The following is a 144,179-nucleotide window of genomic DNA, read 5'->3' as shown; positions in this document are numbered from 1 at the left end:
AGTGAAAACATTTGCCAAGAATGTTTTCATTGTCGGAGGTTGGAAGACGATCAGATTCCGTCGTAGTTCCGACCTTTAACGGCGATCCGGTGGCGTTATTCCCATGACCCGCCGGGCAGCGTCCGGGAAACCGAAAGTAGGAAATGCTGGGCGAGTCGACAACTAAATAATAATAACTAAATAACTATAAAGACAAAACGATATATTTATCTAAATGGAGCCATTAACAAGTGGTAACGTAGATTCATCCACATTAATATGAGACTCTTTTACAACCAAATACAAACTCCTTGTTGTCCCTTTAATTCACAGCAGAGGGAGCTAACTATGTGCATCAATACACATGAATGACCAGTCAGCAGGCCTAAAGACTTTTACTGGACCGGTCTGGTGGAGGTCTTTAATCCAGAGACTCCTGCGCTGCGCTGCAGAGTCTGGATGCAGCTCCTTTGGAAACCCACAATGCATCTTTCTTTAATGCAAAACATTGTGCACACCAACAGACAGTGTAGTGTGTAGTGTCTGTTGAAACGGTATCAAATGAGATGTGAGCTAACACTCTGTAGTGTTGCACCGATACCGATACTAGTATCGGTAGGGGGCCCGATACGGCACTAAAATGCTGGCATCGGTATCGACGAGTAAAACAAATGAGGCACCGATGCCATTTACTGATAACTAATATGAACGCTGCGCCTTGTGTCTTCTCTCGCCCGACACTCACTGCTGTGTGATCACACGTGTTCAGTGCATGCCAAGCCAAGTAAGGATGTAAACAATTAAATTAATTGCAGTTAATCAATCCTTTTCTAGGAGTTTTTTGTGAAATGTAAACAAGCAAAGCCGACATAAAGTAGCGGGATCTCTATTTAAATGTGTGCGCACCACACTGAGCAGCGCACAGAGCAGCGCACTGAGCACACAAGGGAGAGAGGAGGTGAAAAGAGACAACAACACTGTTAGGCTACCTGTTGTATACTGGCCTCAGCCTGAACCATCGCTAAAACACAGAGACCAGTGTGTAACGAGTCAAAAAGCCGCCGACACTGAGCTGCCAAACCGACGCGGATCCGGTGTGTTTATCAAAGCTTGGTCGCCGCTGAGACACCAGGTCGATTTGAGCTGCGTTCAGGCTGCATTAAAACTCCTCAGGCAGCTCAGTGTCGGCGGCTTTTTGACTCGTTACACACTGGTTTCTGTGTGTTAGCGATGGTACAGCCTGAGGCCAGTATACAGCAGGTAACAGTGTTGTTGTCTCTTTTCACCTCCTCCTTCCCTTGTGTGCTCAGTGCGCTGCTCAGTGTGGTGCGCACACATTTAAATAGAGATTCCGCTACGTTATGTCGGCTCCGGTCGCTACCGGAGCTTAATTAAAAAAAAAAAAAAAAAAAGCGCTCATCGTGCTGCAGCTGAGAGCAGCGGAGTTTCCTCTGCTGCTGCTGATCAGCTGACATGTGGTCAAGACGAAGCTACAGAGTAGACCTGTCACTGTCACAGGTGTCTCTCATCTCATCTCATTATTATAGGACTTCAACCTCAGAGCTCTGTCTTCAGACTGTCCTGACCTGTCCCTGAACATCACACAGGGACAACATGGAGCTGTGTGATTGGTTACTGAGTTTATTAATGTTTACATCAGGCTGCATTCAACCAATCAGTTTATGCTACTGTGATTTATGTAGTTAAATACAGTAATCATCATAGTGTAGTGGCAGGAAAGACCATTTCATGTATCAAATCTATTGTGTTGGTCAAGTCAGAGGAAAAATGTTTAGGGTGTTTTTACTGTTCCTAAATGTAAAAATGGGTTACAATGGACCCTCAACATTATTTAAAGGTTAAATAACGTGTTACTTAAACATTTTTACCAGATAGGCAATAAAAAAGTTCTACTGGATTATAGTACTAGAAGAAAAAAAGGTCTTATATATTTTTTTTTTTTCAAACTGTGTGGCATCGGTACGGTATCGGTATCGGCCGATACTGCACAGCCGGGTATTGGAATCGGTATCGGGGGCCAAAAAATGGTATCGGTGCAACACTAACACTCTGCTGAGTTCACCAACTCTGTTCAGAAAGAGGCTGATCCAGAGTCAGACTGAATCTCAGCAGTAAAACAGTCAACATTGAGTTGAGTGCTACAGTAGCTGGTTGGTTGGCAAAACACTTTAATCAGCGCCACACACTCACCACTTTTCATTTGCAGGGAAACTGATCAGTAAGATGAAGGGGAAAGTTTCCATTAGGACAGGGAGCAAAGGGTAAGATCACTCACTGATCACTGATCAGTCTGAAGTGAGTTTGAAGGAAAGCATGGAGGGAATGATCTGGTTGTGGACAGTCAATAATAAGCAGAAAGCCTACATCAGAGACACACTGACTCAAGGAGGGAGGCCACACATTTCTGCTGAGCCATGTGGAAACTAGAGCTTCACTACGGACCACAGACAACTAGAGGACAAGTCCAACATGCACAGCACAGGGTTGTCTTGTCTCATAGGACAGATCCACACAACAACAACAGCATTCAGATGAAACCTCCAGTAGAAGTTGGACTTGCAGCAGGAGGAGCGTCTACACAAAAGGGCTCTGGGCTTGTCCTGCACTTTCTGATGAATCATGGAGAGATTTCAAAGATGGAAAAGTGGAAACTGGTAGACTTCATTCATTCATTCATTCATTCATTAGCCACTGATCCTGTCGTGGTAACAGTTCCCCCCAGCTCAGCAGCCTGCCGGTAAACTGGGAGGAACCCAATGGAATAAAAATACATCCTATAATAACCACACCATCCTCTCTGCGGACTGCAAGCCGGCTGTGTGCGGGATGATGTGGGCCTGCGGGCTCCGGGATCCGGACTCTGGGATCCGGGATCCGGACTCCGGGGCCGTTCAACGTGGATGTGGATCATGAGGACTAAGAGAATAATGTGTGATCCCGGACTACAGTCACCATTAACCCCTTCACAGCCACAGACGCACCATGCCTGGCTGCCTGCCTGGCTGCAGACGGACAGAAAGGACTGAATGTGGGCTTTAGAGATCCGACTCACCTCTGATCTGGAGGCTAATGTCACTTCCACAGTCGGATGGTTAGTAGCTACTAGTCTTCCAGCAGCGGGACACAGCGTCTCATGTAGCGGACAGACTGTCTCTGTCTCTGTCTCCGCTCCGCAGCTCCGTCTCCTTCCAGTCTTTAAACACTAGTGTGAACTGAACTTGCCGAACCCCGGCTATTGTTAGCCGTGCACGGAGAAACCTGCTGCATGGAGACGCCCGCCCCTCTGTGTGCGGCTCCTCGCACGCCATTGGTCAGTGTTCAGCCTCGCCCGTCGCCCATTGGTCAGCGTGGATGTCCGTCTGAGTCCAGGGGGCGGGCCGTAGCGCGCCGGTAGAACACGGGTTGGGAGAAAGAGAGGCTCATCAGTCAGAAAGAATTCACCACTTTACATAACATGTGCTCTTCCAAGACTGAAGGGAGTGTGATAAAAACATTTTTTTTTTTAAACTAATATTATTATTATATTATTGCTCTGTGCATTAATATAGGCTACGGTAGCCTACTGAAATGAAGAAATCTATCTTGCAGCGAAGCCTGAGAGCAGACCGAGCTGCTTTACTCGGGTTAATATGCCTAAAGTTAAACATGGACATGTGCTAGGCTATTTAACACCATCATGGCACAAACAGGTAGCCTAGGCTTATTGTGCAGTGATGAGGTGTTGTTTGTTAGAGGATGCAGGCAGGCAGGTAAGGGATGAATGAGCTGACCACGCCCATCCCGGAGAAGACACGGAGCCTTACCATCTTTGTTGCGGAGCTTTGACTGAACCATCAGACCGGCTTCACCCATTCACCACCCAAGGCTATTTGATTTGTAGGCCTATAGCCCGTTTTTACCACCAGTTTGTCTCAAAGGGCTTTACATCCCATCATAACAACATCCTCTGTCCTTAGACCCTCACATCCACTGAGGAAAAACTCCATGGAAAACCCTTTAAATAGGGAATACCGGGTCATTCCGCCAAAAGAGTGCCATTTGCTCATTGTAACTCTTAAAAATTAAACTTCATTTTTCATTCCATTTCAGTATATAATTTTTTAATATACACATTTACTCATTCAAAATGAGTACTGGTCAATCTCAGGCTACTTGATTTAATTTATTGCTGCTTTTATCATTGTATTTTTGAAGTATGAGTAACAGCAATGAGTTTTTAGCATAAAATCAGCAATTGTGTGAAATCTAGCCAAATAACATCTATACTAATAGCTTGAGCACACAGAGCACATTCTTAGGATTGAACTGAATATTTTACTTTTGATATCAACAAACACTGTCTAGAGATAATTTAGGTAACAGGAATGAGTTTTGAGAGTGACCGTTCCTGACATAGCTACAATATCATTCAATTTCAGGAAAAATAAATTACAGAATTTAATTTTGGTCTTCCCATGACTTTCAGAAGACCCAAATGATGTCACTTCCAGCAGAACATGTCACTGGTGGAATGTTCCAAAATTTCTAGAGTGTAGAATGTGTTTGGGTAACAGCACTGAGTGAAAACCTGGGGATGGGACTAAAATGTGAATTTTAACCAAAATATAATTAAGTTTTTATTTTAAAAATGTTATATAAGTGTAGATATAATATGAAGTCACACTAATATGCAAAAAAAAACTAGATTTTAGAAGGATTTTAGTCATTATGCATTGTGGTAAACTATAGCGTTTGGCTCTGAGGACATGCAACAAAGGCTATGTTTCAGTGCTTTGACAGCCTTTTTATAGTAATTAAAAATTATATATCTTTAATTTCTACAGTGATTCATGTGTATGGTGCTTTGTTTATTAATTAAAGCAGAAGTAAGCAATATATTTGTGTTAATATAAGTCTTAAATAGTTATATCTTCTGACAGCAATCACTTACATAGAGTGTTTGGACCGAAACACGGGCCTCTCAGTCACTCTGCTCTGCTCTGAGCCGAGGAGAAAACTTTTCTCGTATCCTACCATTTTTATCCAATGAGGAGAGAGAACGGCATGAAGGGCTGTGTGTGCAGCCAAGGGATGCGCCTGAATGTGGTGACGTAGGGACGAGGACCAATAGATCCATGACGAGGGCGGGGGCTGCTAACTCCGTCGGCTGACAAGAAGTTATGGGGCGTTCAAGGCAACCCGTAACTCGTGTTTTTCCGACCTGTGAAGTCGTACCAGTTCGATCTGGTACGAGTTCACGGGGCGGAAGTTACGAGTGGCCGTTATAGTGACTTTCACAGGTAAAACAGGTCGGAAAAACACGAGTGGGTTGCCTGGAACGCTACAAAGTCGTAAGTTGTGACTTGAAGCTGTAATTTACGGTTTCAAAAGCCTGTCTGGAACGCAGCATTAGCCAAAACGACCGGATCGCTTACTTCTGCTTTAAATGTAATTTATATTATATTCTTACATGTTTTTATATATTTAATATGCTGGGGACAGAAATGGCACTCTTTTGGTGGAATCGCCAGGAGAAAGCTCATGGTGAGCATTAGAGGAGGGATCCCTCACCGTGCAATATGTTGTTACAGACAAGAAACAGTTTATAACAGAGAATGTGAGAAACGTGGAAATGTTAACAACAGCTGATGAAAGCAGCTTCTGATAGGCTAGGCAGGGATTCTCATTGTACATCCAATAGTGACATGCAAACAACACAGAATAGGCTACCAACAACAAACAAGGAAAATAAGTAAATAAATAGGCCTAAGTAATTAAAGTAAAGTTTTCAGAGTTGAGCTCGCTCTTAAATGATGATGTTGTAACTCATAAAGACAACCAGTTGGAGATGGCCAACATCACATTTGCTGGGCCAAAAGACAACAAACTGTTCCTTCTGCATCTTGGCTTCACTGTAAAAAATAAATACACAATGTTGCCTGCATGGATCTTATGGCGCATTTCCACTAGCACGGCTCGGCGCGCTATTTGCGTGTTTCCACTAGCACGTAGTACCTGCAATCAGGTACACTTTTGGTATCACCTCAGCCCTGGTTCCAAGCGAGCCGAAGCGTTACTAAAAGGTGACGTCAGCCGACTGCCTTCCACTGATTGGCCGATGAGTGTCGTCACTGGAAGCGACGACCGACAACAGAAATGTTCCTGCTGAAGCCTGTTATTACCAGAGAATTTCTAATATTTAGACTGGCTCTGTTATTACGTGACTTTATTAAGTTTTAATATTTTTTCATGCGAGAAAGTAACTGTTTAGATCCCCATGTGCGGTTAGTTTATCCAAACGACGGCTGTTTAGAAGTTTGCCCCGATGTTTTTCGGAGAAGTGAAGCTGCAGGTCCGAGCAGCGACCGCGACACCACAGAGGCAGCAGCCCCGGGCTCCTGACGTGCTCCGCCGGCCAGCCTACCACCGTCACCCCGAGGAGAACAGACCGCTAATTAACTTCCCCGATGGCTTTTAAGAGGTTTACCACCGGCTGGTTAAACTCTTAAATGTTGGTCTCATTGATGAAATCTAACAATTGTGGCTGTAGCAGCAGTTTGTTTGTGGTTAGAAAGAAGAGCAGCACTGCCTTGGGGTCAGCCTACGCACAGAAAACACCACATTACATCAATAAATAAATGTTTTACAATGAACCAGGCCGATCTCAGAGCTGGCAAGACTCTCCGGTAAGGCATATTGAACGGTTAAATGCCGTTAACGGGACGAGAGCAGTCAAAACGGCAGTTTAAAGCTAGCTACAGCGAGGGTAGGTTCACTTCCTGTTTACAAAGTAAAAGCACCAATTCTATCGTAATGGCTTTCCTTATGATAAAAGGCAACGGGTATTTTATTTTGTGAAAATAACCGGAAGTGCGTTGCTCACTACGGCTAGCTTTAGTAACGCCGACTTAGTTGAAACAAAATTGTAAACAGCTGGTATTTTGTCAGTTTTTCAACACGTTGGGGATCTAAACGACTACTTTCTCGCCTGAAAATGTTTCAAATGTTGCTAAAGTTATTATTTACAGAGTTTAGAGCGTTGCTCGGAGCCGTGTAAATGACGTCACGGCGGCACTAGTGATACTCAGTTGTAATGGAAACACAACCAAACCGAGCCGTGCCGTGCCGTGCCGAGCCGTATCGAGCCGAGCCGTGCTAGTGGAAATGCGCCATTAGATCCAAATTACACATTTCCTTGAATTACAACCTTGTGCACAACTAGGCTTATCTTTGTTCCTTTGGTAAGATGTTGGCATGTGCAAATATCTGCACCGTGTCTTAGAAAATAGGAGTGTGGGTGGAGAAACTGACTTGAAATGATAATCAGAAGGCTGCAGGAGGAGAAGTGTGTGGGATTTGTGTTCAGCACACTTATTAAATGGTCTCAATGCACTTTACAAACAGAGACAGTGTAGACCTCTTCATACAGAGCCAACAGAGCCCACCAAGACAGGCAGAGACCTGGAGCAGGACCAGGCTCAGGGTGGACAGCCATGGCCTCAGCAGGACCAACCCAACAATATTAAACACATGGGGACAGCAGCATCTAGTGGTGAGAGTGAAGAACTACATAGACTTGGCCCACTAGCACAAACTACACAACATTTACTATGACAAGTGCAAAAATCAGCAGATAATAATAAGAGGAAGAAGGAAACAGTATAGATGATGATCCCAACAGTGTCCAGATGTCCTCGTCCCGTGTTGTCCTGTTGTGGGGTCTGCTGTGTGTCTCTGCTGTGTGTGGGCTGCACCTTGGACTCTTCCAGCAGGATTAGATGTTCTGGAACATTTTAGTCTAGTAGCCAGGGGGGGTTCCCATGCACCCGAAAGATATATTTTTCTAACTTAGCTTTTTGTAATCCTTAAAGTGTCTAGTAAATTAATTTTGATGATCCCCGCGCCAATTATTGTCCCATGCATGTTTTTTTTGAACATCTTTTGTGGCCATCCTGGATTTCCGACTGTGAAAAATGAAAAATTTTAATCTATATAGCTCCTGAACTATACATCCTACAGAGACAACTGACCCCATTTTCTTTTTGTCTTGGCATGAGGAATTGGTAGAGATGAAGATTGCCACGATTAAATCATGTGTGGTACAAACAAAATCAAAAAAACACAAAAAAAAGTTAAAACAACGGCGGAATTCTATCACAGGAACTCCTTCCCAATGCGCCCTATTGACATTTTTTTCCTAACTTTTATATTTTTACAATCTTCAAGATGTCTTGTAAACAAATTTTGATGATCCCAACCTGAAATATTATCCCATGTATGTTTATTTAGGCTATTTTGGCTGCCACCACCTGGATTTCCTAACATGATTTTTGAACATTCCGAAGTGTTTAATTTGGCCTTAAGTAGCTTGTGAGGGGTCAAACTAGGGGTTTTTCACGATTCTGAGTTGATTGCAAGCATTAGTTTTCCACCCAAAACACTCCTTGATGGTAAAAAAACAGCCATGCCCACATTTCCCGCTCATTGGAACCCCCTACACACACCCCACTCCCCCCACCACCAATACAATGTATTACAGAGAGGCTATTCCTTAGCATGGCAGGGGTTGTCTTTAATGTCACATGAATACGGTATGTATTTTTAAAATATTTTTACAATCTTTAAGATGTCTTGTAAACAAATGATGATGATCCCAGTCTGAAATATTGTCCTATGTATGTTTTTTTTTTAGCTATATTGGTTGCCACCCTGGATTTCCTAACATGAAAAACAAAAATGTAAGATCGAAATAACTGTGAGTAGGGAAACATTACAAAAATCTGGGAACTAAGTCCTTACCAAGAATTTTCTCCACTATTGTGTTCAGGAAGGTGTGTAATATCACATATTAAAATGTTGAAATTCAACTCCCATGGGAAACCTCCTAAAAAACCACTGAAAGTTGGGGTACCTGGCACCGGATTTTTGAAAATTCCGAAATGTTTGATTTGGCCATTTAATCCCATCGGTCACAAAAGTGACCATAAAAAGTATTTCCAGTTGAAAGGCCCTAAATGGAGTATTAATGTGTTTCCAAAAAATACTTAAGCAAGAAATCCTCCTGATCATTTATATGCAGTTTCATATGTTTAGTGTAAATTGTTACATGATCAGAGCTGATTATATCCTTTTGAAGATGACTGCATCAAAGCCTCAACAAAGAAGGTCAGTAAATAAAGTTGACATAAAGATAAGACAAAGATTTTTGGCACACATCATCTTTCAGGTGTCTAGTATTGACATATGCATCTACAATCACTCAACTGTGTTTAGTGTGGTCACAGAATGAGTAACTGTCGATGGCAACAATAGTGACCAGTGGGATAACACAGTTTAAGTAGCTAACTTTCTAATCTGTTCTTTCTTTTCTTTTTATTTTATTTTGAAAAAAGATCCTGTCCCCAGTGACTGTGATCACGATGCATTAGATATGTACTGCAAGGGTGAGACTGGCCAATTGCCAGCCAGGCTGTTAAACAAAAGTTAAGCAAAAGATTATGAAAGACACAACGTTATCAGGGATGATAACTTACCTCTCACCAATACCCCACTTCCACCTAGTATTGGTGAAGAGGCAAATCCCTCTCTACCCACCAGAACAGCCATGGGCAAACTCTTCCACTAAGGGCTGTGTGACTGCAGGTTTCTGTTCCAACCAAGCAGTAGCACACCAAACTTGATCCATTTCATCAGCTGAATTTAGTCTTCAGACAGTTGATTGGTCAAACTGTGTCAAACTTGACTGGTCCTGGCCCTTTGTGGAAGAGTTTGCCCAATGTCTGCACGAGAGGGTCCAGACAAATGAGCCAAGTTGCAGGTGGTCAAAAATAAATTATAAACATTCAAAAAACTTAATAAGGTGTCATATCTCAATCAGGTCCAAGAAGTGGTGGGGGCCCACCTTTACATCATCCCTGAACAATGCACTGATAAGCAGCCACCTCTTATACAGAGATGTTGTAGAAAGGAAGTCTCATATGGGTGAGTGACAAAAAAGGGTTGGCAAGATGAGCAATTCATGAATTTTCTTAAAATTTGTTTTAAAAGCATACATCAAATTAGTTCAAATGTACATTTTATAGCCATACTGGTTTTATCTCTTTTGAAATTAGATTTAAACCTGAAAACAGTAAGACTGAGGTTATGCTGAGTGACCCCTAGGTTTATCGAACTACGTCACTAATAATTTACATTTACAATGGTAAAATAAAAAGTGCATTAAGCAATATTGCACAAAAGTGCACAACATGAATATCTTAAATGTTGCACAAAAGTGACAATGGTAATGTTATGTCAATGTTTTAAATTGAACCAGTCCTCAGAATTCTGCACGGCCTTGCAATTTTAACTAATCACCGCAACTTTTCTGCAAATTTGCTGTCATAGACCACTGTGGCTAGCTGTGGTCATGGGAATTATTAGGCTACAATGTTTCCATACGCTAAACGTACATACACACACACACGCACACACACGCACGCACGAACGCGCGCACACACACACCCTTCACACTGCTGGGAACATGTAAATTAAAAGGATGCTTTATTGGTTTATTTTTTTTATTATTTACCATGGTAAATAGGAGGTTTGGAGTTAGTGCCAGTGATGCTGAAGCCATTTGCAACCTTCGATCATTGACAGACAGAATATAGCTACTACTTTTTACATCTGCATGTCTTTTTTTAAGAACTCAAAATATTTCATGTCACTACATTGATAACATGCATAAGTAATTTAAAAAATGTCAACTTAGCTTACTTGTTAGTTGGCTAACAGTAAATAACATGGTTAGTTAACCAACTCCTATGTGTGTATTAAACACCTTAAACTGCATCTGATGACCATTTTATTTTTCTTAAATGCTAGCTGACTGCCCTAGCTATCTAGCTAGGTTATAGTGGTGTAGGCAAGGGGGCAGTTGTCATTCTGAGAAGTGAAGCTTAATTCCTCTCCAATCCCCTCGGCTTCCTCTGGGGGCTGGTGTCAGAAAGCAGCATTCTCCATAGACCCCCATGTTAAAATCGCTGACTTTACATCCTCAATAAACATGATCAAAGCCTGGTGCCATTACGTTTTTTGGTCTCAACCGATAGTTTCTACCCCCGCACACACTCTGAGGGGGGTGAATTTTTTTAAAACTCTACCGTTTTACTGTTATTAGGTTAAGACTCTGGCCAATTAGGGCGCGGAAACATTGAGCGACAGGTCCGGAGCGGTCCGTGGACAGCTGCTTCGAGGCCAGTGGGCGGGTTCTCGGCCGGTAAATCCAACATGGCGCTGTTCAGGCCGCCATATTTGAGTCACAAAAACGACTCCCCAAAACCAATGGGGGACGTCACGGATGCTACGTCCATTCTTTTTACAGTCTATGGGTGTAGGCCTACAGTCTTACAAGGGATTTTTGCGGTTAATGGTAGGCTATTATAATAAAAGTGGTCTCATATTCCCCCTCAATAGAATATATTAAAGGGGACATATTATGCAAAACTCACTTTTTCATTGTTTTAGTGTGTGTATTTGCATATCCAGATGCCTCCTCACCCCTTAAGCGTCAGTTTTGACAACTACGTCAATATTTTGTAAACTGCCATAGTAAGAAAATGTGTCTTTAACAAGCCGTTTTAATTTCACCCGGCTTATTACATCACAAGCCGGGTGATGTGAATATTCAAGCCCTCGCTCCCGTGGTTACCATGGTTACCTCAGCTACCAGAGCGAAGGTTCTAAACCGACTCTCTCTCTCTCTCTCTCTCTCTCTCTCTCTCTCTCTCTCTCCCTTCACAGACGCACACAGCAGCAGCAGGTACTGTAGGCTACACACCTCTTTCCCCCTCACCGCTACGTGAGTTAGTGCATAACAGGGCTCGTCGCTATGTTGTCGTCTTAATATTAGCCATTAGCCACAGCTAGCGGTTAAAAGCTGACTTTAATGATTAAAGACAACGTTATCAGGCATGTCCATCTATTCGGCTACGTTTATGGTGACCGTGCCAGACACACCGGGGCTGAAGGCCGGACCGGCGGTCCGTTGAGTTAAATGTAGGAGCCCAGTCAGACCCATGGCCATGCTCAAAGGAACAGACAAGCAGCCCACTGCTTCAGAGCAGTTACAGTAAAGAGGCAAGAGAGAGAGAACCTACAGTAAACCCCCCCCCCCCCCTCCTCCTCCTCCTCCTCCTCCTTGAGAGCAGACAGGAAAGACAGTAAAAAAAACAGGTGTGTGTGAGTGAAAGAGGGAGAGAGAGATTTTTCTTTCCTTTTTTTATCCGTATTGAAAATGGTATTGAGTATCGAATATTTTCCTTAATATCGATATTGAGTTGAAAATGTTAGTATCATGATCATGATCGTGACAACCTTAGTGCCAGTAAATGTAACTGTCCATCTGATTGGCTCTGGACAACTGCAGCGTCAGAAGGTCAGAATCAAGTTGGTGCCACAGGAGCTAAAAGATGATGGAGACCAGTGTATCGATGGAGAAGGGACAAATTTGAAACACAGAGACATGCACGGAGAATGTTAGGCCAATCTCTGGCCATTATACCCCCCCCCCCCCAAAAAAAAAAAAAAAAGTAACTAAGTAACTTGTACTCTGAGTAAATTTTAAATGAACTACTTTTTACTTTTACTTGAGTAGATTTTTACACCAGTACTTTTACTTTTACTTGAGTAAAATTTCATCAAGGTAACTGTACTTTTACTTGAGTAGATTTTTTTGGTACTCTTTCCACCCCTGCCTGCCAGTATAGCACTCACATGACTCACACTACAAATCCCATAGTACACTGCAACAGCTACCATACGATCAGCCCTATCTGCACGTCATTGTCTCACTGATGCACACCTCCACTCTATCTTGAGAGTATCCACAGCTCAGGACCTGACCCCAAACATACAGTAAATGAACTGGCAACCAAGAAAAGATACCAAGTATCTGACATGCACAATATGACATAGGAGAGAAAACCTGGCTAAATATATGTTTTTAGTTCTGTTATTGTTTTAACAACCTTTTCTGAAATCACAGTAAGGTTTCACCAGCTTTATCATATCTCATATATTCTCATTTTGCTTGAAGACATCATCAATAGAAAAAAAAAGCTAAGTTATTTTAATTTTCATTCATAATATTCATATTTTTATTTTAATTGAGAGATTTACAGTATACTGTCTGTTCATATTCATATTTCTTAATCTGGGCGTGTGTGCTATCACACATGCTCTTACAGTTACTTTCCTCATCACTAAACCTATTCCACTGTCTCATCCTCTCTCACTCATGTCCTGAAGATGGGACACATTTCCTGGACATATATGTACCGTGCTCAGCATAGATGAGTGCACCCCCTTTAACAAGTAAGATTAATCAATATCTTAATGAAGACAAGAACAATTTCCTAAATCTTGGCAAGACTTTTAAGAGTTTTATAAAACATTAAAGTAGGCTTTCTTTAGTTGTACTCAAATTGGTTAATGCAAAATGACTACACCCCACAACAAAAGCTACTACAACTGGTATTTTGTTTGACCAGACATGATTTTTAAGGACAGCACCAAGTCTTCTGGATATGGAACAAGTTGGTGACACATTGCAACATCTATCTTTTTCCACTTTTCAAGAATGACCACTTTTAGAGCCTGGATACTGGATGGAAAGTGATGCAAATGAACATACAGTATTATGTTTGCATCAATTTAGCACTGTATATTTTTTTTGTGCTTTTCCACCCTTCTTTTCTAACAAACAGTTTTTGCTGGTATCTGAAATATGGTGCGTGCCTGGTGTCTTTTCTCTCTCCCTTGCTTGTTCCCGATCCGCATAATTTATAATATTTTTTTTTATAAATTTCGCGACATTGCAAAATCCTGGAGGTATGATGTCCTACAAAGAAGAAGGGGTAGAATAGTTATATTATATTGAGTAGGCTATTTAGTAGTAATATAGCTTAAGTATTTTTTGGAAACATATTAATACTCCATTTAGGGCCTTTCAACTGGAAATACTTTTTATGGTCACTTTTGTGACCGATGGGATTAAATGGCCAAATCAAACATTTCGGAATTTTCAAAAATCCGGTGCCAGGTACCCCAACTTTCACCATCAAGGAGTGTTTTGGGTGAAAAACTAATGCTTGCAATCAACTCAGAATCGTGAAAAACCCCTAGTTTGACCCCTCACAAGCTACTTAAGGCCAAATTAAACACTTCGGAATGTTCAAAAATCATGTTAGGAAATCCAGGTGGTGGCAGCCAAAGTAGCCTAAATAATCATACATGGGATAATATTTCAGGTTGGGATCATCAAAATTTGTTTACAAGACATCTTGAAGATTGTAAAAATATAAAAGTTAGGAAAAAAATGTCAAAAGGGCGCATTGGGAAGGAGTTCCTGTGATAGAATTCCGCCGTTGTTTTAACTTTTTTTTGTGTTTTTTTGATTTTTTATGTACTACACATGATTTAATCGTGGCAATCTTCATCTCTACCAATTCCTCATGCCAAGACAAAAAGAAAATGGGGTCAGTTGTCTCTGTAGGATGTATAGTTCAGGAGCTATATAGATTAAAATTTTTCATTTTTCACAGTCGGAAATCCAGGATGGCCACAAAAGATGTTCAAAAAAAACATGCATGGGACAATAATTGGCGCGGGGATCATCAAAATCAATTTACTAGACACCTTAAGGATTACAAAAAGCTAAGTTAGAAAAATATATCTTTCGGGTGCATGGGAACCCCCCCTTAGCCTCGTAAACCAACCTCTCGCGGAAATGCATTTCATTTAATTTCTCGGGAGAGTCTGGCCTCATCCCCTCTCTATTGGGGTGGGTGGGAGCTGGGCGGGAGTAGTAGCAAAGACGGTTTAATATCTTTGGTAGTAGCGTTGACAGACAACCCCATTCAGCCAATCAGCAAGTTGGTGTAGTGACGGGGCGTTGCACCAGTCGGTCCCCAGTCGGACACATGCTGTGTCAATCACAGCGGGCGACGCTGATTGGCTCGGCCTTCTGAGGGTTTCAGTCCAAACGCTTAGAATGGGGATGAGGCCAGACTCTCCCTCGGAATGAAATGAAATGCACTTCCGCGAGAGGCTGGTTTACGAGGCTAACCCCCCCTGGCTACTAGACTATTTGTATCAGTGCTTTCACTTTCACTTTTGATTTTATTTATTATCAGCTATAGGTCAGCTAATTGGAGGTAACAGTGCTGCATTGATATATAATTGTCTGTATCATATATATAGGCTATAGGTATATATCCTTTTTTTACTCTGTTGATTGTGATTTCTGATATTAAAGGGATAGTAGCATTTTTTAAAAGTGGGGTTGTATGATCTACAAATAGCCCAGTAGAAGACTCTCTGCACTCCTCCCGTTAGCAACGCCAGCCCATAGCCCTGCCCAGAGATTTACAACATACAGTGTTGTGAACAGACGGACAAAATTATATTATAGTGAACAATGGAACTGTGTATTTTTTTTCCAGGTAAAACCTCTTTTAGGCTGTGAAAATAGGCCGTTTCTTTGGGTCTGTTCACAACACTGTATGTTGTAAATCTCTGGGCAGGGCTATGGGCTGGCGTTGCTAACGGGAGGAGTGCAGAGAGTCTTCTACTGCAATTATAGTAGTTAGGGGCTATTTGTAGATCATACAACCCCACTTTAAAAAAAAAATGCTACTATCCCTTTAATATGTACTTTACTGTTTCTTTGTTCTTTGTTTATGTGGGCTCTTGTTTTTGAAAAGCATTTGCTGATATTTACCTATTTCCTGTGGTACATAGAAACAGAGTGGCAACTTGTCAACAAAAATAAAAACAGTAGAAATGGTAGAACCTTCCAATCCGGCCCTTTTATTTAGTCTTCAGGTTTTAGGAGAAAACCTCTGTCAGACCTCTGAAGATGAACTAAGTGGGATTTTTCCTTTTTAGTTGCATCCCATAATGTTCCCATCAGTCCTCATCAGGTTCCATTCACTCTTATCTAACTGTGGGTCGTACTACAAGTGGTCCCATATTGAGCTGTGGCCTTTTCTTCCTGCAGCTTTAGACATCGACAAGAAAACTACAACTAAGCGGCTGTTATCTGACTGAACTTTAGTTTGAGTTAGTTTTACATTGTCCATTGTTGATTTTATTTAGTTTTTATATTTATTTCAGTTTACTAAATGCTAGTTTTAGTTTTAGTCTTGACTATAATAACCCTGGTACTGGCCTGAGATGCTGCAGCTACAGGAGAGCTGCATGGGGACCAGACTCTGCCAGACTATAGAGGACAAACACTGCTGGGTGTTATATGAGAGGTTGTGGACACTTTTTAGATGCGAGGCGAGCATGTGGATTTGGTCCTGCAGTGTTTTTACCTGAGAGTCACTGTTGTGAACCTTCACAGACTCCATGAAATGATGTTTTCCTCCTAAATATTTGGTCACATGTTCAATTTTTCTTATGGTTTCCAAGCAACAAGGGGTGGCTCAACTTGCCATATACTCAAGTTACCCCAGTCTCCCGTATAGTGGATGAAGTGTATGTGTAAGACATGTGGTAGGTAGCTAAGCTTCAGTGCAGCCAGCTGACCTCACACATGTATTACTTCTATCTTGCAGTTCCCTCCTGTTGTCCTTTTGGCTCAAATTGACCCAACCTGTTTCCTTCCTCCATCCTTCCTTCCTTTCCTTCTTCCTTCTTTCCACAATCCTTCCTTCCTTCCTTGACCTAATCTGTTCCTTCCCTCCATTTTTCTTTCCTTCCTTAAGTCCTTCGTCCTTATTTCTCCTTCCTTCCTTTTTGACCCAATCTGTTCCCTCCCTCCATCTATTGTAACTTCCTTTTTCCCTTCCTTCTTTCCTCCCATCTCTCATTTCGTCCTTCTTTCCTTCCTTCCTTCCTTCTTTCCCTTTGTCCTTCCTGCCTGCCTTCCTTTTTCCCGTCATCCTTCCTTCCTTCCCTTCGTCCTTCTTTCCTTCCTTTTTTCCCTTCGTCCTTCCTTCTTTCCCTTTGTCCGTCCTTCCTTCCTTCCTTCTTTCCTTTTGTTCCTCCTTCCTTCCTTCCCTCCTTCCTTGGCCCAGGAGGACAACAGGAGGGTTGATTTGGAGGACTACGGGACAAGGGACTGAAGTGGACTGAGGAGAAGAGCTGGGAGCAGAATGGGGCAGGGGGGAGAGGCGGAGGAGAAGTGAGGGGCTCCGCTACTTCCGCACCATGTGAGCCGCTGTGACTGAAGCTCATTTGCTCCAGAGCAGCATCCTGCATCCCTGAGCAGCAGCAGCAGCAGCAGCGGCATTAACGGCAGCGGCAGCAGCAGCGGCACCGACGCTTCCACCCGCACCGCCAGACACCGAGAGGCAGTCCAGTACCGCAGGGGGGCTCCCCCCAGTCCCGACATGATGCAGCTTGCGGACGTGGCGCCGTCTCTGCTGCTGCTCGCGGGGATCGTGGGGCTGAGTCACGTGACCCGCAGAGTGTCGTCCAGGGTCCTCGCGGGCACCGGCCTCACCGTTTACGCGGTGGAGCTCGTGTCCACCTTCCAGCTGTGCACCTGCACGCACGAGCTCCGGCTGCTGTCGGAGGTGGGCGGGATCGAGTACCGTCTCGCGCTCACGCTGACGTACCTGGCGGCCGTGGTGCACGCGCTCACCTTCAGCGGCGCCACGGGCAACCCGTCCGCTGCGCTCGAGCACGCGTACCACGCCAGGATCTCGCGCGGGTGCGCCCTGCGCAGGATCGCGTGCCAGTTCGCCGCGGCCGCCGCGTCGCGCGCCGCGGTGCCGCTGATGTGGGGTATTGGACTGTCCAGACTGCACGTGCGGCATAAGCTGCTGGGGTACCGCTGCGTCAGCCCCGTGCACGCGCCGCTGCCGCAGGCCGCCGCCGTGGAGCTCGCGTGCGCCTTTGCGGTACAAACTGCTGTCACGCACACGCGCTCGGTGGAGGCGAAATACCGCGTGCACGTGGTTGCCGCGGTCATCGCGACAGTGGTGTATGCAGGTGAGATGTTGTTGTTCATGTCAGCTGTGTAGTGTAACTGCTCCTTTATTTACAGCATGTAGGCCAGACCCTTTTCTGCCCTGCAAAGGCAAAGTGCACTATCTGCATTTTTTCACTTTTTTTTTTGACCAATCAAAAGTGTAAAGGCATATTCTCTTCAGTCTGGTAGAATTTGATATTGGTACTGCTAAAATTTGTCTGTGAAACCAAGGCAAAGTGCAGTATCTGCAAAGAGTACTGCACTCCCTACATCCTATAATTTACTCTATGAATTCATTGGAGTAAAACCAAGGCAAAGTGCCGTATCTGTAGCTAATACCAAGCCAAAGTGCAGTATCTGCCATAAAACGGTCAAAATTGGTCAGAAAGACAAACTACAAAATAAATTTAATTCAGTCCACCTTTATCTAATCAGTTATAGACTTTATAGTAGTTATTCATCATTTGATGCTTAAACCTGACAATGAAAAACACAAAAAGCTGTTTTTCTCAGTTTGGCATTTTTACAGATACTGCACTTTGCCTTTGTATGGGCACTTTTGCTTTTCCATTTTTGAACAGATATTAAAAAAAAAAAAAAAAAGAATTCACTGAAAATAAGCGATTTTTCATATGCTGTTTAATTTGTTTGTAAGTTATTATTGATGAATATCATTCCACGATCAGGTCCTAAACATGAGGTGCGTTTTTACCATGGTCCCGTCTCAACCATACCCCACAGTACATGGTACAGTTGAGACACCTATTGAAATCCATGATGACTGAACATCAATTGTAAAAACTTTAAAAAAAAAAATGAAGATATTTAAATATAAATTAATTCCTCTTTATTAAAATTTAAAACAATGGAATATTATTGTATTATTACAGTAATATAAATATTATTATATTATCATTATATAACATAAAATTATAATATTAATATAACACTGTTCAGGTATTTCAATTTCCCCATTTTCTTTGTTTTTTGGTCTTACTATGACTTCTAACATGTTATTAGCCTACACTGCAGTGATGTGATGTAATAGAACTCTATCAGGGTACATTGTGTCTCAACTGTACCCCGCTGACCACTTTGTGTATTTCTCTAGATTGTGCAGTGACCTAACATGTTGGGATAGCATGAAATATGTGAGTTTTTAGGGCACAAAATAACGTTTGTAATGATGTAAGTTATGTGTGATGGTCACAAAAGGATAATAAGATATTCGTTGTGGAAGGGACATGGTAAAGTGAAATCCTTACAGTAAAAAGACTTTTGCTGATATCTTTTGACTGGAGATGCTAAAACTCTTCAAATTTTCCACAACCAAAGAGGATGCTGCTAACATGCATGTGCTGAGTAAAAATGGTGGCTCAGCCTTGCAGTGCTGGCATATTAAGGGTGTTTCAACTATGTCTCAACTATACTCACTCCACCCTACCGATGCTGAAAACTATAGGATAGGACGGAGAGAGTGATGTTTCAGTATAAAACCACACATCTCTTCTCTGCTCTACCAGTGAACAGATCAACTAAAGCCATCAGTTACATCTGTACAGTCTGTCTACTAACAGTTAACAGGATATTGGTGATATTTCATTCGTCTTTGCTGAATATTGAAATGCTCAACCAATGCCCAGCAATATGTATAGAAGCAATAGATGACCAGTAAACCATTTGACAGTCAGTAGGAGACCAGGGGCTGCTACAGTCTCTCTGCATGTCTTAAATAAATAAATCTATGTAAGTCACTCTTTGATCAAATCATCTGCAAAATGATGTGAACATGTAGCTGTGGTTTCACCATGTGTGTGTGTGTGTGTGTGTCCAGGGGGCAGTGTGACCGGAGCAGTGTTTAATCCAGCCTTGGCCTTCTCCACTCAGTTCCCGTGCAGTGGACACTCCTTCCTGGAGTACTGTGTGGTGTACTGGCTGGGCCCGCTGCTGGGTGAGACTACTCATGTGTTTCCTCCAATCAGAAAGAACAAGAATACCTTTAGTTACAAACTATGGCCCAATCCCAAACCAGCCCCTATCCCCTCACCCTATCCACTACCCCTCCGTTTGCGCGTTCACGCGGAGATCCGCCATATTAAGGGCCGTCCCAAACCAATTACCACTGAGTGGAAGTGGCTTGTCAAGCCCTTAAATAGCGAGTCTGCACAGGTGCAGGCTCGCTGGTGGTTGCAGCAGAAATTACGTCCGGACAATGGAGGAAACGTCATTCAAGTGTAGTTCCGTCTACTTCTTCCAAGTATTTTAGATCAAACACACACCTTTATCCGTGGACGTCGGAACTCGGATATTTTGATCTGATTTTAAGTTATTTTATAATAGCATACGGGATTCCCTCAAATAATAGCCAGTATTCAATTGTTTACACAGACAAATAAAGGCCGGCCCTAAATACAAGCTGGGTAAAAAAAGCTACAGCGCAACAATATGAACTAATGAACGATGAGCTTGGTCACTAATGTGTAAAAAATAAACTGAGGGATTTAGAAATTGAAGGCTGAGCTGTCACGCTGATGCAGGCTGCTGATGCAGGCTGCTGTATAGAGCCAGGCACCAGCAGGCTGCATATCACATCAAAAGCATAGATCTATACATTAGATCAGACAAATTGAGTTTAAATTCAGATTCTTTTTCTTTTCTTTTTTTTTAAGCGTAATGCTGTGGGTATAGGGAGGCTGATTTTAGGTTTTATTATGTTATTCTTGAGTTAACCCATTCCAATTCCTATGTAAATATTTTGTCCTTCATATTGCACTGTTTTGCTTCTACCCTCTGTCCTCATGTCTGTTCTTAATTTATATAAAGCACTTTGAATTGTCTTGAGTTTAAACTGGTAAACGGCATGACAGCTGCAGCACAGGCAACGCGTCTCCATGATAACGGTTCTTTCCTGTTTCCGGTAAGGTAGCGAGGGCGTCTCACTTGTTTGGCTTTACGTTTATACCCTCCCCCTTAATCAGGAGTGCCCTCCGCAGCTGGGAGTGGAACTCCATTTGGAGTGACACTCGTAGTGAAGTGGTAGTGAGTAGGGACTAGTTTGGGATTGGGCCTATATGCACTTTGCACAGTGTGTACTCTTGTGTAGGGTTGCAAAGCGGCGGAAAATTTCCAGAAAATTTCCATGGGATCATAGGGCAGGATTAATGAGAACGGCCAGTGACGCGACGGCCGCTGCGTGTAACTACAGCAACCATCGAAGCCACCGGCACGGGAGCGCGCACAGACTTTTCACTGTTTACTTTACTCTTTACAGTCTTTCCTATCTGGGGGGGGGGGGGGGGGGGGGGTATTTTACTGTAGGTTCTCTCTCTCTCTCTCACACACACACACACACAGACAGACAGACAGACAGACAGACACACACACACACAGGGCCGGCCCGTGGCATAGGCCGTATAGGCAAATGCTAAGGGCGCCGTCCATCCAGGGGGCGCCAGCGCCACAAATGGGAAAGAAAAAAAAGTGTAACTTTCACTATTTTTATAACTAGTTAGGGTATTCCTAGGAATTCTTCTTCTTCTTCTTCTTCTTCTTCTTCTTCTTCTTCTTCTTCTTCTTCTTCTTCTTCTTCTTCTTCTTCTTCTTCTTCTTCTTCTTCTTCTTCTTCTTCTTCCAAGGAAGTCATACTTCCCATGGGTGAAAACTCACCAAACTTCACAGAAACATCCGACCCCATGCCAGATTCACTCAACTCCAAGGACATGTGCCCCCCCCTCCTAGGGGGGGCACAATAAGCGTTTAAATTTAAAAACTTTAAAAAAATCCTACCAATCCAACGGTAGATGCTACAGTGTTGAAACTTCACCACAATGTAGCCTCAATACTGCTGAAACTTTTGTCCACTTAAAGCAGAAGTAAGTGATATATTTGTGTTAATATAAGTCTTAAATAGTTATATCTTCCGACAGCAATCACTTACATAGAGTGTTTGGACCGAAACACGGGTCTGTCAGTCACTCTGCTCTGCTCTGAGCCGAGGAGAAAACATTTATCGTATCCTACAGTTTTTATCCAATGAGGAGAGAGAACAGCATGCAGGGCTGTGTGTGCAGCCAAGGGACGCCGTGAATGTGGCGACGTAGGGACGAGGACTGTTATGGTGCGTTCAAGGAAACTTGTATTTTTCCGACCGTGAAGTCGTACCAGTTCGATCTGGTACGAGTTCACCGGTCGGAAGTTACGAGTGGCCGTTATAGTGACTTTCACCGGTAAAACAGGTCGGAAAAACACGAGTGGGTTGCCTGGAACGCTACAAAGTCGTAAGTTGTGACTTGAAGCTGTAATTTACGATTTCAAAAGCCTGCCTGGAACGCAGCATTAGCGAAAACGACCGGACCACTTACTTCTGCTTTAACTTATTACAAATTATGAAGTCCATCACTCTGTTTTTTTCAATAACTGTAAAACTTTTAAAATGTATCTCCTCCCACAATTTTTGCTCAATTGACACCAAACTTGCTACAGAGCATCTCCAGACCGTCCTCCACAAAACTTGTTTCTCGGATTTTTGATTAAGCAAAAATTGAGCCTACAGTACATGAAAACGTTTGACTGTAAACACTACTGTAAACATATACCATCAAATTCTTGATAAATACATTTTCAATCTTCCTGAAAAAAAATGACAATATTCTGGAGTCATGGTTGATGAAGTTTGGCAAATATCAGAATTTTATCTCAAAAACTGAATTTTTGAGAACATTTTGAATTCTGCTCTCATGGGAACAACTGCAGTCAATGTGAGAGTGGAATTTATAAACATCATATTTTCTCTTATGAAGCAAAACACTTATTAAAAACAAATCACCAACATTTCCATGATGTCAAGATGCAATTTATGTATTATCAGATTTTTGTTTAGATGACTGAATTTCTGAAATTTTGACCATTTCATCACAACAGCTGCCCGGGCACTGACTCACCTGAGTGGATAAATGAAGCTACACAGCAGGTCTCACTACCAGCCAATTAGCTCAGCGAGTTAGGAGCTGGTTCCTGGTGTCAGAGGCTGTGGGTTCGAGACCCAGCAAGGGTGATGATGATGATGATGACAGATCAAAATGTCAGTTGTCCTCAACACGAAACACAAGACAATTGTCCTAATGGTGGCATCACAGCAAGCCTCTAAATTTAAAAATCCAAATAGCTTAATTCCAATAACATCTTAGACTCATAGTAGATGTTTGACAAATACATATCATTATTTTACCTCAAAAACTGATTTTTCTTTTTACTGTGGTTTCAAATCTGCCTACACGACAGTGAATGGCTTACTCAATTTGTGAAGCCACTGTTGCATGCCACTTGTCAATTCAGTCAGTGCGATAGACGACGGTCTTTGGTTCCCGAGGTTGTGGGTTCAATCCTCAACTGATGCAAATCGAACATTATAGGGTCAGCTGTCTTGTCTTCCTATTCTCCTGTTTGTTGCTCAGAATTGCCTAAATTTGCCCAAAAGTAGCCCGGACCCGACCCATCGCTGCGCAGCAGCTATAATTGGTACTATTATTTCTTAATACAAAAAATAACCCCACGTTAATTTAAATGCAAATCAATACCTATTAAAAAGTAATAATATAATATGTTACAACATTACTTACTAAGTCGCCCCCCCCTCTCTCCCCCACATGCCCATTGGTACGTGCCCTCCGCTCTCCCCGCAGTCACACACACAGCAGATACCTGTCTACACTGGGAATGCTTTCAAGCCGTTTTCTTGTTAGAAACGCCACATTTTTAATTAGATGTGTGGATACTTGGTTGCATTAATCCCAAGGGGGCAGTTGTCGGTCTGAGAAGTGAAGCTCACTTCCGCGTTCAAAAAACTGCAATCCCCTCGGATTCCTCTGGGGGCTGGTGTCAGAAGGGAGCATTCCCCATAGACCCCCATGTTAAAATCGCCGACTTTACATCCTCAGTAAACATGTTAAAAGCCTGGTGTCAGAACGTTTTTTCGTCTCAATCGATAGTTTCTACCCCCGCACACACTCTGAGGGGGGTGAATTTTTTTTTAACTCTATAGTTTTACTGTTATTAGGTTAAAATTCTGGCCAATCAGGGCGCGGAAACGTTGAGTGACAGGTCCGAGCAGCTCCGTGGACAGGCTGCTTCGAGGCCAGTGGGCGGGTTCTCGGCCGGCCAATCCAACATGGCGCTGTTCAGGCCGCCATATTTGAGTCACAAAAACGACTCCCCAAAACCAATGGGTGACGTCACGGACGCTACGTCCATTCTTTTTACAGTCTATGATTAATCCTCAGAGTCGGCACAAATGCCAGCTCGTTTGCGCGACCGTCTCGATATGTTTTTGTTTATATTTCGGTCATTTTACGCCGCCCTTGACGACCTGTCAATCAAAAGAACAGCTGTGAAACGCTTCGAATCCGCAAAATCGTTAGGAGAGAGAGAGAAGCAGTGAGGAGGATGAAGGTGCTCCAGAGGCTGAAAGTTCTGACTCATTTGATGAGGAAGATATTGAAAAAAGAAGAGAGTTGAGACTTCAGCCTGCTTAGACAGCAGGGCCACAGCTCCAGCTCTGTACACAGACCTGCTGAGCTCTCAAACCATTTTTTTTTTTTTTTTTTTTTTTACCTCTCAAACAGCACCACAGTGACAACACATGTAGGGTGGGCTACATTATATAGGTTAAATATTGTAAATGTTGTGTTTTTTGTCTGTTTAGTTGATATTTTGTTTGGAGAAAAAAAGCTAATTTCTCATTTAGGGCTACACACATGTCATGAAGTTTGAAATGTAATGTTAAGTCAATATTTAGCTTCTTTTATTTTACATTTGAGACATTTGGTGAAAATAGAATGACAGATAACATTTATGCTCAAAAAGCAATTTCACAAAATTTCATTTTAACTTGTTTTCCACACGTATCTATTAGCTTTTATTCATACAGTATATTCCACTGCTTTTGTGAAGATAAGACTTTCGTATACCCATTTCAAGCATCACAACAGGTTATTCTCATGACTGTAGACAAATTTTTTTCATGTCTTCACCCAGGATTTACTTTATGACATTTTACTGATTGTTGTGCAAGTTGTGTATCTCGGGGTCAGGGGACATACAGATACACTGCTACATTATCATTATGATCATTATTGATCATTGTTGGGGGGGGGGCGCCTGGGAGTAATCTCGCCTAGGGCACCAAAATGGCTAGAGCCGGGCCTGCACACACACACACACACGCACACACACACACACATACACACCAATAGGGGTAAGAGGGGACCTGTCAGGCCAAGCTGCCAAGAGGGGTCTTGTGTTTCTGCTTTTTTGAAAAACCAAAAATGGAATATAAAATTGACTTTTAAGGTGTTTTACCATAATATTACTGAAAATGTGACTTTTAATTATTTTTAAAGAAATTGCCAAGAGGGGACTTGGATCTCTGAGCGACATTTACCTATCAAAGAGTGGACTTCCACATACTGCAGTGGAGCTATCTGCACCCATTCATTCACCTAACGACCCATTCATTCACCTAATGAGTCTCTGTTTACAACAATGACTTTCTCAGTTTCTTTCAAGAATGGATAATATAACTTGAGAGTTATCATTACTTATTTTAAAGTCTCTGTAATACAAATTATATATATATATATATATAATTATATATATATATAAAATATTTATATATTTATATATATATATATATATATATATATATATATATATAATCATGGCCACATTTGAGAGTAAATATGTTTTATTGAATTGCATGCAATTCAGAAGTAACATGGCTGCATGCACTAATATCAAGTTCTGCAGTATAAGCAACAACATTTACTTAAAACCAGCTTTAATGAATGAATTCCTTTTTTCTTAACAAAGATAATTTGCTTGTCTGTCTTTACTCATCCATAAATGTGTTGCCTCTGTCATTCTTAGCAGTCCAAGAGGGGACCTACTATCATCTCAATTTTAAATAGTCAAAATGCTCCATACATCTGGTTTCAACCAATTACAGTAATAGCAAATACATTAATATGTAATATGTATGAATAAGAAAAAATAAGCAAAAGTGATCATTCTTAAGATAATGTTTTTCATCAAAACTTAACACAAACATTTCTAATAAAGTAGCACCAATAATGTTGTAATTATTTTTAAATGTAGGGTGTACTACTGCAACACATATCTACAGTCTATTAATTTTTCCCCTACAAGAGTTTTATACTCCTTGACTGCATTGTTGTTATAGGAAAAATATTTGAATTAAAACTCAGGGTTTTAGGTCACATTTAATGTACTTGCATCATGAATCTGTATTTATGAGGATGTATTTTATTTACTGTTTTACATTACAGAAAAAGGTCCACACTTGGTTTATATGGAATGACAGAGGTCCACTGTTGGCTGGTACATAATGACACAAGCTCCCACTGAGATAGCACGGAGCGACACACACACTCCAGCATGGGTGGATAAGCAGAAATGAGAGAAATTGCTAAGTTTTAAGATACATTTTTAATCTAAATTTAATACAAACATTTGTAACTATTAATACACACAACACACATGCACAAACACATGCAAACACACATATTTAAACTAAAGCAGCACTGGTGAAGTTGTCATTGTAGTTTTTTTAAAACATGGGATGTACTGTGAAAACTCAATGGCAACCTATCAAGATACTTAAGGGAATATTTCAGTTATTGACATTCATGGCTCAACAATAAAACATGTATGGGAAAATAAAGGAGGCGCTGGGGGGTCATCAGTTTGTCTGAGATACAAGGGATAATTCTTCTAGAGGATGGATTAACCTCACTAAGTAATATGATATACCACTGCAACACACCTTTCTACAGTCTGTCAAGTTTTTGACTTAATGAAGTTTCATACTCCTTGACTGCATTGTTGTCATGGGAAAACTACTTTAAATAACTAAACTCAGGATTCAACATGGTCTGATGGCCCAGAGCCACAAAGTGTTATTATGTAGTCACCTAATGTCCCATATAGATGAAGCTCTGTGGTGGCCACCTATTGTCACTCTTCTACTTTTTAACAGCACATGGTTTCAATCAATTTTAATGTACTTGCATTCTAAATCTATATTAATAGGGATGCATTTTACTTATTGTTTTGCATTGCAGAAAAAAAAGGTCCACACTTGGTTTATATGGAATGACAGGGGTCCACTGTTGGTTGGTGCATAATGATACAAGTGCCCACTTAGTTAGCATGAAGTGAAATACACACTCCATCATGTATGAATAAGAAAGAAATAAGCAAAAGTGATCATCCGTAAGAGAAATTTTTCATCACAGCTCCACGTTACACTTGTTCCAGGCTCTGCCCGTCGTTTATCTCCGTAGCGATTGCACTCGTCTTCTCCTTCTTCTTCACTTCTTGCTCTGATCTACAGTCTCATTTGTTCTACACATCCCAGAAGCCCCAAAATTACTCACAGTGTGGGCGACAGCGTCCCCATTTACCAGCCGCAGAAAACTGCGTTTGACGTATATGTACGTCAATGGCACTCAATGAGTTAAATGGGAGGTACACAATAAATCTAATTCTAATCAAATTTATTTTGAAAACAAATAGTAGAATGGCAATCTGATTCAGTGATTAATTTGTTACACATTTGGGTTGCTTCCTAATGATTTTTTGATGTTTTAGTACCCAGCTAAACACAAGTGTGTATATTCCTTACTATCTACAGTATGTATGTGCCTTGTAGGCACTTTACTTGCAAGTGTGTGTATGCAGTGTTTTATAAATCAGAATATTCACATCACATCTACCCCGACACTTTAGAGCGCTTCTGTCTCGACGCCGTGTTCTGACCTGAACACGGCATGTGTTGTTTGGGTTAGAAACATGCACATTTGCAAAGGAAAAAAAGCAAAATCGATTAGCGGAATCATTAAGCATGCACGCACACAATCCCAAGGAAATGATCACGTGGGAACCAGTTCTGAAGAGGAACCGGTTCTCAATTCCCACCACCAAGTCATCAACACTCATGTATTTCACAGATCCTAAATCCTGGTACACACATAAAGATTCTCTAAATTTATCTGTGAAAGACCCCACACATGAAGATAAAAAATCTGTGATTGAACAGTTTTGATCGTATTGTGTGTGGTGTGCTGTGATATTCCAAACACAGCTCACCACACACATTAAGATTTTTCAGAATCTTGACCCTCCGGTCAGAAAACTCAGAAAGAGATCAGTATTGTTGTAGCTACTCTTTCGGGTCTATTTCCGGAATGGACAATGAGAGCGATGTAATTTTTTAAAAATGAAAGCGGGACACTTCAGCCTTTACAACGATACCATCTCTGTGTGTCTGTGGCTTCGGACGCCGAGCAGTAAAGCGGCTATGAGCGGCGGTCACATGATCGTTTAAACATGGCTACTCTATTGCTGGCTGTTGCTGGCTATGATCGCTACCGTCTTTGCTATCGGCTATCAGGAAATCTCCCGTGTATGCGTGAATGTCTGTGTGAACCTCATGTATTGCCAGGGCTGCACCGTGGCTCTCTGTGGGATTGCCGGTGTTGTGTCGAGAAGTGGCTTGCCGCGAGCAGCATGCAGAGCTTGGCAAGCAGGCACTTCTCAGCACAACACCAGCTTTCCACATGCAAGATGACTTTTGATTCGTAAATATTGAACATGTTTAATATTTACGATTATCTGCGCCAAACGTTTTCTGAGGCGATTGTTGTGAGAATTTGGACTCTTAACACACCACACACTACAAGAGAATCTCATAAAATAATCTTAAGACCTTAGGATAATCGGCCGATTTTTGTCTTTGGTTGGAAGGGGGAAAATCGGGGCAAAATCAGCCCGATTATCTTTATGTGTGTGGTAGGCTTAACTCTACCTCTACTCTCCACTAGTGTTGCACCGATACCGATACTAGTATCGGTAGGGGGCCCGATACGGCACTAAAATGCTGGCATCGGTATCGACGAGTAAAACAAATGAGGCACCGATGCCATTTACTGATAACTAATATGAACGCTGCGCCTTGTGTCTTCTCTCGCCCGACACTCACTGCTGTGTGATCACACGTGTTCAGTGCATGCCAAGCCAAGTAAGGATGTAAACAATTAAATTAATTGCAGTTAATCAATCCTTTTCTAGGAGTTTTTTGTGAAATGTAAACAAGCAAAGCCGACATAAAGTAGCGGGATCTCTATTTAAATGTGTGCGCACCACACTGAGCAGCGCACAGAGCAGCGCACTGAGCACACAAGGGAGAGAGGAGGTGAAAAGAGACAACAACACTGTTAGGCTACCTGTTGTATACTGGCCTCAGCCTGAACCATCGCTAAAACACAGAGACCAGTGTGTAACGAGTCAAAAAGCCGCCGACACTGAGCTGCCAAACCGACGCGGATCCGGTGTGTTTATCAAAGCTTGGTCGCCGCTGAGACACCAGGTCGATTTGAGCTGCGTTCAGGCTGCATTAAAACTCCTCAGGCAGCTCAGTGTCGGCGGCTTTTTGACTCGTTACACACTGGTTTCTGTGTGTTAGCGATGGTACAGCCTGAGGCCAGTATACAGCAGGTAACAGTGTTGTTGTCTCTTTTCACCTCCTCCCTCCCTTGTGTGCTCAGTGCGCTGCTCAGTGTGGTGCGCACACATTTAAATAGAGATTCCGCTACGTTATGTCGGCTCCGGTCGCTACCGGAGCTTAATTAAAAAAAAAAAAAAAAAAAGCGCTCATCGTGCTGCAGCTGAGAGCAGCGGAGTTTCCTCTGCTGCTGCTGATCAGCTGACATGTGGTCAAGACGAAGCTACAGAGTAGACCTGTCACTGTCACAGGTGTCTCTCATCTCATCTCATTATTATAGGACTTCAACCTCAGAGCTCTGTCTTCAGACTGTCCTGACCTGTCCCTGAACATCACACAGGGACAACATGGAGCTGTGTGATTGGTTACTGAGTTTATTAATGTTTACATCAGGCTGCATTCAACCAATCAGTTTATGCTACTGTGATTTATGTAGTTAAATACAGTAATCATCATAGTGTAGTGGCAGGAAAGACCATTTCATGTATCAAATCTATTGTGTTGGTCAAGTCAGAGGAAAAATGTTTAGGGTGTTTTTACTGTTCCTAAATGTAAAAATGGGTTACAATGGACCCTCAACATTATTTAAAGGTTAAATAACGTGTTACTTAAACATTTTTACCAGATAGGCAATAAAAAAGTTCTACTGGATTATAGTACTAGAAGAAAAAAAGGTCTTATATATTTTTTTTTTTTCAAACTGTGTGGCATCGGTACGGTATCGGTATCGGCCGATACTGCACAGCCGGGTATTGGAATCGGTATCGGGGGCCAAAAAATGGTATCGGTGCAACACTACTCTCCACTCTAAATGTGGAACTGGCTTCTGAGAAGTGAGTGAGGGCTTTAAATCTGTGCCAGACGACTTGTGTCAGTCCTTGACTGTCGGCAGTGTGGGGGATGGTTTCTTGTAGCTGACGATGGTCGTTAGCAACTCTGAAGGGCAACCTGGAAAAGACTAACATCCTTCAGCCAAGATCTTATATCCAAATCAGACTAACAGACAGTGGAATTCCCCAGTCCTAGGTTGGCCATGTGCTACACACCTATGGACTTCTGTGGCAACTGTAAAGAGTGGGTGTCCACCATGTCAAGTCTTTGATGAGTTTTGTAAAGGTGTGTGATGCCTTGTGATCAGTATAATATTTTGTCAGCCTTTATATGATCTACCATTGTGTGCCAGTAGAAATGTTGTCTGAAATTAGGATTAATCAGATTTCCAGAGATACAGGGGATAAATCAGCTATAGTGGATGGAATAACTCCAAAATACCCACTGTTGAACTACTGCAACACACATTTTTACTTACCAAACTATTAGCTCTACTGGAGTTCATGTATACCTGTCTGAATATTTTTGGTCCACAACAAAAATGAAAACTAAAACTAAATTTGTGTTTTTTTTTCCTTCTGTATATTACACACTGTATCACATAGTCATACACATCTATAGATGAAATTGGTGTATGAATTGAAACCTAATTTAAAGTTGTCAAAAGGTACAGGATTGGCACAGGATCAGAGAGTTTAGTGGGAAGTACACAATAAAAGCTGTATTCAGTTCACACTGGTGCTCAGCAGAAATGGGTCTGGTTGCTTTCAGGATGTGTGGATTGTGCATTCAACAATCCCATATTACCTTATTCATAGCATCTGAAGTGAATTATAAACAAATTCAATTAATTGTGTTCAGAAGATGGTAAAATGTTATCTAATTTATTTATATTTTTAAGTAATTAATTTGTTATCTATTTTGGTTGTTTCCTAATGATTTTCTTTCGTTTCAGTACCCAGCTAAACACAAGTGTGTATATTCCTTATTATCTAGGTATAACCTTGTGCATGTTGTAGTAAGCAATGTGACTTCATTACATTTACACACAGTTTTCTAAGTAGAGTTGAACATTTTTAATGGGGTTTCGGTCTATGATGTGGGCACAAAACATTCCTCTACATTGAAGTAGTTAAGTCACCAGCACTCATGTATTTCACAGATCCTAACTTTAAGGTAGAGTTGTTGAACTGGGATCTGAGAAGTGAGTGAATGGAGTGAGAGCGGAGTGAGTGCCAGATGACCTGTGTCAGTCCTTGAGTGTGGGCAGTGTGGGGGATGGTTTGTCGTAGCTGACGATGGTTGTTAGGTATTTTCAGGTTGGGCTTCAGAGTTTCTACCTTCTTTCAGCCAAGATCTTATATCCAAATCAGACCGACTGAGACACAGGTATTCCCAGGTCTTAGGTTGGCCATGTGCTACCTACGCACCTATGGCCTTTGGTGACTCAACTTCTGTGGCAACTGTAAAGAGTGGGTGTACCAGCAATTTTCCATTTTGTCTAAAGAATTGTCAGTTCTTTGATGAGTTTTGTGAAGGTGTGTAATTACCTGTTATAATATTCTGTGACAGGGCCTTTATATGAGCCACCATTGTCTGCTAGTAGTAATGCTGTCTGAGAACAACAATTAACATGGAATAAGAAATTAGGATTCACCAGATTGTCATGGATACAGGGAATATGTCAGTGTGTGGATGGAATAACCCCAAAAACCCCCCCTGTTAAACTACTCATTAAAAGGTATTTAGAAAATCAAGGGGAACAAAGGAACGTATAAATATAAAAACACATGCAAAGCCTTACAAAGCCTTGTAAAGGACAATTAGGACACAGCAAGAACTATATTCCTCAGACACGGTCCACACCACTGTCAACTTTTTTTATTTGTGTTGCAGCAGTTCAACATTGAGCTATTTGGGGTTATTCCATCCACACAATGCCTTATCCCTTGTATCTCTTACAGTCTGATGAATCCTAATTTCTTGTGCCATGTTAAGTAAGATGTTGTTCCCAGACAACATTTCTGGCAGAGAATGGTAGCTCATAAAAATGCCCTGTGACTCTATATTGCATGTACCCATGTTTCAGTCAGTCTGTTTTGAATGTAAGTAAGTGGAGTGAAATGCACACTCCATCATGTATGAATAAGAAAGAAATAAGCAAAAGTGATCATCGTTAAGAGAAATTTTTCATCAAAACTTGACACAAACATTTCTAATAAAGTAGCTCAGATAAATACAGTGGGGCCAGGCCGTTAAGTGCTTTAAAAACAAACATTAAAAGTTTAAAATCAATTCTGTAAGGGACAGGGAGCCAGTGAAGGGAGTTAAGAGTAATGTGCTCACGTCTATTAGTGTTAGTTAAAAGACGGGCAGCAGCGTTTTGGACAAGTTGGAGGCGACTGAGTGAAGACTGGGAGACGCCAACATAAAGTGCATTGCAATAGTCCAATCTAGAACTGATTACTGCAACGCATGGATGGCTTTCTCAAGGTCGTGGCAGTTTAAAAACATTTTGACTGTGTGAATGTGTGTGGCAATAGTTTAACATAGGGATCCTCTCAATGAATTATCCCTTGTATCTCTGACAAACTGATGATCCCCCATTCCCTCTGTATTTTCCCATATCAAATTGTCGTATATCAGTACCTCTTTGATGGTTTACTTGTACATAATATATCATCGTAGGTTGCCATTGAGTTTTCACAGTACAACCCACATAAAAAAACACAACATTACCGTTGCTACTTCATTATAAATGTTTGTATTAAGTTTTGATGAAAGTTTTGAGCTTTTGAGGTTAATCCATCCTCTAGAAGAATTATCCCTTGTATCTCAGACAAACTGATGACCCCCCAGCTCCTCTTTTATTTTCCCATACATGTTTTATTGTTGATCCATAAATGTCAATAACTGAAATATTTCCTTAAGTATCATGATAGGTTGCCATTGAGTTTTCACAGTAACTAACCCTAACCCCACGTTTAAAAACAAAACTACAATTACAACTTTACCAGTGCTACTTAAGTTGAAATATGTGTGTTTGCATGTATTTAAAATGTATCTTAAAACTTAGCAATTTCTCTCATTTCTGCTTATCCACCCATGCTGGAGTGTATATGTCACTCCGCACCAACCAACAGTGGACCTCTGTCATTCCATATAAACCAAGTGTGGACCTTTTTCTGTAATGTAAAACAGTAAATAAAATACATCCTCATAAATACAGATTCATGATGCAAGTACATTAAAATGACCTAAAACCCTGAGTTTTAATTCAAATATTTTTCCTATAACAACAATGCAGTCAAGGAGTATTTTGTATTTGATGAGTTTGATGAGGGAAACCAAGAAATTCCTTTAGCCCCCGTAGCGTAGCTCTGAGCAGCCTGCTGCTCTGCTCCACTGTTCTAAAAATAGCTTGCACTGACAATTAAAGGTAACGAACCTACTGCTATGACTATAGGGATTATGGCAATGGGCCAATTTGCCAAAATGTTGAACTATCCCTTTAACTTTATGATTGTATAATGCCTGTTTGTATTCTCCTCTACATGTTGACTCACCCACAAAACAACATTTCTGGTTGTTGAAACCATTGACACATCTGATAAGAAGTATCATGTTGTATTCTATCTTTTACATCATCTCTTATATAAATACATGAGAGTACATAGAAAGTAGGAGGATTCTTTATTTTGTAAATATATTTCTGCTCCACTTGTATTTTTGAACAGTTTGGTTCATGTGACATAATAATGAGTCAAAGGCTGTGTAAAGACACAATGGAGTGTGACAATAATCAATCTTTACATCTTTACTTCTTGACATTCTTAGGATGATGCTGTTGACTTCTTATGGAATATTAAAGCCATGTTCCTGTTGTTGCTGCTGTAGGTATGATGACCTCAGTGCTTCTGTTTGATAAAATCCTTCCTCTGTTGTCTGGGAAACCACCGTCTCCTCACCTCCCTCTGGAGACCAAGAAGAAGATCTGAGCGCTGCAGGGAGGACAGGAGGACTTCGAGCCTGCTCTGCACTACCTTCAAACAGGCAGAGTTTAGAAATAAATTACTTCATAGAAAAATGTATTTCATTTGACTGATGATATATTTGTTTTAATTGGATTATACACATGAGTGAAGAGAACCGTGTGCCTCCTTCCTCACTGTTTGCCTGTTTTACAGCACAGAAAAAACACTATGAACATAACAATGTTTAGTAGCCTATATAGATTTTGTCATTACTTTTCATTATGAGAGAAAGACTGAGTTTTATTAGTTTATTTTGCAGCTAGTCACTGTTATTATCCCTCACAAGTGTCCAACTGTTGTTGACCATGTTGTCTGTATTTGTATCACTGAGGTATGATGATGCACACAAGAGAGGAACAGAACAGTGGACTGTTCTGTCATTATCCAAGAGCACATATTTCTATCTCCAGACACTCATCTCAGATTCTGTAAAGCAGGGTCAAAAATCACCTATGTAGATTTTTGACTTGTCACAACTCAGAAAAGGGACAAGTTAGAATAAATAATCAACCATAGAAAATAGGGTATGGAAAATAACTGTGCTTCCTGACTGGAAAACATCTTCCTGCAGAAGTATTGAACTTCTACTTGTATATTGAGTCAATAATCTTTATTTTTGTGTAACAGAACACTTACTTAAACTATAATGAATTAATTAAATAACAGGAAAATCAATCATGGAAGTTGATGTGAGATCATATGATCATGAAGTTTATTTGAACAGCACTGTCCTGTGCTTTGTATAATTTATGTTTATCCACAAGTTTCCGAACGTCATCTATGGTCAAAACCGGAAGCCGGTTTGGTGGAATTGTACGTTTACTTTTCCATGGTTTTCAGTTGTTGTCATAGTTGCGGTAAACACATGGATCTATTAACGCTGGCTTTTAACACGGATGTCAATTTGTGTGATATCCACTGTTAAAAGCTGGTGTGATGATCCATGCGTTTTACAGATTTTCATTGGAAAAAAAAAAAAAAATAATCCATGCATTTACCGTGACTATCGAAACCATTTAAACGTAAACATAAAATTCCACCGGAAGAGCAAAACCGGCAAAACCGACTTACGTTTTTGACGTTCGGAAAAAAGTGGCCTTTAATGTGACATTCCAGAGCCAAGCACAGTGCAGAGTGTCCATGTAACAGGTGCATTTGTATCTTCTGTACAAACTGATTGACTTGTTGGAATAAAACTGACTGACTTATTAACTGTTTGGTTGGTTTATAGGGCTGGGATGATATGCTTTTCTCCCGATTCGATTCTTCTACGATTTTTTGGATGGCGATTCGATTTAAATTGCAATTCTAGGATATTGCCGATTCTCTCGATTTTTAGTCTGCATTTATCTGCACACAAATACTGTAGGAGCCTATAAATTAACATACTCCATTATAAAGTGAACTTAAACCCTTTTCAAAACCTGGACTCTCTGTATGTAAAAAAGGTTAACAAATGCACAATATTTTAAACCCCCCCCCCAAAAAAAAAAATCAATTTCTGAAAAAAAAAAAATCGTCAAAAAAGATATTGCGATATTTATGTGAATCGATTTTTTTCTCCCACCCCTATTGGTTTATATTAGCATCTAAATGGTGAGAAATCACTGCTTTATTAGCTGTAGAATCCCCTCATGTGTTCAGTGTTTCTATGGTAACATGTTGTCACGGTGACGACATCACAGCTGTTGCAGGTAGTCATCGTAGTTGGGCTCAGTGAAGCAGTAATATAATAGTACGGTCAGGACTACCAAGTACTTTTTAATGCAGGAGCTGCTTACAGAAAGACCACGATTCAGTTAGAAGAAGCAAAAGGAACACAACATACAAAAACTATGCATTTATTGACAAATTGATACAAAGACAGCGACTCTCCTGGTCGGGAAGATCAAATATCAAAGTCTTTCAATAGAAAACAGAAAGAGGAGAGGCTTTTGCTTTGCCTTTTGGGTCGAGTTCACAACACCTGGACAGACCCACACAGACAACACCACCACTATGTGACACAATACACAACAGGGGACTACTGAGGAGTACGCCAGAAAAGGCTGGAACAAAGTACAAGTAAGTGCTGATAGCCTCCCATGGTCCTCTTCTCCAATCCCATGATGCAGTTCCAGTGTGTTTTGATTGGCTGCTTCATCTACAGAAAGAGTTAGACAACACATGGTCCAGGTCATGTTGGTGAACAGAGAGGCACAGGAGCAGTTCATCAACATATAGATGAGATTTGATTGGCTGATTATAGCCATCAGAGAATAATGATTAATGGGACAGAGGTTGGCCTATTGATAGCTTTCAGTCACGTGACTTCCCAGTGACCTGGCGGTCAAAAGCAACATTCCAAAATGGCAGCGCAATGGACTCTCTATGGACAAACAACCGAGTAATTACTTAAATGATCTGCCAGCAGCCGAGAAAGAAAGATATAAAAACAACTTTGAAGTTTTGGGCACTTGTGACCCATATTCAACACCAGCTGCTGTATACGAGCTGTTTAAGATGACCAGTTCCCTGCCGAAGCTCGAGTTGGGCGATGTTTACATTTACCTGGTGGAGAAGCCATCATCCTCCGCAACCAATATTTCCGGTGTTATGGCCCAACTGGTTTCTGATTAAAAGCCCCATTTTGTAGTTTTTTGATCTTAAAATAATGTTTGTGAACTCATTGAAGTGGTAGAAATGTACCTGTAAGTTTCCTGTGCGGGAACACCGTCCTGGTACCGCAGCTCCGCTGAGCTCCACAGTCTAATGCCTAGTCCACACGAGCCCGGGTATTTTTGAAACCGTGAACATATGTTCCCGGTTGTATGTCCTGTCCACATGCAACCGTGCTTTGGAACCCTGAAACCGTGGTTTTTTGAAACCAGAGTCCAGGGTGGGGTTTTCGGCCGGGGTTGGTTTCACCGGGTGCGTGTGGACACTGCAACCGTGATTGTTTTACTCGTTTACGTCATAGCTGCACACGTGCTGATGTAAACACTGCCAGCCCGCAGAGGTTGTTTGCAGCGGTTTGCAGGTAAGCTCGCAAAAATGGAGGTGACAAAGTGGATTTTTATCACTTTTTTTTTTTATTTTTTTTATTTTTTACATCATCTAAATGCTAGGCTATTTGTATAGTTTTTCGATGAGAAAAATATAACGAAACGGTCGTCAGGGCGATCCTCTTGTCAGCTCCAAACTCACCCTCAATCACAGACCACAGCTGGTTTTCCACACAGCGTGTGTGTTTTTAAAATTACAGGACTACTACAGTAGCGCCACAGTTTCTTATTCCCCACCTTGTTTGATTGAGAGCTTTTCGGGATGATTTTCATGAATGAACAGGCAATAGCCTATGTCCTGGGTACGACGGGAGGGGGGGTCGCGCTGCTGCCATGCAGTGATAAAAAAGAGCCTATGTGGAGATGAGGAACGAGCCAAAAGCCGAAAATGTATCCGTGACGTCCGCGGTCGATATTAAGTGGATATGTTTCATTCATCCATGTTTTGACAGACAACACAACAGCCAGAGTTGCGCCGCACCGACAGACAGTCATGTGGCTCAACAGCCAGGTGACGCACACAGCACAACAACACAGCACACAACAACACACAGCACAAGAGTCAAGACACAGCGCAGCAACATGTGCAGGCTGCTGCAGCAGTGCACGTCAAAGGGACATCGCCGAAAATAAAATAAATAGGCTACACATTTTTATTAAATTAATTATTTAATTGTTGGACTTGGAGTCTGTGAAATAAAGCTATAATAACACGTAGTTTTGAAATGGTTTTTGCGCATGTTTACATCCATAAAATGACCAAAAATGAACACTATAAGCGGATTTCTTGATAACGAATTATTTAAACAGCATTTGTATAGAAATGATTCCGTCCCAAGCCTTTTGATCCAAGCGGTTTCCACTGTATTTTGATTGGTTAAAACAGCCTTCCACACGTGCATTGCGTCACTTGGTAGCGGATTTCACAGTTGCGTGTGTACGGAGTGTTTTTATTACACCACTGGTGTGGACGCGAAGCAAAACTCAGGTTTCAAAAATACCCGGGCTCGTGTGGACAAGGCCTGAGCTTCAGCCCAGGCTCCCTGCTGCTCTCACCCACAAACCACGGTGACCAGCCCCCCCCGGAGCTTTGCTACACACCGCTACCGACGGCAACGATGACGGCGGTCCGACAGCAGCGGGACCGGCAGCGGCAGTAATGGTAACCCGGGACCGCCCGCCACCGGACACGGCAACAGCACTGCCCGCGGCGGCAGCGACATGGTAACGGGAGTCGGGACCGGTATTGATTAGCGTATTTTCAGAGTGTTTTCCATTAGTTCGTAACTTTAACATGACAGGCATTGTCATAGTGTGCAGTACTGTGCAGACTAGTGAGAGTAGTGTGGCGCTGACTGTCCGTATGGAGGAATAAGCCAGGCTCACTCACAGAAGCATATTGGCTGCAGTAACATGTGAACTGCGGCTTGATTTGTGAATTTGTGACAAATCTGCGGACGGAAGTGCAGCACAGCTGTTGTTCGGTAAGGTAACCAGTTAAACCAGACACCAGTTGGGCCATAACACCGGAATTTTTGAAGCAGCAGGGAGCAGTGTGTGTTTTGTTTTGTCCTAAGCCGCGGACAGCGGGGAAGTGGATTGTTTTGACCGCCAGAGGGGCGTTCCATACGGGCGGTGACGTCACATGAAAACTACTTAACACTTATTTTCACTAATGAGTGCATGGAAGATGACTGTTTACTTAGAAATGATGCTGAGGGAAATGTCATTTGTTTTACCAATGGCTTTCATTATTTCACTTCCCACAGCTTTGCATTTTGAACTTTATTTTTTTTTAAAACTAAATCTTAAAAGGGGCTTGTTTTGTTATGTTAGATATAGCGGTATGCTGCTTGCCCTACAACAACACACAGTTTATGACAATAAAAGTATTTAAAAATAGTAAAATGTTCTGTTTTTCTACAACATGTGACTAGGACCGCCTTCTTCCATCTGCGCAGTATCACTAAGATCAGGAATATCATCTCCCAGAGTGATGCTGAGAAACTGGTGCATGCATTTATCACTTCTAGGCTAGACTACTGCAACTCTCTCCTGTCAGGATGTCCCAAAAACTCTCTAAAGAGTCTCCAGCTGGTCCAGAATGCCGCAGCGAGGGTTTTGACAGGAGTTAGGAAGAGAGAGCACATCTCTCCCACTTTAGCTTCTCTCCACTGGCTTCCTGTAGGATTTACAATAGACTTCAAAATCCTTCTGCTGACTTATAAGGCTCTTAATGATAAAGCTCCATCCTATCTGAAAGAACTAAGAACTATTTATACTTTTTAAATTATTTAACTTTTTCTGCAATTTTTTTCCCCATAGGAATGCATTGAAAACATCTTCAAACTTTTAAAATCTTCTTACTTCTTTGAACCTGTAAAACGTCAGCATACTTTCTCCCACAGACTCCATTTGACTTTTAAACTGTAGACAAACTTTTAATCTATTCACATATGACTCATCTTATTGATATCTTCAACAGTTTTTAGGTATTTGGCTGTTTTAAAATCATTAAAGTTTTCGACAAAATCCAACTTTATAATGGTTGTGTATTGCGTTTAACGGGCAGGGCTTAGAGTGAGTGACATCATCGTTAGAGTGAGAGGGATCGAAAAAACATTCAGGATTTTTTCTGGATAAATTGCCAGCACGGCCACAAATTAAACTCTAGACACATGATTTCCTCACCGGTTTGTAGCCACACTTGTCGTCTCTCATCTGATGTGCTCAAAACAGCAGACAGACTTAAGCCGTTTTCCCACTAAAATTAGCGGGTCGACGCGGGTTTTTTAAACGCGGGTCGACCCGCTAACAATCGGCATTTGGCCCCTTTCCCATTGACCAAAATGAGCCGAGTCTGACCCCCCGCTGAGGGATCAGACAGAGCATAAACCAGTCGCCCCGCTCTCATCCGCGGTGCAAGAGACACACACAGTCATGCCACAGCCGCCCGCCGCGGAGTGTCCGTCCGCCGAGGCAGACTCTCTGGCTGGCTGACCTGGAGCACCAGAACCGCGGAGGACAGAGAGTCTGCTGCGGCCGGATGACGGAAGTCCGCGGCACAACACGTCAGTTAAACAGACTGTCGCTTCTTTTCTTTTCTTTTTTTCTATCGTTTTTGGTCAGTGTTCTCTGATGTTTTGATCCCAGTCTCGGATGAGAGCAGAGCGGAGCAGAGCTTTGTTTTGGTACGTGATATGAGACGCGACCGGCGCGATGACGTAGCGTCACGTAACGTTCAGTGTCATCACGTAAATTAGCGGGTTGACGCGGGTCTGGCGTTCCCACTGCAAGCCGTTCGGAGCCGAGCCGATTAAAGGCGATTTTAACCCGCGTCGCTTGCCGAGTCGTTTGACCCGCGTCGTGCGCCTTTCCCACTGCCACAAAAAGCCGATTGTTAGCGGGTTTAAACAGGTTTTTTGGCCAGTGGGAAAGGGGTATTACAGAATTGTCTCAGTGAGCCTAATTGTGCAGCTAGACCCGCTCCAGTGGCTCATCCACTTCAATATAAAAGTAGGAGTAGATTTTTGGAGAAAAGCAGAAATGCCCCCCTTTTCTAACCTGCGATTCTGAGAAAAGTTTTTGCCCTACAAACATTTAATGCACATTGCCTCGCTCAGGAAGGTCTCCTTGCCCAGATGGTCAGGACCACATTCTGATAAGAGGTACGGTTCTCTTTTTATGGGCTGTTTTCGGGAGCTGCACCGAGCTCAAATCTCTCTGCTCTGCTCTGCTCTGTGTAGTGCAGTGGCCAGCTGTAGTGGCCAGCTCGTTATCATGTCTATAAATAGAACAGTGCAGGTGCAGCCTGGCCGCTCGTTAAGATGTTTTTAAACACAGCCCCACACACACACATGATAAACCAGACTGACAGAGGATGTCCACGCACAAACACAGGCATCACACTCACACACACAGACAGACACACACAGACACTCACACACAGTCACGCATACACAAACAGACAAACACACAAACACAACACTGTTCCACACAGTAAAATGTAAGCATGGTAGTCACCATGGTAACTTCTGAGGGCAGGCTGCCACACAGGTGTAATCAATCAGATCATTAGGGAGAGAGGAGGTCTGTGGCGCTTATCAACAGTTTTACTTTCTGCACATGTACACGCAGACAGAGAGACCGTCAGACTCACACACCCAGACACACACACACACAGGTTTTCAGCTCAAATTCATCAGGCTCTCAATTATTTTATACTTTTGATGTAAAAATCTCCAACAATTTATATTTTTCTCATGAATTTCAGTTCAGACGTTTAGTCTTTCCAACTCTATTAATAGTAGTACAATTACAGGTGGAGCCAGGACATAGGATGCAGCTTTTAACGTGTTACGTGTAACGTGTTAATGTGTCCTATCTATCTATCTATCTATCTATCTATCTATCTATCTATCTATCTATCTATCTATCCCCCTCCCTATTTTTTTAACCCCTCTTTTCTTTCTTTCTTTCTTTTACTCATTGATTTGTATTTTACATAACTTCTTTCTATCTTTCCCTCTCTATCCATCCATCTACTTCGTTCTATCTATCATCCCCCTCTCTCTTTTTCTTCTTTCTTTCTTTCTTTCTTCTACCCCATTTCTTTTTACTTCTTTGTTTCTTTCTGTCTTTCTTTCTACTCCTTTTCTCTTTCTTTGTTTCTACCCCATTTCTTTCTTTTTCTTTCTTTCTACCGCTCTCTGTATATCTCTCTTTCATTTATCCAGCCCAATTTCTTTCCTTCTTTCTTACTACCCCTCTGTCTCTTTCATTCATTCTCTATTCTCTTTATCTTCTATCTTTCTGTTTTTCTTACCTTTTTCTTTCTCTATCTACCCTTCTCTCTGTCTTTTTCTTTATTTCTGTCCTTTTGTTCTTTCTTTCTTTCTTTCTTTCTTTCTTTCTTTCTTCTACCCCATTTCTTTCTGTCTTTCTTTCAACTCCTTTTCGCTTTCTTTGTTTCTACCCCATTTCTTTCTTTCTTTCTTTCTACCGCTCTCTGTATATCTCTCTTTCATTTATCCACCCCAATTTCTTTCTTTCTTTCTTACTACCCATCTGTCTCTTTCATTCATTCTCTATTCTCTTTATCTTCTATTATTCTGTTCTATCTCTTTTTTCAAACCCTTTGTCTCTTTTTTCTTTTTCTTTCTTTCTTTTACTCCTTCATTTGTATTTTACATAACTTCTTTCTATCTTTCCCTCTCTATCCATCCATCCATCTACTTCGTTCTATCTATCATCCCCCTCTCTCTTTTTCTTCTTTCTTTCTTTCTTTCTTTCTTTGTTTCAACCCCATTTCTTTCTTTCTACCGCTCTCTGTATATCTCTCTCTTTCATTTATCCGCCCCAATTTCTTTCCTTCTTTCTTACTACCCCTCTCTCTTTCATTCATTCTCTATTCTCTTTATCTTCTATTATTCTGTTTTTCTTACCCTTTTCTTTCTCTATCTACCCTTCTCTCTGTGTCTTTTTCTTTATTTCTGTCCTTTTGTTCTTTCTTTTTTCTCCATCTGCCCTTCCCATTTTCTTTCTTTCCTTCTGTCCTTTTCTTTTTTCTCTCTTGTTCCAATCTTTCTTTCTTCTACCCCATTTCTTTTTACTTCTTTCTTTCTGTCTTTCTTTCTACTCCTTTTCTCTTTGCTTTGTTTCTACCCCATTTCTTTCTTTCTTTCTTTCTTTCTTTCTACCGCTCTCTGTATATCTCTCTCTTTCATTTATCCACCCCAATTTCTTTTCTTCTTTCTTACTACCCCTCTGTCTCTTTCATTCATTCTCTATTCTCTTTATCTTCTATTATTCTGTTTTTTTTACCTTTTTCTTTCTCTATCTACCCTTCTCTCTGTGTCTTTTTCTTTCTTTCTGTCCTTTTGTTCTTTCTTTCTTTCTTTCTCCATCTACCCTTCCGATTTTCTTTCTTTCCTTCTGTCCTTTTCTTTTTTCTCTCTTGTTTCTTTCTTTCTTTCTTTCTTTCTTCAGCTCATTCAGCATTGTTTCAACAATTTCTTCAGCTCATTCAGCATTGCTTTCAGCATTCACACCATTTCCATTCTTGGAAATGTTTTTTCTAGTTAGTGTGAATGCTGGAAGCATTCACACTATTGTTATTCGGTTCGGCCATTTTCTGCCTTTCTTCGTCATGTAACTAGTCCTTCATACTTTGTGCTATTTCAACAATTCAAATATCAAAATGTTCAGCCTTTTCGGGACAGGTGTGCTATGTCTTTTCTCTTTTCAACTATTCATACTTTTTGCAATATTCAACTATTTCTGATTTTTTTTTCCCCATAGAGAATGCATTGGAACAGTCTTGAAACTCTTCAAATCTTCTGACTTCTTTCAGCCTTTAAAGCGTCCACATACTTTCAGCTAGAGACTTCATTCAAATTCTGAGCTGTAGACAAACTTCTAATGTATTCATCCTGTATGTACAACTTTTTCATAGCTTGTACCGTTTTTGAGATAAATCCTTTAAAAGCACATGAGGATTTCTGACAAATTTCACACTTTTCAATGAGTGTGTATGGGGTTGGGTCAGAGTGAGTGACATCATCGTTAGAGTGAGAGGGATCGAAAAAACATTCAGGATTTTTTCTGGATAAATTGCCAGCACGGCCACAAATTAAACTCTGGACACATGATTTCCTCACCGGTTTGTAGCCACACTTGTCGTGTCTCATTTAATGTGCTCAAAACAGCAGACAGACTTACAGAATTGTCTCTATGAGCCTAATTGTGCAGCTAGACCCGCTCCAGTGGCTCATCCACTTCAATAGAAAAGTAGGAGCTGTTTTTTTTAGAAAAGTAGAAATGCCCCCCTTTTCTACCTTGCAACCCTGAGAAAAGTTTTTGCCCTACAAACATTTAATGCACATCAATGTGCTCAGGAAGGTCTCCTTGCCCAGATGGTCAGGACCACATTCTGATAAGAGGTACGGTTCTCTTTTACTGGGCTGTTTTGGGAAGCTGCACAGAGCTCAAATCTCTCTGCTCTGCTCTGCTCTGTGTGCAGTTGGCCAGCTGTTGGGGCCAGCTTGTTATCAAAGTCTATAAATAGAACAGTGCAGGTGCAGCCTGGCCGCTCGTTAAGATGTTTTTAAACACAGCCCCACACACACACATGATAAACCAGACTGACAGAGGATGTCCACGCACAAACACAGGCATCACACTCACACAGACAGACACACACAGACACACATGCACACATACACAAACAAACAATTCCATTCCATTCTTCATTCTTCCATTCTTAGATAATAATTTAAAATATTTTTTAAATGCAGCCAGGGAGCTCTCTGCTCTCATTCAGCCCAATGCATTTTTTTCACAGCAGCAGGAGAAGGAGCTCAACTTTGTAACTTGCTGTTAAAGCAGAAGTAAGTGATATATTTGTGTTAATATAAGTCTTAAATAGTTATATCTTCCGACAGCAATCACTTACATAGAGTGTTTGGTCTGAAACACGGGTCTCTCAGTCCCTCTGCTCTGCTCTGAGCCGAAGAGAAAACATTTATCGTATCCTACAGTTTTTATCCAATGAGGAGAGAGAACGGCATGCAGGGCTGTGTGTGCAGCCAAGGAACGCCGTGAATGTGGCGACGTAGGGACGAGGACTGTTATGGTGCGTTCAAGGAAACTCGTATTTTTCCGACCGTGAAGTGGTACCAGTTCGATCTGGTACGAGTTCACCGGTCAGAAGTTACGAGTGGCCGTTATAGTGACTTTCACCGGTAAAACAGGTCGGAAAAACACGAGTGGGTTGCCTGGAACGCTACAAAGTCGTAAGTTGTGACTTGAAGCTGTAATTTACGATTTCAAAAGCCTGCCTGGAACGCAGCATTAGCGAAAACGACCGGTCCACTTACTTCTGCTTTAAGTGCTTTTTAATTCATTTTAATTCACCAAAAAATAGTCACAGGTCACAAAAAAGTCCTCTTCTTGCTTGGTGTGGCTAATTTCTGCACTTTCCTTACTTTTTTTTTTAAGCATCATTGAAAAATGTCACATTCATCAAAGTCTCAACCTCTTTTGCACAACTCCACTGTAGTGTAGGGGGTAGGGTGGCCGCTTGCCAACCCCAAGGTCACTGGTTCGAATCCAAGGGAAGAACTCTTGTTATGTTATGTTGAATTCTGCTCTCCTCCCCCGCCTTCAATTGGTTACAGGTGTTTGTTATCTCCTTGATTACTCATACCAGTTTGCAGCACATCATCACATTACAATGAATGACAACAGTCTTGAAAGCAGTGTGCTCTCTGTAGCCGAGTGGCAGAGTAAAGGCTTAATGATCATAAGGTCATGGGTTCGATTCCTGCCTCAGTCATTTCTCATCATTGCTTGACTTTTGATTCCAATTATTCAGCTGTCATTGGACAGTCTTTGATTCCTCATAGTATAAAGCTCATTGTAACTCAGGTTCTCTGTGGCCGTATGGTTAGTGTGTTAGGTTACTGCTCATGAAGTTGTGGGTTCAATTCCTTCCATGGACATGTTTCTTGTATGCCATTCCGCATGTCTTTGTCAATTTATTCTGCTAATTCAGCATGGTTCAGCATTGGGTTTCAGCATTCACACGCATGTTCCGTTAGGAAATGCTGTTTCTAGTTAGGGCCACGGGCAATCGCACCGGGCACTGGTCCCAACAGCTATGAAATAGCTGCAGGGACCAGTGCCCGGGCGAAGCCCGGGCACTACTGTTATTGTGTGGATTTTTTCCTAGTTAGTGTGACTGCTGAAGCAGTCACACTATTGTTCTTCTGTTTGGCCATTTTCTTCCGCCTTTTTACGGTCTTCTTCTAGTCCTTCATACTTTGTGCTATTTCAACAATTCATATATCAAAACGTGCAGCTTCTTTTGAACTTTATCGGCATTACTTTTCTCTTTTTAACTATTTATACTTTTTAAAATATTTAACTTTTTCACAAGAAATCTCACATTCATCAAAGTCTCAACCTCTCTTCCTCACAACTCCACTGTAGTGTAGGGGTTAGGGTAATTGCTTGCCAACCCTAAGGTCACTGGTTCGAATCCAAGGGAAGACCTCTTGTTATGTTATGTTGAATTCTGCTCTCCTCCACTGCCTTCAATTGGTTACAGGTGTTTGTTATCTCCTTGATTACTCATACCAGTTTGCAGCACATCATCACATTACAATGAATGACAACAGTTTTGAAAGCAGTGTGCTCTCTGTAGCCGAGTGGCAGAGTAAAGGTTTAGTGATCATATGGTCATGGTCAACTGTGTGTGCACTGTGGCCTAGAGGCAGAGTGGAAGTCTAATGACCATGAGGATGTGGGTTCGATTCCGACCTTGGTCAAACATTTGTATGGTGATCACTGCTTGCACTATTTGCTAATTCTGCAACAGCGTTCAGTTGCTGTCAGCAGTCACACCATTTCCATTCTTGGAAATGCTTTTTCTAGTTTTTATTATTAGTGTGACTGCTGAAGCAGTCACACTATTGTTCTTCTGTTTGGCCATTTTCTTCCGCCTTTTTACGGTCTTCTTCTAGTCCTTCATACTTTGTGCTATTTCAACAATTCATATATCAAAACGTGCAGCTTTTTTTGAACTTTATCGGCATTACTTTTCTCTTTTTAACTATTTATACTTTTTCAAATATTTAACTTTTTCACAAAAAATCTCACATTCATCAAAGTCTCAACCTCTCTTCTTCACAACTCCACTGTAGTGTAGGGGTTAGGGTGGATGTTTGCCAACCCTAAGGTCACTGGTTCGAATCCAAGGGAAGAACTCTTGTTATGTTATGTTGAATTCTGCTCTCCTCCCCCGCCTTCAATTGGTTACAGGTGTTTGTTATCTCCTTGATTACTCGTACCAGTTTGCAGCACATCATCACATTACAATGAATGACAACAGGTTTGAAAGCAGTGTGCTCTCTGTAGCCGAGTGGCAGAGTAAAGGTTTGGTGATCATATGGTCATGGGTTCGATTCCTGCCTCAGTCTTTTCACTTCATTGCTTGACTTTTGATTCCAATTATTCAGCTGTCATTGGACAGTCTTTGATTCCTCATAGTATAAAGCTCATTGTAACTCAGGTTCTCTGTGGCCATATGGTTAGTGCTCAGCCTGAAATTCACAGACATTTTCATTCTAAGTCATTCAAGCTTGACTCTCAAGCTTTCTTGATGTTGACAGTGTGCAGATCATTAACAGACAACAGTCTCTGCAACTGTGTGTGCACCGTGGCCTAGAGGCAGAGTGGAAATCTAATAACCATGAGGATGTGGGTTCGATTCTGACCTTGGTCAAACATTTGTATGGTGATCACAGCTTGCACTATTTGCTAATTCTGCAACAGCGTTCAGTTGCTGTCAGCAGTCACACCATTTCCATTCTTGGAAATGCTTTTTCTAGTTATTATTTTTCCACTTCCGGCCGACTTTCTGTTCGCTACTAGTCCTGCAACTCGAAGAGTTGCAGGACATATTATATATCAGAACGTGCGGCTTGATCGGGATCGGTGTGCTATTACGTTTCTCAACAGTGTACGAATTTTTCGCGACGCAAGTCGCGAAAAACTGCGCAAAATTTTTGCATGTAAGTCAATGGGACGGGCGAAAAAAAAAGAGCGAAAAAGACCAATCATTGGAGTTTAACAAACGTCTACTGCTCAGGCATACTTTCACCTAGAGACTCCATTTAAACTTTAAACAGTAGACACAAGTCTTGTGTATTGTCGCATTACTCCACGTTTTGATAGGTCATATAGTTTTTGATCAATCCCTGATCAATGACCATGATCATTTTTGGAGAAATTATGAGATTATAATGGGTGTGTATTGCATAGAATATTCGTGTCAGAGTGCGTGACATCATCGGTTAGAGTGGGAGAGAGTGAAGAAACATTCTGTATTTTTTCTGGATAAACTGTGAGCACGGCCACAATTTACACTCTACAGACATAATTTTTTCAGAATTTGTAAGACAAACTTGTTATCTCTCATGTCATGTGCTCAAAATATCAGAGAGACTTACCGAACTTACAGAATCAGCCTCTGAGTGCGGCCACGTCTGTCTCTGCTCCTCATTGAGTCCAATACAAATATTTTCTGAGAGGAGCAGAACGGCCTGATGTTTTAAAACTGCCAGCGTCGCCAAAATATTTACTGTAGAAACACCAAATCGTACCGAAATTTTCAGTAAGTCCTTAGAGCAACGTTGATCTGTGTTTTGTTCTGATAGGAGTTACCGTTTTGTCATGCTAAGCCTAATTGTGAGACCGGTTTAGAGGCAGAAAATGGCTCTTTTTCTCCACGTTTCTGTCTGCCTCAGCCTGCGGGGGGCCCCTATCGCCGTGGTAACCTCTTTGATCCTCAGGCCAGAGCTCGTTAACTTCATAAACAATCCACCTGGCGCTCGTTTAAATGTTTATAAACACAGACACAGCTAAATCAGACTGACACAGGATGCAGCTATTAACTAACTATGTGTCAAGTCAGTCACACACACACACACAGACTCTAGAGCCAGCTTCATGTGATTACAGTCACACACACACACACAGTTAACCTAATGTGGTTACAGCTCCTCCATATCAGTGCTTATAGAAAGATGATCATGTGTCTGTCTGATCAGCTCTGTCTTGACCTTAAGATCGTGGGTTTGATTCCCATGTTGACAGAGATGGCACAACCCGCAGTAGCTCCCGTGGCCCATTCAAAATTTCCCGAGAGGAAATTTTCTAGTTCTCCTTCATCTTCCGGACGCTTTTTCGGTTCGCTACTAGTCCATATTATATACAAAACATATTATATATCAAAACGTGCGGTTCGATCGGGATCGGTGTGCTATTACTTTTCTCAACAGTGTACGAATTATTCGCGACGTAAGTCGTGAAAAACTGCGCAAAATTTTGCATTGAAGTCTATGGGACGGACGGGAAAAAAAGAGCGAAAAAGACCAATCATTGGAGTTTAACAAATGTCTACTGCTCAGGCATACTTTCACCTAGAGACTCCATTTAAACTTTAAACAGGAGACACAAGTCTTGTGTATTGTCGTATTACTCCACGTTTTGATAGGTCATATAGTTTTTGATCAATCCATGATCAATGACCATGATCATTTTTGGAGAAATTATTAGATTATAATGGGTGTGTATTGCACGGAATGTTCGTGTCAGAGTGCGTGACGTCATCGGTTAGAGTGGGAGAGATGCCAGAAAAACTCCAGATTTTTTCTCTATCCAAACGGCCACAATTTAAACTCTACACACATAATTTCCGGCACGTTTGTAGACGAGCTCATCCTTGATCTCTTAATCTGCTCAAAATATAAGAGAGACTTACAGAATTTAAACTCTGAGCCTCTAAGTGCGGCCACGTCTGTCTCTGCTCCTCATTGAGTCCAATACAAATATTTTCTGAGAGAAGCAGAACGGCCTGATGTTTTAAAACTGCCAGCGTCGCCAAAATATTTACTGTAGAAACACCAAATCGTACCGAAATTTTCAGTAAGTCCTTAGAGCAACGTTGATCTGTGTTTTGTTCTGATAGGAGTTACCGTTTTCTCACCCTAAGCCTAAATGTGAGACCGGTGCAGAGGCAGAAAATGGCTCTTTTTCTCCACGTTTCTGTCTGTCTCAGCCTGCAGGGGCCCCTATCGCCGTGGTAACCTCTTTGATCCTCAGGCCAGAGCTCGTTAACTTCATAAACAATCCACCTGGCGCTCGTTTAAATGTTTATAAACACAGACACAGCTAAATCAGACTGACACAGGATGCAGCTACTAACTAACTATGTGTCAAGTCAGTCACACACACACACACAGACTCTAGAGCCAGCTTCATGTGATTACAGTCACACACACACACACACACACACACACACACACCTTCATGTGATTAAAACACAGTTAACGTGCAACAGAATTTAAACTTAAACCATGATTTAATCTGGTTTTAAAGTTAAACCTTGTTGGTGTCAATTCATTAATTACAAAGCCTCTAATTAATTAGATTAATTGTTTTAATTGAGTCCTGGCCCTATTACACAAGATAAACACACACACACACACACACACAGTTAACCTAATGTGATTACAGCTCCTCCATATCAGTGCTTATAGAAAGATGATCATGTGTCTGTCTGATCAGCTCTGTCTTGACCTTAAGATCGTGGGTTTGATTCCCATGTTGACAGAGATGGCAAAATCGGCAGTAGCCGTGGCCCATTCAAAATTTCCCGAGAGGAAATTTTCTAGTTAACCATTTCTCTTCTCCTCTCCTCTCCTCTGTCCTCCTCCTCTCCTCTGTCCTCCTCCTCTCATCTGTCCTCCTCCTCTCCTCTCATCTGTCCTCCTCCTCTCCTCTCCTCTGTCCTCCTCCTCTCCTCTCCTCTGTCCTCCTCTCCTCTCCTCTGCTCTGTCCTCCTCCTCTCCTCTCCTCTCCTCTCCTCTGTCCTCCTCCTCTCCTCTTCCCTCCTCCTCTCCTCTCTCCTTCTCCTCTGTCCTCCTCCTCTCCTCTCCTCTCCTCATTCACTTCTATGCAGTGGGCAAGGATGGGACAGCTGTAACCACGGTGACTAAACACAATAAAAGGGGACAGCTCTGTCCACAAAGACTTTAACAGGTGTCTACAACTAACAACAATCCAACAAACTTCATTGTTGAGGATGAGCATGTGACCAGAAGGAAACAACACAGCTGGTGGACATCTCCATGGTGACCGTCAGTCTGTTAGAAAGCCGGTGTCTCCACTGCTGATCCCAGCTGGACATCATCATCATGTTAGAGATAAGAGTTGAGTGAGAGAGAGGAACTCACCAGTGTTCGATGTCTGCATCCTCAAACTGACCGGCCTCCATCGCTGCTGCATCCACCTCCATACCGTCTGTCAACACACACACACACACACACACACACACACACACACACACACACACACACACACACACACACACACACACACACACACACACACACACACACACACACACACACACACACACACACACACACACACAACACACACACACACACACACACACACACACACACACACACACACACACACACACACACACACACACACAACACACACACACACACACACACACACACACACACACACACACACTTAACATCATTCTACACAACCACACACTCCCTGTAAGATCCCATATACAACCTTTACAACCAGCTGATGTGCTCCTCCTCTAACAGAAAACAACACAGCTACAAGAATGATGTCACTGCTGGCCACTTGATGAGGAATATAATGAACAGATCTGAGTGCAGTGTTTCATCTCCAACTTTCTGCCCTGGCAGCAGGCCAGCTGCCCTGTTCCCTGTTCCCACAAGCAGCCATGCTGCTCTAATTCTGCATAATGAGAGGATTTCACACACTCATCAATGACTTACAACTATTAACTAGGATAGAGAAGGTTGCAGCTGGTGAAGTGAGGTGAACTCACACTGCATTCCTGCATCACATGCACCCAAAACTACTGGTAATATTTGACTCAACATTCACGTTTTTGTTGTTCAATGAAAGAATTGATTGTTTAAAGGGATAGTTCACCCAAAATTCAATTTTTTTTTTAAATTTTCCGGGTTCGTCAAATTTGGACGAACCAAGGTCCGTCCTCTTCCCAGTTCGTCCAAATTTGACGAACCGGGAAGAGGAGCTTTGAGAAGCTTCCGCTACAAACAAGCTTGAAATATATACTTATTTAATTTTTTTCGGGACAGTTTCGCTTTTCGGGGCTTCAATACAAGACGGACATTACATACGAGCAGCATGGAGGTATTTGGATGTTTTTTGGTGTGTCTTTTTGTTACGAAGACAGTTGGTATCCATTTGCAACCGTTATATGGACATGCACTGCTACGCCGAGACCCCCTGTAACTCAGAGAAGCCACGGAGGACTCTGAAACTTCTCCCAGCCCTTAGTCCACATGAGGGGGAGTAGATAATGAGATTGATGCTAGTTTTGTGTTTGTTTGCTTGTCATCAGGATTACACATACAGCTCTGAACCTGGAGCAGAAGAACCATCCAGTTACACTAATGCTTCATCACTTTGTCTCCCTCACTACTAATCATGTTTGGATCTTGACTTGTGGATCTCACTGGATCCTCTAGAGACCCCAGCTCTGGTCTGGTGAGCATTTTTTATTTCTCATTGCTATTTGGGCTTATTGGGACCTGATAAGTATAAAAAACTTAGGGTGGGGGGGGGTGATAATTAACATCCCCCACAGGACAATCAATCCCAAACAAATCTCCCACCTCTAAATTGTCTACAACAATTGTCCCCAACATCCACTTTTCTCTTGTGAAATACACTCCAGAATAAAATGATGAGGAAAAATCTAATAAAAACCCACGTAGATTTATTTCTAAACAATGCATTTCTGTTTCTGCTGTTATAAACTATTGTCTTCTACCTACATTTCCCCAAACTGCATTTTCATACCAACATTTTGTTACTAACAAATATGCTAAGATATTGACATTTTCAACATAATGAAGTCCCTCTGTCCACATTTGTGGACATCATGTTTAGCAGCATAGTACATCGTTACTGTTACAAACCTTTGTCAATAACACACATAAAACATTTTTATGAATATCTGAACAAGAATCAGCCATGAAATTTGATTGGATTTTTTTACCTGGTCGACATTTGAGTCGGGAGTGGCCACCTGAATTTTCCAGTGTGTTTCCCACACATTCATTTATTCGTGGCAGCCCGCCACAAAAGAATTACGTCCGCCACGAATAAATCAATGGGGTTATAGTTTTGTGACATTCCGTGGTTGTAAACTAAAGGATGCTTATTGCATACTGTAGCTGTACTACAGCACCCAGAGCCAGAGCCAGAGCAGCGTGTGTGTGTGTGTGGAGCTCCCACCTTCAAAGTCAGCTTTGCTCTCTTCGGTGCGGACCCCAGCCATGTGGTACTGCTGAGCCACGCTGTGGGCCAGCATGCCCTCCAGTCTCTCCAGCGTGGCCTGGCCCTCCTGCGTCAGCGCAGACAGCCCCTCGTCACAGGTGTAGAAGCTGGGGATGTCGGCGTGGCCGTGCTCTGTGTGGTGTGTGTGTGGGGGGGGGGGGGGTGTCATCAACACTTCACTTGAACCCGTTTAGGTCTTTAAGGTTTATCATTTTCCTCATATACATTATTATATACATTGTTAATCCCCCAGGGGAAAGCTTTGAAATATTGTCACCTATACCAAATGTTTATGTTTATTTTAATCATCTTTTTTTTGTTTTGTTCTTTCTTTAAATACAAATGACAAGCTAACATTTAAATTCCCAGCAATTAGTTAATTGTGGCGCTTAATACCACGATTAATTGTGGAAACAAGTAATGGTGACATTCCTAGTCAGGACCACCTGCAGGGGTGCAAACTCATCAGGGGTAAAACTCAGGGGTAAAAAAGCATGCCCGCCAAAGCATGCCCCCCCGGGAATTTTAAAAAAAACAACAACTTTAAAGGTGAATTTACAGTCAATTTTAGCATGAGACTAGGGTCCAGATTTACTCAGGTTTGCACAGCTTTTGCTCCTGTTAAACCTGCACAATCTCTCTCTCCCCAGTCTGTGGTCAGTTTATCCAGATATCGCCTGTTAGGAACAGTTCACAAAATCCACTTTTCGGTTTGGTTCACGGTTTTGTGGTCATGGTTTTCAGTTTGGTTTGGTATACTTTGATCGTTGGGAAAATCAAGAATGAGGCAGTCTGACATCTGATACATCATTTTGACAGTCTGAGGTTAAAAGTAGGTGAGAATCTGGCTGCAAGAGAGGAGACATTGATAGTTCCAACATGTTTTAATTTATTGGGCAAAGAAAGTTATCTAACAAATGCTAAGAACAATTAGATATTCACTGAAATATATAACCTGTATTAAATGTTCCCTCTAATTTTCAAAACTCCTGAGCAGAAATTCAACTCCCCTGATGACCTGCTCGAGTGACTGTGAGCGACAGCTCAAGCATACGTCCACATGCTGGTGCTATGGCCTCACCTCTCCAACTCCAAATATCATGATTAATATATATATATATATATATGTATGTATGTGTATATATATATATATATATATATATATGATATAATATAATGATTAATAACAGATTATTTTGACAACATTACTACTCCAGTTACAGTTAATGATAGTTACAGTGTGTGTGTGTGTGTGTGTGTGTGTGTGTGTGTGTGTGTGTGTGTGTGTGAGTGAGTGTGTGAGTGTGAGAGAGAGCTTGCAAAATTGTAATGAACTGTAACTGTTATGTTTTGCCAATGGGCTCAAAACAATGAAAGAAAGGGATGGAAACATTTAGGGGCGTCATGCAACCCAAAAATTGGGGGGGGCACAGTGAAGGTGAATGTCACATTGCTCGTGACAGGCTAGTGCTGGGGACCGAAAAGCTGGTAAACTGACTTTCAGAAACATTATCTTGGCTAACAATGTGGAACAATAAGGTGGATGCACTTAAAAAAAAACTTATTTCACCGCTCCATGTATTGATTGTTAGAGTTGTAAACAAATGCACATGGCCATATATTGATTTTTCGCGGCTTCTTTGTAAACAGATGGCCATGTACTGTATTGATTTTTTTGCGACTTCATTGAAAACGAATGCACATGGCCAGGGACTGCTAGCAAACCAGCAGAAAAGCAAGCGGACTTGCCATTATTTGTAATAGATTTCACTCAATATGACCACTGATCATAGCTAGATGGTAAAATAATAAGTAAGGTAATGTAAGAAAAAAGAAATTATCCCTCAAGTTTGTGGGTGCACGTGCCCCCTCGTTTCTATTGACATGACGCCGCTGGAAACATTGTCCACTCCACACTTTCCCCTCTGAAAACTCGCCTTTTACTTTTGCGTCACTGCACGTCTTGCAAACGACTCCAGTCCCGGTTGAAAAAGAAAAAAAAATCTTGCCGACTTTCACCGGTGTTCCCTTGTCCGCATTTGTACTGTGACCACAGACTGTGGCAGCCACTCCACTTTCAACGATGCGCGTTTTTTCCTTTACCTTTCCGGCAGTCTCACAACCCTCCCGTTTAGCCATGGCTGAATTGCTCTGCAATAACAGAAACGCCACAACAGCGGCTACTCGTCATAACACATTGATTGGCTGTCAAGCTAAACAACCGCTGAGTATTGGCTGGGCAGCGCCTCGTGGGCATGTTTTTTTTAATGATGACTGGCTGACAGCACCCTGTCACCTGTCACTCATTGCAGTGATAAACGCCCACAGAGGTCATAAATTTCACAATTCGAAGCGCACATTAGGGAGAAATAAACCGTAAACTAGTCGGGGATATTCGAGTGCGCAACTTTTTTTGTCTTCTGCGCAAAGAGGTGGGGAGCAGTGCGCAATTGCGCAGTAAAACACCTTAGAGGGAACAGTGCCTGTATTTATTAATTGTGGTTCTTACAAAAATTATATCTTATAAAATATAAAAGCTAAAATGTCTCTTAAAGCTCTGCCCCTTTAATTAGTGCATTCAAACTAATTTAACTTTAGCCTACTACTTTTACAACCACATTATTTACCAGCAACATAAAGTGAAACAGAGGCAGAGGTGTCCTGCCACAGTCAGTCAACCTCCTCCTCCTCCTCTTCCTCCTGCTGCTGCTCAGGTCGCGCTGGAGCTAATAAATGCTAAACGCGCTAAATCGCTAATTGGTCGCGATGATCACACACACACGGTCCCATTAATGTTGGTCTCATTGATTAAATCTAACAACTATGGCAGTCGCGTTAGTTAGTGTATGAAAAGTGAAGCTTTAGGTGTGTGTTGCTGGACAGAAGAGGAGCACTGCCACCACTTGTTGTCACGCGTTTTAAAGAGACAGGTGGACTGCCTCGCCTCGCCATATCCCCCCCCCTCAATTTTTTTTTATTGCGGATTTACACAAATCACACAAATGATCCATTTGGGATCCAAAACGGCGAATTTCGCCGAAAGGTGACAAGTTTGCACCCCTGCACCTGTCCATCAACACACACAACATGTTGTGTACTGCTGCAGTCACCAGCCTCACAACAACTATTCATTTGTGGAAATGTGCAGTGATGAACGCTGGACGTCTTACCTGCCTCTGCATCCAGACCAGAGACCAGAGAACCAGACCAGCAGACCAGCAGACCAGCAGACAGGCCGGAGCACAGGGACAAGGACAAATAAACACCAGTCAGCATTTTCACATCAGTCCTCTGCATTTCTGGTGGAAACCTGCTTCCACTATGGATTTGTATTTAAAGTAATGACATAAACAACCTCACTGTCTAGTTATAGCACAGTGTAGTGGCATCATGATGGATGCTCAAAGTCTTCTATAGAGAGACAAACAGCAGCTCCATGCCAGGCTACAAGATGAGACCGTTGTTCACTCATGACGGACAAATATGGACACATGTGCAGACACACGTGTAATCTGTATGTACTGTCTAGAGCTAGACTTCAGCTCTGTATACTACCTACTGCTGTAACACGTTATATCAAAATGTAAAAAGCAAAAGAAAAGAAAAGATTATGATAAAGATTTTTATTCTGTGGGTAATGGGGGTGGGACTAGATCAGCTTTGAGCCATGTGTATTGTATTATTTGAACTAAGATGAAGTGTGATGATGATGATTTAATTGACATGCCCGAAATAAACAAATAAATAAATTCAATAATGTTTAGCAGATTTCAGCAGGGTGTTTGAATCCAGATGTAAGGAGGAATCTCCCTCTGACCAGTGATGCTACAACGTGTGCTGTCCTCACCTGCTTCCTCCACGTCGTACTCTTCTCCTTCAAAGTCGTTGTCAGAGTCGTCGTCGTCGGGGTCGGGGTGCAGAGCCTGGCACTCGCACATGGCTGAGAACATGGGCTCCACTGAGAACAAGACGCACAACACACAGACATAGAGACAGTAGCTGTGTTTACATGCGCAAAATTTCTTCAACAGTTTAAAAATTTGAGGGATCGGAAAATCAGAATCCACTGTTTACATGGGCACAAAATCAAATAATCCGATCATGACGTGTGTACACATGCACCGAGCTTTATTCAGAATCACAGTATTTTGACATGCACAGAGCTGTCTAATTAATTATGTAAAGGCAAAAAATAATAAATAAATAAGAACCGAGTAGAACCGTGTCCAGCCGTGTGGCGCTAGTGGGAAAGGACCATAATAACCCCAATAACCCCCAAACAGGAAGTAACGATCAGAATAAGTGTTTACATGGACGTAGAGCTGTGCGATATGGATTTTTTTTTATATCCTGATATAGACAATTTTATATCCCGATAACGATATATATCCCGATATATTATTTTGTCTTAACATTATATATGAAATGAATGGCAATTTCTCTTATCTTTTCTCCTTTTATTTACCAAACACATTTAATTCCATACAGTAAAAAATACATAAAAAAAATAATATAAAACACAAATATCCAGTGGACAAATGGTCCACATAATAATCAGTTTCAAGTATGTAGTATCAAGTATAAAGTGCAAAGAAATGATGTAAACAATGTTGCTTCAAGTAACATTCAGGTATGCCTTTCAAGTAACAACTAAAAGTGCTAATTAAGTGTAAACTGTTTGAGAGGTTTAGTAGGAACACAACTTTGTGAAACCTCTTAAAATGACATGACATTTTTTTTAAATGTTTTGTTTCACATTTTTCACAAGTTGAGAGCTAAGAACACAAGCTGGTCAACTTTTTCAGGCTTGAGACAAGTTCTCTTACATGTAACAATGTTCCCACTCGCACTGAAGACCCGCTCTGCAAGCTTAGCTACTGATGGGAAGTTGGCCTCATGCTGCCTCCACCATACAAGAGGATCTTCCTCTGCATCCAGGTCAGCTGACTGGAGATACATGCTGAGCTCCAGTTCAATGGATGCTCTGCTTGGCCTCGAGGTGCTTTGGTCTGTAGCTGCTGCTGGTTTTTTGAAGTAGCTCGACAAACTCTTCTTCACCTTCTTGGCTGTAGGAAGCACGGTTTCCCCCACAGCAGCAGCAGGGACAGCAGATGCTGGAGTAGAGACTGCTGATGCTGTTATTTCACCTCCAGCCACCAGGTGCTCCATTTCTGCAGCCGCACTTGTTTTCATGAAGTCGATTCTCTCTTCTTTTGTGTAGGCCATTTTAAAGCGCGGGTCAAGGAGCGTGGCCATGTCGAGCAGCTTCTCAGTGGTGTCGTCATCATATTTCTCACTGAGGTATTTTATGATGCCCTCTTTGATGGTTTTAGTGAGAGGGGAGTCATCTTCCTGAGACTTGAGGATTTCGTGCTTGAAGATGTGCAGTACAGGTTTAACATAAGACACACTAACATAATTTTCTCCTGACAAGGCGTCTGTAAATTCCATGAGAGGACTCAATGCCTTATCCATGGACTCCAGAATTTCCATGTCTTGCCAGGAAGGGATCAGATGTCTCACCTTCTTGTCTTGGCGGAGGACCTGGCAAATTCATTCAAATGTTATTTATATAGTTCACACTCAGAGTGCTTCACAGAAAACAATTAGCTACATAACAGAGCACACATGCATGCTTATGAAATATAATATATTTTTAAATACCTGTGCAAGAGCTTTCTCCTGCTCGATGAACCTGCTGATCATCTGTTGCCGTGAGCCCCATCTGGTGGGGGTCTCACTCTTGAGCTGGTGGGTGGGCAGGCCAAGGTCAAGTTGAGCCTTCGCCAGGTCACGTCTTCTCTTAAAAGAGTTGGAGATGGCACCGGTCACCTGCTTGCAGATCCCAACTGCACGTTTCACAGCCGCTTGGGTTTGAGGAGGAGGTGTTTTCAGGCTGTTCTCTGTTACAGAGAGAGGATACAGAAGAAGGTGCAAACTTTGTAAATAGTTAAAATTAAAACATGTTTGGACAGCAGCAGATAATTCTAATATAGCTATTTCATATAAAATGTATAGATCAGCGTAACTATACTTTGGTATTTTTCAACAAAAACAGTTTGAAGGCAACATTTTACTCTAAACTTAATGAATTATCTGCTTTTTAAATTTAGTTTTTAGTTTGGTTTAGTTTTGTGAGTACACAATATTGTTCCAGTTAGTTTTCAAGTTATTTAAAGTCTAGTTTTTATTTTTATTTCAGTTAACTAAAATGTTTTTATATTGTAATAAAAAAAAAAAAAAAAAATATATATATATATATATATATATATTTAAACATGTTTTAACAGTCGACAGTCGAGCAGGTAATTACACAAACATTTCAAAGCATATAATATTAACTGAATGATATTGAACTCCACTCACCTATGGCCAGCTGCAGGCGGTGCCCAAAGCACTGTAGTCTGTTCCACTCGTTCAGCTGCAGTGCACTGATGTTATAACCCGTTTCGCAAATACCGCCATCTTGGACATCCCGCAATGCATTGTGGGTATGCACCGATGCACTCTGGGATTGAAAGCGTCCAAACAACACCGCAGCACCGTGCTCCGCGGCTCTGACAAACGGGCCATGGCCGCAGTGGACACAGAAGATAACTTTAGTAATATGACGGTTAGTCATAAATGTAAACGGAATCAAAATAAAACTAGTGAAACTAGTAAATCAACTTGGAGCTCGAGCGTTTATAAGAACCAGGCGCATATTTGCAACAGGCTACTTATTTTTGCAATGACCAGCACCCATTATGCACAGAACAAGGAGGTCACTGCAGGAACACTGGAATAAAACTACTTTAACCCCCGACATATCTTTATTGACATCAGACAATAAATACGACAGCTTGTCTGTGTTACCACGACACAGTCCTTATTAGTCCAGCACAACCTGTCACGCTCCCGTGTGTGTGTCTCTGTGTCTGTGTGCACCTGCAGGCGAGAGAGCGAGCGGGAGGAGCCGCTGACTGACAGGTGAGGACGCTGTAACACAATAATATTCTATTAAGGGATGTGAACGTACTAAAATATGTACACGTGTAAACTGTGCAATGCTTTCCGTTTTAAACGTGTACACGGTACGGTTGCCGCCCCCCCTCCTGACACATCTGTAACCAGTGGTTCGTAATCACGGCCGTAGCCGCTGTAATATGACGAACCCGTGTTCATATTTTAGTTCACATCCCTTGTATATGACCAAATAGTAATAGGCTATGTGTTATAGCGTCCTCACCTGTCAACAGCGGCTCCTCCTGCTCGCGACACAGACACACAGAGACGTGACAGGTTGTGCTGGACTAATAGAAGCTCTGATCTAGGAGTGTCAACATCTACACGTGTAAACAGATACACGGATAACAAATCATAACCGTTTAGAAAAATCAATAGTCGTTTACACGTCTTTTCCCCCCCTCCTCCTCGATCATTTCTCACCAATATATAGGCTATTTTTAGGGGTGATAATGTTGCCTGAACTGCGTGTCAATTCCCCCCTCTATCTGCGCGTAGCCTACCGGTCTCTTTCCAGCTGTCCCTTCAGAATAAAGGCCGAGGGGGGAAAAAACAACAACAACACCGACTCCTCCGGCCTGTACTGCGAAGGAGACTCGGCTTTGTGTTCATATTCCATCTTAACAAAACCTCAAGCCCCGGTCCGAGTTAACACGGTACGAAGCTGGTTATCAACTTGCTGCTGACGCTCAGCTCAACAGGTGAGCAGCGTCTTCCCTCAGCTGAACATCTGTAGGCGGAGACGCTCAGAGAGAAAGTAAACAGCAGCAGATCAGCTGATCTCTCCCTCCGTACAAACGCAGACAGAGGCGGCCGCCTCAATATTTATAATTCAGAAAAAACCCTGGTAGTAAATGTTTTCGATCCGAACCTGTCCGGTCGTGCCCGGTCCGATGACTGAGCCAAGGGAAGAGCCGGTAGCCTGTGGCCGTACATTTATTCAGAAAAGGTGTAGGCTATTGGTGCAGATTAAACTTGTGAATGAATGCTGCTCTCGATCCGACCCTTCCTTATTCTGACTCTTTTGAACAGTAACAACAACAGAGATTATATTATAGATTTTCTGTGCTGAGCATAAGAATTGTTTGAAATTAATAATAAATAAAAATAAATAAATAAATAAATAAAAAATTGTAAACGTTGACACCCCTACTCTGATAAGCTCCTGTGTCGTGGTAACACAGACAAGCTGTCGTATTTATTGTCTGATGTCAATAAAGATATGTCGGGGGTTAAAGTAGTTTTATTCCAGTGTTCCTGCAGTGACCTCCTTGTTCTGTGCATAATGGGTGCTGGTCATTGCAAAAATAAGTAGCCTGTTGCAAATATGCGCCTGGTTCTTATAAACGCTCGAGCTCCAAGTTGATTTACTAGTTTCACTAGTTTTATTTTGATTCCGTTTACATTTATGACTAACCGTCATATTACTAAAGTTATCTTCTGTGTCCACTGCGGCCATGGCCCGTCTGTCAGAGCCGCGGAGCACGGTGCTGCGGTGTTGTTTGGACGCTTTCAATCCCAGAGTGCATCGGTGCATACCCACAATGCATTGCGGGATGTCCAAGATGGCGGTATTTGCGTAACGGGTTATTGGTTGCATTATCTGTGGTCACACAGATGAGCCTATCTTCATGGAGCTCCCAGGACTCAAGTGCTTCTCTTAGGGCTGTGGCTATCATCACTCCCGTGTGGTCTTCGGGGAAATAGCTCGTCTGTAGGCACCTGCTACTTAGTACCCACTCACTGTTGATGTAATGAACCGTAAGGCTCATATACGGCTGTGTGACTCTGCTCGTCCACAGGTCGGTCGTCAATGCATAATATTCTACATGTTTAAGTTCCTCTTGAACTTTAGCACGGCATTCTTCATACAAGCGGGGCAACTCGACATGACTGAAGTGTTTACGATCCGGCATATTATACCTGGGGTCAAGGGTTTTGACCATTGCTCGGAAGCCCTTCTTTTCCACAGTGTACACAGGGGCCATGTCAAGACATAAGAATTTAGAGATTGCCTCTGTGATTTTGCAGTGCCTTCGGGACTGCTTTGTATAGGGGGTGCCTTTGGCGAATGCCTCTTTCAGGCCTGTTTGGTTGTCTTTTTTCTTTTCTTTTTCACTGCGCGGTTCTGGGTTAGGTCGGACTTTCAAGCTGTCGTTGTACTGTTTTTCATGCCGTGTTTTTAAATGATAGAAGAGGTTTGTAGTGTTCGAGTCCCTCGTAATCACTTGCTGGCGGCATATTTTACAAATTACCGTGCTCTGGTCGGTGTCATTCTTTTTAAATCCAAACCAAAGCCAAGCGACAGAACTTCGGTTCCCTCTTTTTGGTATCAGTTCCTCCTCTGGCTCGTTTCCCCCTGCATTCTCAACCGGTCTGTCCTCCAAACTTTCCTCCGAACTCACCGCCCCCTCCATGTTGTTGTTTGCATCCATCTCTCCTCCTGTGCATGCTGCAGTGCCAGTGCCGTAAAGTCGCGGGTGACGTAAATGCCGCCGCAAAGTAGTGGCGAGGTGCTGCAATTAGAGCCCTCTCTGATTAATGTAGTTAAAATTACGATTTAAACGATAGACGGCTCTTTCGTACGGTAGACGTTTTTATATCGTACTATGATATATATCGTAATATCGCACAGCTCTACATGGACGTTGTTCGGAATAACGATCGGCATAAACCACCCCTCTCAATCTGAACAGAATTTCTTTCGGATCGAGCCGAATCTGATTAGAATCTTTCAACTGACGTGTTGACATGACACATTTTTATTCAGATCAGCCCTTTATTCCGAATATTTGTGTCCATGTAAACGCACCAACACACACAAGCTCAGACACACAATCACACCAACGTGAGACGCAGCGGGGAAGGTAAGTACTGAACGCATCCAGTACTCATTGTTCAGCTGCTGATCCCAGGTCAGTCTAAAGCTCTCTGTGAGCTTGCTCAGATATCAATATAACAAGCTCCAAGTAGGTAGCTTTACTAAATGTATACTTTTACATGCATATATATTGATTTTTTTTATATTTCTGTGTGCATCGGAAATATGTTTATGAATCTTATATTTCATTTTTTAATTATATATGGAATGAAACATATTTGTGTGCATTGTATCAGGATGATTTTTGTTGTCTTTTTGCGCTGATTCATTGGAAAGAAAAAAAAAAACATGAAAAAAAGAAAGAAATTTACTGATAAAAAATGATGACACGTTCAATACCCACTTCCCCGTCAAAGCATCAGTGTGCTCACTCACATGCTGCTTTGTCGCTGGGCACAAAGCGAATCTCTGTGATGGCTCCTTCATCAGCATCATCAGCACCGCTGCTGCTGCCGTCATCATCCTCCTCCTCATCCTCGGCTGCTCGCTCCGCCATGTCTGCCTCGTTCTCACCTGGGAGGATGAAGGTGACAACAGACACACAGTTGTCAAAACTCACACCAAGATTCTATCTGTCTATCTATCTATCTATCTATCTATCTATCTATCTATCTATCTATCTATCTATCTATCTATCTATCTATCTATTAGGGATGTCCCGGTCCGATATTGATATCGGATATTTGTCCGATATCAGCCAAAAAAAACGAATATCGGATTGTATCGGACTGCATCTAAAATCTCCGATATACACGCTCCGATAAAAGCAGTCCATTATTCCGCTCCAGCACTTCTGTCCTAGGTGACTCTCGTTCACACTCCAACACAGTAGGTGGCGGTAATGGACCTTAATGTTGGTGCGCCGGCTGCAGCATGCAGAGATCACATGATCACAACAACAACAGCGTGTGTGCAATTCATCCATGGTGCGACTGTAGCAAGGAGAAGTGATGTCGGCTGTGTGGCACGTAGGCTACACACACGTACGTGTACACACACACACACACACACACACGGGTGCATGGACAGGTCGCGCTTGCCCGCTAATATGGTAAATGCGCTATATTGCTCTAAATGTACAGTTCAAATTAACTACCGACGGGGTCGGTGGTCAGATTCTTATGGAGGAAGACCAGCTGGTCCACATGTTGTGCCGTGTTAAAAGTGCCAAAGCCAGAATTAAATTAACAATGCTAATTTGTGTTCCTCGTATGTGACGGAAATAAGGTTTAACTGTTATCAAGGCTGTAACATTATATGTGCACTCATCTGCAGCGTCTCCTCTCCTCCAAAATAAACATCGTTTACTGCTGCATTGATTTTTCCTATTCAGCTATGAGCCACAATACGCCAACTTCCTTCAGGTATCCATGTTTTTTTTTCTTCCGAGTTCCTGCAGCGTGAACGCAATGATGTCGGAAGTCAGAAATTTCTGAGTTGGGAATTCCGACCTCCGAGTTGTTTTGAACGCGGCATAATTCTTGATGAATGAAAACATGAGTCTGTCTTGCGCCGGTCAAAGAATTTCACGGTGCGCGGAGGCTCATAAATGTAGTGTGAAAATGCTTCGCTTTTCCAAAACTCCTCGTTGTCCCTTTAAACAAAGGCTCTCTAGTTTCAGGTCAAACACATAGACCTCCATAGTAACAGCTTCCTCACCACTCAGCCGGCCGTTGACCATGACGTACAGGTGTTCCTGTGGGTAGGTGTTGACGTCTCTGGAGATGGCGTGCAGGCTGATGGTGGGATACTCCAGAGAGAAACCCATCCCCGAGCCGTCGAACCACGACAGGCGGCTGAGGGAAACACACACACACACACACACACAACTGAGTGTTTTAGTTTAGGGTTAAGGTGCTAGGATGACCTCTCTGGAAACAGCTGGTTGTCTGGGGTCAGTAGTGATCTGCTAACAATACATCAACCAACAACACACACTTTAAACATTCAGTTGAATTTAACCTTCGTCTTGTGTTAGCTTTCTACTAGTTTTGACCTGTGTTTTAAATCAAAATTCACTAAAAACATTTGTTTTTCATCCAATTTGTTTTTCTTCTCTTGATTACATTGTTAAGCTTCCTTTTCCTTGAAAATGTTGGTTTTAATATTTTTGGTGTGGGTCTCTGGGCCTTTTTTTGTCAGTATGACCCTTGTCTTCAATGTAACCTCCTCTTGTCAGCTTTCTGCTACCATCTATGGTGTTGTTTCGGTTTTGACCCGAGTCTTAAATCAGCTGTAAAACACACTAAAACTATTATTTATCATCCCATTTGTTTCTCATCTCTTGGTTACATTGTGAGGCTCCTTATCCATGAAAAGGTTGGTTTTGCACTTATGATTTCAGTTTGAACTCTCATTATTGTTCTTATCATTATAACCGGGTCCGGGTCAAAACTGACCCAAACACCACAAATGTCATAATTTTAACAGAGCATTTTTGAAATTTCTGGGAAAAAAAGAACTTTTATTTTGTTTAAATAGAGGTTCCTGACAAACTCAAAAAGCCTTGATGCTATAAACAGGCCTACTTCTATGCATTTAAAACCTGAACACCAGAGGAAGGTTAAGTGGACCCTTAATAACTCTTCAACCCTCCTTTTTGTTGTATTGATCAATCGATGATTCAACTCATTGACTTCTGTAAATTATGATAACGGAAGAAATGTCGGGTTATTATTTTGAAAGAGACAACACCGGAAGTGTTTAGTATGAATTTCTGTGATTCCACTCCACTGCACTGACTCAAACCTTTGAACAAACCTTTACCGCGGACTGAATATAACAGTCTATGGAAGAGACACACGCGCACGTGTGGTGAAACAAAGCAGAGCTAACAACAACAACAGCTAGCTTTAGCCTTAGCCTTAGCCTTTAGCCTAGCACCTACGTCTCCGCCACGTAGAGCGTGCCGCAGCCCAGCCTCTGGCCGTCCATCACCGCCGTGGTCTCGGCTTGCTCGTGCCGCACTCCCTCGGTGGGCGGGTGGAGGTTTTTCAGTAGAACCATGGTGGACCAAGTCTGGTCTGCACCCGAGCCGTGGGACCTGTTTCCTGCCACCAAAACCCGGGATAACTTCTTCTCAGCGGAGTGACAGATGGAGGCGGGTAAACTTCTTGTGCTTCTTCTCCGATGTGAACCGAACCAGGCCGAACCGTCCAGGTGTGGTAGTCTACAGTGTGTCGGTCAGTCTGACCACTGATAAACAGCTCCCACACTAAATACCGCGGCAAGAGACCAGTCTATGCAAGAGACCAAAGAGCATGCCAAAGAGCTTCAATGGCTTCACCACGCTAAAACATCACGTGACTACGACCCTGTTACGTATGTTGTATGGAAAAGCGGAAGGGCCACAATTCGTAACAAAACGTTTTGCTCTGCGCCACACTAGTGGCGTTTACAGCATGTTTATGCGCCAATGTCCCACCCATAGGTCCCACCCAGAGCGATAGATATAACTCGCTCTGGTCCCACCCATAGACTGTAAAAGTGTGGTCATGATGTGTCAGAAGCATAGACTGTAAAAAGAAGATGCTCAGAAGATGCTTCAGTAGATCTCATTTCCTATTGAATGTTATTGTTAATCTTTTATCGGACTTCTGGTTAAATATGTTTTTTTTAATTTTTTTTTATTTTATATACATACTGTATATAATTATATTTTATTTATTTATGTTTTTTTTGGGGGGGGGGGTGCACTTGAATCGAGATACCTCAGTATCTGTCTTTTGTGTCTAAATGGAGGTGAAGAAAAATAAGGTAAATGCTAAAGAACAAATGTCTGAATGCAACAAACAGCAAGTCAGTAGTTTAGAATGTGCTGATCATTTTTTGCTCCATTTGTGTGATTTGCAGACTTCATATTCTTCACTTCATCTGATCAACATATTTGGGGCAGCCTCAGCTTAAAGGTCTAATGTGTAATATTTGTCAAGGTTTATTGGCAAAATCTGAATATAGCCTACTACCAATGAATATATTTGTATAAGTGTATAATCGCTATAAAATAAAATCTGTTTGGTTTTTGTAGTTTGTATGGAATGGAAAATCCAGCCAACCAGAGAGCATGTTTCAAGATTTTCACGTTCATAAATAAACAATAGAATTATTTAATAGATATATAATAGAATCAGAATGCTATATTCACCATAGTCCACCATATGTTCATATAATGAGGTAGATGATCTGTTTCCATGATTGTTAATGTGTCAACACATCAGCCAGTTGTGGCAGCTGCCACTTCACAGGGACAGGGTGGAAGTGGCAATATGGAAAACATATATTCAATATTATTAATAATCATATAACTACACATATCACATCCACAAGAAATCAAGCAAACGGATGGATAAAAACCACTGAAGTGTCCCTTAGAGCAGTGGTTCTCAACGTGGGGTCTGGGGACCCCTAGGGGTCCTTGAGAGATCTGAAGGGGGTCCCCAATAATTTTTTTGAAATTGTACCACTTTTACTAGATTTTTTTAAAAACTTTTTTGCTTAAGAAATTTTACCACTTTTTTCTAGACAATTTTTACTTTTATTTTGAACATTTCTTATGAGAAATTTTACCACTTTTTTTTTTAGAACATTTTTACTTTTTTTTTAGAGAATTTTTACCACTTCTTCCTAGAAATGTTTAAATGTTTTTGGAGAAATTGGACCACTTTTTTCCAGAAATTTCTCTCTAATATTTCCAAAAATTCACACCATTGGCCCTAATTTACAGTTTTTCTCAGTCGCTTTGGTGCTATTCTCAGATCAGAATGAAAGTTCTCATAACTATTAGTTCAACCTCCACAACATGTAGTCATTTGTCCACATCATAGTAGCAGTTTCTCCTTCCTCTGAACAAATTGCAAATGCTTTTGGACATGTATCAGTTGCTCTTATACAATTCTCTGCTGTTTTACAACATTATCATTTGTTTATGTCCTGTCAGTCAAAATGAAATATACTTTTGAACGCTGAATAGTCTTTCCCTATAAAACTAATAGTCCTCATTTCATTGCTTGAGTCATTACATACAAAATTATTGAACTAGTTTTCAAAATCTGTCAAACTAATTTGAAATGTTGGGAGAAGCACTGTGAATTCAATTATTCAAACATTTAGAGTAAGGAACAACAGGTATGTATGGTATTGGACAGTAATTCAGCACTAAACAATCTGCACTGCTGTCATTGTGTCAGGAATTACTGTAAGATACAGTGGGACAAGAACTTTTTTACATTTACATTTAGACTTACAGCTTCACTAGAGAACAGATTTACTGTATTGTAATGTATTACAGCAACCACAGTAAAGATTTCCCATCTTTACAGTACGGTACTGTACTACAGCATTTTACAAGTAGGAAGCACTTTTACAGTATTGTACACTACAGTAATGATGGTTAAAGCAGGACATGTACTGTACATTACTGTAATTTTACTCTGCATCACATAGGATTACAAGACAACCTCACAGAGGTGGAAGAGACAGAGCCCTTTTTACTCTGCTACAAGAACAAGACATTTGTGCAATGGTGATTACAAACAATGGCATAAGGTTGAAAGAGATTACAATGTAAGGATGACATTACTGTATCTTTGGGAATATTGAATCTGTTTCAATCGCTACAACTGACAGAGTGATGTAGATGAAAATGTGACTGGAACGTCTGGATGTGCAGGAATGATTTACAGTACTCTGTAGGTTCAGTTACTATATGTACTGCAACATTGTTTACATAAAGTTGTACCCAAAGAGTGTTTCTTATGTTTGTTGTAGATGACTGTAGTGTATTTTTCCTTTGCACAATGCTGTGAACAAATCAGAATTGCAAAGAGCATATGCAGTAGAAATGTGAAACATACATATTCAGTATCTCCACTAAATACAGTAATGTGTAACTTTACTGTAGTTTTCACATGGCTGTACAAGTAGTGTATAGTGCTGTCTTGAGCATTTTCAGGTAGTATCATCACTTTTTGCATTGGAAAACACTTAGAGAATTATAGCTGCTGCGCAGCGATGGGTCGGGTCCGGGCTACTTTTGGGCAAATTTTGGCAATTCTGAGCAACAAACAGGAGAATAGGAAGACAAGACAGTTGTCCTTATAATGTCCAATTTGGACCAGTTGAGGGTTGAACCCACAACCTCGGGAACCAAAGACCGTTGCCTATCGCACTGAGCTAATTGACAAGTGGGAGTGCAATAGTGGCTTCACAAATTGAGTAAGCCATTCACTGTCGTGTAGGCAGATTTGAAACCACAGTAAAATGAAAAATCAGTTTTTGAGGTAATGATATGTATTTGTTAAACATCTACTGTGACTCTAAGATGTTAGGAGCCTTCGCACATAGTCCAGTCCAAGCTATTTGGATTTTTAAAATTAGAAGCTTGCTGTGATGCCACCATTAGGACAATTGTCTTGTGTTTCATGTTGAGGACAACTGACATTTTGATCTGTCATCATCATCATCATCACCCTTGCTGGGACTCGAACCCACAGCCTCTGACACCAAGAACCAGCTCCTAACTCACTGAGCTAATTGGCTGGTAGTGAGACCTGCTGTGTAGCTTCATTTATCCACTCAGGTGGGCCAGTGCCCGGGCAGCTGTTGTAAAGGCAGATTTCAAAAATGGTCATAAAGTCAGAAATTATGTTATCTAAACAAAAATCTGTTAACACATAAATTGCATTTAGACAGCAAAACAGCTTGAGGACATGTGACATTTTGATCTGTCATCATCATCATCATCATCATCATCATCATCACCCTTGCTGGGTCTCGAACCCACAACCTCTGACACCAAGAACCAGCTCCTAACTCGCTGAGCTAATTGGCTGGTAGTGAGACCTTCTGTGTAGCTTCATTTATCCACTCAGGTGAGCCAGTGCCCGGGCAGCTGTTGTGATGAAATGGTCAAAATTTCAGAAATTCAGTCATCTAAACAAAAATCTGATAATACATAAATTGCATCTTGACAGCATGGAAATGTTGGTGATTTGTTTTTAATGATAAGTGTTTTGCTTCATAAGAGAAAATCTGATGTTTAAAAATTCCACACTCACATTGATTGCAGTTGTTCCCATGAGAGCAGAATTCAAAATGTTCTCAAAAATTCAGTTTTTGAATTAAAATTCTGATATTTGCCAAACTTCATTAACCATGACTCCAGAATATTCTCATTTTTTTTCAGGAAGTTTGAAAATGTATTTAGCAAGAATTTGATGGTATATGTTTACAGTAGTGTTTACAGTCAAACGTTTTCATGCACTGTAGGCTCAATTTTTGCTTAATCAAAAATCCGAGAAACAAGTTTTGTGGAGGACGGTCTGGAGATGCTCTGTAGCAAGTTTGGTGACAATTGAGCAAAAATTGTGGGAGGAGATACATTTTAAAAGTTTTACAGTTATTGAAAAAAACAGAGTGATGGACTTCATAATTTGTAATGAGTTTAAGTGGACAAGAGTTTCAGCAGTATTGAGGCTACATTGTGGTGAAGTTTCAACACTGTAGCATCTACCGTTGGTTTGGTAGGAATTTTTAAAGTTTTTAAATTTAAACGCTTATTGTGCCCCCCCTAGGAGGGGGGGGCACATGTCCTTGGAGTTGAGTGAATCTGGCATGGGGTCGGATGTTTCTGTGAAGTTTGGTGAGTTTTCGCCCATGGGAAGTATGACTTCCTTGGAAGAAGAAAGAAAGAAAGAAAGAAAGAAAGAAAGAAAGAAAGAAAGAAAGAAAGAAAGAAAGAAAGAAGAAGAATTCCTAGTAATACAATAGTGTCCCGGCAGCTTAGCTGCCCGGACCCTAATAAAGTGTCCTAATGAAAACATGACAAAGCCATTTGACTATCTTGTTCATAAACGATGGTGTCAGGACTTCTCATTTTGACGACACTGACAGTTTCATTGACATGAGTACTTGCTTTTGAGGGATGGACAATCCATTTTGAGCAAGTGACGCGCTTTTGCAGGTCATCCACTAGGTTTTGCAGTTTGCAATCTGAGAAATGCACTAACTGTTGTGCAAATGTTAAGAGTGATGTGAGAAAAGCACCAAAGCGATTGAGAAAAACTGTAAAAGTATAAAAAAGTAATGTTCTTCAGTCTCAGAACAAATATTTGTGTATTTGTGGTGTTTACTTCTAAATTTGGTCCAATGGGGGTCCGTGGTCTAATTGGTGTTAATTTAGGGGTCCTTGATGTACAAAAGGTTGAGAAGCACTGCTTTAGAGTACCATTCACTGGAATTCCTACTCCAACAGACAGCTGTAATATTACTGATAGGGAAAAGAGACATCAGAATCCTCTCCTGCCAGATGGAAAAACATTTCTACCAACCAATCACTTGAGGAAATAAAAAGAGGGCACAGACAGGGTGTGTGTTTGAGGAGATGCCTGGGATGTTGGTTTTAATAACATAGAAAACATGTATGTTACAGCGATACTACAGTAACAGTAGAACAGAGAAATGGAAGGAGCTGCAGTCACATCCAGTGGTGCCGTTCCCAAAGCCACACACTCTGCCACAGTGGCAGAAGCAGATACACATCAGGCTCCCTGGACTGGTTTTGGGGGCTGGTGGCAAAAAAAACAAACATTAATCTCCCTTTTCTGCTGATGGTGGGGGCCAAACCGGAACAAGAAAAGAATCAAAAATATCTCATTTTTTGGTCCTGCAGAGGTCTAATGTGAGAGCCAGAAATCACTGCTGGTGTTCCAGATGCTGATCAACAGAAACAACATGTAGCCGTTGAGCAGGTGAACTCCAGAAACAACAATCCTCCACTCTTCATACGCTCGATGTAAACCACCAAGAGAAGCTGACGTTTGACTAGTATAGACTTGATCTTTGTTTTTGTTTTTTTTTAATGGTTACAGAATGTTCTTTCAAATGATTATATAGGATTATTGTAAATAAACATTTGTCATAAATTAAAAGTTCAGAATATGAGCTAATAAATAAGGTCACTGATAAACACTCAGCTACAGAAAGGACCAGTTGTTGACCTTCTTCACATCATGCAGCAGCTTAAACACAATAACTCACATGTCACTTTCAAAATGGAATGAAAATCAATCTACAAAGTCATCTTGGCTCTTACATGTGTGTGCATATATATATATATATATATATATATAGTTCCCACAGCTTTCAGGGTTTGTTTAGTGACAGACAGGCTGAAGAAACCCATCCCCTTCTGATTAGAACAAGAGTAAACTGGGTTTAGCAACTAGGATGAAGAACAACTCAATATTCTGGGGGGGGGGGGCTCAGGTTAGTGCTTCTGCTCTCTGTTTGGAACCAGGGCTCATTCAATTAAACTCTTTTTATTATTATGTGATGTGACGTTCAGTAGAAAAAGGCCAGGCTACAAAGGAAATCAACATGTCATAGATTCTCTTCATGTCAGATGTGAAAACAAAAATAAAGTTGAAAGATCAATCTGATCTGCAGCTGAATTCATACAACAGGATAAAAGTCAAATTCTGGACCGAAGGGAGGAGATAAAAGAAAAGAAAATCCTGCTTATGGTCTTGGAGACGAGTTGTTGAGGAAGTTGCTCAGACAGAAGTCGGTTAAAGCAGGAGCTATAAAGTAAATGAGCTCAAAGTGCTTTATTGCTCAGTCAGTAACTTTCTTCCATCCCAACCTGGGTTGATAAACACAGGCCCTGTGGATTCTGACAGTGACGCTTATTCACAAGCTGAGATGGCTGAGAAAACAAAGTTCAGCTTGTTTGATTTTTGACTTGACGGACATTTTCCACCCCTGAGCCTTAATCAAAAAAATAAAGCTTTATTATTCCCCCTTTAAAAACGCAGAGGGTTCCCCACCAGGTGTAGGAAGTGTTAAAAACCTTTGAGGTGTGAGCGTGAGCAGGATTCTGTCACTGGAACCGTCGCAAAACCCCGTTCAAATGAAAGCCCGTTGATGCACACATCACCCAGAGCAGCATCTCAACCCCTCTCCTTCATATAGAAAATATAACACTATATTTTACAAGAGGACTAAGAACAGAACATCTATTATCTTACAAGGAATAGCATACAGGCAAAGTATATACAGCAAACATGTCCGCCCCCACCAAGGAACTACTGAGGCCAGCCTGAAAGCAAGCACACACACACACACACACACACACACTGACGGCCCCATCCACAACGGCCGGGGATTAGTAGTAGTATTATTTACACACACTAATGTTGTCGCTCCTTTGTCTGTTCTGTTGTACAAACCACATTTCAGAAAAAGAAGCTAACGCATGGTGGCCAGGTTTCTACATCATCATAGATTTGCATGTTGGCTGCAAGTGGTGATTCTTTTAGACTGAATAACTGCTGATCTAAAATATCTGATGAAAAACAACAACATCAAAATGTCTTCAATGTTCCTTCAATTCACAGAGTTGTGTGTCTGGTACAAACCCAACACTGTCAACTAGGGTTGCAAAATTCCGGGAATTTTCAAAGTTGGAAACTTTCCATGGGAAATTGTGTTGTATGTTTTTGTTTTTGTGCCTGTTGTTGATTTCTTGTTGTAGAGTGAATTATTATTATTTTTTGTTTGTTTGTTTTTTGTGTTTGTTGTTTTTTTGTTTGTTTTGTTTGTATTTTGTCCGTCCCTATGTTTTTGTGATGTTGATGGGTTTTTATGTTACTGCCACCTGATTGTTGTCTTTTTTTCTTTTTTTTAAATGAAAAAAAGAAAGAAAAGAAATAAACGAGAAAGAAAGAAAGAAAGAAAGAAAGAAAGAAAGAAAGAAAGAAAGAAAGAAAGTCCCCATTAGGGGTGGTGGTGGTGGGGTTAATAAAAAAGAAAAAAAAAAAAAGAACTTTCCATGGGAATTAACGGGAATATATGGGAATTAACGGGAATATATGGGAATTAACAGGAATATATGGGAATAAACGGGAATAAATCCGAAATTTACAAAATTGATTGGTGAGGGTGAGTAATATTTGACTCAACATTCATGTTTTTGTGGTTCAGTAAAAGAATTGATTGTTCATACAAGAATAAAAACTTGATAAAGTTCTACTCACAAATAAATCTGTTGAAATGTCATGTTTTTTTAATTGTATTATTTTGCATGGATGTCTGCTTATGACAAAACTAAATATTTACATTTATGTTTGGATATGATACAGTTTGTTTAAATTAATTACCCCCAATTTCCAGTTAATTCCTATAAATTCCCAATAATTCCCATACATTTCCATGATTCGCATAAATTCCCATAATTCCCATGGAAAGTTTCCAATTTGGAATATTTCCAAAATTCCCCAGCTTAACTTCCCATGGAAAGTTCCTGGACATTTTCCGGAAATTTACTGGAAATTTTCCACCCCTTTGCAACCCTACTGTCAACACACTAACTGTTACTTTTTCTTTTTTTTCCAGATTTTTTTTGGCTTTTTGAAACAGGAAACATGAGAAGAGAGAGGGGGGGGGGGGGGGGGGGCTGTGGCATGCAACAGTGGTCAAACATTGTTCACTGAAGACACTGAAATACACACTAAGCCTTCAGCTACTGGCTCAATGAACACACACACTCTGTTTTTGGATCCATCACCAACAAACAACACAATTCCATGAACTTCCATAGTGTTGGGAGGCAGGAATGTCAAGACCTGCACCAGTAAAATAGTCCAGTCATTTTATGGAAAAAGGTTGAACAAATTGCAACAGAAGCAAACTCAACTGATTTTGTATCCTCAACATGTCCTGAGTGAGGGAAAAAAAAGCCCAGAAGAATCCCATTAGGGGAAAGTTTAGAAAAAGACCCAAATATAGCCCATTTATACGCCTATTCATTATCTCACGTGAATAGGGTAACATTTTTAACCTTTAGATGTCTCCATGAAAATTACTGTGTTGATTACTTACATTAAGACAAACAAAAAATGTGTTACAAGTTTTTTGAAATTCTTTGTTAACATGAGCAAATTTGCATAAATTTGCATAAATTCCACCGTTTTGACGGCACATGTATAGGTGCTGTGGTGGTACCAGCTTGAAAATTGAGTTGACTCCAGAGGTTCATAAAGGGACCTGTGCTTACTTTCACTTTCGTCAACTTACCAACTGTAGCTTTAATGAGCTAGGGCGATTCAACTCATTCCAATTTTCATGCTGGTACCACCACAGCTCCTTTATATAAACATCTGCTGTCAAAAGGGTGGAATTTATGCAAATTTATGCAAATTTGCTCATGTTAACAAAGAATAAAAGAAACTTGTAATACATTTTTTGTTTGTCTTAATGTAAGTAATTAACACAGTAATTTTCATGGAGATATCTAAAGGTTAAAAATTTTACCCTATTCAGGTGAGAAAAATAATGAATAGGTGTATGAATGGGCTATATTTGGGTCTTTTTCTAAACTTTCCCCTAATGGGATTCTTCAGGCCTTTTTTTCCCTCACTCAGGACATGTTGAGGTTACAAAATCAGTTGAGTTTGCTTCTGTTGCAATTTGTTCAACCCTTTTGTGGCTTAAAATGACTGGACTAAAAGCCGAGCATGTGCGTGGATGGACAGCGTTGGGGATGAGACCGTGTGGCGGCGGTGTTGGCTTTGACCCTGGCCCTTGGCCTCACCTTGGTGGGCGGCGGCTTATTAAGTGCTATGAGAATGATGAAGTGCTTTAGGATGAGGTACACTACAAACAGACTCCAGACAAGCCACCACCTTTACTGTCACATGGAGCCACACTAAGACTACAAGGCCTCCACCAGTCCAGAGGACTCCTCCTCCTCCGGCTGCGTCCAGCGGGACCAGTGTCCACCGGCGGTCACGGCTTCCTGTACAGTGTCAGTGTGTGATGGTGGACTGGACAGCACCCTACTACGATACCACAGCGGGGGAGGGGGGGGGGGGGCACACGGGGGGAGTGTGAAGAAGAAGAGAGAGATATATATCCAGTCAGGAAGGTGGTTGTGTGCCACAGTTTCAAAGAAAAACTGAAAGAAAGAATGAAGCCTTGTTGACAGCCATCATGACTGCTGACTGCTCTGGACACAGTTTACTGAGTCTGCCTGGACCTGGACCTGGTCCTCCTCCTCTTCCTCCTCCTCCTCCTCGTCATCGTCCCCCACCTCTGGGTGGAATGGACCGTTGTGCCGTCCTTGCCTGCATGAGGCTGCGCTGTCCCTGGGTGCGGTGGGACTCCCAGGCTTCAGAGACAGTCTGGAGGTCTTATGTCTGTTTGACGGAGACGGGCTGCGGCCCCTTCCCTTTTCCTGAGCGTCGCCGTCCGTCCTCCTCTCCACCGCCGAAGACTTCTTGGTCGTCGTCGTCCTCCGTCTTCCCTCCTCCTCCTCCTCCTCCTCATTGTCGTCGTCGTCGTCCTCATCGTTATCGTCTTCGTCGTCGTCAGAGTCGATGCGGTTGAGTCTCTTGCGGATGGGACGGTCCTCCTCCGAGGACGACTCGGACTCCTCCGACTCGTCCTCGTCGTCCGTGGAAGGCCGCCGCTTCTTCAGCATCTGAGCCAGCCGCTTGCGCCGTTGCTCCAACAACATCTCTCTCCTCCTCCCCCTGCCCATCTTGTCCGGGTCCTCCTCGTCCCGCTCTGTCCTCTTTAACCTCCGGCGCTTGTCTCTGACGTCCTCCTTCTCCGACAGCCGCCTTTTCAGTCGCCTGCCTCTCTCTCTGTCGTCTTCCTCGCCTTTGTGTCTCCTCTGCTTCTCCTTCATCCTCTTTCTGTGGAGCTCTTCCTCCTGTCTTCTCCTCCTGTTCACTCTCCGTCTCTGGCCGTCTTCCTCCTCGTCTTCATAATCCTCCTCTTCTGAGTCTCTGGAAGAAGGCAGCACTGAAAGACAGATGGAGCTGAGGTGAACTTGATGAACGTGACAGTGCAGAGATCTACAGTATTGACCAGCTTGAGTAGGGCTGTCCCCAACTAAGAGAGTTCATAGTCAAATCTGATTGGTCCACTAATCATCAAGTCATGCCCTTTTTTCTCTTGTTGATTCATTGTCTCTTTTGCATCTTTTTCCTCTCCAGAGAAAAGAGTTTAAACACCCAAACGAATCAACTCATTTCATTCTACAGTTAGATAAGATAACAACATGAGTCTAGTCTTAGGACTAGGAGTAGGTTCATTACCTTTAATTGTTGGTGCAAGCTGTTTTTAGATCGGTGGGGCAGAGACGTGAGCTCTGAATTTCTGCCTTTCCCTCATCAAACTCATCAAATACACAATCCAACAAATCCACAACGCTCTGGTGGACAAGTTGTGACCTGCACATTCACCACGCTATGAGATAATAACTAGGGCCCGACCGATTTATCGGCGAGCCGATTAAATCGGCCGATTATAGCCCGTTTGAGACTAATCGGTAATCGGCCAAAACTTGCCGATTGTCGCCGATATTTTCAGGAATAAAATGCAGGAAATAAAACTTGGTTTTACTTTGAAAAGATTCCCCTGCAGAGGCGCCGACCTCATGACAAACTCCATCCACTACCACCTCAGTCACAGCACACAGCAGAGTGACTGATCTGTCTCAAAACCAGTGTTGCCACTGGCTTTCTGTTTCCCTTTTTTTTTTACACCGCGGTCGGGTTGTGAATTAATTAATTAATGCTCGTCTCCGGCCGTGTTGGGTCCGAGATTCAACAAGCCGGTCGGGGTCGGGTTTTACCGTTATATAGCCTTCCGGCAGGCAGTATGCTCATTTATCACCAATAAACACAGTAGATGAGGGTGAGTGACTGAGCTGAGGCTGTGTGACGCGTGGGGGGCATTGCGGGACTCTGACTGCAGCGGGGACTATCATGTCTCTGCTCCGTGACACTGCTGTGAGACAGACCGCCGGTGAGTACTTTGACACGGTGCAGGGCACGGCAGCAACCGCTGATCGTTGAAAACAGTCTCCAAACCAGAAACGTCTGGAACAACATTGGAAAAAGTCGCTTTTGATTAAAAAAAAAAAAAAGAGAGAGAGAGAGAGAGAGAGAGAGCGAGCCACCATGCCGTAAAAAAACAACAACAAAAAAGTATCACGTGTCATGACTTCCTGTATTTGGCCCTTCAAAATAAAAGCCCATGTTGATTTTGACTTAATTTTGACAAGACAAGACACAAATGTTTTCTTTTTTTTCCTGCGACCAATCGACCAATGAAATTTTCGTCCGCTAATGATTTTTTGGTCGACCAGGCAGCCCTAATTTATATATTATATAATATATATAGATATATTATTATAGTAATACAATTTTAAAACTTAATAAAAAAAAAAAATAATCGGCCGATTAATCGGTTATCGGATTTTTTCCCCCCTAATAATCGTAATCGGCATCGGCCCCAAAAAATCCATATCGGTCGGGCCCTAATAATAACACAACGTTACCAGACAGAGTTGTTTTAGAGGGAAATGCAGCCGGAACTACATTTCAGACACGGTTGCTGGGCGGAGTGATTTCACGAGCAAAAGTAGTTCTGAGTATTTGCTTCCTATGTTACATAATTATACGTTATTATTTTATAGCGTGGTGAACTTGTCCACCAGAGCGTTTTGGAGTTGTAGGATTGTGTATTTAGTTTGATGAAGGAAAACGTGGAAATACCACGCGCCGTGCAGAGCTCACGTCTCTGCCCCGCTGATCTAAAAACAGCTTGCACCAACAATTAAAGGTAACGAACCTACTGCTATGACTATAGGGATTATGGCAATACGCAAATTTGCCAAAATGTTGAACTATCCCTTTAAGCACTGCTTGTGTTTGTATTAAAAAACGATTAGAAAACAAAGACTTTCTATGTAAAAGCAGCTGTTGAGCAGCAGTAAGCACCCTCATATAGTCAGAGCGCTGCCATCTCTTATTCTGCATAGAGTGGATGATGGGATGGCCAGTCGGATCAGAGCCCTTGTGTCAGGTATACATAGAAAACAAGAAGAGCTCACCATCACTGTAGTCGCTGGACACGTTCTCCTTGCGGGGTTTTCCTGGGGCTTTAGCCTCTTTCCTGGCCGAGGAGCGGGAGTTGTCCGACGACTCGGACGTCTCCCGGTAGTTGACCTGCTGGAGCTGGCCCCGCCTCAGGCCCCGCCTCTTTCTGTCAGCGTCACTGTCAGTCATGTCACTGAACTGATCCGAGTCTGGAGGCAGAGAAGAGGGACAGACACATACTGTGATTCATGTTTGGCGTTTCTCAACTGTAAGACTACTTAATACGGCCTAGAAATAACATTTAGCTTTTTTTCCCCCACACTCAGTTTATGATTTGAATCCATTTTTCTTTGCCCTCTCTTGCTTCTATGTTATCAATACAACTTTTAACAAGCGCAAACTCAATTTCACTGCTCAGTTTTTAATCATCAAAATTCATTAATTGATACATTTGATTGCTCCATTAATCCTCCTGTTGTCTCTCCCTTCCTTCTTTCCACAATCCTTTTTCCTTTCCTTCCTTCCCTTCTTCTTCCTTCCTCTTTTGATCCAATTGACCTGATCTGTTCTTTCCCTCCATCTTTCTTTCTTTCCTTTCCCCTTCCTTCTTTCCACAATCCTTTTTCCCTCCCGTCCTTCCTTCCTTCTTCTTCTTCCTCCCTTGAACAAATCTGTTCCCTCCCTCCATCTTTCTTTCCTTCCATTTTCCCTTCCTTCTTTCCACAATCCTTTTTCCCTTCCTTCCTTCCTTCCTTTTTGACCCAATCTGTTCCCTCCCTCCTTCTAACTTTCCTTCCTTATTTCCCTTCTTCCTTTCTTGAACGAATCTGTTCCCTCCCTCCATCTTTCTTCCCTTCCTTCTTCCCTCCCTCCCTTCCTTCCCTTCGACCTTACTTCTTCCTTCCCTTTTGACCCAATCTGTTCCCTCCCTCCTTCTATCTTTCCTTCCTTTTTCCCTTCTTCCTTGAACGAATCTGTTGCCCCCCTCCATCTTTCTTTCCTTCCTTTTTCCCTTCCTTCTTTCCACAATCCTTTTTCCCTCCCTTCCTTCCCTTCGTCCTTACTTCTTCCTCTCCTTTTGACCCAATCTGTTCCCTCCCTCCTTCTATCTTTCCTTCCTTCTTTCCCCCATCTTTCCCTTTGTCCTTCATTCCTTCCTTCTTTCCCTTCGTCCTTCCTCCCTTGAGCCAGGAGGACAAGAGGAGGGTTAAATGAAGTAAGCTCACCCATGTCTTCCTCACTCTCCTCCTCCTCTGAGGAGTGTCTCCGCCTCCGTCTCAGCCGCTTCCTGCCCCTGCTCTGGGTCTGGGTCTTGCTGTGTCGGTGTTTGGGCAGCTTCTTGATTGGCCGTCTGGGACGAGTCCCGCTGTCCCAGCTGCCCACTTCGCTGCCAGGATCTTCATCCTCCTCCTCCTCGTCATCCTCTGCCCCTGATCCACCGAAATCTTCATCCTCTGAGCTGCAAGAAGAAGAAAGGACTGAGCCGGGTGACCCCTGTGTGTGTGTGTGTGTGTGTGTGTCAAGGTTATTATCGTTAACGAAAACGAACGAAATGACGAAAACTAGAATTGAAAAAACATTGTCGTTAACTGAAATAAATAAAAACTATAATCAAATGAAAAAACGATAACTAACTGAAACTGTATTGTGTGTTTACAAAACTAACTAAAACGTACTGAAATTATAGATAGAATTCCCTTCGTTTTCGTCTTTGTCAATTTTGGATTGATATGAAATCGATTCAGGCTATTTCACTCCAGCAATTTTACGTGAGCTGGCACCACACGGCACCTCACGGTCTGTCACTTCCCGTGACCAAACATCTCTAGAAAGACACTCGGGATCGGTTAGAGCTCTATGGTTGAAATCGTGTGCGATGTTTATCCTCGTATTGATTAAACCAGACGCGGTCCGACACGCGTGCTGAAGCCCGGACCAGACGCGGCCAGACGCGGTCCAAGCCCGCGCGACCGATTAGGTTGACCTGACAGGCCCGTTGAGAACTGAAATGTAGCAGCCCATACAGATCCGTGAACATCTGGGAGCTCAGAAGAACAGACAAGCTGCCCACACCAGAGAGCAGAAAGACTGTGTGTGTGTGCGAGAGGACACACTCCTCGGGAGCGAACAGGAAAGACAGAGGCAGTGTGTGAGTGAGTGAGATTTTATATTATTACACCTATTTTGAATTTTATTCGAATACAAATGCCTCATCCTGAACCAGTTCTTATGGACAGAAGGCATTGTAAGGTTAACATAGAAAAGCTAAGCACATCAGCATCAACCTGAGGTGGAGAAGTATATTATCAGCTGTCTGGCTCTGTGCACTAAAAGTGCACTTGAAATGTCCAAAACATTTGCTGTGTTCACTTTATGCTACTTTATGTTAAATACAATACAGCATGCGAGGTAGGCTACTGCCTATTGTTACTTTACTGCACTAGTATGTCAAAAAACTGCAGTAACTGAATACATTTGTTAAATGGTATCTTTTGAGTTTTATTACACAATACTTGCTCTGATCTTTTTGAATCCTTCAACCAACAAATAACCCAAAGTATGAAAAAACTAAAACTAATACTAAAACTAATAAAAACTAAACTAAAACTAAGTGTTTAGAAAAAAATAAAAACTAACTAAAACTTGCAAACCCGCTCTAAAAACTAATTAAAACTAACTGATTTAGAGAAAAAGAAGTCAAAACTAAATAAAACTAAACTATAATTAAAAGTCCAAAACTATTATAACCTTGGTGTGTGTGTGTCAGTCACCTGTTGCTGAGCATGAACTCGTCCTCGCTCTCTGCTGCCGTGCTGTCACTCTCCAGGTCGTTCAGTCTCCGTTTCTTCCTGTTCCTGGCAGCAAGAGACTGGCTTCTGATTGGCCGCTGGCTATCCTTGCCGTCGTCTGACAGGATGGTGGTGAGGGCTTTGCCCCGCCCCGCTCCTACAGCAGAAGGTCAGAGAAGGAGAAAGCTCATCTCACTGGGTTAGAGGAGAGCTCCATCTCTTCTCTCCAGTACGAACACCTCACCACCAGCCCATAATGTCATCCTGTCTGCTTCAGCCTCAGCAGACCACCAGCCCATAATGTCATCCTGTCTGCTTCAGCCTCAGCAGACCCTCCTCCACCCCCACACCACCCACTCACCCCCACACAGGTCTCGGATGTCCTCCTCTATCGCCTCATCGATGGCATCATCAAAGTCATCAAACCTGCAACACACATGCAAACACAGGCTGACTCATGATCCCATCACATAGAAAACACTGGGCTTATTTAGAGATATCATCATCACTGTAATGCTGATGACCTGAGACCTTTCCCTCCTGCTATAGGACTGACATTCCTCTCTGGTATAGGACTGACATTCCTCTCTGGTATAGGACTGACATTCCCTCTCTGGTATAGGACTGACATTCCCTCTCTGGTATAGGACTGACATTCCTCTCTGCTATAGGACTGAAATTCCCTCTCTGGTATAGGACTGACATTCCTCTCTGCTATAGGACTGACATTCCTCTCTGCTATAGGACTGACATTCCTCTCTGGTATAGGACTGACATTCCCTCTATGGTATAGGACTGACATTCCTCTCTGCTATAGGACTGACATTCCTTCTATGGTATAGGACTGACATTCCCTCTCTGGTATAGGACTGACATCCCTCTATGCCATAGAGGGATGTCAGTCCTATACCATAGAGCAGTGGTCCCCAACCACCGGGCCGTGGACCGGTACCGGTCCGTGGATCATTTGGTACCGGGTCGCAGAAAGATGAAATGAAAATGAAAAAAAAAAAAAAATTGTTTGTTTCGTCTATTTCACACTTCCGGTCGTTTTATTTTGAAAATGTTGCCACTTCCGTTTGTGCATCTTCCCAGTGCTGCGCAGGCAATTGACAGGCAATTGACAGGCAGGCACAAACGTAAAAGAGTGAAAAACACACGTCGCCGGGCCGGGAAAAACTCAATAATGAGACGACAGAAGACCCGACGCCTTCCAACAAGAAGAAAGCTGTTCTAAAAGAAAAAGCATGAGTCCTGTTTAAATTACGGGTTCATTGCAACAGGTGATTCACATGCTCCAAGCTCCACAATGTGTGTGCGGGACCCGGCCGGCTCTCTGCCGCTTCATCACCTCACAGAAAACTTATCTCCCTGCGTTCTGGATTCAAGCAGAATATCCTGAGATCGCCACAAAAGCACAGAAAACCTGCTTCCATTACAAACATATTATGTTTGTGAAACGGAGTTTTCTGCAGCTTCAGCAGCAAAACGAGATGACAGAGTAGACAGGAACCGAGATGACAGACGGAGCATCACCCCCGGATGACTGACATTATTATTGTGATACTATATTATGGTGAGTTGTGAGCTACCCCCCCCCCCCCCGAAGAGAACGACCAGCGCTCTTCCACCGGTGACCGGTCCGCTGAGATAAAAAGGTTGGGGACCGCTGCCATAGAGTCTATGGTATAGGACTGACATTCCTCTCTGGTATAGGACTGACATTCCCTCTATGGTATAGGACTGACATTCCCTCTATGGTATAGGACTGACATTCCCTCTATGGTATAGGACTGACATTCCCTCTATGGTATAGGACTGACAGACTCTCTGGTATAGGACTGACATTCCTCTCTGCTATAGGACTGACATTCCCTCTCTGGTATAGGACTGACATCCCTCTCTGGTATAGGACTGACATCCCTCTCTGGTATAGGACTGACATTCCCTCTCTGGTATAGGACTGACATTCCCTCTATGGTATAGGACTGACAGACTCTCTGGTATAGGACTGACATTCCCTCTCTGGTATAGGACTGACATTCCCTCTCTGGTATAGGACTGACAGACTCTCTGGTATAGGACTGACATTCCTCTCTGGTATAGGACTGACATTCCCTCTCTGGTATAGGACTGACATCCCTATCTGGTATAGGACTGACATTCCTCTCTGGTATAGGACTGACATTCCTCTCATCACCTGTAGGAGGCAGCAGAGTGGCAGCACACCTAGCCAACACAACACCACTAGTGTCAGCCCTGGAGACGTTCATATGTATTCTACTGCTGTGCTTTTGTTTTAGTGAGAGGCATCAGCTGTGAGTTCACTCTGTTCATATGAAAACTTCAACAGACTCTGGATCTGTTTTATCAACTCTCAGTATTAACAGTGGGGGAGGCATCTACTGTATGTGGCAGCAGGGAATAAATCCAGTGGAGCCACAAAGCTTCAAGGCTATTCTTCTGATCAGAAACAGCAGCAGTCACCAGGTTCACACGGTCAGCTTTGTTTTCGTGGAGACCAGCAGAAAGCCTTCCATATGTACATTCAACTTTGACATACAGTATATAGGAGCCAGGCAGCCGAGGCTGCTGGGATCTTCTTCTTCTTCTGAGGAAATCCTACATCCCATACATGAAAAAAAAAAAAACTTTGCACAAAGGTCCAGTCCCATGGCAGATTTACTCAACTCCAAGGACATGTCAGTATTCCTCATGGGGGAGGGGGCGCGTTTAAATGTAAAAACTACCAAACCAACAGTAACTGCTACAGTTTTATGTCCGTGAAGGTTCTCAGTCATCCAGGTCATCTTATTCTTGTGGGGTTTAAATACCTGGGTTTCTGGCATTAGTCTCTTGGATGAGGGGTGAAACGTCTTCAAGCAAGAGAAGATGCTACAGTTTTGCAACTTCCACCAAAATGTCGCCCCAATACGGCTGAAACTTTGTTCACTTAAACTCAGTACAAATTGGACAAAGTCCATCACTCTATATAAAACGTATTAAACCTTTCTCCTCCACTACATCCTCAGACTGTCTCCACAAAGTTATTGATTGATTGATTTTTGAGCCTACAGTGCATGAAAACCAATTCTTGATACATTTTCAATCTTCCTGAAAACAACTGATAATATTTTGGAGTTGTGGTTGATGAAGTTTGGCAAAAAACTGAATTTTCTAGAACATTTTGAATTCTGCGCTCATGGCAACAACTGCAGTCAATGTTAAGAGTGGCATTTTAAACAACATTTTCTCTTATAAAACAAACTGCTGTCTAGATGCAATTTATGTATTATCAGATTTTTGTATTGATAACAGAATGTTTGACACTTGACACCTTGACAACTGCTGTCACCATGGTGACTGGCTTGGTCCATTTGTGAAGCTGCACCCCAGGTCTCACATGCAGCCAATTGGCTCAATGAGCTGGGGGCTGGGTCTTGGTGTCAGAGGTTGTGAGTTCAAACCTCAGCTGAGGCAGAATGGATTTTGTAATGCTGATGTTCTGTCTTCCTACTCTTGTTACTCTGAATTGCCTAAATTTGTCCAAAATTGCCTGGTCCTACCACTGCAGCACAGCAGCTTGAATCATTCTTCTGTCATGTGATAGCAGCAGATGGAAAGTTAGTTTTCCCACTCAGATGGAGAGAAAGTGCTCTAGAGCAGTGGTTCCCAAAGTGTGGTACGCGTACCCCTAGGGGTACGTGAGCACATTGCAGGGGTACGTAGAAACATTAATTAATTTATTACCAAGATGATAAGTTGATATTCCGAGTCACTTCATAAGCCCATTACTGAAATGGTATGTGCGCCACAACTAGTTCCCCCCAGAAGACAACAACCTGTAGCACAGCTTTGTATAGTTGTCAAAAGTATCGATGCAAAACGGCGCATCTGGATACATGACTGATTTCTAAAAGTATCGATATTAACAGCGCGCCCCCACAACACCCGACGCGCGCGCACTCGACAGGCAGAGCAGAGCAGAGGAGAGCAGGCAGCGTCCAGAGCGTTTAGACCTGAGTGAGTAGTATATTGATGCAGTAGTTAGACGCACGTAGGGTGAATTTAGCCGTAAAAGTTTAAAACGACGATATTAACGGCAACACTCCCCTCTCGTCTCCTCTCTTTTTCTCCGCTGTCTGCATGCACGTGTGTGTGTTGTGAGAGAGGAGGGAGAGGGGAGCCCCGCCCGCTGGAATTGCACAACTCTTAGTTAGCTTTTCATTTAATAAAAAATAAAAAATAAATAAGTCCTTTTGATTATAATAAAATATAAAATAATGGAGCAATAATAAGCTGAGAGGCACTGCTGCTGTATTGAATATGATGTCATATTCAATATTTTCCTGGGTTAGGTTTTAGTATTGTGACAATCCTACAACTCTGTGAAGACACATTTGACCACAACAAACACCAGCCAGAAACAACTAAAATGCAGGAGAATAGTGCAAAATGTCTTTGTACAAATTCGTTTCTTCATCAGTTGTGTTACGTTATGACCACTTCTGGAGAATCATCAACACGTATGAGGGAGGGGGTACTTGTGGTATGGCTCAGGGGGTACGCAAGACAAAAAAGTTTGGGAACCACTGCTCTAGAGTGTACACTAGATAAGATACAATGACTTTATCTAGAAACCTGCATGCTGGCTTTATCCTGTCTGTCTCAGTGATTAGCAAACTACAGACCCCTCCCCCAGCACATTTAACCCCTGCTAGGCCACACCCACCTGTAGCTGATGTGTTTCCTGGTTCGAGTTGATCTCCTTCCAAGATTTCTAGTCTTTTTGGAATCTTTCTTCTTGGGCGACTTCTCCTCTTCCTCCTCATCTCCTTCCTACAACACAACAGTTCAGTTAGTCTGACGTCACACAGTAAAACAGGAAGTACAGCTGCCTGCAGGCGGTGCTGATCTGTCAAAACGGAGGGTTCAAGCAAAGACGCTTTATTTTGGTTCAAGCTAGCTACATCGAGGGTAGGTTAGCTTCCTATTTCAAAGTAAAAGCACAAATTCTATCGTCATGGTTTCCTGTATGTAAAGGGCAACGGGTGTTTTATTTTGTGAAAGTAACCGGAAGTGCGTTGGTCACAACAGCTAGCTTGAGTAGCGCCAAATTCGTCTGAACAAAATTGTAAACAGCTGGTATTTAGACAAATTAACGACACACTGCTGATCTAAACAGCTACTCTCTCACCTAAAAATGTTTGAAATGTTGATAAAGTGATATATTTAGAGCTAAAATGAAATCAGCTTCTGACTGCTGATTTCAGCTCAGGTAGGAGGCAGGCTAACACTACCTATACACTTCCAGCGTTTGAGCTAAGCTAATTACGGGCGATACGGGCTTTATCTCCCTTGTTACTGCACGCACAGTGGAAAGGATGGTGTCTATCTGCTGGTCATGGACTCGGGAGTGAGGCAAGACACGAAAAAAAAATGTTGGCGTATCCCTTTAACATATCAACACGAGTCAGACAGAGTATTAGTTCTAACATCTCACAATTAATCTAATAACTAAAGCATGTGTTTAGTTGATAGTTGTGAATAGCTGCTGGTTGTGTCTACTCACAGGTATGATGTTCTCCACACTGATCCCCACATACACCAGACGTTCTCTCCTGTTCAACCAGAGAGAGGAGGCTCAAGATTAGCCTCGTAAACCAGCCTCTCGCGGAAATACATTTCATTTCATTTCTCGGGAGAGTCTGGCCTCATCTCCCCTCTAAGCGTTTTGGGTGGGCGGGAGCTGGGCGGGAGTAGTAGCAAAGACGGTTTAATATCTTTGGTAGTAGCGTTGACAGACAACCCCATTCAGCCAATCAGCAAGTTGGTGTAGTGACGGGGCTTTGCACCAGTCGGTCCCTGATTGGCCAGCGTGCTGTGTCAATCACAGCGGGCGACGCCGATTGGCTCGGCCTTCTGAGGGTTTCAGTCCAAACGCTTAGAATGGGGATGAGGCCAGACTCTCCCTCGGAATGAAATGAAATGCATTTCCGCGAGAGGCTGGTTTACGAGGCTAGCTCAAGATCACAACAGTCCATCACACCAACTGTGTGTGTGTGTGTGTGTGTGTGTCTGTGTGTGTTGTTGTCGTACCTCCTCTCTGCTCTCTCTCTCTTCTTCAGAGCACTGTCCAGATTCTGCAGCTCCTCCTCCAGTTTCTCACACAGCAGCTTCTGTAAGGAGGACCAGACCACAACTCTCTTCTCAAAGATTGAAGCACTGTTCATCTTTCAGTAAGCTGCCTTCCATCCCATGTTGAACATGACATTCTGCTATCTCTCTCATTTTGTAGCTTTTCATTTCACCTTCATTTATTCAGGGAAGGTCAATTGAGAGCCAGCTCTCTTTTTCAATGACGCCTATATAGAGGTGGGTAGAGTAGCCAAAATTGTACTCAAGTAAGAGTATAGTTACTTTAGAATAATGTTACTCAAGTAAAAGTAAAAAGTAGCCATTCAAACATTTACTTGAGTAAGAGTAGAAAGTACTTGGTGAAAAAGCTACTCAAGTACTGAGTAACTGCTGAGTAACCTCTGATTTGTTCGTTTAATGATCAGCGCGTAAATGTAGGCCTAATCAAATACACAAAAATATAATAGCAATGAAAAAATCCAGATACTGCCAAAGAACAACATTTAACAACTAAGACAAAAGCCTACCGTAATTTCCGGACTATAAGCCGCTACTTTTTTCTCATGCTTTGAACCCTGCGGCCTGTACAACGATGCGGCTAATTTATAGACTTTTACTGGCTAACGGCCTCCGGGAGGCGCTCTAGCAGGAAGCACAAGTGAGACAGACATGTGGGGAAAGATTATGCGCTGAAGAAGACACTAGTTTTGAGCGCCCAATTCCAATCCGACCCCTCACGGACTCACTGACTTAGAGGCGCGTTCACGGGAAGTCCGTGAGTGTGTGAGGGCTGTTCCATTGTCAGATCATCAAGTCAGTGAGTCAGTGAATGAGCCCTTACTGCCCCCTTACCGTAAGTCAGCACCGATGCTGACTTTGGGTAGGGGAATTACCCACAGTTCATAGCGTTGTGAAGTCAAACACATGAGATGCCGTCGGAACGCAAGTGTTAAAAAAAAAAAAAAAAGTAAATTACCACACGTAGTCAGAGAGAGCTCCGCCGCTCTCTTTATTGTTAATGGACAGGAGCAACAACCAAAAAAAAAAGAAAGAAAGAAAAAAAAGAAGCAGTTTACTGTCAGTATTAACGTGCAGTTTGTGATTATTGATGATGATTTGATCAGATCTGATCCGGGAACATTGTGTTTTGAGTCCGTCCCCCTCACACACCTTGTGCGCGTTAAAAGTACGGTAAATTATCGGCCCAAGACCGGAGTCAACAACATGTTGTTGTCAAGGTAACGTGTCGTGAGAGTGGGTAAGTGCTGTTCCATTCATATTTACAGCATCTGGACCCTCACAGACTCTCACACTCTGTCACTTAGAGCTGATGTCACTTTAGTCAGTGAGGGTTCAGGGCTTGAGTCTTTAGGGGGCGGATTGGAATTGGGGGTTGGTGCAGTGTTTTATTTTCTAACCAGGCATGTTACTGTCTGTTGGTGCTGTGTTGATGCTGTGTTGGTGCCTCCGGAGTAATTGTGATGGTTTAACTCGCTATATGACTTGTTACGAGTGAGAACGGAGGCTCTCTGTCTTCACCTTGCAACATCACTACAGCACCTGGTCGCTGCTCCCGGTGTCCCAGCTCTCGTCTCTGCTGCACCGCAACACAAACGCGCTCCATAACCCATAATCTTTTGTTCATGACGGTTAAGACTACACAAACACACACGCCGTAACAACGTATGTTATGTAACGTTATCCACCGCTCCATTTATTGATTTTTCGACGGCTTCGTTGTCAACAAATGCACATGGCTAGGAGCGTAACCAAAACAGCGGAAAAGCGAGCGGACTTGTATAGTTCCACACATATTCTTCCGTGTAGCCTACTGTCTTTCTGTGTAAATATCTCATGTTACAACACGAAAAACCCGCTGCTTATATTCAGGTGCGGCCTATATATGTACAAAATCTATTTTATTTTAAAATTTAGCTGGTGCGGCTTATATTCAGGTGCGCTTAATAGTCCGGAATTTACGGTAAATGACATTTTTTACAAAGTAACATAAATGAAGACAAATTCAGCCACAATACATAGGCCTATCTATGAAAGATCTATGAACTGTCCATAAGCTCTTTGTGTGGGTGTGGTGTCTGTGTGTCTATCTGTGACTGTGTGTGTGTGTGTGTGTGTGTGTGTGTGTGTGTGTGTGTGTGTGTGTGTGTGTGTGTGTGAGGGGGGGTTCTATGATTGAACCAAAGTCACATGACCACACCCCCAAAACTGGAGGGGCGGTCATGTGACTAGGAGTCACATGTCTCCAGGTGTGTATGGGGTTTAAACTTCCTAGGGAGGAAGAAGAATAAGATGACCTGGATGACTGAGAACCTTCACGGACATTATCCACGACATACCAGGGCTGACGTCATCCTAATCATTTACTAGCAGCAGTTTCTCAAATTTGAGGCGGAGTGGCCGTCCGGTTTACCGCGGAGATTTTGTGTGCAGTCATGTGACTGCCTGGCTCTGTCTGATTGGTTAAAAGAAGGCAAACTTCGCGAGTGGCTACATCTGATTGGTGAAACGCAGTCATGTGACAGAGGCTCGGAAGTATCTCCATTAAAACATAAACAAACAGGGGCGGTGCGTGGCGCAGTGGGTAGAGCGGCCGCCCCATGTAGAGGCTACAGTCCTCGCCGCAGGCGTCTCCGGTTCGAATCCCGCGTCGGGCAGACCTTTCCTGCGTGTCATTCCCCCTCTCTCTGCCTCCCCATTTCCAGTCTATCTCTACTGTCATCACTATCAAATAAAGGCAAAAAGCCAAAAAATATACTTAAAAAAAAAAAAAAAAAAAAACATAAACAAACAGATCGCACATTGGATCAATAAGAAAAAGTAGCGAGTAGCGACCGGAATGAAGCTCAATGTAACGGAGTAAAAGTACCGCTTCTTCTGAAGAAATATACTCAAGTAAAAGTAACAAGTATGCTGCATTGAAACTACTCTTAGAAGTACAATTTATCCAAAAAGTTACTCAAGTAAATGTAACGGAGTAAATGTAGCGCGTTACTACCCACCTCTGCACCTATACAGCCTATCCCTGTCCGAGAACCAAAACCAGCTCCAAGGCTCAAGACTGTGTGACACCAGTCTCAGCAATAGGTGTGATATTAGTAACATACAGGAATTATTTGTATATCGGGGGAAAGTGTGCCTACATGCCAGATCTAGAGGATCCACCTCAAGCTGTTTCAGATACTTACAGATTAGACATTTCCTTAAAAGAAAAGAGCAAACTGGGATCCTGGGAGCTTCAAGTGTCCTTTTTTCTGCCAGTAAATATGACCAGAGGCTATTCAGCTCAGGATGGTGACTGCAATACAGCTGGACTTTGTGCCTACATAGAATTTGTGGTTGGGAGACTCTATGATAAAACATGGGACCCTGTACTGTGTTACCTTAACAGTGAGGCTGCATATGAGTATGTGATGTTTTTCTTTAAAGGGATAGTTCAACATTTCGGCAAATCGGCCCATTGCCATAATCCCTATAGTCATAGCAGTAGGTTTGTTACCTTTAATTGTCGGTGCAAGCTATTTTTAGAACGTCTGGTATCTCTGAATGTATTCAAGTCCATGATAAATTCCATCACATCCAGGCTTCAGGAGTGCAAATGTTTTAATTGAGTGCAAATGTTTGACTAATCTTGTAAATTATTTTAACTATTTTTTTTTTTTTTAATTCAATTTTGTTTTTTGTTTTGTTTGTTTGTTTTATGTTTTTTAATTAATGTGACTATGTGTTGAAACTCTGCTGTCATTCTTGGCCAGGTCTCTCTTGCAAAAGAGATCTTGGATCTCAATGGGACAAACCTGGTTAAATAAAGGTTATAATAATAATAATAATAATAAAAGAACGGCGGAGCAGAGCCGCGAGCTGCTCAGAGCTACGCTACGGAGGCTCATGGGATTTCTTGGTTTCCCTCATCAAACTCATCAAATACACAATCCAACAACTCCACAACGCTCTGGTGGACAAGTTGTGAGATGCACATTCACCACACTATGAGATAATAACACAACGTTACCAGACAGAGTTGTTTTAGAAGTTTGATGAGGGAAACCAAGAAATCCTAATGAACCTCCTGTTGTGACTATAGGGATTATGGCAATGGGCCAATTTGCCAAAATGTTGAACTATCCCTTTAACAGTGAGGCTGCTGTGATGTGAATATGTGATGTTAAGGTACCTGTCCTGACCATCATCAAGGACTACTGCTACAATCAAAGATGTGTTCTCTATGTTATCCCCCAAAAAATCTCATTCCTTTGAAAATCAATAAACATATTTAAGAAAAAATTAAAAAATAAATAAATTCTGTGTCTCTGTCACACACACTTACATGTTGGCAGGGTGGACAGAACCACTCCCCATCTGGAATCAACATGAGTGGGGGGCGCAGGCAGGCGGTGTGGTACCCACTGTCACAGGAGTCACACAGCAGAATCTGAGTACACACACACAACACACACACAGTTAGTGAGTCATAGTGGACACTCTGGACTCCCAGCTGTCTTCTAGAGAGGACAGTTTAGACCAGAGCCAGTCATCAGTCTCTAGGTGGTCTCAGGTGGGTGTACCAGTTCCGGGTGGTTGGGCAGGCCACAGTGTGTGCAGGCGTCTTCGCTGGGAATCTCCTCCGATTTACAGGATTCCTCCGAGTCGCTCCCTCCGTCGCTCTCCTCCTCCCCCGGCTTCCCCCCCGTGTCCCCCGCCTCCCCTCCTTCGCCCAGTTTACGTCTCTTGGAGCGGATGTTGGACCATCGGGGGCGGCGGTGCCTCCTCTTACCCTGGAAACGCAGCAGAGCAACCGTCAAGAGACAAAAAAGCAGCTATCACTCTTCACACTCACTGGACAACACATTCAGAGACTAGTTACCCTTCGTTTCCTGACTTGTCCGACAGCTTCTGCTTTCCTGTCTTTCTTTGCGGTGGCGCCCTGTTCCTCTTCATCCTCTTCCTCTTCTTTCTCCTCCTCCTCCTCCTCCTCCCCTCTTGTTCTGCTCGGCGCCGCCTGTTTTTTCTGCGGTTTCTTTCTCTGGCTGTCGGCTACCTTCAAGCTTGGCCTGCAGGTTGGCAAAGCAGATGATCTTCAAGAAAAAAGGTGTAGATGGGACTGAATTTATTGGACTTGAGATGACAATGGACCAAAAACATACATTTATAATGGAAACCCCATGTAGTCCAGTCATTTTATGGAAAAAGGTTGAACAAATTGCAACAGAAGCAAACTCGACTGATTTTGTATCCTCAACATGTCCTGAGTGAGGGAAAAAAAGCCCAGAAGAATCTCATTAGGGGAAAGTTTGGAAAAAGACCCAAATATAGCCCATTCATACGCCTATTCATTATTTTTCTCACGTGAATAGGGTCAAATTTTTAACCTTTAGATATCTCCATGAAAATTACTGAGTTGATTACTTACATTAAGACAAACAAAAAATGTATTACAAGTTTTTTTGAAATTCTTTGTTAACATGAGAAGATTTGCATACATTTGCATACATTTTGACGGCACATGTATATATAAAGGTGCTGTGGTGGTACCAGCATGAAAATTCAAAAAACTTGTAATACATTTTTTGTTTGTCTTAATGTAAGTAATCAACACAGTAATTGAATGATGAATGATAATGAATTATGCGTATAAATGGGCTATATTTGGGTCTTTTTCCAAACTTTCCCCTAATGGGATTCTTCTGGGCTTTTTTTCCCTCACTCAGGACATGTTGAGGATACAAAACGAGTTGAGTTTGCTTCTGTTGCAATTTGTTCAAGGTTGACCCCTTCTTTGGCCTAAAATGACTGGACTACTGTTGATGAGTTGGATGATGCAGGTACCTGCAGATCCGGGCCGACCTGCGGAGCGGCCGGCCCTCCTCCTGCAGCTGCAGCTCCTGGTCCTGGTCCTGGTCCGGCTCTTTCTCCTTCCCCTCCTCCTTCACCGCTTTACCCTTCAACCGGTTCCTCCGGTGGGGGGGGATCTTGATCTTCAGCCGGATTCCTTCTTTCTGGATCTCAGAGGAGGCTTCCTCCAGGCGAGTCTGTCCGCTGTCCTTCAGCCTGACCTGGACGGCCAGGCCGCCGTTGACCCCGTCTCCCGGCTGGTCCTGCTGGTCCTGCTGGTCCTGGTGCTCCTGGTGCTCCTTTTCAGACTTCTGCTCTAGTGTTTCTGGTAGAGCTGGCCCCCCCTTCCTTAAAGTGCTCTTGTCGTCTTCATGCTCCTCTTTGCTTCCTTCCCCGTCCACGTCCTCTTCTTTCTGTTGTCCAATCAGCGTCTCCCCAGTGGTCCGTCTCCCCTGCTCCTCCGCTGTCTGTCTCTTGGCGTCCTGTGTGGACTGGGACAGTGAGGGGGGTTGGTGGGGTGGTGGTTTGGCTGCAGGAGGAGGGAGGGGGACAGGGACAGGGACAGGGACAGCGGTGGTGTCTCCTTCAGAAGGAGCCTTCTTCACCAGGACAGACTGCCTGCTCACCTCCCTGTCCCTGTCCTCGTCCCCGGCCCCGACCCCGACCCGGGCCCCCCAGTGGTCTAGCTTTGGTCCGTTGTGTTCCTGCTGCTGGGCCCCCGGGGCCCCCGGGGCCCTATGGCTGCGGATCACCCCCACATGTCCCACTGTGGCCCCGGGGCCCAGGATTCCTAGGACACCGTTCTGTCCCTCCTTCTGAGGCAGGAGGAGAGACGGCCTCCCATTGGTCAGCTCCTGTCTGGACGCAGTGACCACTAGCTGCTGCTGGTGACTGTCCTTACTCTGAATCACTGAGGGGTTGCATACAATAATACTACTGCTGCTGCTGCTGCTGCTGTTGTTGTTGTTAAGGTGGTTGCTGTGGTAACTCTCAGCCAGCTTCAGCTCCCTCTTCTTCAGGGGTATCTTGGCCTGCTGGTTGCTCCTGACGACCGACCGGCCCGCTTCGTCCTCCTTGTTCGGTTCCTGTCTCGTCACCGTCACGTTCGGCGCCATGACGACCGACACAGCGTTTTTGGGCGCGTCGGCGTCCCTGGGTTCTGATTTGAGGATGGTGGTGATGGTGCTGACGCGGTTATCGAAGACGGGGGGTTTGTGGTGGATCTGGTCTTCTTTAACCTGGGGGGCCTCGGCCACTTCCTGCTTGATGCTCGGCTCTTGCTTCAGCACTACAAGACGCACAAACACAGTAAGAGGTTAACACTGCTACACACAGAGCGCACAACACTAAGTAGACTTTCTGTTCAGACAATAACACCAACTCCAACACAGATCTTGGATCAGTGATGGCTGTGGGCCAAGAGTGGTGACTGCATCAGAGCCAAAGGAGCGCGTTTTAAGATAGATTTATTTTATTGGTGAAACATAAACAGCTGATGCAGGTTATCAATGATAAAGGCCGATGCTGATAATGGGTTGACCCATACACAACTATCATTAGCACGAGCACACGAGCACACTAGCACAGTGAAGGGTGCTGAGATGCACCATAGTCTGACTCTTAAAGGGATAGTAGCATTTTTTTATTGTGGGGTTGTATGATCTACAAATAGCCCCTAAGTACTTTAATTGCAGTAGAAGACTCTCTGCACTCCTCCCGTTAGCAACGCCAGCCCATAGCCCTGCCCAGAGATTTACAACATACAGTGTTGTGAACAGACCCAAAGAAACGGCCTATTTTCTCGGCCTAAAAGAGGTTTTACCTGGAAAAAAAAACACAGTTCCATTGTTCGCTATAATATAATTTTTTCCAACCCTTCAAAGTGCAGGAAAAAGTTTTTATTTGGAGCTAACCAACTCACGTATCCCTCTGCCCAGGGTTAGCACCTGCCAATCAGCAGTTGGTTAGCTGCTCCAAATAAAAACTGTGTTTTTCCTGCACTTTGAGGGGCTGGAAAAAATTATATTATAGCGAACAATGGAACTGTGTATTTTTTTTTCAGGTAAAACCTCTTTTAGGCTGTGAAAATAGGCCGTTTCTTTGGGTCTGTTCACAACACTGTATGTTGTAAATCTCTGGGCAGGGCTATGGGCTGGCGTTGCTAACGGGAGGAGTGCAGAGAGTCTTCTACTGCAATTAAAGTACTTAGGGGCTATTTGTAGATCATACAACCCCACTTTAAAAAAAATGCTACTATCCCTTTAACCCAACAGGAAGTCACCCGTTTTGATTTGAATGTTCACTTAAGGCACTGTTTGTGATTGGAGGACCTCCGAACACTTCATCTTAAAGGGATATTTCAACATTTTGGCAAAATGGCCTATTGCCATAATCCCTTTAGTCTTAGCAGTAGGTTCATTACCTTTATTGTCAGTGCAAGCAATTTTTAGATCGGCGGAGCAGAGACGTGAGCTGCACGGTATTTCTACGTTTCCCTCATCAAACTCATCAAATACTAGGGCTGACCCGATTATCATATTTTGATAATCGAAGCTTCGCGCACATAAAATCGATCAAAATCGAAGCTTCGGCGGCCGGGGGGGGGTGCGCGATCGTAACTCCTGTATCATCCCGCGATTGTAGTGTAAATAATGAAAGTAATGGCAAAAAAACACTGCATATCTCCAAAATCAGGCGATGAGAACCGGTGTCAAAAAGGAAAAAAAAGGAAGAAAAAAAAACGATCGATCACGGACTTCATGATCGATTACCATCGAAGCTTCGATTTTTTTGGGTCAGCCCTATCAAATACACAATCCAGCAACTCCAAAACACTCTGGTGGACAAGTTGTGACCTGCACATTCACCACGCTATGAGATAATAACGTATAATTGTGTAACATTATGACACATGAAGCAAATACAGTCCATAGTTCTGGCTACGCATTTGCCTCCAAAACAGCTCTGTCTCATAACGTTCCATCTACTGATTGATTATAAAGGGAGGAGGCTGCAGATGCGCTAAATGATGCAATTTATAAATCCATAAAAGTCTATTTTCATTAACATTATGTTTCAAATGAATTATTTCACTAGTGAACTGTGTAATCCCCTCGGATTCCTCTGGGGGCTGGTGTCAGAAGGGAGCATTCCCCATAGACCCCCGTGTTAAAATCGCCGACTTTACATCCTCAGTAAACATGTTAAAAGCCTGGTGTCAGAATGTTTTTTCGTCTCAATCGATAGTTTCTACCCCCGCACACACTCTGAGGGGGGTGAATTTTTTTTTAACTCTACAGTTTTACTGTTATTAGGTTAAAATTCTGGCCAATTAGGGCGCGGAAACGTTGAGTGACAGGTCCGAGCAGCTCCGTGGACAGCTGCTTCGAGGCCAGTGGGCGGGTTCTCGGCCGGCCAATCCAACATGGCGCTGTTCAGGCCGCCATATTTGAGTCACAAAAACGACTCCCCAAAAGCAATGGGTGACGTCACGGACGCTACGTCCATTCTTTTTACAGTCTATGTTCTTATTCTTGTCTGATCTCATTTCATTTCTCTGACTTCTCTTTGAGTGGAGCTCCACAGCCAGATGTGGTGTTCTCCTGGTGCCACCTAGTGGACCGGACCTCATTTACTATACATAGAAAACTGTCTGCTGCCATGTGGTCCATGCAGCCGATGGTAGTGCCTTACTATTATAGTCCAGTAATTTTAGGCCAAAAAAGGGGTCAACGTTAAACAAATTGCAACAGAAGCAAACTCAACTGATTTTGTATCCTCAGCATGTCCTGAGTGAGGGAAAAAAAGCCCCGAAGAATCCCATTAGGGGAAAGTTTCGAAAAACACCCAAACATATCCCATTAATACGCATACAAACATTTTTTTTCACGTGTAGGGTAAAATTTTTAACCTTTAGATATCTCCATGAAAATTACTGAGTTGATTACTTACATTAAGACAAACAAAAAATGTATTACAAGTTTTTTGAAATTCTTTGTTAACATGAGCAAATTTGCATAAATTTGCATAAATTCCACCGTTTTGACGGCACATGTATATATGAAGTTGCTGTGGTGGTACCGGCATGAAAATTGGAATGAGTTGACTCCATCGGTCAACCGACAAGTTGACCACTTTAAATTTCAAGATGACTGCAATTTTTCAAGACAGCCACACCCTTAGTAGAGCAGGTATGACATGCTCCGTCTCTATTAATGCTCATGGGCCTAAATTGGTTCCATTCCTTAAGTTTTTTAACTGTAATATCATATTACAGTAAAAAAAATGTCTTGTTCAATCTTGTTAACATATTATATGTTAACAAGATTGAACAAGACATTTTCACCTGCTCTACTCAATGTTTAGATCAGGTGTTGTATGTATGCAAATTAGCCATACGTAATTGGATTATGCACTGTTGGCTCATGTCATACCTGCTCTACTAAGGATGTGGCTGTCTTGAAAAATTGCAGTCATCTTGAAATTTAAAGTGGTCAACTTGTCGGTTGACCGATGGAGTCAACTCATTCCAATTTTCATGCTGGTACCACCACAGCAACTTCATATATACATGTGCCGTCCAAACGGTGGAATTTATGCAAATGTATGCAGATTTATGCAAATTTGCTCATGTTAACAAAGAATTTCAAAAAACTTGTAATACATTTTTTGTTTGTCTTAATGTAAGTAATCAACTCAGTAATTTTCATGGAGATATCTAAAGGTTAAAAATTTTACCCTATTCACGTGAAAAAAAAGTTTTATATGCGTATAAATGGGATATGTTTGGGTGTTTTTCGAAACTTTCCCCTAATGGGATTCTTCGGGGCTTTTTTTCCCTCACTCAGGACATGTTGAGGATACAAAATCAGTTGAGTTTGCTTCTGTTGCAATTTGTTTAACCTTTTCTCATAAAATGACTGGACTATTAACCCTCCTGTTGTCCTATTGGCTCAAATTTACCCAACCTGTTTCCTTCCTTCTTTCCTTCCTTCCTTTCGCCCTTCCTTCTTTCCACAATGCTTTTTTCCTTCCTTCCTTCCTTCGTCCGTCCTTCTGCTTCCTTTCTTGACCTAATCTGTTCCTTCCCTCCATTTTTCTTTCCTTCCTTTGTTCCCTTCGTCCTTACTTCTTGACCCAATTGTCCCAAGGTGTTCCCTCCCTCCGTCTATTGTACCTTCCTTTTTCCCCTTTCTTCTTTCCTCCCATCTCTCACTTTGTCCTTCCTTCCTTCCCTTCGTCCGTCTTTCCTTCCTTCCTTCCTTCTTTCCCTTTGTCCTTCCTGCCTGCCTTCCTTTTTACCCTTCGTCCTTCCTTCCTTCTTTCCCTTTGTCCTTCCTGCCTTCCTTCCTTCCTTCCCTTCGTCCGTCTTTCCTTCTTTCCCTTTGTCCTTCCTGCCTTCCTTCCTTTCATCCGTCTTTCCTTCCTTCCTTCCTTCCTTCTTTCCCTTTGTCCTTCCTGCCTGCCTTCCCTCCCTTCGTCCTTCCTGCCTGCCTTCCCTCCCTTCGTCCTTCTTTTCTTCCTTCCTTCCTTTTTCCCCCTCGTCCTTCCTTCCCTTCATCCTTCTTTCCTTCCTTCCTGCCTTCCCTTCGTCCTTCCTTCCTTCCTTCCTTCCTTCCTTCCTTCCTTCCCTTTGTCCTTCCTGCCTTCCTTCCCTCCTTCCCTTTGTCCTTCCTGCCTTCCTTCCTTTTTTCCCCTTCGTCCTTCCTTCCTTCCTTCCTTCCTTCCTTCCTTCCTTCCTTCCTTCCTTCCTTCCTTCCTTCCTTCCTTCCTTCCTTCCTTCCCTTTGTCCTTCCTTCCTTCCTTCCCTTTGTCCTTCCTTCCTTCCTTGACCGAGGAGGACAATAAGGAGGGTTAACACATCCATCCCTTCATCACCAGTTCTCTGCTCTTCTTGCATCTGGCAGCTTAAACAGTGGAATAAACTAGTAGTGGTGGATACTTCATCCTCATGTGCAGTGACAGGCGAAACAGGAGTGGTTGTTGTGTGTCAGTTGTTACTTCCTGCCAGCTCTCTGGTGTGGCCTTTCCAATACACTAACACACTGGCCCAAACTCCTTCTTCTTTCAGATTCTATCCATCCATCAGACTTTATTTAGTGATCTCTGTCTAACTGTTTGGCCGAATTCCGATTCTCCCCTTAGCCCTAGCCCTTGGCCCTAACCCTTCGTTTTGCGCGTTCACGTGAAGTGGTAGGGGTGTCCCAATTCTGGTTCAGACGAGGGTTAGGGGGAAGTGGTAGGGCTATCTCGCCCTCGAAACGGAGATTTTTCAGGGGCACACTACGGACCGAGGGCTATGGCAAGTTTCCCAGAATGCATCTTGCGGCAACCGGCAGCTGATTTATTTCTCACTGTAGCGCTGTTATTACGTCATTTTGTTAAGTTTTAATATTTTTTCATGCGAGAAAGTAGCTGTTTAGATCCCCAATGTGCGGTCGGTTTATCCACATGAGGCTGTTTAGACGTTTGCTCCGATGTTTTTCGGAGAAGTGAAGCTCCACGTTGGAGCCTCCACCTGTGGAGCAGATCAGCGGCTCGTCACGGAGACACCACCCCGTCCGGACAGCTTGTCAGCCGGCCAACCTCCCGACCTCGTCCCGGTAGAAAAGACGGACGCTAATTAACTTACCCGCAGGGTTTTAAAGGTTTACCGCCGCGTAGTTGCATTCTTTTTAGGAGATAAATGCTCATCTCATTGATGAAATGTAACAATTGTTGCATTAATTTGTTTGAATTAAAAGTGAAGCTTCATGTGTTTTGGACACAGAAGCAGCACTGCCTGGGGGATCTGTAGCCTATACAGTAATATACAATAAATAAATGTTTTACAATGAACCGATCATTCTTCATTAAATTTTATTTTATTTTATTAAGTTAACGTAGTTCTGAATAGAGGATTTGTGGCAAAAGCTCGTCACGTCTGCTTATATGAAAGCCAGCAGAGACGACTGATGACGCATGTGATTGTTGAAGTGGTGTCCCAATTCGTAGGGGTTGACTTTCAACCCTACTCCTTGTAGCTCCGTTTCAAGGGCAAGGGTTAAGGGCTAGGGGTAGGGCTAGGGGTAGGGGTAGGGATGAAAAATAGAATCGGAATTGGGCCTTAGACTCACTTCAAGTGATAAGAACTTCCATACAGGTACCCACCTTGCTGTGTGGCTTTCTCTGGCTCTACAGGCTCTACAGGCTCTACAGGCTCTACAGGCTCATCCTTCATGGTGACTTCATCAGAGGCCTTGGGTTTCCAGCTGCTGCTTCCTGTGGCCTCGTCCCCTAAAGCATCAGAGGAGACACACACAACGACATTATTACTGATGCTGGAAGATACAGAGAATGACCAGATGAGATTTAGAGATAGGTAGAAGTAGTAAGTTGGAGCAGGAAAATACACAATTGGTTTTGAAAGTTTGATAGACACATCACAATCCAATGAATTTGTTTGTAGCGTTCAATATGATTGGATGGTGTTCGTTCCACAGGTCACTTGACATTTTTGTGAAAAAACATTGAGTTAATTGGGGGCGTCCGACTCCCGACTCAGGCAGCCCTTTGCTGCATGTCATCCCCCCTCTCTCTGCCTCTCATTTTCCTGTCTCTCTCTCCACTATACTATCGTTTTTTCTTTTTGTCCTTTACATGTGTTTGTGTTTTTTTCTTGTGTTATGTTGTATTATCTTGTGTTGCATGTTGGGATTTGTGACAGCGGAAGGCTGTGATTTTGTGTTACTTTTCTGATGAGCTTGTCTTGTTGTCGCAAAACAAAAATTTAAATTAGATTAAAAAGAAAGTTTAAAAAAAGAAAGAAAAGAATCCCCTCCCCTACCTTTAAATGAAGATCAACTGTTTCCTTCTGGGCTACAGCTCTCTACAACTAGTCATTTACTTTTAGTTAGCTTCCCCTGCATGAGATGTGTTGTGTTGTCAAGCCCCACAGGAAGTATGTTGGGGTTTATTTGTCCATAACAACCAACTAACTCTACATCATCCCGCTTATTACACGGCTTACGAGTGAAATCATCTATTTGAGACGTAATGTTGATCAAAATACGACTGTCGATTTATAAATTGCATCATTTAGTGAATCTGTAAGTCTGGTCACTTCTCCACTGTGTTGCTAAGCCTCTTCCTAGTCATGTGCATTTGTTTTCAACAAAGCTTTTGATAATCAATCAGTGGATCGATGGATTATCATACACATGTTACCATGTGTGTATTTGTGTAGTCGTATCTGTCATAAACAAGAGATTGCGGTTTACGGGCGCGTTCGTGTCGTGGAGTCGCATAAACGAGAGCTGACAACGGGTCAGAGGCTCTGTAACAGACCAATCAGAATGAGCCATGTAATAAATAATATTATTACACGGCTCTATTGAATGCTGCTCTCTGATTGGTCCAGCGCTGCGTTCTGCGGTCTGTTATTTCTGTATAACAGACCGTCGTCAAGTATAACAGACCGTTGCTAGGGACGCCGCTCTGATCAGCGCAGCACAGAAAAGAGAAACTATGCAGGATATTTACCTTGTGTTTCATTTTTACCGTCATTAAACAGCTTCGGACTATTAGTGATGTTAGATAAATGACTTGCAACCTGTTACAAGGAGAGTGGAGGCTCCTTCCACATCGTGGCTGGAAACGAAACCTGCTGATCAGAGCCTTTGACCCGGTGTCACAGCTCTCCTCTCGTCTCGGTGGCACCGCAACTCCGCGACACAAACGCACCCCGTAAACAGTAAAGTTAATCTCTTGTTTATGACAGATACGACTACACACAATACACACATTGTAACATGTGTATGGTAATCTATCGATCCACTGATTGATTATCAAAGGCTTCAAATGCACGACCAGGAGGAGGCTCGGCAAAACAGCGGAAGTGACCGGTCTTGCAGATTCACTAAATTATGCAATTTTAAATCAATTAAAGTCGTATTTTGATCAGAATTATGTTTCAAATTAATTATTTCACTCGTAAACCGTGTAATAAGCGGGATAATGTATAGTTGGTCGGTTGTTATGGAGAAATAAACCCCGACAGGTTGTATGGAACCCCGACGCGAAGCGTTTCATTCAACCTCCGAACTATACATTATCCCTTACATAACTGTTCAGTGGCTGTGACGGCTGCCTCTCCTCTTCAGTCTGTCTACACTCAGGTTGCCTTTGACGACCACTACTAGAATGTCTGGTTTCTTTTCACTGTACATTTATGCTGCGTTCAAGACAACTCAGAAGTCGGAAAAAAACCAGCTCCGAGTTGTAAAAAAAATGAATTGAACGGCGTCGAACTCGGAAATTACAGGTCGGGAACTCGGGTATCATATCAGAGCTCCGACTTTCCGACTTGACGTCACGACAACATCAAAACATGCAGCCCTCGTATTAAAGGGTTAGAATTTAGACGTTTTAAGTCATTTGTTGAAGTTTGAATGCATATTTTTGTGTATTATTGCAGTAGCCTATATGAAATACGTTTATATTAAGCTGTGATTGTTGTATGGTGTGAAATTGACCCTTCGCGTAAGCCCCGCCCCCTTGGTCACTGTTGCTACGCCGGGCAAGCTTTCACTCCCAGCCATGCTCCTGGCAATATTTGGTATCGATTTCAAAGGAAATATCAGTACATTTCTGGATAAACTGTTCTGAGATAATAGAGAGAAGAAGTCACAAAGACCATTCAGAGTTTTCAGTGACGTGATTCGCGCAGGAGGATAAAACATCTGTTCAACGACACGACTGGACAATGTACAGAGCAACAGTAAGGGCTGGTAATTTTACCGTCTATCAACCCACGAAGACTTAGGTCATCTCACTGGTTGTCAAACTGCAAGTTTTTGGGCGATTGTGAACCACATACAGCTTTCACTGCTGTTTTTTTTCTCCCACCGCTGTATCAGTCAGTGAAAGCAGTCCCTGCCTGGAGGATCCCTCGCCTAAAAGCCCAGGTAAAAGCCCTAAAAGTACAGCTGTCACATATGGTTATCCCCATATTTACACTTGCTCAAGTCGAAAAAAAAAGTCAGCTCGTATCTGAACATCTCTATATTGCTATTGCTGCTGCTGCCGCCGCTGCCGCCGCCGCCGAAGTAGCAGCAGCGGCAGCAGCAGCAACAACAACATCCTTCTCTACAAACAAATATTTTTCGTCCTAGTCTCAAAATGTGTCCACAAAAGCAAACGTAATGACTCAACTGCCAAAAGCTTGCCAGGCCTATAGTTAAGGTTGCTAACGTAGGATTGGACAATAGCCGTTTGTGGGAGGAGTTGGCGAAGGGTCAATTGTGTTCCTCGTATGTGACGGAAATAAGGTTTAACTGTTATCAAGGCTGTAACATTATGTGCACTCATCTGCAGCGTCTCTTCTCCTCCAAAATAAACATCATTTACTGCTGCATTGATTTTTCCTATTCAGCGATGAGCCACAATACGCCAAACTTCCTTCAGGTATCCATGTTTTTTCTCTTCCGAGTTCCTGCAGCGTGAACGCAATGATGTCGGAAGTCGGAAATTTCCGAGTTGGGAATTACGACCTCCGAGTTGTTATGAACGCAGCATTAATACCTACATGTATTCACAGGCCCACAATGCACTGATTCTTTTTCCATCCATAATGTAGCAACATGGATTCATTGGCCTGACATACCTGCATCTTTCTCTGTGGGGCTGGCACTCCTAGATCCAGCTGGGTTCTGGTTCTGGTTCTGGTCCTGGATCTGGTCTTTGTCCTGATTCTGGTCCTTATCCTTGTCCTGATTCTGGTTTAGATCAACCTGAGCCTTCAACAGCTCCAGAGCTTCAGCCAAGTCATTACGAGTCCTGAAAAGACAGATTGATAAGGGGCTCAAACAATGGGAACCAATTCATCTTTACAAGTACCGTACAATTCCTTTTATCCAGGGGGCAAAATCCCAGTTTTTTGGAAAACAGACAGGGAGCGTTGTAAAAGGTTTGACAGCAGAAATGATATGTAGGAACTTGAAGGATTAAAACCTGGGTGGACAACCCGGTCAACTAGCTGCTGGAAAGCTACAGGGGCCAAAACCCCTTTCTTGGGTCATTTTGCTGGCAAAATGATGTAAATGCAAATATTTAGGTACTACAATGGCATAAATAGTCATACAACTATAACATTTGGCAGAGAGTATCTTGACACATAGGGTGAGGCATGAAAAAAAGATTCTGGGGTTTGTTGCAACTCGATCTTAAGATATCACCCTCAACATCCCAAAAAAGACAAAAAAAAGTACTGTTCGCCTGACAAATTCTCATGAAAATGATTATTTTTCAGAACTTTATGGAGAATATCTATGCCTAACATGTATATAGAAAACGTCCTTAATTCATAAGCTTCCATTTGAGTCCAAGATAGCCTTTCTATCTCAAAAGCCCCACTTGCTGTGGCCAACGGTCTTCTCTATCTATCTGTTCACTTTGGGGAGACCAGAAATAGAATGGTTTCTGTAGTTTGTAGTATAGTATAGTATTTGTAGTATGTACAGTAGCTAGTTTTTCACAATAGGTGTTGCATTGTTTGGAGACAGCCTGTAGCTTTCCAGTAGCTAGTAGAAAGGCTATCTTGGACTCAAATGGAAGCTTATGTATTAGGGAAGTTTTCTATATACATGTTAAGCATAGATATTCTCCATAAAGTGCTGAAAAATAATAATTTTCATGAGAATTTGTCAGGCGAACAGTACTTTTTTTTGTCTTTTTTGAGATGTTGAGGGTGATATCTTAAAATGGAGTTGCAACAAACCCCAGAATCTTTTTTTCATGCCTCCCCCTATGTGTCAAGATACTCTCTGCCAAATGTTATAGTTGTATGACTATTTATGCCATTGTAGTACCTAAATATTTGCATTTACATCATTTCGCCAGCAAAATGACCCCAGAGAGGGGTTTTGGCCCCTGTAGCTTTCCAGCAGCTAGTTGACCGGGTTGTCCACCCAGGTTTTAATCCTTCAAGTTCCTACATATCATTTCTGCTGTCAAACCTTTTACAACGCTCCCTGTCTGTTTTTTTGCTTTGCCCCCTGGGTATTTAGAGGGGAGGACACCACTGCAACTTCAACTCAAGCAATAGAATGATCAATCGCTAATCAAACTACATTTTGGGAAAATAAATAAAGAAAATAAAAGCCAAATAGCTTTTTTTTTCCTCAGGCAGGTAGTACCTGACTATACACTTCCATGTGGATCCGTCCAGGTCGTCCTGCTCCTCCGTGTACAGCCGGATGTTCTGCTCCTGGTCCAGCTGCAGCCAGTACATCAGACCGTAGCGGTCCCGACCGACCGGCTGCAGCCGCATCTTCTCCGGGTCCTCCTCGTTGACCGCCATCTTGAACTTGAGATTGTCATCAAACTGACACTCGCAGAGATACTGAAAGGAAAACAACGAGACTGTGTGAAAAGAAGAGCAGCGCGACGCCTATACTATCGATTATCGACTATTGATTAAAGGTGAAAAAGCCCAAAAATATACTTATAAAAAATACAATAAAAATTTCATTAATTGGTTACAATCGGGGTGTGAAGAGGATTTCAAGCGATCCAGTAAAAGAAGCTCTAGAAAATAATCTCTTTTCTTTCTTTTCTTTTTGTCCTTTGTTTGTGTTTTTTTCTTGTGTTATGTTGTATTATCTTGTGTTGCATGTTTGGATTTGTGACAGCGGAAGGCTGCGATTTTGTGTTACTTTTCTGATGAGCTTGTCTTGCTGTCGCAAAACAAAAATGTGAAATTAAAAAGAAATTTAAAAAAAAGAAAAAAAAGAAAAGAATCCCCTCCCCTACCTTTAAATGAAGATCAACTGTTTCCTTCTGGGCTACAGCTCTCTACAACTAGTCATTTACTTTTAGTTAGCTTCCCCTGCATGAGATGTGTTGTGTTGTCAAGCCCCACAGATAGTATGTTGGGGTTTATTTCTCCATAACAACCAACTAACTCTACATCACCCCGCTTATTACACGGCTTAGGAGTGAAATCATTTATTTGAGACGTAATGTTGATCAAAATACGACCGTCGATTTATAAATTGCATCATTTAGTGAATCTGCAAGTCTGGTATGCGCGTATGGAAGAACAGACCCCGAACAGTGATGGTTTCACCTTTTGGATAAATACATGAAGTAAAAACAGACACATCATCATACTTTGAGGATGCTTGACTTGCACTCCATGGACATCTCCTGGTAGCCCTTCTGGTCCAGCTCCCATGCCCAGGTGCTGTTCAACTCCTGGCAAACCTACGGGACAAAACCATCACATACAGTCACCTCTCCTCTAATAGAAGTGGTTTCTTACTCTTGAATAGCAACACAGCTCCCACTCTGACGTTAGTTACAAACTCCCGACGCAGACAGACAGAGGCCTCACCTTAGCCAGGTATTTTTCCCAGCGATCAGTAGACACAGACCTCCCCAATTTTCTGAGCAGCTTCACATGGAGCTCCACAAGGGGTTTAGGGACTAAAGCAAACACAACACATGATGATTAGAAACACAACACTTTTCATAGTATCAGCATGTACCAAGAGACAACTTTTGTTTTGTTTATTTGAGCCGAAACCACTTTCTAGCTTGAGATTAAAGGGCATCACCCAACATATTTTTGCATTTTTATTGAATGTATGATTCTTTCTATTGGGGGGGGGGGGGGGGTTCTACAAGAATTTGAACTGAAATAGTTACTTTTCAATAGAATAAAAACAATTCTGAGGGAAACATAAGTGTTGTGTGAAAAATAGTTTGTAAGAACAGATACACAACTAGACAATAACACCTTTCAAATTTTTTATTATATTTTCACTTTATTAAGACTGGTCCTACACCAGCTTTCCACTGCTGAATGAATATAAAATGTACCATGCCACATGTGAAGGCAAAATGTGTTAATACTGACTGGAATCTATTCAAACTAATATCAGTGTAATAGATGAATTTACTGCTGTAACTTTAGGGGCTTATGGATGACAGGAGTGGTGCACCTAAAATGCACGAGATGCACTGCCATGTTTTCTGCAGTGTACAGTCAGTGATCTAATTTTCCATATGAATACCTTACATTGCTCACCCAATGCTGGTAAATACATGTCCTGTTATGTCGGTGCTTCCCACAACTGACTGACATTCACTTAGCTTGTGGAGGGGTTGGTTGGTCAAAACAAGCATAAGTTGCTTAGGGAATAGTGAGACTTTTTTAAACATGTTTTTCACATTTTCTAGGTTTAAAGGGATAGTTCACCCAAAATTCAAATTTCACTCATTATCTACTCACCCTCATGTCAACTAAGAGCTGTGAGAATTTTCAGAGTCCTCCGTCCCTTCTCTGAGTTACGGGGGGTCCACGCAGCAGTATTTGTCCATATAATGGTTGTCAATGGATACCAACTTTCTTCGTCCAAAAAGACACACCAAAAAACATCCAAATACCTCCATACTGCTCGTCTGTAATGTCCCTCTGGTATCGAAGCCCCGACATGAGAAATTGTTCCGAAATTAAATAAGTCTATATTTTAAGCTTGTTTGTAGCGGAAGCTCCCAGTGTCTCAGTTCATTGCTCTTCCTGTGTGACCGGCGGAACAATTTCTCATGTCGGGGCTTCGATACAAGAGGGACATTACAGACGAGCAGTATGGAGGTATTTGGATGTTTTTTGGTGTGTCTTTTTGGACGAAGAAAGTTGGTATCCATTGACAACCATTATATGGACAAATACTGCTGCGCGGACCCCCCCGTAACTCAGAGAAGGGACGGAGGACTCTGAAAATTCTCCCAGCTCTTAGTCGACATGAGGGTGAGTAGATAATGAGTGAAATTTGAATTTTGGGTGAACTTAAGTCATCAAGTAGAGAAGTGACCGAGTAGCCAAAGGATAAAATAAATTGCAGTAATATTCAAACCTCATGTTTGATCTATATTTTGGTTTTAGTCTTCATGATTTCAAAAGAGAAAAAGGCACAGACACTTAAACCGGAGTGTTGGAGGTGAGACTGTGGTGGAGCCGTTAGCTCCAGGTCCAGGTCTAGGTCTAGGTCTGTCTGCTGGGAGAACTTTCTACTTTATCACACTGTCCAGTCTGAGCTCCAGCAGGAACACAACACATACAGCTGCTAAACCCTGGCCCAGTCCACCCGTCAACTACACATCAGTTAGCTACAGTGTTAATATCAGCCAGAATGACTAACAAGTGAATTTATGGTGAGCAACACAACTAACGGAGGTAGAAAACTAACTTTACTGAGCTAACACACAGGACGGCCTGTTCACTCGACAGCTCCTGGTGTGAACACAGTCTCACACAACACAACACACTGCTCAGCTCCGTGTCAGTCTCGGTGTTTTTACGTGAACTTAAAGTTAACAGAAAGCTGGATGCTAGCCTGATGCTAGCTCGTTAGCCAGCAGCAGCAGCATCCGGAGTCCCTACTGCGCCTGTGCACAGTTGACAGCCCAAAAAATAACATCCACTGCTTTTAGCTAACACCAGTGGCTCCGGCTAAAACACGGGGGGGGGGGGGGGGACGTTGCCGCCGTGAGTCCGTGATAAACACACATGATACACACACCGGGAACTCTGGTGTCTCTCCGGCGGGGCTGGCTGTGAGGCCAGGCCGATAACATGTACACCTGACAACAGTCCGGAGCTTTGAGCTAGCTGCTGCTGCTGCTGCTGCTGCATCATGGCGTTAACACATCAACACCACACCTGACAACATTATTGACTATCTGTCACTTGACTGTAACGCTGACCCCACGGGCTGTCGTGTTACATCCTGCTCTCCGTGTCTATCTTTCCCACCTAACTTCTGCACTAACGCAGCACACAGTGTGGAGTGGTTGGTGTTTGGAGGAAGGAGAGGGGAGGGGAGGGGAGGGGAGGGGAGGTGGGCTAGCTCTGTGTTAGCAGCTACGTCTTCTCTGCCAACATGTTTCCGCTCAAACTTGGACCAAACACAGTTTGTCTTCCAGGAACAGCGAGCCTGAGCCAGTGTGACACGGAGCAACACAGCCGGTCAGACAGCGGAGGAGCTGGCGGACTAAACTCCAGCTCTGCTGCTGCTCTGTCGGCCCACACATACACGCACACACACGAACAACATTTTTCGTCATCCTCATCATCACGATGATGGTGGTGGTGGTGGTGGCGGCGGTAGTGGTAGTGGTAGCCCCTTCTCTTTCGGTTTCAAGTGTCGCAGCTACCCACCACTTCTTGGCCCCAGTACCAAGCAGCACTTGTACCGACACCTCACCTGTCGTTGTGTCCCGCAGATACTTCTCCATCAGTGGGAAAGTGATCTCGGGCAGATCCAGCGTCGCTCCGTATCGCTCCAGGAACGAGCAGACCTCCGCAAAGCTGGGGCAGAGCGGTGGGCCGGAGCGTCTCACCACCACCGGAGCAGCCATCTTTCAGCCGGAGAGAAGCAGGAGGGGAGGGGAGGGCTCGCCGCTGGGATGCGACTGTGTGCCAGTGAAATGAATGGAGGGAATGAAGCATTTACCGGTGTCGAGCTGGACGGCGCGAGCGCAGCTTCCGGCGCAGATTTTCAAAGTAAAACAGATTGGGGCGCGCGAGCTCGTCAAAGACTCAAAAGGCAGTGTAAGATTTTTTTTATTTTTTTTTAGCTTTACTTATACTTTTTTTTAATATAGTATTGCAGGATTGCACAAGTTCATGTTCCAGTACATATCTTTTTAGTCATTGGAGCATTCCTACAACATTTATGCTATTTGTAGTGAAAAACATCAAAAGAAATTAAAAAAATAATAATAATAATAAATGAATATTAATAATAATAAAGGGAGGGAAAAGAGATGGGACAAAGACTGTTGAAAAAAAAAACATAAGATAGAACAAAAATACAGTATATACATACACAAATGTATTCTCTTTGAAGATCTAGTAAACATTTCTTAGGGCTGGACTCATCAGTTTTATTTATTTATATAATAAATCCACTTCCATCTTTTCAGACATTCTGGTTCTTGATTTCTGATTCTATATGTAATTTTTTTTCCATTTCCAAAATATTGTTTAAAGTTAATATCCAGTTATTAAAAGAAGGTGAGATGGATTGTTGCCAATTTCTTGTTATTTGCTTTAGAGCTGCTATTCTGTATAAGTATTTGTCTTTTTCTGTTGTAAGTTCAGCTGGTGTTATTCCTAAAACAATGCATTGTGGTTCCAATGTTTTTTTAAATTGGAAAATCGAAAAAATAGATTCTATAATTTTTTTCCAAAATGGTTTTAGTGATGGGCAGAAATAGAAAATGTGTGAGTGGTTTGCATTGTGCTCGCCACAATTTCTCCAGCATGGATGTTGTGAATTTAGACTGTATTTCTAAGTCATCAGTAGTATTTTATTCATCAAATCAATATTTGTTTCTAACACAACACTGATCTGCATACAGGTTTCAAGGTACAAATAGAAACATTTTGTGCTTTCACCAAGGGGATTTAAAAACAGTGATTAAAAAAACCCCAAAGTAAATTAAATTAAATTATAATCTATCCATAGTGTGGAGGGAAAGAACAATCATAAATATCTTTCCAATAAAACATTGAATTAATTAGTTAATTTACTTAATGACTTTTATTTCCCAAAGACGTGCGTTTCCCCCTTTTGTTTTGAAATAAATAAGTGAGTTTCCGGTGACATCGTGTGTATTGTGTCTGCGCTTGACGCAGCTGTAAGAAGTTGGGAGGACCAGGGAGGACCAGGGAGGGCAGAGCGAGAAATGCCCACAATTCATCGCGAAAGATCAACAACAACAGTCCAAAATGGTTTTCTTTCATATTCCCCCAGCAGCGTTTCTCCAGTCCCCAGACCCCCACCTAGACCACTACCAACATTACACACTGCAGTGTAGGGGCGATGGAACCACACCGACCCCCCTTTACCACTTGTTTGTTTTGCAGCTGAACGTACAGTTTTTTTAATACAGTATACAATTAGGCAACCAGTGCTGCATGCTGCGTAGATAGTCACGCTGCCTTTACGGCCTACTGGAAATACCTCCAAATCATAGATTAAAAAATAAAATAAAATACTTGTGTTATACAAGTTGGACTCAAGTGAAATCAAATAATACATCAACAACGAGCTCATTTCATGTGTTTTATTAGGATGTGGGCTAGTGATGTACTTTATGTAGTTATGTGGGGCTGACAGCTGCAAGTAGGCCTAGTCTTGCTATAAAATTCCAACATAATAATTTGAACCAAGGTCAACCACTCTGAACCCGCTGATAGCAATTTAGGATTTTTTCTTTTCTTTTCATTTATTTTTTTGTAGCCTATAGCACCTTTTTTCTTGTTGTTGTTGTTTTGTATTGTTCAGTTTACCCCCTCTCTCATTCTTTACAAAAACGTTCTAAAGGGACAGAACGTGACTTTAATTGGATGAGGGGAAATCTAAAAGTTCCATGAAAAACTGAGAAGCACGTTGGGACTTTCTTTTTTTCCTTATGCCTAGGTCCAGATTGTTGTGTTATGACTGTATGGTCAAGACACAGTGGTTTGGGACAACTTTTGTAAGGAATGCTTAACCAATGATGTTTTTGATATAGAAAAGTGATAAATACATTTTAAAAAGTCACATAGTCTTACTGACACATGCTACTGTGGTTGCAAATCACATTTTCTCATTTCAGCTTTGTCTGCAGCAACACAGTTTAGGTCTCAGTTAGGGTTATTTTTCACATTTCTTTACATTTGATATTTAAGCAATATAAACTCCGCTGTTTGTTATCTGATGATTAGACTTTGACATTTTGCGTATTTCAACATCCACCCAATGGCACTTGACCTCACTCGACATACCAAAGTAGAGAAACTCACGAGTTGTATTTGAAAGCATCACGAGAGTTGAAAAATCAGAGCTGTTCTTGAAGGCATCGGCGGAGCCGGAAGGACAGTTGTTTTTTTTTTTCCTTCATTTCGAAAGTCGTGTTGGTAGTTTCATCTGTTGAATGTGTGGACTGGACATCTCAGCTGCTGTCCCCTGTCTCCTGTGTCCTCTAACGGCCTGGCTGCTCTTTAATGCAGCCATGTCACTGTGATACATCAACTGTTCTTAACGGGAGCGGCTCGGTAAGTTACTTCTGTCCATTATTGTCCCGTTTTACAGTCAAGTCTACCGAGCTGAAGCCGCTGGGAACCAAGTAGTAGTAGTAGTAGTAGTAGAAGTAGTAGTAGTCTGTCTCCAGTCTCCAGTCTGTGTGGAATCAGCTGGAAGTTTGAAATGAAGTCAGGTTGTTGTGTTGTAACAGCTTATTGGTGTCAGATCAGATCGCTCTCACAGCTAGAATGTAGGTGATTACATAATGGAATGTGAAGGGAGACAACAGAGCTGCAGGAACTATTCCATCCATTGACGACTGACTGTCACGAGTTGTTTTCGGTTTTAGAAATGAAACTAGGTTTGAGCATGTGAAGCTGAAGCTGGAGCTGGAGCCTTCTCTCACACATGTTGGACAGTGGAAAAATCATTCATGTTTCACCTTCAGCAGATGATGAGAAACGTGACTGTAGTAACTCAACAGGTCTGCTGTGTAGTAGTAGTAGCCTACATCTTGTGCACCGATTGTTACAGAAAGGCGTCACTCAACATTCAATAATGCATTCATTAATTCAAACTTAATTCCTAAATATTACATAGATAAAAGGTGTATTCAGCTTATATACAGTACATATGCACAGGCCAATATGCTGTTAAGAACATTTTCTATATGTTCTGTTGATGTCAAATGTGCTCTGTTCAGGGCCTATGTCACCCCCTATATACAGCTCATCTCTGGTCTTCCTACAGAATGTATGCAGAGGCTAAAAGTGGCTTATAATGACGCCATGAGGTTGTTGCTACGTGTTCCTAGGTGGCACAGTGCCAGCTAGTTATTTGTATCTTCTAATGTACCAACATGTCCTGCATTGTTGCGCAAGCTGATGTTCAATTTCATGTGTCGTTTGGACCTATCTGTTAACTGTATTATCAAGGCCTTAACCTGCCCCATGATGGGATATCAGCTCACATCCAGGCTTCGTAAGCACTGGCACAATAGTTTGCACTGTTTCTTTTAAACTAACAGTGACAAATTACTGTATTTTATATTATTTGTTTGGTTGTTTGTCTACTTGGTTTTGTCTTGTATGTTAAGTGTGTATGTGTATGAGAGTGGACCACTTTTTCGAGTCCATAATAAAGATTATTATTATTATTATTATTATTATAAGTGCAGACCCTTTAATTCTTCTTTTCAGTTAAACCTATGGAGAAAGTAGCAGAAATCTTACATTCAATTCATTCTTTATTTCAAACCCAAGGGGATCCATATTACACAAAAAAAACACAATACAAAAGAGACAGAATAAGAATAAGAAAGAAAACACTGACACTCCAAAACACTCCTGTACAGTCTGACAGAACTGTACAGGATGAACCAAAACAGCAATTAGCTCATTTTCAGATTCAGACGCAGCCTACACATAAACCTATACACCAGATCAACAGATGAAGCTAAAATAAATCAACAGCATTAAAGTTGCAGTCAGATCCCAAACGATCAGTCCTGTTTATAGCTTTCTATCATACTATGTTTTCATTTCTTTGTAAACTGTGTTATGTTTTTGCTTTGTTGGAGCTCCTGTGGCAGCCACAGAAATACACAACACAAGCTTTTTAATGTAGTCATTATTCTGGCAAACATTCTTTAAACTTTGTTAGGGAGTAAATTATTCTTTGCTTTGTATATTATATGTGCAGTTTTAATTTTCACTAAGTCAGCGAACTTTAAAGGGATAGTAGAATTTTTTAAAAGTGGGGTTGTATGATCTACAAATAGCCCCTAAGTACTTTAATTGCAGTAGAAGACTCTCTGCACTCCTCCCGTTAGCAATGACAGCCCATAGCCCTGCCTAGAGATTTACAACATAGTACATTGTTGTGAACAGACCCAAAGAAATGGCCTATTTTCGCGGCCGAACTCACGTATCCCTCCGCCCAGGGTTAGCGCTTGCCGATCAGCAGTTGGTTAGGTCCAAATAAAAACTGTGTTTTTCCTGCACTTTGAAGGGCTGGAAAAAAATTATATTATAGCAAACAATGGAACTGTGTATTTTTTTTCAGGTAAAACCTCTTTTAGGCCGTGAAAATAGGCCGTTTCTTTGGGTCTGTTCACAACACTGTATGGTGTAAATCTCTGGGCAGGGCTATGGGCTGGCGTTGCTAACGGGAGGAATGCAGAGAGTCTTCTACTGCAATTAAAGTACTTAGGGGCTATTTGTAGATCATACAACCCCACTTTAAAAAAAATGATACTATCCCTTTAATACTCTCAATATGATAAAGAAAAGGTTGGTGTGGTGGTTGTATCCTGCATGATTTACCATCCCTATTCTGCATGATGTAAATGGGTTGGAGGTTGGTTAGGTTGTTCATCAAAGGAGGAAATCTAAGTCAAGTGGCAGCAATCAGCAGACAGACATAACAGTGTTGTTTCTGTGCTGCAGCCAGCTAACAGCAGAGCGGAGAGATGGCCATCGCACACGTCGCCACAGAGTACGTCTTCAGTGACTTCCTGCTGAAGGAGCCCAACCAGGCTCGATACCGCAACGTCCGCACTGAGCTGGCCGTGGACAAGATGGTGACCTGCGTGGCCGTGGGTCTGCCCCTGCTGCTCATCTCGCTGGCCTTCGCTCAGGAGGTTTCTGTTGGTGAGTGGAGACACAGGAGAGAGAATGACACAGTCTGCTGCCTCAGCGTTGATGTTGTTATATACGTATACCCAGGGGGCAAAGCAAAAAAACAGACAGGGAGCGTTGTAAAAGGTTTGACAGCAGAAATGATATGTAGGAACTTCAAGGATTAAAACCTGGGTGGACAACCCGGTCAACTAGCTGCTGGAAAGATACAGGGGCCAAAACCCCTTTCTGTGGTCATTTTGCTGGTGAAATTATGTAAATGCAAATATTTAGGTACTACAATGGCATAAATAGTCATACAACTATAACATTTGGCAGAGAGTATCTTGACACATAGGGGAAGGCATGAAAAAAAGATTCTGGGGTTTGTTCCAACTCCATTTTAAGATATCACCCTCAACATCCCAAAAAAGACAAAAAAAGTACTGTTCGCCTGACAAATTCTCATGAAAATTATTATTTTTCAGCACTTTATGGAGAATATCTATGCCTAACATGTATATAGAAAATGTCCTTAATTCATAAGCTTCCATTTGAGTCCAAGATAGCCTTTCTACTAGCTACAGGAAAGCTACAGGCTGTCTCCAAACAATGCAACACCTATTGTGAAAAACTACATGTTAACTGACATGATCAGAAACCATTCTATTTTTGGTCTCCCCAAAGTGAACAGATAGATAGAGAAGACCGTTGGCCCCAGCAAGGCTATCTTGGACTCAAATGGAAGCTTATGAATTAAGGAAGTTTTCTATATACATGTTAGGCATAGATATTCTCCATAAAGTGCTGAAAAATAATAATTTTCATGAGAATTTGTCAGGCGAACAGTACTTTTTTTTTTGTCTTTTTTGGGATGTTGAGGGTGATATCTTAAAATCGAGTTGCAACAAACCCCAGAATCTTTTTTTCATGCCTCACCCTATGTGTCAAGATACTCTCTGCCAAATGTTATAGTTGTATGACTATTTATACCATTGTAGTACCTAAATATTTGCATTTACATCATTTCGCCAGCAAAATGACCCCAGAAAGGGGTTTTGGCCCCTGTAGCTTTCCAGCAGCTAGTTGACCGGGTTGTCCACCCAGGTTTTAATCCTTGAAGTTCCTACATATCATTTCTGCTGTCAAACCTTTTACAACGCTCCCTGTCTGTTTTCCAAAAAACTGGGATTCTGCCCCCTGGGTACTACTCCAGAATGTTATGAAGAGTGATCAGGTGAATTACACTTCATTGCAAAGTCTGTCTTTGCCATGAAAATGAAGTGAAGGAGAAAGGTCCGGTTGTTGTGGAGACGGTTTCAGGTTGCCCCAGAAACCGTCTCCTGCTGTAGATCCAGCTGAGTCCAGGGACTGGACTGCTGAGGACCGGGGGACAGTCTTCATCAGTCCTACATCCTGACTCCATGAACGAAGAACCAAATCATCCTCCAAGAGCAACTTCTCCCAGACATCCAAGGAACTTTACACACTTAAAGGACAATTCCGGGCAAATTCAACTCGGGGCTGTATTTTCCTAACATTTTAGGTCTAAAAGAAGGAATCTGAAGATTTTCAGTTTAATGTCTCCTGTTTTGCGGTAGTTGTGTCTGTCCCCGCATCGCCACGGCAGCAATGAATGGGAGCGGATGGAAGTTCTGCTGCTTAGGCTGTTTACATCCCTCAAAGCCACAGACAGCGTCAGATGGCGACTCAAACATGCACCCAGAAGTTTATTTACTTCAAGCAAGTCAAGAGTTGATATTCCTGTGTTTATGACACAAACCGGAGCTTCCAACTGCACATGAACACACCGAGCGTCAACTTGGGTCTCGCGCAAGACTTTGAATTAGATCTAGTTTTACAAACATGTCGGCTTGCTTGAAGTAAATAAACTTCTGGGTGCATGTTTGAGTCGCCATCTGACGCTGTCTGTGGCTTTGAGGGATGTAAACAGCCTAAGCAGCAGAACTTCCATCCGCTCCCATTCATTGCTGCCGTGGCGATGCAGGGACAGACACAACTACCGCAAAACAGGAGACATTAAACTGAAAATCTTCAGATTCCTTCTTTTAGACCTAAAATGTTAGGAGAATACAGCCCCCAGTTGAATTTGCCCAGAATTGTCCTTTAATGTAATTGTCAATAAAAGCCTTTGACACTTATGAATTGCTTGTAATTATATTTGAGAAAAGATGTAAAACACTGAAGCAGTAAATACTTGTGTCATTCTCCAGACCTTAGCTTCCCAGTCAGTCTTTCACTCACTCTGTTGGAAATAAATGATGAATAATAATGAATTCTACTTTTTGACATGATGGGTTTAAGAACAGCTTTAATGAACAGTTCAAGAGATCAATCTGCAGATAAAACCAATACAAATGAAATGACTGAGACCATCCCTGTGACTCTTGCTGGATGTGTGTGTGTGTGTGTGTGTGTGTGTGTGTGTGTGTGTGTGTGTGTGTGTGTGTGTGTGTGTGTGTGTGTGTGTGTGTGTGTGTGTGTGTGTGTGTGGTGTGTGTGTGTGTGTGTGTGTGTGTGTGTGTGTGTGTGTGTGTGTGTGTGTGTGTGTGTGTGTGTGTGTGTGTTTCTTTCAGGGACTCAGATCAGCTGCTTTGCTCCAACCAACTTCTCCTGGAGGCAGGCTGCTTACGTGGACTCATACTGCTGGGCTGCTGTGCATACACACACTCTACCTCTGTGGCTTCACAAGGTACACACACATGAATAGAATTGTTGTAATGATATAGTAGTTTTAGCTAACACTTTTACAAGGGTCCCTTAAATAACGTTAGTTAGTACATTATTAAGCATTAATTAACTGTTTACAGCTATATTAACAATCATTATGTATTACTTCGATTAGGAAACACATTAATTAATGTAGCCTATTAGTAAGCAGTTAATTAATGTTTACTACTCAAAGTTAGTTAATAAATTATTAAGTAATAATAAAAGTTGAATAATGTAATTATCATTATGTATGCATTACTCAGCATTAATTAACACATTAGTTTATATATTAAAGCAGAAGTAAGTGATATATTTGTGTTAATATAAGTCTTAAATAGTTATATCTTCCGACAGCAATCACTTACATAGAGTGTTTGGACTGAAACACGGGTCTCTCTGTCCCTCTGCTCTGCTCTGAGCCGAAGAGAAAACATTTATCGTATCCTACAGTTTTTATCCAATGAGGAGAGAGAACGGCATGCAGGGCTGTGTGTGCAGCCAAGGGACGCCGTGAATGTGGCGACGTAGGGACGAGGACTGTTATGGTGCGTTCAAGGAAACTCGTATTTTTCGACCGTGAAGTCGTACCAGTTCGATCTGGTACGAGTTCACCGGTCGGAAGTTACGAGTGGCCGTTATAGTGACTTTCACCGGTAAAACAGGTCGGGAAAACACGAGTGGGTTGCCTGGAACGCTACAAAGTCGTAAGTTGTGACTTGAAGCTGTAATTTACGATTTCAAAAGCCTGCCTGGAACGCAGCATTAGCGAAAACGACCGGACCACTTACTTCTGCTTTAATGCTTAATAATGTACTAACTATCGTTAATTAAGGGACCCTTATTGTAAAGTGTTACCGTTTCATGATGAAATGCAATGCATTGCATTGCAATGGGAAATACTCTACAAGAACAGTATGACAGGTTTCTATTGATCTGGCAGTCAGACTTTATTTATAGAGCACTGTTCTTACAAATAAAATGTAGCACAAAGTGTTTGACACCACAAAAGCAAGCAAAACAAAGCGGAAGAAAAACCAAAGCCACACACACACACACACACACACATACACACATACACACACACACTCTGACACATAACACATGCAGACAACTGAAGTCCTATCAGAACCTTTGTCTTCAGTCTTATACGTTGACATACTGTGTGTGATGGTTTCTGTCTTGTGTCTCATCAGACATGTTGTGTGTTTTCTGTGCCGCTGTGTGACTGTAGTTCCTCTGGGCTCAGTGGTAACAATGGCCACTCCCACAGCTGACATGATAGTTCCTGTCTTGTCTTTCTAGTGTTTTTATTGTGGGCTCAGATTTCCATGCAAATCTACCGGAGCAGGTTTAGTCAAATCAGAGTCAGAGCAGGTTCTCCCAAATAAAGACAAACCTGCCGTTCTAAGGCTTCTCCTCAAATCTCTGAAAAATGAATCAACATTTGATGTGTGTGATTGGCTGATGTTGGTTCACACATCAGGCCTAGAAGTCTCAGCTATAATGTATTTATAGTTACCTGATGAAACCCTAACCCTTCTTCTGCTTAACGGTATGACACTGCACAGAAAATAATGATGCACAAAAAGTCTAGACTTTAAAAAAAAAACTAGAACAAAAAAACCTAGAAAAAACCCCCCATCCCATTAATAAAACACAGTGGCCTCATGACACAGACCTGGCTTTTAGAGCGTTACAATCTTTTTTCTTTTCTTTTTTTTTTTTTTACAATCTGTTTATTGAATTTTACATATTAGAAAACCCCTACGTTTTCTTACAATAGTAATTACCAGGGCCGTTGCTAGGAATTCTGGGGCCCCTGAAAGAATACTAAAGTGGGCCCCTGACTTTTCCACTTTTTTTCTTAGACTACGTATGTATTATCATTTTTTGTTTAGCCTACTTTGTTTTGATGCTAATGCAGTCATTAGTCAGGGTCTTATGCAGAATAAATCAGTCATACAAAGATTAGACTACTGGGGTTTTTGTGGGCCCTACTGGGCACTGGGCCCCTAGAATTATCATCACCTTTCTCCCCTATACGGCCCTGGTAATTACAGATATAAATTCAGCACACCCCAGAACAGATACCAACCCCCACCCCCATCCCTCTGGCACCCAGCCCCAGCAGATGGACACATACAGTTAAAGTGAAATTCCGGCGTAAGTGTAAACCATGGTCAAACACACCGTAACACCGAGTTAGACCCCCCCTCGAGAGATCAATTTGCCCGACCGCTACATTCACGAGATCCACCAACTTCAGCAAATACCGCAATATCGCCACACACGGCGCTGTCCGGATCCACTGTCTGACCGCAACCAAAACGCCACCATTTGCCCAAAATAATGCTCAGAACTGCACCAAATGTCATCAATAGTACACACAGGGTCCCAGCACGTAGTACGAGTTGTCAAACATCTGCTAGCTTTGCCTGTTTTCTTTAGCAAGGAGATGCAACTCAACTCACCTACTTCTCCTCCGGGAGCCGCTCGTTCGTGAGGAAGCCCTGACGAGTCGATCACCGAGTGCACCGGAGTTCCGCAGCTCTTAAAAATGCTCATTTGCGCCTATATCGTGGCCAGCACTCGATAATAATAGTTATAAAGTGATATGCAAGATATAAAAAAAAAAAACTCTGATTGTATTTCCATGAGGTAATTGTTGATTGAGCTGCGGAACTCCGGTGCACTCGGTGATCGACTCGTCAGGGCTTCCTCACCAACAAGCGGCTCCCGGAGGAGAAGTAGGTGAGTTGAGTTGCATCTCCTTGCTAAAGAAAACAGGCAAAGCTAGCAGATGTTTGACAACTCGTACTACGTGCTGGGACCCTGTGTGTACTATTGATGACATTTGGTGCAGTTCTGAGCATTATTTTGGGCAAATTTGCTGAAGTTGGTGGATCTCGTGAATGTAGCGGTCGGGCAAATTGATCTCTCGAGGGGGGGTCTAACTCGGTGTTACGGTGTGTTTGACCATGGTTTACACTTACGCCGGAATTTCACTTTAAAAGTAAAAAAAAAAAGACAGACAAAAGGAAAGAAAAAAAAAAGAGGGTTGATAGAGGAAGAGAAAAAGATGCTAAATAAATAAACAAGTGAATAGATAGATAGATAGATAGATAGATAGATAGATAGATAGATAGATAGATAGATAGATAGATAGATAGATAGATAGATAGATAGATAGATAGAGATAGAGAATACTTTATTCATCCCTAGCAGGGAAATTCAAGTTAGTCCAGTAGCTCACACAACAATGACACAAAAAAGATGTGTATATGTGTTATATAAAACGATTGCAGCAGGAACAAATGATCTCTTAAAGCAGAAGTAAGTGGTCCGGTCGTTTTCGCTAATGCTGCGTTCCAGGCAGGCTTTTGAAATCGTAAATTACAGCTTCAAGTCACAACTTACGACTTTGTAGCGTTTCAGGCAACCCACTCGTGTTTTTCCGACCTGTTTTACCGGTGAAAGTCACTATAACGGCCACTCGTAACTTCCGACCGGTGAACTCGTACCAGATCGAACTGGTACCACTTCACGGTCGGAAAAATACGAGTTTCCTTGAACGCACCATAACAGTCCTCGTCCCTACGTCACCACATTCACGGCGTTCCTTGGCTGCACACACAGCCCTGCATGCCGTTCTCTCTCCTCATTGGATAAAAACTGTAGGATACGATAAATGTTTTCTCTTCGGCTCAGAGCAGAGCAGAGGGACAGAGAGACCCGTGTTTCAGTCCAAACACTCTATGTAAGTGATTGCTGTCGGAAGATATAACTATTTAAGACTTATATTAACACAAATATATCACTTACTTCTGCTTTAAATCTTAAATGAATGTATGAATAGATACAAATAAATAATAACAGTAGTAATACTCAGACTAAGACTAATAAGATCAATAAAGAAGCATAAATATCTAAGTTGGCAGGTAGTAAGAAATATTAGTCAATTAGAAATAAATTAATAAGAAATGAGTTTGATATCAATAATGAGGTCAGATGTAGGTCAATGAAAGTAGAATATAATATGAATGTATATATTTTTAATGTTCCTGCTAACAAGTGGACTTGACCTGGTTGTGTGTCTCAGTTCTTCCCCTACATCCTGCTGCTGGTGGCCGTGCTCATGTACACCCCGGCGCTGTTCTGGAGGTTTTCCGCGGTCCCCCTCCTGCAGTCGGACCTGGGCTTCATCATGGAGGAGCTGGACCGCTGCTACAACCGAGCCGTCACTCTGGCCAAACGCATGGCCACGGACAGGTCAGTCTACTGGACATGTTGCTGTTACACTAAGGCCCAATCCCATTTCTCTTCCCTTAAAGGGATAGTTCAACATTTTTGACAAACTGGGACACTTCAGGGACAGTTTTTCATCAAGCAGTCTCAGTATTTCCCTCGAAAACAACTCTGTCTGGTAACGTTGTGTTATTATCTCATAGCGTGGTGAATGTGCAGGTCACAACTTGTCCACCAGAGCGTTGTGGAGTTGTTGGATTGTGTACAGGGTCCAAAACTAACTTTTTCACTTACCAGCCGGCCTGGCTGGTAAGTGAATTTTTTTACCAGCCAGGCAGATATTTTACCAGCCAACCAAGTAAAAATGCTGTATATTGCTATCAGTATTATTTAACGTGTCATTTGGGTCTTATGTGCGGTTCTCAATCAATATTTTAGTAGTATGCACTAATACTAACAATTAGGGGTGTGCAAAGCATCCGGTATTTGTATTTGTTGAGGGGGGGAAAGTATTTCTATTTCTATTTGTGTTCGAGTAAAATTCAAAATCCAGTTTTTTTGAGATACACTTCCATTATGAATCCCACCACCACCTGCTGAACAGACAGAATATAAACAAATGAACTATCATTACTTCAAAAATCTCTCTCTCTCTTACAGTTGTTTAGGATTGTGTGTGGTGTTTTTAATCATATTTTTTTTAAAGAATAATAATTAGTTGAAAAAATATTTTTATCAGTAATTTCTTTTTTTCAATTATTAGACATTTAAGGCGACCCCATCTGAATTCCAGGCGACCCCATATGGGGTCCTGATCCCAAGGTTGAAAAACACTGCTCTACTGTCTTTCCTGTCTGCTCTCAGGGTGTGTGTGTGGGGGGTAATGTAGTGTTGATTCTCTCTCTCTTTCTCACACACACACGCGCGCACAAACAAACAGGCTCGCGCGCACACACATGTTGTCAGCGGAGCGATTGACATGTGTCCAACCACCAACCCAATCAGACGCGCGGGTTCGGAGTCCGGACCGAGAATTAATAGTTGGACCGCGCTGGTCCGTGCTTCAGCACCCGCCGTGTGTCGGGCCGCGTCTGGTTTTAATTAATACGGGGATAAACAGTCAGCGTCGCGGTCACCGGAGCTGATCACTGCCCTATAAGCAATGAGAGCATTTTTTTTTACCGGGCGCGCTAAACTACACAAACGGGTACGACAGTAACAACAGTTAACCACCTCGACGCTGTGAATGACGGCGTGACGCGCATACCTGACCAAAGATCGTCTCTGCTGGAAAGACACATTACTCTGTCAGGAAACAACATACCAGCATCGTTCTCCACCAGTAACGAAAAAAATGACATTTTTGTCGGTAAAAAAATAACTCGCCAGAGTGGCGAGTGGTCTTAAAAATTTACCAGCCAGAGACAAAATCTACCCGTAATTGGCGAGTGGCGAGTGTTAGTTTTGGACCCTGATTGTGTATTTGATGAGTTTGATGAGGGAAACCAAGAAATGAGCCATGAGCCTCCGTAGCGTAGTTCTGAGCAGCTCACGGCTCAGCTCCGCTGTTCTAAAAATAGCTTGCACCGACAATTAAAGGTAACGAACCTACTGCTATGACTATAGGGATTATGGCAATGGGCCAATTTGACAAAATGTTGAACTATCCCTTTAACACTAGCACTCGGTTTCAGGTGGCCTCCAGAAGGGCAGGGTTTTGTTGGGAGAGTTGGGGGAGAGACGCACACGTATCAATGAATAAAGATTTGATTACCGCATTTCCTCAAATAACAGCCGGTATTCAATTGTTTACACAAACAAATAAAGGTCGGCCCTAAATACAAGCCGGATCCAAAAAAAAAAAAGAACTCTGTGGCCTGGAACAAACTGACGAGGATATGATCAGAAACTCTTTCAACTTTGTGGACTGTCTGTGAAGACTGACGGGAGTGAAGCTGACCTCATCCGACGCACCCCTAGTTCCAACGTCTATGGTGGCGATAATGTGCCGGAAAAGCCGGTGACACCCGCAATAACGGAACCAGTTGACAAAGTATCGAGGGTGATTTCATCTTGCACTAATTCTGCCTCCGACCTCCCTCCGATTAAAGGAATAGTTTTAAGGGTTGGAAAGCACTTCCCCTTGCTCTTAAAGGGATAGTATAATTTTTTTAAAAGTGGGGTTGTATGATCTACAAATAGCCCCTAAGTACTTTAATTGCAGTAGAAGACTCTCTGCACTCCTCCCGTTAGCAATGCCAGCCCATAGCCCTGCCCAGAGATTTACAACATACAGTGTTGTGAACAGACCCAAAGAAACAGCCTATTTTCACGGCCTAAAAGAGGTTTTACCTGAATAAAAATACACAGTTCCATTGTTGGCTATAATATATTTTTTTCCAGCCCATCAAAGTGCAGGAAAAACACAGTTTTTATTTGGACCTAACCAACTCACGTATCCCTCCACCCATGGTTAGCGCCCGCCGGTCAGCAGTTGGTTAGCTCCAAATAAAAACTGTGTTTTTCCTGCACTTTGAGGGGCTGGAAAAAATTATATTCTAGCGAACAATGGAACTGTGTATTTTTTTTTCAGGTAAAACCTCTTTTAGGCTGTGAAAATAGGCCGTTTCTTTGGGTCTGTTCACAACACTGTATGTTGTAAATCTCTGGGCAGGGCTATGGGCTGGTGTTGCTAACGGGAGGAGTGCAGAGAGTCTTCTACTGCAATTAAAGTACTTAGGGGCTATTTGTAGATCATACAACCCCACTTTAAAAAATGATACTATCCCTTTAAAAGAATTGGGACACACTACCCCTACACGAGAACGCACAAAACCAAGCGCTAGGGTCAAAATGGAGTGGAAGTGGGGGAAATGGGACAGGGCCGAAGCCTTGAGTCAGGAAACTGATGCAGTGAGACTATTTCAGCTCAGCCTTTCTGTTGTTTACTGCTGCTTTTCAAACCTGTCTAATGTTCTGTTCTCCTGACTCTGTGGGCAGCGACCCTGCTGAGGGATGCTTCAACTACCCGCTGGTGGAGAAGTTTCTGATGACCAAGCGCTGCTCTCGCTCCATGCTGCTGTACTACCTGTCGTGTCGGGGCCTGACCCTGGTCACGCTGCTGTGTGCCTGCATCTACCTGGGCTACTACCTGCGCCTGGCCTCGCTCACAGAAGCAGACGAGTTTGGCTGCTCGCTGCGCGTGGGCCTGCTGGCCTCCGACCCCGGTATACCTGAAAAGGTGCAGTGTAAGCTCATCGCTGTGGGAGTCTTCTCTCTGCTCAGGTAACGCCATGTCTCTCTCTAACACACCTGAAGTACACTCAGGAAACACCTCAGAGGCTCATTCACTCATTATGTGGAGCTTCATAATACAATAGCCCTTAAAGGGATTCAACATTTTGGCAAATTGGCATATCCCTATAATCTTAGCAGTAGGTTCATTACCTTTAATTGTCGGTGCAAGCTATTTTTAGAACGGCAGAGCAGAGCCGTGAGCTGCTCAGAGCTATGCTACGGAGGCTCATGGGATTTCTTGGTTTCCCTCATCAAACTCATCAAATACACAATCCAACAACTCCACAACGCTCTGGTGGACAAGTTGTGAGCTGCACATTCACCACGCTATGAGATAATAACACAACGTTACCAGACAGAGTTGTTTTAGACGGAAATTCAGAGACTACTTGATGAAAAACTGTCCCTGAAGGCAACGCGCATCAGTGGTTTTGCATGAATTTCCCTCTAAAACAACTCTGTCTGGTAACGTTGTGTTATGATCTCATAGCGTGGTGAATGTACAGGTCACAACTTGTCCACCAGAGCGTTGTGGAGTTGTTGGATTGTGTATTTGATGAGTTTGATGAGGGAAACCAAGAAATCCCATGAGCCTCTGTAGCGTAGCTCTGAGCAGCTCACGGCTCTGCTCCACTGTTCTAAAAATAGCTTGCACCGACAATTAAATGTAACGAACCTACTGCTATGACTATAGGGATATGCCAATTTGCCAAAATGTTGAACTATCCCTTTAACTCGTCCAGGCCATGTTCAGTAATATATAATATATCCACTTCCTGTGGTATTATTACGAAAAGACTATATATACTGTATATATATATATATATATATATATATATATACATACAGTTATGTTCATAATAATAGCAGTGTGTTTAAAAAGGTGAGTAAACCTCAAAATTCTTCAAATAAATTGTATTTTAAGGAACACAACTGCATTGGGGACACTGCACATTCTATTTCAAACCAAGAAAATTGGAAAAAGTAATTTAATTTGATAATATTTTACAGAAAGTCAAGAAATATAATGTTCAAAAAAATAGCAGTGTTGACATCTTTTTTTACACGCTTGCTGGTGTGTTTGGGGTCATTGTCTTGTTTGGGGTCATTTCCTCTTCAGTATACGGCAACATGACTACTTCCAGTATTCTGGTGTACTCAAACTGATCCATGATCCCTGGTATGCGATAAATAGGACCAACACCATAGTACAAGAAACATCCCCATATCATGATGCTTGCACCACCATGCTTCACCGTCTTCACTGTGTACTGTGGCTTGAATTCAGTGTTTGCAGGACGTCTGACAAACTGTCTGTGGCCCTTAGACCCAAAAAGAACAATCTTACTCTCATCAGTCCCCAAATATTACGCCATTTCTTTTTAGACCAGTCAATGTGTTATTTGGCAAATTGTAACCGCTTCATTACATGTATTTTTTTTAACAATGGGACTTTGCGGGGGCTTCTTAGTGGTAGCTTGGCTTCACATAGACGTTGTCTGATTGTTACAGTACTCACAGGCAATCTTAGATCTTCTTTGATACTCCTGGAGCTGATCATTGGCTGAGCCTTTGCCATTTTGGTTATTCTGCGATCCCTTCAAATAGTCGTTTTTCTTTTTCTTCCTCGCCTTTCTGGTTTTGGCTGCCATTTTAGAGCGTTTGATATCATTTTAGCTGAACAGCCTATCATTTTCTGCACTTCTTTATAGGTTTTCCCCTCTTTTATTAATTTCTTAATCAAAGAATGCTCTTCTTCTTAACAGTGTCTTGAACAACCCATTTTACTCTGTTTTTCAAGGACAAATGCACAGCCAGCATTTGCAGCATCAGTTGCCTTGATCCTTGAATAAGGGCCACCTGTTTAACACCTATTTTTTTTCACATAATCAATGACCTCAATAATTGAACCTGGCACTGCTATTTTTTTGAACACGCCCCTTTCAGTAAATGATTCAGTTTCACAGAATCAGCAGCATGCACGTCATGCTTGTTGGGTCTGTTGGTTTTCTATACCTTTACTAAACCTTCTAGAAAAAGTTGAAAAAAAAAAAAGTTGAAATTCTAACAAAATCAGTGATTTATTATCTTGCAAGTGATGTCGGACTGCTATTATTTTGAACACAACTGTATATATATATATATATATATATATATATTTTTTTTTTTTTCCCAGAAGCCACCTGGAGCTGTTAGCTGACACATATCAGCTTTTCACTGCAGCTCATGTGATGTTGTGATTGAGGTGAATACTGACTGTCCCACTGTCCCTGTCTCTGTCTCTGTCCAGCATGGTCAACCTGGTCCTGTTCATTGCACTGATCCCTGTGGTCATCTACGCCGCTCTCCGTCCCCTGCTCTGCCACGGATACGCCCGCTTCCTGGAAACCTACCAATCACTGCCCACGGTGAGCGTCCTGCCCACCCCGGCCGGCCAATGGGACGATCTCTCCCTCTACGTGCTCTACCTGGAGGAAAACATCAGCGAACTGAAATCCTACAAATACATGAAGGTGCGTTGGCAGGCATGGTGAGACCAGAGTCCAAACTCCCAGAATGCACCACTGCCACAAAGAATATCTCTGACACACAACATCACTACCACACATTCCCCTCAGTTAGTCTCCAGAAAGAAGAGATCAGTGCAGACTCACAGCCTCTCTTCTAGAGCAGTGGTTCTCAAAGTGTGGTCTGGGGACCCTCAGGGGTCCTTGAGAGGGTTAAAGGGGGTCCCCAACTTTTTCTTTTTTTCCAGAAATATTACTTTTTTTTCTCCAGAAATTTCTCTAAATTTTTCCAAAATTTCACGCCATTGGCCCTGATATGAACATACGTTGACTAAAAACGTAACGTAATTGAGTCTCACAACAAATATTTGTGTATTTCTGGTGTTTATTTCAAATTGTTGTCCAATGATTTGTGTCAGTTTAGGGTCCTTGATGTAAAAAAGTTTGAGAACCACTTTTCTAGAGGATGTGAGTATTAGTATGGGGTAATTATTAAAGAGGAACTCTTCAGGATTTCCACCTTAACTCAGCTCCATGTGTCCCTTGTCTCCAGCTCCAGAGTCCTAGTGCTGGTTAAACCAATGACTTGTAACTAGTTCCAGGGAGAATGGAGCGTCTCTTGGCTGCAGGGCCGGCCCCTGGCATAAACACTCTATGTGGTTGTTTAGGGCCACAGCCGTTAGGTGGGGGCCACATGATCAGAAAAGTACCGGGGTTCATTCAAGTCATTTAAACATCCTGAGGTCTGCACGCACGCTATGAGCTTTATATGTAATTTGAAGTCAATATTCAGCTTCTTTTATCTCACATTTGAGACATTTGATGAAAATAGAATGGCAGAATGACAACATTTGTGCTCAAAAAGCAACCTTACAAAATTTCATTTTAGACTTGTTTTCTACACTTATATATTACTGTATTCATATCCTATTTCAAGCCCCAAAAAACAGTTCATTCTCATGACTGAAGGTGTGTTTTCGCAAGGGGTTTGAAATTTTTCAAAAAGCAGACCTCAAATTTCCAGCATTTGGCCTAAATTATTTCTTTATACAGTGTTCTAGGGCAAATTGGCCTCAGTGTGCTTACAGCAGAGGTTCTAATATTTAGACATAAAACAATTGAGTATTGTTACATCTGCAAGTATCTTAAAGAGATAAATTTAAGAAAATATGTTAAATTCGAGAAAATGGCCTCAAACCTCAGAGGGCATAAACATGTCTGCCTTCAGTTTTAACCAGTGATTTGGTGTTTGCGCTTAGAGTGGGCCACAAACAAAAATCTTGTTTAGGGCCACCAAAATCCTAGAGCCGGCCCTGCTTGGCTGAAAACCAACCTTGTAAGATCAGAGCCTCCGACCCGGTGTCCCAGCTCTTGTCTCCATGGCGACACCGCCACACAAATATTTGTTCTGAGACTGAAGAAAATTTATTTTTTAGTCAATGTATATGTTCAAATTAGGGCCAGTGGCGTGAATTTGTGGAAATATTGTTGAGAAATTTCAGGAAAAAAGACTTTTTTAGAAAAAAGTGATACAAAATTTCAAATAAAGAAGTTTTTTAAAACAAATTCTAGAAAAAAAAGTGGTAAGAATTCTTCTTAAAAAAAAAAAGTAAAATATTTTCTAAAATTTCTCAAAAAAGTGGTCAAATTTTCAAAAAGTTTTTGAAAAATCCTAGAAGAAACTGGTAAAATTTCTAAAAAAAAAAAAAAAAAATGTTAAAGAAAAATCTAGAAAAAAAGTAAAATATTTTCTAGAAAAAAGTTTATGAAAGAAAAATCTAGAAATAGTGGTTACATTTCTTAAAAAAAAAAAAAAAAAAAAAGTGGTAACATTTCAAGACTAGTTCCAGGGAGAATGGAGCGTCTCTTGGCTGAAAACCAACCTTGTAAGATCAGAGCCTCCGACCCGGTCCCAGCTCTCGTCTCCATGGCGACACCACCACACAAACGTAACGCGCTAACCCGTAACCGGTAATCTCTGGTTGAGGACAGATAAGACTACACAGATATACACATGGTGACATGGTAAATGATAAATAGCCTTATCCACCGCTCCATGGATTGATTTCTCATTGAAAACAAATGCACATGGAGGAGAGGAGGGTTAGAGACACAGAGGAGGAGAGGTCAGAGTTAAAGTAATGATTGTAGCTTCTGATTCTGTTGAATGGTGGTGTGTTGTGTTGTGGTGTGACAGCCGACAATGAACCGAACCCGTCTGAGTGGAGGGGACAGTTCATCACAGTGATAAATGATGTGCTATGTCTCTGAACCTGCAGGTGCTGGAGTTGCTGAGGAGACGAGGTGAATGCTCCGGGGAAAACTTTGACTCCCTGGGTCTGCTGCAGACTCTGTGTCCGGTCAAGATGGACAACGTGGATGGGAAGAAACTGAGCGCTGCTGCAGGGAAACGGGAAGGAGTGAAAACTAAGGCAGCTGACTCTGTGAGCGGTCCATCAGCAGAGAACAGCTGCAAGCATCCAGAGTCACCTGCAGACAACCACAGTGATGAGGACCAGGTGGACATGGAGATGACAGGTGAGTGGACAGAAGCTTTCACAGTTGTTGATGCTTTTGTCTTGTATTGTGTTAGCCTTGAACTCAAAACAACTTGCACCGGAGGAGGGGGGAAAGGGGAAAGGGGGGAGGAGGCAGCCAGCCAGCCTAAATAAAAAGTAAAAAACAACAAGAAGAACCTAGATGATAAGTGATGCTTTCTCTTCTCAGAGCTCACTCACATGCTGGTGGGAGACGGTGATGAAACAGACTATAACAACAGCAGGGGAGGAGCTCTGAAGCAGCGGGCCACGTGATTGGCTGCCGGCACAGCCACGCACACCTGGATTAAGGAGCATCCTCCTCCTCCCCCGTCTTTGAACGATGGGGTTCTTTTTAAAACACATGGTGATGTCAGACCTGTGGCTGGCAGGTGAGTCCACCTCATGGAGACACGGATTTCCATATTTGATGGCAGAAACGTTATTTAAAAAATCCCCTATTTAGCTTTCTTATACAACATTTCAATATACAACGAAGGTTTTCTATTCTTACAGTTGACTTTGACTTTGACTATACTTCATTCATACTCATTCATACGTATTTCTGATTGAATGGTACATACACTACGATAAAAATGACAGAGTGGGAGCTGGTTATGTCCTGGTCATGTCCCCGTTACTTCACCTCAGTCACACGCCTGGTGTATGTTCTGTGACTATGTAAAGTGCAGGGAGGGAGATGTTGTTGCAGGATCTTTATGGTAGGGGTGGGGTGAAAACAGACAGAAAACAGCATACTGACTGAACGTAAATTGTGTGGATGTTCATCTCGTTTCATTGTTATTTCTCATCTCTAAAGCTGACATGTGTCACACTGACTTGGTTTTCATTAAAAGAAAAGATGGTATTTTTTATTTCAACTGTTATTGTGGGAGAATGTAGTTTTTATGAGACTGTCATCCCATGTCAATGTTAAAGGGATACGCCAACATTTTTTTTGTGTCTTGCCTCACTCTGAGTCCATGACCAGCAGATAGACACCATCCTTTCCACTGTGCGTGCAGTAACAAGGGAGATAGAGCCGTATCGCCCGTAATTAGCTTAGCTCAAACACTGGAAGTGTATGGGTAGTGTTAGCCTGCTTCCTACCTGAGCTGAAATCAGCAGTCAGAAGCTGATTTCATTTTAGCTCTAAACTCTGTAAATACATCACTTTATCAACATTTCAAACATTTGTAGGCAAGAAAGTAGCCGTTTAGATCAGCAGTGTGTCGTTAATTTGTCTAAATACCAGCTAGTGTCGGCGCTAGCTAGCCGTTGTGACCAACGCACTTCCAGTTACTTCCGGTTTCACAAAATAAAACACCCGTTGCCCTTTACATACAGAAGTGCTTTTACTTTGAAATAGGAAGCTAACCTACCCTCGATGTAGCTAGCTTGAACCAAAATAAACCGTCTTTGCTTGAACCCTCTGTTTTGACCGATCTCGTCCCGTTAGCGGCATTTGACCGCTCAAGATGCCTTACCGGAGAGTTTTGTCAGCTCTGAGACGAAGATCGGTCTTTAGAGTTGCTGAAGAGTTTCTCTGATGACTTTAGGTGGAGGCAGGCTAACACTACCCATACACTTCCAGTGTTTGAGCTAAGCTAATTACGGGCGATACGGCTCTATCTCCCTTGTTACTGCACGCACAGTGGAAAGGATGGTGTCTATCTGCTGGTCATGGACTCGGGAGTGAGGCAAGACACGTAAAAAAAAATGTTGGTGTATCCCTTTAAGGATTCAGAGCCTGAGCTGCCAGGGCCCTGATTAGTCTCTGTTCAAAGTTCTTTTTCTGTAATTACACATGTATTATCAACATTCTCATTCTCCCCTGTCTCCTGTATGGTACTGCTTATTTTGATGTGTTGGTTGTTGTTTACAACAAGTTTCATTTAATGACACTTCTGGCCTTTTCAACCAAAGTGTCTGGATGTTTGGTACATGCTGGTGATCTGTTGTACATATAAACATCTTTCAGACATTTTCTGGTCTCAAACTGGAATTGAACTTGCCACATTTGCTTGGGAGTCTCAGGGATAAAAGGATCTGTCTGGAGTTATTGTGTGTTGAGCTTCTTCCACTGCCTTGTATATATGTGCTGCCTGAAGTGGAAGCTTTTAACATGTTGTCATTAAAATGCTGTGGTAAGATCTCCTCTGGTCTCCTCTGGTCATGTCTACATCTGATGCCACTAGAATCTTCAGAAAGCTGCAGAAGGTGTACAGAATGACTGGCCCTGGGCCCTGCTCATCTCAGATGCTGTAGCCATCGGACTGTATGATTAATATTTTTTTTATTATGTGTAGTACTCTTTTTGAACGCTAGGTGGCAGTTGAGCTCACTGAGACCAGGATGAGCATCTCAAACAGAAGGTGTGTATAAAAGAACAAGCAAAGCACTGGCTGAGAGCAGAGCAGATAGAACAACCAAGACCCCGAAGTAAAAAAAAAAAAAAAAAAAAAAAAGACAAAATGAGTCATTTGGTACATGATCACGAGGGAATAAGAAAATGAGATTTGATCATATCTAAAAATCTACATCAGTAAATCTCATAGTGTAAAGTGTTGCAGTTCCCTGCCCAAAACATGGGAATAAGAGGAACGAGGTCAAGAAGTCATCAAACATGAGGTGATTCTTTTTCCTAAAACACACAGGACTAATAGAAGGAAGGATAGCTATTAGCTACAGAGTTTTTAAAAAGTATACATTCCCAATTACGCCTAAAGTATTTGCCATAATCAATGCTATACCTGTGAGGAGACAGTATGTATGTATGTGTACATTTTAAGACAGGTGGTATAAATTTAACAGACAAAAAAATGCACCAATAGACATATAGAGAAACTCAGTGTGGACTTCAAACTGCAGATGTGACACAAAGAAGATAAAAGAAGTTTTGATCCTGTTAATCAGGCCATCTCCAGATTTAAAGACGTTAATGTAAACTGTACTTTCTGTGAACAGGAGGAAAATATTTGTCACCTTTTCTATGAATGTCGTTATGTCTGTTTGTTTTGGGTAAAACTTAAATAGGCTACATGTTTGAAACCTTAACAGACATACAGCTTAAAGGGATAGTAGCATTTTTTTTAAAGTGGGGTTGTATGATCTACAAATAGCCCCTAAGTACTTTAATTGCAGTAGAAGACTCTCTGCACTCCTCCCGTTAGCAACGCCAGCCCATAGCCCTGCCCAGAGATTTACAACATACAGTGTTGTGAACAGACCCAAAGAAACGGCCTATTTTCACAGCCTAAAAGACGTTTTACCTGAAAAAAAAATACACAGTTCCATTGTTTGCTATAATATAATTTTTTCCAGCCCCTCAAAGTGCAGGAAAAACACAGTTTTTATTTGGACCTAAGCAACTGCTGGTCGGCAGGCGTTAACCCTGGGCGGAGGGATAGGCTACCTAAGTTGGTTAGGTCCAAATAATAACTGCATTTTTCCTGCACTTTGAAGGGCTGGAAAAAATTATATTATAGCGAACAACGGAACTGTGTATTTTTTTTCAGGTAAAACCTCTTTTAGGCCGTGAAAATAGGCCGTTTTTTGGGTCTGTTCACAACACTGTATGTTGTAAATCTCTGGGCAGGGCTATGGGCTGGCGTTGCTAACGGGAGGAGTGTAGAGAGTCTTCTACTGCAATTAAAGTACTTAGGGGCTATTTGTAGATCATACAACCCCACTTTAAAAAAATGCTACTATCCCTTTAAACTCTTAAAAGATATAATTCTCTCATATGATGGAAAAAAAACCTTAAAGCATAAGGAACTGTTTCTGTTGAATCTTTTCATTTTGTAAGGAAAATACTACATCTACAAATGTAAATGGACCCAAAGAAACCAACTGTAGCGCCCTGCCATAAATAATGTTATTTCATGTGTTTGGGTTTACGAATATTCAGTATATTTTGAAGTATTGCCTGTTAAATTAGTTCTATGGTGAAATAAGCTTGAATTAATACAGAGAAATTAATAAGTGCACTTCTTTTGGGTAAGGTACTAAAATGTCCCATGTTTTTCGTGGTCTGTGAATGTCTCATGACGTTTCTGTTGTTTATTTGAGTAACCCTAGCAGGGCTCCAGACTAACTTTTTTGACTAGGAGCACAGTGGCCCCTAACTTAAAATTTTAGGAGCGCAAGCATAAAATTTAGGGGCGCACACCGAAATCCACACATTTCCTCTAATTTTCACTGTATTACTGATAAATACTGCATAAATGCAGAAACTATAATGTTTTAAATTCACATTTTATTGTGCAACAGTTTAAATATTGAAAATATAAAGTTAATGTTTAGGCTACACTGACCAATAACAGAACAAGTAGACACACCACTTGTGGTAAACTCATCCTAGAACAGACCCCCCCCTCCTCCTGGGGGATAAAGTGCCTGTAGGCCAGCCCTTGTAATTTGGCCTCCTTGTCTGTTGACCCTGACTGAGCCACATGTGCACGGACTCCTTGGCATTAAACTCGTCGACACCCCCCCCCCCCCCAACCTCCTCCGCACGGCAAAAAAAAAAATCTATCGATCAACAGGTCACCGGTCTGTGTGTCTCCTGCTGTTTCACACGGAGCTCTGCTGTGAAAAGACGTACGTCTCCTCCGAGGTGTAGAGAAGAGAAACACGTTTCTTTTCACACAGTAGCCTAGCCAATCACAATGGTCATTAAAAAAAATTAAAAAAAATCGGCAAATTTACTGGTCGCACATGCGCGAGTAGATGAAAAATTTACTCGCATTGTATCAAATTTTAGTCGCAAAATGCGACCATTTAGTCGCAGTCTGGAGCCCTGCCTAGAGTAGAGTGCCTATAGTAACCCATAGACTGTAAAAAAAAAAAAAAAGGAGTAACCAGGTATCAGTCTGTTATTAGCCTGCCGCTGATCTGCTGCGGCTGTAGAGGGTGCTCAGGATCCCCGCTGTCGCCAGAGAGACTGCTGCTGCACGAGGACGTGTCAGCAGGACTAGTATTCTTCATCTCCTTTCACCTTATTCCTCTGAGCCGAGGGTTGGAGGAAACTGTGGTCATCGTGAGTACTAAGAAACACTTTCACAAGGATACATGAGCTCCAACTCAACAAGCGCGCCAACGATATGGTACCATAACTGACTTACAAAACCCCGGGTATTTATTTATTTTTCTATTTTATTTTATGAGCTCAAAGGGTCACCAAGTCAAACATAAAGGGTGATTGCCTATATTTCTTTCTGTGTAATAAACACTGCTTCCTGTTGCAACGTGTATTTGCAGTCACAAATGTTTATTTGAATGTGGTATTATTAGGGCTATAGTGTGTTAAAGGTACATGCATGGGAGAATTAAAGTTAACAATAACAATGTAGCTATAAAATAAGCTAATCAGGCCTCTCTGCACCCTAGTCAGAGTCATATGCTCTAGATTAAGTAAACACTTTAAAAGGTTGATATTTTCGTGGACTCCTTCCAATTCAGCTCCCATGCTCAAGGTGTCATCAGGTATAAGGGGTTTTACCATGACAATGCTGTAATAAAATAGAGTTGGTTGGGAGGGCTACACGTGGGGGCATTGTCCGGGATTTTACATTGTTTACTGGTTTCTGTATTTGTGAGCAAAGTAATTGTGAAAAAGAAGAAGCTAAAGTTAATGCTAACTGAAACGCTAACTTAAGTAGCTATAGCCCTGTAGCCACAAAATTTTTGAAGTGTGTATTTTCTGTGACCGTTTTTTGTAAAGCTAAAAGAAAAAATGGAGTCAGAACAAATATTCAAATGGTGTGATGACAAAGGTATTGATGTTAAGAAATCACTTGTGCTTAGTGAGGTTTCTCTTGACGTTACTGATGAGACCATTTATAAGGTACTTGATGAAGCTAAAATATTTGATCGCTCTAAAGTAAGAGGACGGTGTTTAGCACACACTAACAAGCAGTCAGTCTTAGTTGAAACCACAAATGACCTGACTCATGCTGACCTACCTGAACAGTTGTTAGTGGGAGACCAATCAGACATTTGGGTAATTAGTATCCCTGACACTCAACGTTCCCAAGTACCTGTTGACAAAGAAGGTTTTCAGTCCAAGCTAGTGTCATTCTTAGCCAATGAAGGGATGACTTTAGGTGACGTCACAGGCTTGTTAAGCCCTAGTCCTGCTCCACCCACTGCTCTAGACTTGAACACAGAGCTTGTGAATGCCATATCCTCACTTGTTGAAAAATGTCAAGCCCCGCCTGTGGACGTACAAGGCTATCGCAAACTTCGCTTGTTGTCAGGCATGAAACCAACTCCACATGGAGAAGAGGAGTACGACGCTTGGGCGGAACAGACGACACATGCTGGATGAGTGGCAGTGTTCTGATGTCGTCAAGAAGCAAAGAATTGCTGAGAGTCTTAAAGGGCCAGCAGCAGACATTGTCCGGGGTTTGAGAGCCACTAACCCATACGTCACTGCCGGTGAGTACCTTAAGGCCCTAGAAACAGCTTTTGGAACCACAGACAGTGCAGCTGATCTCATGGTGAGGTTCCGTAACACATTTCAACAAGAAGCTGAGAAGCTGTCAGAATACTTACTCAGACTAGACAAGCTATTGCATGCCGTCCATAGGAAAGGTGGAATTGACGTGGCTGACATGAACCGGGCACGCATTGAACAAATCGTAAGAGGTGCTCTCACTCATGATCTTGCTGCTCTTCGCATAAGAATGACTTAAAGCCTCCTCTATGGAGGTAGATTTGTGTCTTTATTATTCAATCAAAAAAAAGGTTGCTTCAATCAAAAAATATATTTTCAATCAAAAAAACCCGTTTCAATCAAAGAAAAAAAGTGTTTGAATGCAAAAATATATTTGAGACTCAAAAAAATGCATTTGAACACTATTTTTTTTTGCTTGAAAATGTTTTTTTTTGATAGAAGTGAAGGTTTTTTTGTTTGAAGCAACTTTTTTGATTGAAGTATTGTTGTTTTGTGTTTGGGCCATATTATGGGTAGGACATTTGTGTCTTTATAATTCAATCAAAAAAGAAGTTGCTTCAAACAAACAAAAAATATTTTCAATAAAAAAATCACTTCAATCAAAAAATAAACCTTTTCAATCATAGAAAAAATGTTTTTGAATGCAAAAAAATATTTGAGACTCAAAAAATTGCACTTGAACACTTTTTTTTTGATTGAAAATGTTTTCTTTGATTGAAGTAATCTTTTTTGTGTTTGGACCATGTTATGGGTAGGACATTTGTGTCTTAATTATTCAATCCCAAAAAAGTTGCTTCAATCAAAAAAAAAACATTTTCAATCAAAAAAAAAATATTTTCAATCAAAGAAAAAACTGTTTAAATGCAAAAAAAAAAAAATCATTTGAAGTGTTTTTTTTTTTGATTGAACTTTCTTTTTTTTTGAATGAAGTGAAAAAAGTTTTGAAGTCGTTTTTTTTTTGAATCATTTTGACACAAACGTACCGCAGTGGGCGGGTGCTTCCCCATTGGTCAGACATGTTTGAGTGACAAGTGTCTACACCAACGACGTCTTTCTGACAAGCAAGTCATGGTCGCCACTCGCCAGCGAGCCAGGAAGCAGTGGTGGAGTTGTTGGTAAGTAGATAAAACCGTATTAAAATGATTGGTGTCACGTTATTAGCCTACTCTGTTTGATATTTCGATTAAACATACAGCTTGCTAACTTAGCTCACGTTGACTAATTTGTGTGATGGTGTTAGATATCTGACGCCTCATATTGTCAGGCAGTTAAGTAAAGTTGGAAAGATATTCACAGATTCGGACTTCCGGGATCAATAACTTTGAGACGAAACGTTGTTCAAACACAAATGATGCCTCTTTCACATCATAATCCTACAGACTACTACCTACAAGAATCAAAAACCGATTTTTTTTACGAAAACGAGCCGTTCTCCGAGCTGGATGGAAAACATTGATCTCTATGCGCAGCCGGTAGCCGGGCGAGTGCGCAGGGATCGTCTGCAAATTGCAATACAAGAGCAAGACGCTCCGAACAAAAATCAATAGCTCCACTGTTATACAGTACAGCGACTCCAAAATCACCACACACACCAAGGGACTCCTCGTGGTCATACTACAACAGCTGTTTTGGAGAAATGTGCCTTTTAATAATTTTGGTGATTTTTTTATTGGAATTAATCATTAAAAACCTCCAGTATTACAGGGTTCCTACAAGTTTCTTAAAGTTAAATTTAAGACTATTTAATACCTTTTTAAGACCATTTATACATGAAATTAAGACTTTAGTCGGCCTGTTTTACAGCCATATCGGCAAAGAAGAAAAATGAAATTCTTGAATTTCACAGTGTGCGTTTATTTGAAAAACAGTTCACAGTAACCGTGCAAATGAACAGTCTTCATAAATGAAGTCAACGCCTGAGTTCTGCACTCTTTGCAGAGATCTCATTGTCAATGTTGGCCAGTTCTTAAAAATAGAGAGAAGTTACAAACAGCACAATTTTTAAGACCCAAATATAAAAATTCAAGACTTTTTCAAGACTTTTTAAGGTATTATTTTCAAATTTGAAATTCAATGCTTTTAAGACTTTTTAAGACCCCGCGGGAACCCTGTATTAATCAATAGCTCCACTGTTATACAGTAGGCTACAGCGACTCCAAAATCACCACACACACCAAGGGACTCCTCGTGGTCATACTACAACAGCTGTTTTGGAGAAATGTGCCTTGTAATAATTTTGGTGATTTTTTTTATTGGAATTAATCATTAAAAACCTCCAATATTAATCAATAGCTCCACTGTTATACAGTACAGAGACTCCAAAATCACCACACACACCAAGGGACTCCTCATGGTCATACTACAACAGCTATTTTGGAGAAATGTGCCTTTTAATAATTTTGGTGATTTTTTTTATTGGAATTGATCATTAATATCTTTCAATATTAATCAATAGCTCCACTGTTATACAGTACAGAGACTCCAAAATCACCACACACACCAAGGGACTCCTCATGGTCATACTACAACAGCTGTTTTGGAGAATTGTGCCTTTTAATAATTTTGGTTTTTTTTTTTTATTGGAATTGATCATTAATATCTTTCAATATTAATCAATAGCTCCACTGTTATACAGTACAGAGACTCCAAAATCACCACACACACCAAGGGACTCCTCGTGGTCATACTACAACAGCTGTTTTGGAGAATTGTGCCTTTTAATAATTTTGGTGATTTTTTTTTATTGGAATTAATCATTAAAAACCTCCAATATTTATCAATAGCTCCACTGTTATACAGTACAGAGACTCCAAAATCACCACACAAACCAAGGGACTCCTCGTGGTCATACTACAACAGCTGTTTTGGAGAAATGTGCCTTTTAATAATTTTGGTGATTTTTTTATTGGAATTAATCATTAAAAACCTCCAATATTTATCAATAGCTCCACTGTTATACAGTACAGAGACTCCAAAATCACCACACAAACCAAGGGACTCCTCGTGGTCATACTACAACAGCTGTTTTGGAGAAATGTGCCTTTTAATAATTTTGGTGATTTTTTTATTGGAATTAATCATTAAAAACCTCCAATATTAATCAATAGCTCCACTGTTATACAGTACAGAGACTCCAAAATCACCACACACACCAAGGGACTCCTCATGGTCATACTACAACAGCTGTTTTGGAAAAATGTGCCTTTTTGTAATTTTGGTGATTTTTTTATTGGAATTAATCATTAAAAACCTCCAATATTTATCAATAGCTCCACTGTTTTTGGCACATTTTTCCAAAACAGCTGTTGTAGTATGACCATGAGGAGTCCCTTGGTGTGTGTGGTGATTTTGGAGTCTCTGTACTGTATAACAGTGCAGCTATTGATTAATATTGCAAGATATTAATGATCAATTCCTATAAAAAAATCACCAAAATTATTAAAAGGCACATTTCTCCAAAACAGCTGTTGTAGTATGACCATGAGGAGTCCCTTGGTGTGTGTGGTGATTTTGGAGTCTCTGTACTGTATAACAATGGAGCTATTGATAAATATTGGAGGTTTTTAATGATTAATTCCAATTAAAAAAATCACCAAAATTATTAAAAGGCACATTTCTCCAAAATAGCTGTTGTAGTATGACCATGAGGAGTCCCTTGGTGTGTGTGGTGATTTTGGAGTCGCTGTAGCCTACTGTATAACAGTGGAGCTATTGATTAATACTGGAGGTTTTTAATGATTAATTCCAATAAAAAAATCACCAAAATTATTAAAAGGCACATTTCTCCAAAACAGCTGTTGTAGTATGACCACGAGGAGTCCCTTGGTGTGTGTGGTGATTTTGGAGTCGCTGTACTGTATAACAGTGGAGCTATTGATTTTTGTTCGGAGCGTCTTGCTCTTGTATTGCAATTTGCAGACGGTCCCTGCGCACTCGCCCGGCTACCGGCTGCGCATAGAGATCAATGTTTTCCATCCAGCTCGGAGAACGGCTCGTTTTCGTAAAAAAAAATCGGTTTTTGATTCTTGTAGGTAGTAGTCTGTAGGATTATGATGTGAAAGAGGCATCATTTGTGTTTGAACAACGTTTCGTCTCAAAGTTATTGATCCCGGAAGTCCGAATCTGTGAATATCTTTCCAACTTTACTTAACTGCCTGACAATATGAGGCGTCAGATATCTAACACCATCACACAAATTAGTCAACGTGAGCTAAGTTAGCAAGCTGTATGTTTAATCGAAATATCAAACAGAGTAGGCTAATAACGTGACACCAATCATTTTAATACGGTTTTATCTACTTACCAACAACTCCACCACTGCTTCCTGGCTCGCTGGCGAGTGGCGACCATGACTTGCTTGTCAGAAAGACGTCGTTGGTGTAGACACTTGTCACTCAAACATGTCTGACCAATGGGGAAGCACCCGCCCACTGCGGTACGTTTGTGTCAAAATGATTCAAAAAAAAAAACGACTTCAAAACTTTTTTCACTTCATTCAAAAAAAAAGAAAGTTCAATCAAAAAAAAAAACACTTCAAATGATTTTTTTTTTTTTGCATTTAAACAGTTTTTTCTTTGATTGAAAATATTTTTTTTTTGATTGAAAATGTTTTTTTTTTTATTGAAGCAACTTTTTTGGGATTGAATAATTAAGACACAAATGTCCTACCCATAACATGGTCCAAACACAAAAAAGATTACTTCAATCAAAGAAAACATTTTCAATCAAAAAAAAAGTGTTCAAGTGCAATTTTTTGAGTCTCAAATATTTTTTTGCATTCAAAAACATTTTTTCTATGATTGAAAAGGTTTATTTTTTGATTGAAGTGATTTTTTTATTGAAAATATTTTTTGTTTGTTTGAAGCAACTTCTTTTTTGATTGAATTATAAAGACACAAATGTCCTACCCATAATATGGCCCAAACACAAAACAACAATACTTCAATCAAAAAAGTTGCTTCAAACAAAAAAACCTTCACTTCTATCAAAAAAAACATTTTCAAGCAAAAAAAAATAGTGTTCAAATGCATTTTTTTGAGTCTCAAATATATTTTTGCATTCAAACACTTTTTTTCTTTGATTGAAATGGGTTTTTTTGATTGAAAATATATTTTTTGATTGAAGCAACCTTTTTTTTGATTGAATAATAAAGACACAAATCTACCTCCATACTCCTCCAAGCTTCACTGAGCTGCTTCGTGATGTGAGAGAAGAAGAGGGGATGGTTCTTGAAAGAGAAAGAGTAAAGAAGGTTGCTTCCTCATCTGTGATTAGATGTGCAGGTTGTGCCACAGCATCAGCGGTGCCAAAACAGCCAGAGTCTGCACCAGCACCTGCAAAAGTGGAAAAAGACCCTGCAATGGAAAGCCTTACGAAGGACCTCCAGGAGCTTAAAAGTGATGTTGCACGTCTGCTGTCTGCCTCTGTAGCCACATCAGGAAGCTCACCACCGCATGTAGCTCAGAAACCCACACAGCAAGCTGCTGGAAGATATGCACGTGGAAAAGAGAGAGATTCCAGACCTCAGTACCGTGTTGATTTCTTTTGCTACAGGTGTGGCGAAGACGGTCATTTCCAGAGGGAGTGTGGAAATTCAGAAAATCTCAGAAAAGTGAATAACCGTCTCCTGAAAACAAAACAGCCAACGGGAAACTTCCCAGGGGCTCAGTAAAGGAACGGCCTGACGCTCCGGAGAAAACACGTTCCACAAAGTGTGACACGCAAAAACAAAGCAAGGCTAATCTGCCAGAGGGTTTAGTTGGACCTAGCTCTATTGTCTCTGTACAAATTGAGGGCATTTACGCCAAAGCTCTGCTTGATAGCGGGTCCCAAGTTACCCTGCTGTACCGCTCCTTTTATGACAAGTATCTGAAGCACCTGCCTTTAACTCCTATTGAGTGCCTGGAGATTTGGGGCCTCAGTGCGGACCAATATCCATATGATGGTTACATGTGCTTAAAACTTGAGTTTGTTGGAGACATAGTAGGAGTAGCTGAGACCATAGAAACACTTGTGCTTGTGTGTCCAGATCCGGCCATGAAAGGTGAGATCTCCATTGTGGTTGGCACAAACACCTCTATAGTTAGAAGACTATTTAATTCCTGCAAAACACAAAATGGAGACAATTTCCTACACACCCTGTCTGTTCATCCAGTAATTAAAGAGGCGTATGCAAAGTTTCAGGAAACTCCAGATGACACAGCTGACCCAAGAAGAGGAACAGTCTGGTTCACTAGAGACAAGCCCGTTGTGTTGCCACCAGGTGGCGTTGCAAAAGTTGTTGGCATTCCAAAGTTTTCTGGCAGTCTTTCTGGTCAAGCTATTCAGACCGCCCAGAAGAAGATTGTTTCCCTGAAGAACTTCTCGTGATGCCTGTTGTTGAAAAAACAGATGTTGTTCAATGTCATCACATTACAGTCACTGTGAGAAATGTGTCAGATCATCATGTGACATTGAAACGTGGCCTGCAGATTGCTCACCTGTATCGAGTGGATGTGATAAATTCAGTCCCTGGAAAGAAAGCATCCAAGCCGCCCACACCTCAACTGTCTCCCTCCTCTTTCAACTTCGCAGATTCTCCTGTGCCTCCTGAGTGGAAGGAGAGGCTATGTCGGAAAATGATGGAGAGGAAAGATGTTTTCTCCTGCAGTGAGTTTGATGTTGGCTGTGCGAGGAGCACACAGCACGACATTCGTGTGACAGATGACAAACCATTCAGAGAACGCTCCAGACGCTTACCTCCCAGTGATTTGGAAGATGTAAGAAAACATTTAAATGATCTGAAGGAAGCTGGAATAATCTCAGAATCCAGAA

General features: G+C 42.0%; 4 protein-coding genes and 1 long non-coding RNA gene across 6 annotated transcripts; 2 read left to right on the top strand and 3 right to left on the bottom strand.

The window, feature by feature from the left end:
- Positions 1-17,360: 17,360 nt before the first annotated feature.
- On the top strand, positions 17,361-34,371 carry aqp11 (aquaporin 11). Its single transcript, XM_085796609.1, has 3 exons — positions 17,361-17,964; positions 19,779-19,895; positions 34,251-34,371. Exons 1-3 carry the CDS (start codon positions 17,361-17,363, stop codon positions 34,349-34,351), a joined length of 822 nt encoding a protein of 273 aa, XP_085652735.1. The 3' UTR covers positions 34,352-34,371.
- Positions 34,372-36,128: 1,757 nt separating this feature from the next.
- On the bottom strand, positions 36,129-66,490 carry clns1a (chloride channel, nucleotide-sensitive, 1A). Its single transcript, XM_085794751.1, has 8 exons — positions 66,138-66,490; positions 64,910-65,046; positions 63,626-63,763; positions 57,212-57,322; positions 56,044-56,057; positions 53,323-53,494; positions 51,231-51,297; positions 36,129-36,530 (listed from the first exon to the last, which is right to left on the bottom strand). Coding segments are annotated over exons 1-8 (759 nt in total). The 5' UTR covers positions 66,257-66,490; the 3' UTR covers positions 36,129-36,529.
- A 5,127-nt stretch (positions 66,491-71,617) lies between these two features.
- On the bottom strand, positions 71,618-74,978 carry LOC146975343 (uncharacterized). The gene is made up of 2 exons (XR_015037352.1): positions 73,611-74,978; positions 71,618-73,575 (listed from the first exon to the last, which is right to left on the bottom strand). It is a non-coding gene; the product is annotated as an uncharacterized LOC146975343 (long non-coding RNA).
- A 1,137-nt stretch (positions 74,979-76,115) lies between these two features.
- rsf1a (remodeling and spacing factor 1a) lies at positions 76,116-110,420 on the bottom strand. Its single transcript, XM_085794743.1, has 18 exons — positions 110,162-110,420; positions 107,287-107,378; positions 107,064-107,156; positions 106,088-106,293; positions 104,557-104,729; positions 101,064-101,189; positions 93,909-95,202; positions 92,947-93,157; positions 92,648-92,857; positions 92,410-92,514; positions 88,026-88,105; positions 87,499-87,547; positions 86,659-86,765; positions 82,288-82,352; positions 81,909-82,083; positions 80,364-80,596; positions 79,152-79,346; positions 76,116-77,053 (listed from the first exon to the last, which is right to left on the bottom strand). The coding sequence occupies exons 1-18, from the start codon at positions 110,313-110,315 to the stop codon at positions 76,236-76,238; spliced, it is 4,386 nt and encodes a 1,461-aa protein (XP_085650869.1). The 5' UTR covers positions 110,316-110,420; the 3' UTR covers positions 76,116-76,235.
- A 2,422-nt stretch (positions 110,421-112,842) lies between these two features.
- On the top strand, positions 112,843-133,064 carry LOC146975341 (pannexin-1-like). Of its 2 annotated transcripts, XR_015037433.1 has the most exons (9): positions 112,843-113,001; positions 115,421-115,620; positions 118,185-118,300; positions 122,420-122,589; positions 125,566-125,850; positions 128,153-128,375; positions 130,649-130,907; positions 131,097-131,298; positions 132,888-133,064. XR_015037433.1 is itself a non-coding variant. In XM_085794746.1 (8 exons), exons 2-8 carry the CDS (start codon positions 115,440-115,442, stop codon positions 131,180-131,182), a joined length of 1,320 nt encoding a protein of 439 aa, XP_085650872.1. In that variant the 5' UTR covers positions 112,843-113,001; positions 115,421-115,439; the 3' UTR covers positions 131,183-133,064. The 2 variants fall into 2 exon arrangements, 1 of the variants encoding a protein (XP_085650872.1); XM_085794746.1 differs by having other exon boundaries at positions 131,097-133,064.
- Positions 133,065-144,179: the final 11,115 nt, after the last annotated feature.

Source organism: Trachurus japonicus, chromosome 13 (assembly GCF_045865225.1).
Source record: "Trachurus japonicus isolate A0001 chromosome 13, Traja_1.0".
NCBI classification, from domain to species: Eukaryota; Metazoa; Chordata; class Actinopteri; order Carangiformes; family Carangidae; genus Trachurus; species Trachurus japonicus.
The sequence above is the reverse complement of the archived record's forward strand: the minus strand, read 5'-3'. Positions and strand labels throughout refer to the sequence as shown.

Bases quoted from the DNA above. Each gene is read 5' to 3' on its own strand.
- rsf1a (XM_085794743.1), bottom strand. From the start codon at position 110,315: ATGGCTGCTCCGGTGGTGGTGAGACGCTCCGGCCCACCGCTCTGCCCC. The intron at 88,106-92,409 runs GTAAGTGTGTGT...TCCTCCTTACAG, and splicing joins TCTGTCCACCCTGCCAACAT to AAGCTGCTGTGTGAGAAACT. The intron at 77,054-79,151 runs GTGAGCTCTTCT...TCTGTCTTTCAG, and splicing joins GTCCAGCGACTACAGTGATG to TGCTGCCTTCTTCCAGAGAC.
- clns1a (XM_085794751.1), bottom strand. From the start codon at position 66,256: ATGGTTCTACTGAAAAACCTCCACCCGCCCACCGAGGGAGTGCGGCAC. The intron at 65,047-66,137 runs GTAGGTGCTAGG...TGTTTCCCTCAG, and splicing joins ACGCTCTACGTGGCGGAGAC to CCGCCTGTCGTGGTTCGACG. The intron at 51,298-53,322 runs GTGGGAGCTCCA...GTGTGTTGACAG, and splicing joins GAGCAAAGCTGACTTTGAAG to ACGGTATGGAGGTGGATGCA.
- LOC146975341 (XM_085794746.1), top strand. From the start codon at position 115,440: ATGGCCATCGCACACGTCGCCACAGAGTACGTCTTCAGTGACTTCCTG. The intron at 122,590-125,565 runs GTCAGTCTACTG...CTCTGTGGGCAG, and splicing joins AAACGCATGGCCACGGACAG to CGACCCTGCTGAGGGATGCT. The intron at 130,908-131,096 runs GTGAGTGGACAG...TTCTCTTCTCAG, and splicing joins GGTGGACATGGAGATGACAG to AGCTCACTCACATGCTGGTG.
- aqp11 (XM_085796609.1), top strand. From the start codon at position 17,361: ATGATGCAGCTTGCGGACGTGGCGCCGTCTCTGCTGCTGCTCGCGGGG. The intron at 17,965-19,778 runs GTGAGATGTTGT...GTGTGTGTCCAG, and splicing joins CGCGACAGTGGTGTATGCAG to GGGGCAGTGTGACCGGAGCA. The intron at 19,896-34,250 runs GTGAGACTACTC...TTGCTGCTGTAG, and splicing joins CTGGCTGGGCCCGCTGCTGG to GTATGATGACCTCAGTGCTT.